General features: G+C 42.5%; 2 protein-coding genes across 3 annotated transcripts; both read left to right on the forward strand.

Moving 5' to 3' along the window:
• The first annotated feature begins 20,962 nt into the window (after positions 1 to 20,962).
• hivep1 (HIVEP zinc finger 1) lies at positions 20,963 to 70,460 on the forward strand. 2 transcript variants are annotated; one of them, XM_020642238.3, is made up of 8 exons: positions 20,963 to 21,084; positions 57,143 to 57,196; positions 59,755 to 65,540; positions 65,648 to 65,781; positions 65,886 to 66,061; positions 67,071 to 67,172; positions 67,911 to 68,437; positions 68,723 to 70,460. In XM_020642238.3, the coding sequence occupies exons 1-8, from the start codon at positions 21,045 to 21,047 to the stop codon at positions 69,839 to 69,841; spliced, it is 7,938 nt and encodes a 2,645-aa protein (XP_020497894.2). In that variant the 5' UTR covers positions 20,963 to 21,044; the 3' UTR covers positions 69,842 to 70,460. The 2 variants fall into 2 exon arrangements, with proteins under 2 accessions (XP_020497894.2, XP_065804013.1); XM_065947941.1 differs by having other exon boundaries at positions 20,965 to 21,084; positions 65,645 to 65,781.
• Positions 70,461 to 74,045: 3,585 nt separating this feature from the next.
• Positions 74,046 to 77,084, forward strand: edn1 (endothelin 1). The gene is made up of 5 exons (XM_020642314.3): positions 74,046 to 74,332; positions 74,522 to 74,678; positions 75,027 to 75,176; positions 75,440 to 75,544; positions 76,128 to 77,084. Exons 1-5 carry the CDS (start codon positions 74,272 to 74,274, stop codon positions 76,243 to 76,245), a joined length of 591 nt encoding a protein of 196 aa, XP_020497970.2. The 5' UTR covers positions 74,046 to 74,271; the 3' UTR covers positions 76,246 to 77,084.
• Positions 77,085 to 133,387: the final 56,303 nt, after the last annotated feature.

Below are 133,387 nucleotides of genomic sequence, written 5' to 3' on the forward strand. Positions count from 1 at the left end.
GTGTCTGAGGGGTGACACATTTCCCACAGTGTGATGATAAGAGCGGGCATGTCTCTCGGCTCAGATCGCATCACGCTGCACACACTGAGTGTGTCGGATGCTTTTTCAAACACAACACCAAAAGGATTTCCACCTTCATCCACTCCAGCGCTCTTGTTATGTAACGTGCTCTTCTCCTCAGCATTCGGGGGGCCGCATTCTCTCTCGGCTGCTTTCTTGATCCAAACGAGTTGTGCTATAAACAAGCCTCATCCTCATCAATAATGGATCCTGCCGCCGTAAAAACGTTTGTCGCCCTTGCTCTTCAGGAGTGCGCAGACTAACCTGACATCCCTCCAGAACAGTTATGTAACCGCGGGGGGGGGGGGGGGGGGGGGGTTGGAAACTTTTCAAGGGGAGTGGGAGGTCAAGACTTTTACAGAGAGATGGCATGAGTCAAAATGAGTGCTCTGCTTCTCTGCAATAACAATAACAACATCCAAGGTAGTTATATGAATAATTCAGCATAGAAAATGAACGCCAAATAAAAGAAAAACATCAATAAAGTCGTTAGATAGCTACCTGTCTAAATATAAAACAATAACCACAACACTCATGTACAAAAGAGCATCAAAGCGACTAGAATTGATGCTCTTAGGTGTAAACTTTGCTTCTCTTTAAAAGCAACAATATGTAGGAATTCAATTTGGTGCACTTTGGCGCCCCCCAAAGGTCACTGGGTGCTACAGCACTTTTGTTAAACACATCGCAGTTTCTCTTTTCTCCTCTTCCTCTTTGCCTCAGCAGTTCTTTCAAACGGTATCAAGGCGGGCTAACAGGCTAGTGCCGTAAAGCCGTGCCCACTTCCTGTCTGAGAACCGCGGCCCGCTGCTAAGCTTACACAGTGCTATGAGCAGGTGACCCGGGCGACCTGAGGACACGAGAGAGACGTTGTTCTGCATCTTGAAAGTTGTTGTACTATCAGATCAACTTTGAAACGACTATTCTGAGATGTCTTTAGTGTTTTTCGTTGTTTAATATGCATTTCTTTGGAGTTATTTTTATTTCAGGCCTCGCGGTCGTGGCTTTGAGTCGATCTCTATAGACAGAGTATCAAAAGGGGGCGTAGCCGTGACACATACACATTGTTTGTGAAGTACTATTCTGAAGCCTCAGGTTTGATATTTAAGTAGTAATCATCTTGTTTTTGTTCAATTAATAAATATAAAAGTGACCATGTTTGGTTGATAGCTGTTATTTCTGCCACTCGATCATGGCCAACAGTCGGCGGTATTAGCGACTTGTTAATTTCTGGTAGCCACGCCATAAAACAAACCGGCTTATTGTCACTGTAAATAAAACAAAAATTTACAAATACATGCTGTATTTAAGAAGACTTGAAAGTAGTATTTGAGGCAAAAACACATCATAAGAATAATGCTTGATGACACTAAAGATTATTTTCATATCTGCTTGAACACAGTTGACACCAGTAGAGTCGCCCCCTGCTGGTGACTCGTGAGAATGTAGGTTTTGGCTTCACTTTTGGCTTCACTTTCAACAGAGTCAACATGCATGTTTCATATCGTCTATGGTCTGTAGGTATTTGACGTTGCTCTTGGTAATCTTTTTTTTCATATCTTGCCAGCTATTTTGCAGAATTGTATCATCATTTGGGGCATTTGTGTGATAGTTTTTCGTCTTCTGGGTATCTTTTTTGCTGTTTTGTTTGAATGTCTTTGCGGACTCTTTCTTATTGCGCCTCATGTTCTTCTTTTTTAGTCCTTTGAGTTGGTGGTTTTGCATCTTTCTGTGGTCAGTTTTAATCTAATTTGTACTACTTTTATGTTATTGTGGTTATCATGTGTCTTTTTGCAACCCCTGTGTGGGGCCTGTTCAGGGATATGTCCAAAAATTCTAGCTCCAGTGCTCTTTGGTAGGGATCTGTGGCACCCCTGGCCCTCTCTCTGCTCAGCCTCTGTAACACACGGCTAACAAGTTAAATGCCACTGACAGGAAGGGATGGCATTCTTCAAGATGGAGGGGACAATGGTGGCCCCCTATCAGCCGTCCTACAGACCTGCCAGTGTGGACCTCGGCCTTCCTGCAGGGCCCGGGCCTCTGACATTTTGATGGAGCACGCAAGGATCCGTGGTGGTAACAAGCCCCCACCTGAGATGTCGCTGCTGATTTGGTCTTCCTCTGCCATCCTGTGACTCTAACTAAAAACGAGGGCTAGGAGACGCGGGGACTCGTATCCCGTTATTACGCTCAGTCTGCTGGCTGGGACGCTGACCTTTCCACCAGTGTTGGTTTGTGGGTAAATGCTGATTAGTGCGACTGTACCGAGCAGGAATGTGACAGTGATGTGCTGGCGGGGCGTGAAAGGAAGCCCGCAGGTGTCTGAGCACCGGATGAGAGAGTTTCAGCAGGTGTAACATTATGTAAGAAAACATAATGCTGGATTTGTAATGACTGCAGTCTCTTAAAATAGTCACTTTGCACCAACTCTGATCAGGTCTCGTCAGAGGAAGAGGAGGGAGGAGAGAGAAAGTACTTCACCATGTGTTGGAAAGAAGCTATCTTGATCTTAAATCTGAAAAACTCTGGCAATAAAAAGAGATATTCTCGTCCATATAAGAAGAGTCTAACACAAATGTTTCTTCATTGTGTCAATGTCATCGCTTTGGATTTGAAATCATACATGTGAACTGTAGCTTGCGGAAGTGATGGAGTCATGACAGAGCAGAATATTTTTACTACAAGGTCCTCGAGCCACTCGTCTACACCCTTCTCTTGAGTCTGTCACAATGTGCTTAACAGAAGAAAATGAACTTCCTCTTCATGTAAGCTCGATATCAGTCAGTGTCGAGTCTGTCACCGCTGTCTGCAGCGTGTTTGATGATGTGGTTGTTTCAGCTTTTTGCGGAGTGTTTCTTTCATTTGCAGCTTGTTTCAGTCGTTGCATTTGTCTTGGACATTTTCATCATGCTTTTGAATTAACTGTTTAAAAAAATTTGCTTTCAGTTGTTCCAGCTGTTTCAGGACATCGTAGCAATAGCTAGCTGCCTACTCGCAACCTATTAGAGACAAGAGTAAATAAAAAACACATTGTCACTTCCACTGTTCCCTCTGGTGGACCAACCTTTGCTTGGTTTTGACTTTGGTCATCGATGCCGACCCCACACCAAGTTCTTAAACCCAAAGAATCCAGAAGAAGCGACGTCTTTCCTCGGTCACAGGAGTAATTTATCCTTTTGTTTATTTCATGAGTCAAACCTTATCTGTCATTTATTCTACAAAAAAATCGACTACATCTTAACATCAGGAACATGTCGGCCTAAAATATCGACTGACCTTCATTCCTCATGTTATCATGATGATCTCTTGCAGATAGTTTGATTTCATCTTATTTACTCAATTATTTTTATAACCATCGATGTGGTCTGCTTTTAGAAACAGTGGCAGGTGAAGATGAAAAATACATTCGATTGCGGCTCTCAAAGTCACATTAGGAGGTCTTAAAATCTGCAGCTTTGAGTTGTACTTCTGAAGCTGAAATCATTTGGCTCAGCGGATGCTCAGTGACTCAAACTGCCAGAAGTGTTTTAGTTTAACTCCCCCATCCCGGCCGAGGAACTGCCAGCTTTTAATCTTTGAAGAATCCCAGTGCATAAAAGACAAAAAAACGTCGAGCAGAAGATTGAATTTAGCTGCAGTCTTTATGTGATTTTGCAACGTTATATTTACAATCCAAAACATGCAAACGATGGACGCAGAACTTTAGAGTTTGGTTTTTAAAATGAATACTTTGGAGAAATTGATCCTACAGGAGGATGATTGACCTTTCTGTGTTTATATTCATCATCATTCTTGAAGGGAACGTCTTTAGTTTGGTGAGATATTCTAACAACACTCTACACCAATACCATTTCTTCTTCTTCTTGGAAACAGGCGATGGGTGGGTGGGCAGATTGTGGGGTAAAAATAAAGAGCAAAGAGAGTGAGTCACTGTTCCCTCAATCCCAGTCTGGATATAAATACATCCACATACACACTCGTACGTGCGCTCGATGCTCCACGCGTGGCTGACATTACATAAGCGGGGAGCGTGGGAGGTGTGATGCGAGCCTTGTATAATTCATCAATGTGGGACTCAGCTGAGGGGTAGTTCTTATACCCAAGTGAGACCCCCGAACATCAGCACGGATGTTTTTTTTTTTTGGGTGGTTGAGTTTTGGTGCACGACTCTGTGTTGGACGGACGTGAGCGTCAGACTCGAGTGTTCGCTCGGGGAAGTTGTTGACAGACGACCCGGAGGCTTCGCAGAGTGCTTGTAAAATATGACATAGAGAGAGAGAGAGAGTGAGGAGGAAGACCAGATAGTCGAGCACAAATGGAAACACGAGGAAGACCTGAAACATTTCCCCGGAGTTAGAGAATAACTGAGGTCGACTTGTGTTTTTAGGGCCCGAGCACTCATTTGAAATGCAACAAATTATTTTTTCCTTCTTCTTGTTCTGCCAAATGAATCACATTTTTGACGCCTTGAACGCGTCCAAAAACTCAAAATTGGGATGGTCATGAGGTCTACCGAACAATTTTGTTGTTTTTCATAAACAAATTCTGCAAAATGGCTCAACAGCGCCCCCTTGAAACTTTCATAAATTATGATTATCACCACAGTTTAACCTACATGCATGTTAACCAGATCAATACTTACAAAAAAGCCTCTTAACATCGTGGTGAAATGTCAACAGGAAGTCCAGCAACTTGATTTGAATTTCACAATAATGGCCCAAATTTCATGTATTACAGCCTTAATATCATTTGGCAGCATAATGATTCATGTTATTTTATCCAATCATTCAATTTTTTTATTCTAATCTATAAAATCCGTATGAGATAAACATAGTGAAGTTAAAATAAATGTATTTCCTACTAAAGAAAAGTTCACACAAAATGATAAAGGAGCATAAAATGAAAATATTTAAGAGTCAAAGATCCTCAGAACATACTTTACACATTTTAGGATTTGTATACATTTAGTATCTTAACACAAACATAAATATTGAAATGAAGATTTTTGTTTTGATGTTTCTTACTTTGAATTAGGAGATAGATTTCTTTCAGATAAAGGAACGAGAATAATCAATTCAAAACAATAAAACAACAGAGTTCTGGGTTGGATACACTTTTTTTTATATAATTTAAAGCAGCTTCAGATTACTTTGAGCATTGGGTTGGAAAGTGCTGTTGTGTGTTTCTGTTTTGTCCACAGGGGGCGCAAGAGAGCTTAAAACACATCAACAAACTGTGTGATTCTCTGCTGCAGTTTACTGGGGTTTTTCTTCTTCTATTTTTACTCGACTGTCTGTCACAGAGGGAAAGAAATCACATGAAGGCCCGAGTGCCTGCCAAGAGTCGTACCAAGAGAGCAGTAAAGATGTGGGAAAGCCCTGCGTCTGATTCTGACTCTGATACAGATTCATACACTTCATCTACCTTCAAACCAGTGTTTCTGCTCCACGGTGCTCACACTGACTGATTTATTCCCACTGAGGATTGGAGAAGAAGTGAAGTTATTTATGAAAAGATGGCCACTCATCGGTTTAAAACATGACGGTGAATGTTTGAGGATGATAAGGGGGCAAAAAAAAAGGGAAATAAACATTTATTATGTAGCTTTAAAAAAAGATCCTGACAGTAAAATAGTAAATCCCTAATCTAGTGATTGATTGATAGGATTTTATCATCTGACAAACTTAAATCTAAGCAAGCTGATTCATCTAATTTCTGATGGGAAATATCTCATTACAGTTTTTGCAAGCCACATTCACCGGACAAATGGTAGACATCTATTTACAGATTTAAAACAGAAAAAAAAAGGGCCTGAATTACTTAAAATAAGGAGAAGAGAAACTGGTCGGACATTGTGGAAAAACTACATGAAAAGGAGAACTTTACACACATTTGAAGGCTACAACAATTATTAAAAAAAGGTTGGTCCCTTTGAGATAAAGGGTCAGCAGCTAAAAAACAAAGTTACACAAAGAGAGACAAAGAACAATTTACAAAAACACTCAACTTTACATTCAAAGAGAAAAAACATCTATGAGTCAAATCTGGGAGTCTGTAGCTCAAGCAGTCGAGCTCAAAACATCGACATCCTGTAGAATCTGCGTCCAGGTCTTTCATTTTAGATTTAAAAACATTTAAGGACACCAGCTCCTTGAGTTTTAAGTCGTTCAACAACAGACTCCAGGCTGAGGCTGCAGAGTACCTGAAAGACCTTTTTCCAATTTTCTGTTCCAGCATTTGAGAGCGTGAAGAGGTCCTGAAAACCTAAATAATACTGTCCACGAGTTTTCAGCATAATAAAAACACAGAGGCAGCAGACAAAGAAAAGCCTTATATATATATATGTATATATATATATATATATATATATATATATATATATACATATATATATAGTGCACTAGTGTATAAGCCTACGGGTCAGTAGAGAACACCATCCAAACCGAGAGTACAACGCACAATGGTGAGTCAGAGCTTTACAGTTTATTATGAACCTCATGGTACTGTAGGCTGTATCAACCATACAGAGACACTGAGCTGAGGTTCAGTTTGATGTAACCTCATGTTGAAAAGCAAATAAAACACAAGTACAAAAAAATACAAATAATCTGCCAATGTTGTGAGAAAATCCGACTGATTAAATGTCTGTAAATTCAAAGGAGGAAAAGTCATTCAGATCAAACTTGTTCCAAAGTAAGGTTAAAAAAATACGTACTGTCGCTTTAATAGGTCAATAAATGAGTTGGTGGAGGTTTCCCCAGCACACTGACCTCTCTCTGCTTTAGTCATTGTAATAGTCAGACGCTTCCTGGAGCCCAGAGAGGGTTATTAAGTGCGCTGTGTGTAACCCATAAATCAGCTGATGTATGAAGTACCAGGGGAGTTACATCCGGCTCCTCCACTAAAGCAGCAGCAGTTTTTCCAAACTAACCCTGTGAGTGTCTTTGTTTCCTGCCCTCCTTTTTTTTTTTTTTTTTTTTCCATTGAAGGGCCTAAAAGTAGAAACAGTAAAGCTGACTTCTTCTTCTTCTTCTTCTCCCCAAAGTTTGTTTTTCCGTCTTCTCGTGTAAATGTTTTCAGGCCGCTCCGAGTGCAAACAAGTGGAACATTTGCTGTTAAAGTTAGATTTAAAGGAGGAAGCAGCGTTTGTGTGTAAAATGTAAATGTTCTGTTACACCAGTTGTCATACTTTAAAGTCAGGAAAGATTTTATGCACGTTTTTTATGTTCTCTCATCTGTTGAGCACATGACCGTTTTTGGATATCCTGATCTGACTACTGCAAGCTCATGAGTCTGTGATGTAACACTACCTCGCACATCCTCCTTTCTGTCTCTTATTTATTTTGTCATTCTGTTTATTTCTGATCCTAAAAAGAAAAACGACTTTATTGAAAAGCCCAAAAAAAACAACTTAACTTCTTTCTTAAAGTGTGTCAAAGAGATCGTGTCCATGGAGTCGTCACACCATGAGTTCATGAACTCACCCACACTAAATCAGACGCTTGAGCCCCCCCACCACGTTTCAAGAATTCTGACAGGACTTTTGTCATATCTGAATTTTTATTTATAAACTATCAGTTCAGTTTGGTTCATGTGTCATAATGAATACTGCTATCTTCCAACCTTATATATTCTTTATGTCGCTTTGAAACGATTGAGGGTTTAATGGTGCAACTCGATGGTACATGACCCTGTTTTTAAGCACAGCCATCACAATACAAAACTGAACATGGCTTCTCTCCGGCCTGAAATGGAATCATTGAATTTCTGCTCCACCCGCTCCTCTCAAACCGTTAAATTTACTGTTATATAAGTAGACACTCTGAGTATTTTCCCCTTATTAGCCCAGCCTGGCCTTCCCAACAGCAGGGATTTTTTTTTCTCTGTGGCAGCGTCACTGGAAATGTTGACACAACACCCGGCTTTTCCCAAAAACACTCTCGCTCCTTCAGGTTCCAGGATTTCAGTCTGCTCACATCCTACTCATTGATACTGATGAGATGTCGTCACAGGTCCAGCGAGGAGTCGTACCCCGGTCTGCAGGTTTTTGTTTCTGCAGCTGGATGGAAAACTCTGCAGGACTGGACTGTATTAAAGCCACTGGCACAAAGTGTCTGGCAGGAACTCAAAGAAGGGCAACTAAAAAAAAATGGAAAAAAAAAGAAGGATGTTGGCCGTGCTTTAAAGAGTGGCTTGAAACACTTTTTTTTTTTTTTTCCTTTGGACATTATGCAGGTCACATGGGAACACTGAAAGAAGTGGAATTTATTTTTCCTAAAAGCTCATTTTGCAGGGGCATGGAGGGCTGGATGGAACCAGTGGGACAGAAAGGGGGCACAGGAACAGAGTTTACCTCAACTGTACTTTTTTCCGAGAAGTGCTGTGTTTAATGCTGGCATCCTGCAAAGTGATTTTCCCACCAGGGATTACAGCAGGGCGTAAAATCTTTTCACTTAAGGACATCTTTCCACTTCTGCAACACTGATTAAACATCACATCCACACTATGTATACATGCTTTACGTCGGCCTCAGATGTAGCTTTAGCTCGGTATTAAAACGGGTCCAAAAGTCATTTTCTTCCCCCAGAGTCTGTGTAATCTTGCTCTGTGTCGTGTTTGTCTAGAGGTGAATCAAAGGCAGATGAATGACTCCGTCTTGCCATCACGTATTCACTGCACAGCTCCGCACAGACGTGATGGATGACATGGGAATGCTGTCAAATGTTCATTCTCCGGGGGACAACAACACACACACACACACACACACAAAGTACACACTGTCAGTCCTTCACTGCTTCTTTTAATCGTTAAACATCTCTGGATCTGTGCCTGGCTGCATGTTCAGAGACACTTTTAAGATCCCGGGGATGTCTGTAAAAACCTCAAGACTTCACGGTTTAATATCTTAACATGAATGTTAAGATGCTATTTCAGCCCTGAAAAATGTAATCCATATCTAAATGCATTTCTCACACACATGACTTTTTCACCAGAACGGCCTGATTGTAACCAGATTAGTCGGCTGAGGGGAAAAAAAAGGCAGCTCACTGAAGTTGTACGTAGCCTTAAACGCTAAAGTCATTGATGCTAATATGCTTATGTTTAGCATGTTGTATTCATGTTTACCATTATAAATCAGCGTGTTTGTGTGCATGCTAATACTAGCTAGTTGGTGGTAAAATAGAAAGTGCAACTAAGGCTGACAGAAATGGGATTACATTTAAAAAAAACTTGATTCACCATTTTTTTATGAAAATCTCTTTTTACGAGGTGGTTGTTGCCAAGACAACAGCGCAGAAGTTTCACACAAAGAACAAACAAGAGACCACAACGAGCAGAAATGACATCAGACGATGCATTTTGCAGAGTTAAGCAGTGAGACTCGTACACACACTGGAGGTCAGCTGGTCCTTAATCCTGGTTTGTAAAATCATACAAGCTGATTTAAAGGGACTCTGAAGCTCAGACCGACATGAAGGACAAAGACATGAAAGCACTTTGACCAAAGACAGAACAAGTCCAAGGAGTAACATGCATGATAAATCCATGAGGCCGACGGTTTCAGTCATACTTTTTGGAGTCAGTAGAGAACATTGCAGTTAAATGTGCAGCCTTAAATGAATTTAGATCTATGGTATTTACATCCGATTTGTATCCTATTATTATATTTTGAGACTTATGATTAATTTGAGAACATAAGAGAACGGTGTGGAAATTGTCTCTCAAACTCTAATATGTGTCTCTAGTCTGTCTACAAACCCCCCCAATGATGAGAAAAGTCCATCCTCTCCATCTTTTCCCTGCTCCACTTTTCGGAAAATGTGTGCTCAAACAAGCCGTTTGGAGATTTTCCCTTTGTGACATCACAAAGGGCAGTAACCCCTCCCCCAGGTGGGTGACACTCCCACAGCTAGGTGTTTGTTCTGCCCTCTGAGTCTGCCTTCTCACTGTAAACAATAGGGCAGGGAGCGAGAAAGCCCGAGCCGACCCAAGCCCTTCCAGAGAGGGGGCGTGGTCAGACACAGCTCATTTACATATTTAAAGGTACAGACACAGAAACAGCCTGTTCTGAGCAGGGCTGAAATAGAGGGGTTTATAGGCATGATCAAATACAGGATCAGAGTGGATTTAGAACAAGAAACTTCACACATGTTTTGAGGAGCTCTGAGACTTTGTTAAACTTTTTGAAAAGGAGGAGAATATGTGACCTTTAAGTTTACAAATATCAGAATCAGGGAGGAAGAAATGATGTCAAACATCTCTAAGTGTCTCTAAGTGTTAGTCGGACCAACTCACATTGTCATCTCTAGAGTCATCCACATCATGTGGTCATTTTTACATCCCTCAGTTTATTTTATATAAGCTGCAATAATAAAGTGACTTTCACCACCTAACATGTCAAAGGTACGAGAAAGAATTGCACACTCTCCTCTTTAGAGCTGCTTTCATTGAAGCTAAGGGAATAATGACCTTCTCGGAAGGAGGAGAAAAAGGCTCTATTAATTGATCATTCTGCTGACAGATAAAGCAGCAGGGAAGACCCAGAGCTTCTATTTCTGCCTCGTGGACCAGGGGCTGGTTGGATGGACTGTCGGATGGCGTGTGAATGGCGCTCTGAGACGGCGTGGAGAGCTTGAGAGAGCACTCATCACTGCACCCTTCAACACAAAGAGACAGCTCTCATGCGGGGATGCCGGGTGTTGTTATTGTACGGCTCACGGAGGCAGGAGAGCCTCCCCTGACCTTGAAATCCAAGAGCGGAGCTGATTGCTAACACAGAGTAATGAAACCTGACTCACACCGACGCCACTCAGCCTCTGACAACGTGAACATTGTACCTGTGTAACCTCGCAGCTCTGATGAATTACGCCCTCCGATCGACAACAATAAATTACCGCCGGATCGTTCCAGCGCAGGTATAAAATATGGTGAATATTTAATTTGCTTATCAAATAACACCGCTGTGGACCATCATGCGGGGATGTTTCCCTCCTGGTGAATGTAAAATATTAAAAAAAACACCACCTCCTCCTCGGAAACAACAAAGCGGCCACCAGAGAGAGGCCATCTTGTTAACAGAGAGAATCTACAAATCAACCCGTCAAGTCATGGGGACAGGGAGCGTCCTGTTGCTTGAAAAAGGGTGTGTGTGTGTGTGTGTGTTTACATGTGTGTTCCTTAGGGTTCTTGTATGGGGTGGAGGGGGGGAGAGGGTGGAGTCTTGTTGTTGCTACGGCAACAGCCTCAGTTATGTAACATCATATGTTGTGTTTTAAACAAAGCATCCTGCCATGTGTACAATCCAGCTTTTTCTTTTTCTTCCTGCACTGTGGAGAATAAACGGAGGCATGACTTTATTTTATTTTAAAGCATTAAAATAACACATCTGTGTCTGTAACACTTGTTGCACTGATGATAACAAACACTCTGCTTATTTATGGCTTATTTATGGATACAAATTACTCTGAGAGAAGTAGACATTACAGACTAATAATTCACCTTTTACTACCATGCATACTCACCCTAATTGAAATAGAAATAGTTTGTTAGCAGCTGTTTGCACCCTGCTTCCTGATCCTGTCACAGTGTTTCAATGGAAATCTGCTCCCCTGTGATGTGTGTGTTAGGTATAGAGCTTATCTCCACGGGACACCTTGGGTGCTAGAGCCATTGTGCTGTATTTATATACGGTGGTTATGGTCAGCTCCTTGCATATCTTGCAGAAATAGGAAGTGTACAAAGAAAATAAAGGGGACAGAGGGATGAAAGGATGGCACCCTATAAACACTTCAGCAGCGTCAATCTTTATCCAAACGCTCCACTGTGCGCCAACAGAAATAGGACACTCGGGCATTCCCTTATGAATACTGTCTTTCTTCACAAGGTCGCGTTGAGTAAATATCTATTTTTGATACAAAGAGACACAAAGATAGAAAAACAGCACCAGAACCTCCCGTGAACATCGGTTAGTGAAGGACCTTCACATAAGAGGCCATTGTTCAGGAGGACAGTTCTGCTGGGCAGCTGTGCTTATTTTCTGTAACCACTCCAAGATATTAATAGACCGTGGAGCGTTCATAACGCTGCCGTGGGGGCCGTTTAGGAAGTCCCCTTCTTTGATACGAGTGTGATCATAATGCTGAGCTGACTAAGACCCGGCTGACATGGCAGAGTCTGGGAATGTGAAGAAATCCACACAGAGAGGCCTCTTAGGCTGCTCGACCCTCTTCTCTCTTCTCTTCAGTCTGTGGGTTTAGACTGCAGGACTTCTGGGCCTGCTTTTGCCTGATACATAGCCTAGTCATCCGGGGGGGGGGGCGGCCCAGGTTCGAATCAGACCTGTGGCTCCTTCCCTGCATGTCATCCCCCACTCTCTCTCTTTCTCTCTCTCTCTCTCTCTCTCTCTCTCTCTCATTTCTGACCCTTTGTTCTGACCTCTCTCTAAAATAAAGTCATAAAAAGCCCCAAAATAAACCTTTAAATAATGATTGACTGATTGCTGCATATGTTTGTTTATACACATTTATTAAAACTAAATTGTTGTCAGATGACTTCTGATTGGTTTGAGGATCACATAACCATGGATTTCATTCCAACACTTTTGCTCTGTATTCGACTCCAGTTCAATACTAACCGTGCAAAATCAGAATATTTCTAAAAACCAAACCCGAGTGCCACACCATCAGATTTAGCATCTTTAAACACACATTCCCCCAAACCTACAAAAAATGACTAGAACTATACAGAATTTGTATTCAATACAATAAAAAAAAAACATGCATCTCGTAAAGCTCCATCCAGGGTGATTCTGCTTTAATTGGCTCGTATTGAAGTTGGCTGAGAGTGACAGCAGAGGGTTTCTTAATAAACAATTGTTGCACTCTTGGCATTGCATTAGCTCAAACCAAACAGGCTGTCTTCTCTGGAAAAATGTGGTTATGTAAAAAGGTCGTCGCAACACACACACACACACGCACACACACCAACAAAAACACACACTCACACACACACTTCCTCCCTCCTTGGCTTTTTTTTTTTTGTATCTGCACTTTTTTTGTGTCATGCACTGAAAAACCAAAAACATCTGAATATTCTGTGGGTGTATGGACCCGAAATGAAAAGATAAGAGCAACGTGTCATTCTCAGAGAAAAAAACGAGAAGCCCCTGTCACAACATTTGAACATTAAGTTAACGTTAATTATCCTCATTCGTTTCTTTATTCACACAACAAAATAAATCACTAGGAAACACTGCATCCATAATCACGTTGCTGGCTGCAAAAGAGGACAACACTTGTCTCATATTCTTGCAGAAGAAGAAGAAGAAGAAGAAAAAAAGTTCCACTATTCAAATGTGCCATTTTAAAAGTTGTTGCAGTTGAAACAGGTGAGTCATAAAGCTCGGCTGAGCCAGGAGTCCCACTCTGCACTCTGCAGTCTGCCTGTGATATGAAGGTGGGCGGCTGTCACACAATCACTTATTAATGGCTAGATTTGCCTCACTGCAGCAAAGTTTCTCTGGGTGACAGCGTGTTTCTCTCACACACAGTTTTCTTTTTTTTTGCAACAACTGCAGCTACTCCGTGTGACAAACTGAGAAACTGTTCAGGCTGCAGTTTAGTTCCGCTATCTGGGTCACCTCTTCTTTTTAAATTCATATAAATTAGCCTTTTTGAAAAAAAAAAATACACAAAGCTGTCAAATGTGTTCAACCATCTGAAAGGAAACTAGTTTCTCTGTGAAAACTTTCGATTTCTCTGCGCATTTTATTTGAGAGCTATTTATGACTGTGAGGCATAAATAGCATGACCTTTGTCCAACAGTGATGTGTCATAGCCAGACCACCTAACACTTCAAAGATTACCGACACAGGACAAAAATAACAACACCAATCTCGATAGCACAGCGCACCAACACAACCTGAGGATATAGATGTCAGATGATACAACATTAGGATTCATTTATTTAAGCAAAAGAGCAAATTCATCTTGTTCAGAGTCCTTTCTGAGCAGTAAAAACATTGAAGAATTGTTTCCTGGTGTTGTCACATGTTTGTTGAAGGAAAAGTAAAATTTCCCTTCATGCTCGTATGTTTTCTTCATCAGCTTAAAGAACAAGAGGCCCCAGCAGCTTGTTGATTCTGTGGAAAATGTGAGTAGATGCTGGGGAAACACACGCATGTAAAGTGAGTGTGAATGAAGTAAAAGGTCATATGAAACTGAACCTAAAACATCCAACCTGCGCTGTTTCAGATTCAGCTTCATGTGTGAACACAAACAGACACATTTATCACTCTGACATTTTAATGCCAGCCCCCCTTTATTAGTTTTCCTTGTGAGGACAGGGGGAGGGTGATGTGTGAACGCAGCAGGAAATATTCTGGTAAATTCTCAAAAAGCAAGTGGGAGGTGGCGGTGACGCGTGTAACCGACGACCAGCGCATGACCAAAGACTGAAAGCGTTCATCTGGTACGATCTTTATGCCTGGAATTAAAGTTATTAATTGTGTTTTCGGTTGGCCTGTGTGTTCTTTCCTGCCCTTTTGTTGTCATAGCGTCTGAATCTGTGTTCGTTCGTCGCTTCTGCAACGTTCTTTTTACATCATCATGCCTTGCCTCCTTTCTCTCGTCTGATGGCGATATCCTCCTGCTGTGATGGACACAGTAAATGGTTAATGGCGCTTTTACACCGCAGGTCACACCTACACATTGATGTGATCTGATGAAAGTGTCCATCAGTATATTAACTAATCCATTCATACACACAGCAGATGAAGCAGCAGGAGCAACTTGGGGTCAAGTTTTTGCCTAAGGACACATCAGACATGTGGCTATAGGAGCTGGGGATTGAACCCTCGACCTTCCAATTGAGACACGACCGACTCTACCACTGAGCCACAGCTGCCTAAGTCTGAAATGTTCTTGAAATTTTCAGGAGTGCATGTGTGAAAACAGCTTCTGTGAACCCGTCAGTTCGATAGATTAGTGAATGTTGTGTAATTAACTTCATCTATATAAGCCTTTTTAATTTTTCAATTTTAAGCCTTCTTTATAAACTGAGCTGAGAAAAAACGCTAGGTGAACACGGGGCCTAAATCTGGCCGTCAAAATAATCGGTTCATCCCAAAGCTAACCTCTCTGAACTGTACAAGCGCTACACCCCTCCTTCCATTTACTGCCATCAGGAAGACGCTACAAAGTCCCTCTGACCCGAATAAAACATCTCCAAAAACATCGGTCACTGTTGGGACAGACAGTAAAGTTTATCTATCTATCCATGGTATTAAGACTTGTGGTAGTAAAGCACATAAAAATGTATGCTAGGTACTCGCATTGAGGAAATGTCCTACTGAATATTATTTTTTGTATGCTAACACTTAGCCTATATTAGATAAACATTAGCATACATTCTGTGTTGTAGTTTTTTGGGTTAGCAATCCAAACATAGCAAACTTAAACTCCTTCAGTTGTTGCTGTTAAAGAATCCTTTTGTTTGCTGCAAGCTACAATTTTATTAACAGAGAGAAAGAAAAAGGACTTTGCTTTGAAGACATTTAAGCTAGCTCATGTAGCCTCCTCACCTCTGCAGGTGTATTCAGCCTCTTGTTTGACTCAAAGGGAAACAAAATGTAAACAAACCGGCTTTGCTAACTGGGTCAAGGACAGATCACGTTGTGTTGGCAGTGATACTGTGGAGCTGTCGAACGTCTTGAACATGAATCTTCAAGCTGGTTCAAATGTGCCAGTTAGTTAGTTAGTTAGCTTAACCCGTGGTGCGCTAGCCTGCTATTATTAGATAAGCTAGTGCACTTTCCTCAGTTGACATCTGTTGTTTTTTACAACCAGCTGCTGGGGTTAGGGGGGTTTAGAGATGTTTACTTCACTTTAGGTCACTTATCTTTTTGTGTTGTTGGTGCCAGCAGAACCTGTAAGCAGGGCTCTCAAGTTTTGAACTGAGTTCAGAGTGAGATTTTGGCTGCGGTGGCAGTTTGGGTAAGATTTTATAAAAGACACATAAATTTGTACAAATAAAACTATTTATTGACAACATTTCCTTGGTTGGAGATTGTGTGTGTGATTATGGTTAGTGTTGTGGTTTAATCTCGTAAATCTACGACTTTATTCTCGTAAATTTACGAGAATAATCTCAAAATCTCAAAACCCCGTTGATTCCTATCTGTTCTATAGTTAAAAAAAAAATAGCGGAGCAACTTGGTGGGTGTTATCCTGGTAATTTATCTGCGTGAGAAATACAAGGTGTGGCGTGTGAGCGTGTGAACAGGTTTGCGTGAGACTTGAGAACATTGTGCAAGCTAATAAACATTGTGCATTGTGTAAGATAATAAACATTGTGCATTGTGTAAGATAATAAACATTGTGCATTGTGTAAGCTAATAACTTAACTACAGTTAAGTGGACAGCTAACCAATGACATGATAGTATCATCCGAGAGTGTTTACTAAACGTAATGAAATGGTTAATTGTCTGCACAAAATCAAAACAAGATGTGAAGCCACATCGACTTTGATGAATTTGAAGTCGGATATTTCTTAAATTACTAAATAAATGAACCTAAATGAGGTTATTTTTATTTCAGTCTTCTTGATACTTCTCCTACATCCAGGAGAAATGATTGTAGCTTCTTTTAACTCGACCACATTATGTGACAACTAAAGCTACTCAAATCAGCTAACACGTCCAGACATATTATTATGGATAAGGAAAAAACTTTATGATCCCTTTGCAGAATTTACCATCTCTTTGCCCCCACATGCATTATAACAAGCTGCAATATAAATGTATGTGCAGGTCCACTTGACCCTCCTGTGTTCACTCTGAATTATATGAAAACCTGCCGTTAGCTTTTTTGTTCCAAACATGTGACATCTTGAAATACTCTAAAGTTTGACACTCTCGTTTCTCTTAAACGAACCAAGTCAGCTATTTCAAATCATTTCACAACAATGTTTGATTATATTCTCTAAATATTGGTTTTGTTTTTGTCTGAATCGTTTTAAGTGTTGTTGTGTGATTTTGTACCGTGACATCATTGTAAAAAAGGGAAACCTCAATTATTATTTGTTTTAGATTTATTTTGGGGGATTTTCACCTTTATTGGATAGGACAGTGAATAGAGTAGGAAACCAGTTTCATAACAGTCCCCCCAGAGTGTGGGGAATGACATGCAGGAAAGAAACCACAGGCCGGACTCTAACCCGGGCCGCCCGCTTGAGGACTATAGCCTCTGAACCGCTAGGCCACTGGTGCACCACCTCAATGGCTTTAGAGACTCATATAATTGTGGATGATGATGATATTGATAAATGATTAGTAATCCAGAGTGGCTTGCAGTGTCAGGTTTATAAATAAAAACTCTCACAAATCCTACATAATGATTTTTCCACATTTTGCACTTGTGAGTTCAGTTTTATTAATGGTGCATTTAAGTATTTTTCCTAGAGTCAAATCCTGATGGATTACTTTAACTTGTACGGGATGTCTTCTCTGCTGTTACTCCTTCATGGACTTCTTCATTGGTTATCTGAGTGGTTGTTTGGCACCAGAGTGCTTCCATTGTGTTTTTTTCTTCTTCTTCTTCTTCAGCCCAAAAAGGACGCCGGGTCCTGGTGCAGAGAGACCCCTCTGTTGTGTCCCCTGCTGCGGGTCCTGGTGCAGAGAGACCCCTCTGTTGTGTCCCCTGCTGCGGGTCCTGGTGCAGAGAGACCCCTCTGTTGTGTCCCCTGCTGCGGGTCCTGGTGCAGAGAGACCCCTCTGTTGTGTCCCCTGCTGCGGGTTTTGTGCAGGGAAAGCCCAACCAGTAGTGGTGGATGGGGCACAACGTGACCTGACAACAAGGAACCTCCGGGAAAACCGTCAGTCCTAAACTATGTGCACAAGAGAGGGGAGGGTGGGGGCCCTTCAAGGGGGCATTACGACAAACGACACGCATTGGCGCTTTTAACTTCTCGTAAAGAAAGGAGCCTCGATGTGAACTTTTATGATATGTAGGGCGAGGTTAAGCAGTTTAACGAAGGCACACAGACAGAAGGGTGATTTTTTTTTTCAAGGCGGCAGGCTTCACATGTCGCTGTGGTCCGTCGGGAGCCTCCCTCTGCCCGGAGAGGACACCCGTTGGCTGGGAGGCGGAGACGGGACCCCCGTTGACGTCAGTGGGCCTGTCTGTTTCCTGCAATAGAAAGTGAGAGAGAAGGTGAAGGGAGAAAACACAGAGCTTGTGTCTCCCCCCCCCCTCCCCTCTCTCTCCTCTTTACACTAAAAGGTGCGATACAACCCCGCACCTGTGTTAATAAATCCAGATTGGGTGCGTTTGTTTTGTTTAACTGCGCATTTTGTTGGCGTTACGCGCAGCCGGAGCGTGGATCTGTCACAGTGATATAGGTCGCTTGTCGGTAGCTGCTGCCTCAGAGGGGTCGGACATGCTTCTACCTCTGCCCGCCTTGTGTGTCTCTCTGCCCTAAACTTTTTTTCGGCTCTTTCGTTTCCTACTTTTAGCGCTGTAATTGCGCATTATTTTTTATTTTTTTTGACGCAGCTTCTCGTGTGGACAAAACCTTTTCTTCTTCTGGAGGGAGGCAACTTGAGCTCCTTTTGAGCCCAGCTCTTTTGTTGCCTTTTTTTTTTTTTTTGCAACCCGCAGGTAAGCCACAAGCTTTTTTTTTTTTTTTTTTTCTTCCATGTCCATGTGTTCACTTTCATCGCTTATGTTGGGATTCATTTGCATGCGTGTGTGTGCGTGTGCGTGCGTGTGTGTGTGCGTGTGTGTGTGTGTGTGTGTGTGTGAGTGAGTGAGTGAGTGTGTGTGTGTGTGTGTGTGTGTGTGTGTGTGCGTGCGTGTGTGTGACGGACGGACGTGTTGGACAAGGGGGAAGTGTCCCAGTCGAAAAGCTCTGTTTGCAGCAGAGAGACAGTGAGGGGTTTTCCCTGGCTCCTCCCCCTCTCACAGGGCGTTCACGTGTTGCAACAGTCTAAAAAAAAAAAAAAAAAAAAAAAAAAAGCGCTATTCCCACGCATTGTTTTTGCTGACTTCATTGCATGCAGTTAAATCCCCACATCTCCTCTCCGTACGTGGTGTGTTTGTCAAGATTGCACCGGTCATCTCCTCAGCAACGTGCACATATATATATATATATATATATATGTATATACGACAGAAATCTCTGCAGCACCACCACCACCTCATTATTTATATTTTCTTGATGTTCAACTTATGAATTATCTGTATCACGCACTCTGTCAATGCGTGATTTGGGTGAACAATGCGCCGCTGCAGCATAGGCTTTTTTTTTTTCTTTTTTTTTTACATAATGTCTCCGGTTGATCCTCAGGTGCGAGCGACATAATCACTCAGTCACCTGCAGGTATTACACACACACACACACACACACACACACTCAGAGCAGCCTGTCAGCGTTAGCGCATAGCGTTACGGCGCACATTTGTTTTTTGGCTTGGATCTGATGGTGTGTGTGTGTGTATGTGTGTGTGTGTTATTTTTCTTCTTCGGGTCAGTATCAGGGTGTTTCCTCAGACACACACACACACACAAGTAGACAGGCTTGGCAGACGGACTGACAAAACACGCCAGAGGGAAATGTGCACGTCCCTCTCTCTCTCTCTCTCTCTCTCTCTCCTCCGCCTTTTTTCTTGCACCGTCGAACCTGCATCGAAACCGGATTGTGCACCAGTGAGGGAGCCAGGTGAGGAGTGCATCGTCTTTTTCTATCACCTGGATGTGTGATGTGAGTGTGTGTGTGGTTTTTTTTATTATCATGCGACCCGATGCAGCCGACTTGCACCGTGAGATGATGTCATTGCTCTAGCGCCACATGTACCAACTGTATGGAGAGAGAGGGGGGGAATCATCATCCAGTTGTAGTAAGTGTTATGTAATATTGGTGAAGGGGGGGAAACAAAGGATGATTCCTGAAGGACTGCTGCTGCTGCTCTCTGCACCGTGCATTGCTCCAGCATGGGTCTATAGAGGTGTTGTGGGGACAAGGTGGAGATGATACAAGGGTAAGAAAGCTAAAAAACAACAACATATAAGTTAATGATGCGATTTAAATTTTTATGCAGAGGTGAGTTTCTGTTTTGCGCCTATTTCTGCACATCAGGCAGCTCTGCGGGGTTTGACATCTTGGTAACATTTAACTTCCAGCACCCACCTTCTTGCCTCACAAAGCAAACATTTGCATGAGAGTCACATTGAGGGTTCTGATCTTTTGTTTTGTTAAAAGGGCATCGAAAGCGATCAGAGTGCAAAACATTTCCCCTGTGGAGGTGGCTTCTGGTTTGACTTTCTGCAGTGGTCTTAAGTTCAACGGGTGGGGGGAGAGAGAGAGATTTCTCTGATAGTATAACCTCTGTGTGGGCCGCCCCAGCTGGCCCCTGAGCAGCGTTCATCACCGGCAGCAACACAGTGACCCTTATTGTTTGCGTCGTTTCGTCATCTTGCGCTGACAAGTCGTCAAAGTGGAGAAGCGGGGCTCCCTTGTATCAGCCGGTGACATGTCAATCAGACGTCCCCCACCCGCCCCCCCGTAAACAGAAACGGATCCTCCACCTCTCCTGTCCTTTTTGTTCCAGATCAGAGTGGCAGATAGCAGCTGCTGCAGAGGTTATGTTGATATGAGGGGTACATATTCACACCTCCTCTCCTCCCTCTGACAGGCAGCAGGCAGCAGCCCGAAGCCGCACTGCACATTATCACAGGAGGAGAAATGAGACGCCGGCAGAGGCACCTGTTTGAGGAATGAACTCAATCAGTGACTCGGTGCAGGACTCTCACACGGCCGCAGAGTGAAAAGCAAAAGAGAAGCGGCATATTTGACTCCACGTTCTAAACCATGACCGTGTGTGTGTGTGTGTTTTCTGTAGATGCAGCCGAGACTGTGGCTCAGGAGGAGTCGACTCTATAGATCCACATTTCCCCAAGATGCACCTGTGAACTGAGGGGCGGAAAAGATGCCGCGCACCAAGCAGAACCACCCCAAGAATCTAAAAGGTGAGTCCCTGCGATCCTGTACACGTTGGGTTCTTTGTCTCGGTGGGTTTGTTGATTCAAGTCTGAAGAGGAAGTGCTCAGTTGTCTCTTCACACCACTAAGTGATTGGATCACTTCATATTGTTGATATAAGTTCGGCGTTTGGATTGAAGGGTGACTTGATTTCCTTCCTCAAGCCTTTTTTTTTTGTGTGAAAACCCATCTAACTATATGTATTAAGTCATCAAAGTTCATTAAAATAGGACAGCTGAAGAGAGAGAGGACATAATCAGGAGCAGAGAGTCAAGGCTGGAGGTTTACTCAGGGCCACATGACTTAAATGGGATGCCAATTTTTGATTTCTAGTTTGAAATAAGTTTAACAGACTGAAAAAACAACATTAAAAGAAGAATGTGCCACTTTTTGATCCAGTAGAAGTCGCCCCCTTAGCGCCAGCACTAAACCAAAACAAACTTCTGTCTGGTGACACCTCCGCTCTCCTCCAGCGACACACCTCCAAACCCCCCTCTCCACTCGCGTTCACATGAAGGAGTTATCAAATGGAACGCATCATAATTAAGCTCCATTAATCAGTGGACAAAACAGTCCATTTGCTCCAGCTGTAATCACCTGTGGCCTAGCATGCTAATGTTAGCACCCTTTAGTTAGCTCATAGCTTCACATTGAGCATACATTGACACTGAATGGCCGTGATCTAAAGACACTAACATGACATCCAAACAAGCAGTGAGTGTGTTATTCTTCTTTTCTCTAGTCCTTGACTCAAACAGCTTTTATACACAAGGTCGTCCCCTCATGTCAACACGGCTCAGACAACAGTTACAGCTGGAGCAGCTGAGTACAGCTCAGAGACACATTCACAGAGGAGATGTTTGATTTCTTCTGTCTTTATGTGTTTAAAACGTCGCACATTCTTCATTTAAAATATTCATAAGATTCTCTGAAACAGCCACATTAAGACATTTTATTTTAACCACATAACTTTTACTACTCTACTCGCAGTGCAGATTCTGGTTCTTATTTTCGAGGCATTCTTTTTTATTTTTTGGGTTATAGGTGAATGGTCATGGTGTAACTGTGTCAGGCATGTCAACATCCCTTCACACATAATGTGCTGCTCTCCTGAACTTGTCGGGACATTACCCAGAGTTTGAGGTCATGTTAACCAGACATTAAAGGGACTTCACCCTGCCAGCCCGGCTGCTACAAACAACTGTTATGAAATGTTGTGTTAGTGGGGCAGAGACGTGTTGATGGTGCGGTCGAAGTTGAGTGTTCCTCCTTTATTATTTGTATTCTGCGTGCCTGCAGTGCTGATGTGATCATGTGGAACTGAAGTCAGCTCCGAATACAGTCTGTAATCTGGACGTGTGCTCTCTCTGAAAAATAAGATGAAAAACAAGACAAAAAAAGTTCAAATAAAAGAATTGACGATGAAATGTCATAAACAACGTATTCAAATTTCACCATATCCTGCCGCGAGGAGGAGTTCTGATGATTTCCTAATGATTGTTTTCATAACATTTAAAAAAAAAAGCAACCCCAAACATTGCTGGAAAGTTGTTGATGTATCGGAGTTGCTAAATGTGCTGAACTCAAACCAGCAACACCGGAGGCAACACGATCAGGTTTAGTGCCAAGTAAGTTAGCACAGACGAGACGTCTGTTGTGGTGTTCTGGTGCCAAACAATGAACAAGGGAATGGACTAAACTGCAGCAATCCTACTGCCAGGAATCAAACCAATTAAAATAACAAAAATTCAGTCATATGTGGACAATCCCCAACAGGAAACAGTGTTGTAGTTTGTGCAGGTTAACGCCTGAGCTGGCAGCTGTGTTGCTGTCGGCCATGTTTGTGTGCGTTCATGATACATTGATTTTAGATGTTGTTCTGCAACCTGCAGATCTTCCGCTGGTCTGCGTCCTCCTGGCTCATGTCAGGAGTCTGTTTTTCTCTGGAGGAGTCTGATGTGATTTATTTCTCTTTGTTTACACACAGCAACGTCTGTGGCTGTTGTTTGTTGTGATCAGGGGCTCATATTGTTTACATCTGATGGGTACATGGTTTAATTATTCAAAAAGTGATCATCAGTGATTAATCACAGGAACTTTTGAGGATGATCTTTAAGTCTCGGCCTCACAGAGGAATCTGACAGTACATCAGCAGCGTGTGATGGAGGCTGAGGCAGCATATTGAAGCTGCAGCATCGTCCCATGTTAACACAGAGCACCAATTGGCCTGCAGGATTTTCGTGTTATGTTGAGAATTGACAGATTTACGTGTCAACAGACGTTTGCAGTTCACAGATCTGTGATTTTTTTTTTTTGTTTTTGTGCAGCGTTTCATGCTGGGTGTGAGACTGTGCATCACTGCAGTCGCTCCACACGCCGCACATGTCTTCATGTCTGTGAGCTGGCGAGGCCCTCTTGTTTGTTTATCATACAAACACTTCCTGTGCTCTTTTTCTTTTTTATTCAGCTTACTTGGCCAAACAACATAAATAATTAAGTTTGAGAACAGTACGTTTCACCGCCCCAACAGAGGACGATAGAAACGCCGGCCAAATGATACTTGGTTCTATTTTTAATGGTGACTGTTCCCTTGTTTCTCGCCGTGCAGACCGCAGACTGCCGCTGCTGCATTGTGGGGGATTTTTTTTTTGCTTGTGGGTAAAATTTCTGTCCTCAAAACAAATAAATTGACAGTAATTTGATTTGGATGGAAGATCCCTATGAAGGGGATAATATTAGTGAATGTTTAAAAATGTACCAGGACATTTAAAGCCCGGGTTATTTACAGTAATATACTGTAATCAATAATCAGCAGCTTTAAAACTTCAGTGAGCTATAACCACCGACAGATATTTAGACCAAGGGACAACCTCCAGTGTTTGTTTAAAAAAGAAGTAAATGTGGAAGTGCAAAATCCTGCAGTTCATCGAGTGTCCACTAGAGGTTTTTTCAGTAGAAATGAACATGTTTACAGCCTGGTTTAAAAAATCAAATAGGTCTGATTGTTGTTGCTTGTTTGTCATTCGTCTTTGTGAATCTTTGTGTCTCTGCTTGTGTACTTTTTTTCTTGTAAATTTGTGTCCATTGTTTCCTCTTTTTGCATCTGTGTTTAGTTCAAGGCTCTGGTTGTGGTTGTTTAGCGCGTCATTGTGGGTGTTTTGTTGTTTTGTTACTACTTTTTTTGTGTGTCTTGAAGTTTTGATTCTCTTTGTGGTTTTTTAGCGTCTTTGTAGTTATTTGGATATTTTTGTCAAATTTCACATTTTCTTCTTCATTTTTTTAAAACACGTCTTTGTCAGAAACTGTTGCAGGATATTGAACCTGGATGAGTAGACGATGCTTTAGTAATCTGGGTTGAAGAATCAGATTTAGTCTCTGAATGCATCACAGATTCTTCGATGTGTACGATTGAACTCGTCGTCACCTGCTTCATCTGGTGCTGGTGAACTTTCTTCGGGGAGTCACTTCCTCATCATCTGACAACTTGCAGAGACATTTGTTTGGCCTCTTGTTTTTTTGCCGTCTGACCCAGTTCGTCCCCTCTACTGCGCTCAGGCTTTCCCTTCCTCGCACAGGAAATGAGAGTTGTGTGGCGTGCTATCACATGCTTAAACTCTGCTGTGGTGAGTGTGTCAACTCCTGGGAACTCACAGAAAGAAATATTTAAAAAAAACTGCCCTGAAGCCGTCCAATCATGATGCTTAAAAAGACACCGGCTTGAAGCTAAATGAGCCTTTAACATTTCATCTCCTCCGCTTAAAAACATCGCAGTAACTCATGTTAGCACAGAGGCAGAGCTGGTATTTTTATTCAGATTTTATTGGAGAGATAGGACAGTGGATAGGGTCGGAAATCAGAGAGAGAGAGAGAGAGAGCGAGAGAGTGGGGAATGACATGCGGGAAAGGATCCACAGGTCAGATTCTAACCTGGGCCATTGGTGCCACAGAGCTGGTGTTTATGAAGATTTGGCAGGATGTTCTTGGGAAACCTCGTCTTTTCAAACTTAACATTTTCCCCGTCGGTCGTCAGAAATTTGACTTTTGCACACTTTTTCCAGTCTGGGGACACAAATAGATAAACCACACCACCAGAAATGTCGAGGTGTTCTCGCTGGTCTGTGTGGGATCATGTAGGAGGGCACATGTTGAAGCCTGCTGTCAGTAAATCAGCAGTCAGAGCCGAATAGACAAAAAACTTTAAACAAGCCATGAAAAGATTTCATCATCCAAAGTTTTATGACTTCTTGAGTAAAATGTTTGCGTTTCTTGAAGCCATAACTCACAACAAAACCCCCGTGTGACCTTTATCTAATTCTACAAATTAAACAGCTTTTGTCAGTAGTTCTGATCTCATCATGTCCAATAAAAACAGCCCAGCAGTAAATCTTTACTCTACGAGGCTCGTAATGATCGCTTTGTGTTTATCACTTTGACCTGTTCAGATTTACAGTTCAGACCCTCGTTGGGTTTTATTTATGTAAATGAAATCAATAGTTTATTTATGATTTGTGACACTGTTCTTCAGGCTTGATAGCATTATTTATTTATGTTTACAATTTAGACCAAAATCTTAAAAAGTGGATTTGGAGGAAATTAGCAACCCTGCCTTTAGTGTGTGTGTGTGTGTGTGTGTGTGTGTGTGTGTGTGTGTGTGTGTGTGTGTGTGTGTGTGTGTGTGTGTGTGTGTGTGTGTGTGTGTGTGTGTGTGTGTGTGTGTGTGTGTGTGTGTGTGTGTGTGTGTGTGTGTGTGTGTGTGTGTGTGTGTGTGTGTGTGTGTGTGTGTGTGTGTGTGTGTGTGTGTGTGACACTTTGCTGAACCAGTAACCAAGAAGAGTAAAGCTGCAGAGATGAAGTAAACAAACAGATTTTAAAGGAACGTGTGTGATCACATTCCAACATTTTTTTTGGGGGCAGATTATGTCTACATGTCATCGTTCTCCACCGTGTGTGTGTGTGTGTGTTTCACGTTTCCACCATATTTCTTGTTAATATTTGTCAGAGCCGTTTCCCTGGAAATGCCAGCCCATTCATTTTGTGGGCGGAGCTTGTGACAGAGCACTAAAGTATAGGTTCAGGGCCTGTGTCTAATAACGACGCTTTTTGCGCTTGCAGGGATCATGACGTCGGCGTCAGAGCGCCGCAGCGCTTATTGTTGCTAGGTTACGACAGTTAACGTCCACTTCCCTCGGTAGTGAACGCGGTGTGCCTCATAATTGTTTTTATTGAAGGAAATATCACAAAGATAAAAGAGCGAGTCAGTTAAGATCATACTTCACCATAATCCTTTAGAAGTCCCGCCCCTTCTTGATTCTGATTGGTCAGAGAGGGAAGTGGCATGGAGGAGCGCTGCAGTGTTCCAGAAGTCCAAAAAATTTCTGCTGAGAGCGCTGTGACAAAAATGAGAAGAAGCTGAGGGTGTCTTTGTGCTCTGAGTGCTGAACACAGTGAACTGCGCTGGTTTTTTATTTATTTTGAAAATGTGCTGACAGCTGAAAAACCGACGATATTTGACACAGGCCTTTAATGTTTGACTGTTGTGTTCAAATACAAACAAACTTAATTCAGAAGCAGAGCGAACAGATATTTGACTTTCAGTTTGAGCTCCTTCCTGTCTTGTGTTTAGATCTGAATGTTAATCATAAGAAGCTCAAACAGTAAACACAGTGACAGAGGAATCGTACTCTAAACCTGCAGACTGCCTCTTCTCTTTTTTCCCTCTGAGATGTTTGGAAAAAAAAAAAACCCGACACAGGTGCTCAATGAATCATTTACCCTGAAGCGACAGCAGACAGAGTCATTCATAAAACTGGACAGATTAACAAAATGAAGGTTACCTGGGATCAAAGCTTTCACTCACTTAGCCCATCATTTCACAATTCCTCTTAAGCCCTGTTTTTACTGCAAATACTCTGATACCTAACCCCCTCCCCCCCCCCCCCCTCAGGCCTGTGAGTGTTTACTTCATGTGCCCCTGTGTGTGTGTGTGTGTGTGTGTGTGTGTGTGTGTGTGTGTCAGGAATGATCCTGTGACGCAGTTTGTGGGCATCAATGTAGAGAGTCAGGAACTCCTGCAGCCCCTCCTCGGAGTCTCTGTTGACTTTAGTCAAACAGCTGGTCTCTAAGCAGCTCAGGAGGGAGATGCAGTGGTTTCCCCTTCAGACAGAACACACACACACACACACACACACATGCTCTAAAACACACACTGTCGTCTCTGCTGACATGTTAGTGAACCTTAATGTGTTGGAACATTAAAAGTGACAGCTTTTTTGATGAGTGTCAGTGAGTCAACTGGAGGATAGATCTCGATCTGTACGAGAACCCGCAACGTTTTCTTCTCTACTCGGCTTTAATTCTGAGAAGAATACGTGTAAGCTTCAGGTGTCTTCAAGTTTTACTTTGACTCTACAAAGGGTTTGTTAAGATGTAAAGATGTGTTTGTTATAAATCAAAAGTGTCAACGTATGATGAATGTTCAGTGTCTTCAGAAGCTCTTTTATAAATGTAAATCTGAGAAACACGGACGGTGTGAACGATGTGATCACACCGTCCGTGTTTCTCAGAAGTGGAGAATGAATCTCATGTTCTTCTGTATCGTCGGGTGAGCAGATGTGTGAAATACTCAGGAAAGTTAAAAGGCGAGCGAGTTGGAGCGGGAGGTGTTTACGTCGTGTTTGCATCATTGACAGTGCTCCTCTGCTCTTTTTGTTTATTATAATGAAAGTGTCAAATATTCTCATTGTAACGTCGTACAGTCGTCTCTGTTGCTTCATCCCCCACTTTTGCGTCGTTCTTTTTTACGTCATGTCTTACCTCCTGAGCCCCCCCCCCCCCCCCCTCCTGTGAGGTGCATGTGTGAACGAGCCACTCAGGAGGATTTCAGGGGAAGACTAGAAATGTTCCAGAAAGTTGATCTAAATGTGATCTGAAGTCTAAACTGTCATTCAGAAAACAGATGACACACTATGAGCGTCTGTCGTCGTCCTCCACTCAGCGGCGCCTCCGGTAGCGCTTTTCGCTCTTGTTAGCAGCACCGGTGTTTATAGGACTGACTCTGCATTCCTCTTGTCCTATTTAAAAAATAAAAAAAGTTCACGCTGCGTGATAAATCGTGGACAACGGCGGTGAAAAGGGGACTGCATTTAACAAGGGGGGAGGAGGGGGGCGGGGGGGGTGTTTACCCCATAAAGAGAGGGAGACGGATCCACTCCCCTCCAACATGTCTCACTGTGCTGATAATGATGAGTCAGCACAGGAATAAAGAAAGAGTATTTCACAACATCAAGCCTCATCAATGTTTTTATGTGTAATTTAAAGAGTTTTATTGTGGTTGTTAAAGCAGCTGCTGAATCGTCCACACGAGCCAGAATGATCTGATTTCCGTCTCTGTGCTGGTGTTTTCCCCGTCCTCGGTCATTTGCATCAACCTGTCTCCAACAACAGGTTTCTGTTAATGATCAGCCGGAGCCTCTGACCTCAGCGCTCACGCTGGTTAAATATCCAGGGTCAGAATAAACTGCAGAGCTGATGTTTGTCGCTCTGTGTGGCCCTCGTTCTGTGGAGACCTGAGCTTCTTTTAGCCGCAGAGTGGAGGTCAGAGAGGCTTTCAGGACGCCTCGTCTGTCTCCGGCCTCGTCTGTCTCCGGCCTCGTCTTTCACCTTCACTGAAGTTTTTTTTTCTTTTTCTAAATCCCTTTAAATCCATCTGTCAGGCCGGGGTCAGGGTCTTCTGTGTACCACCACTGTAGAAAACAAGAATGTAAACGATGAGCACGAGCTCATGGATTCTCAGTCTCTTGTAGTCACTCTGATTCTTTCATAATCTAGTTTTTCTACGTCTACATCACGTAGTATCTCCACATCAACGGGCCTTAAGAAACAACACGATTGTCCGAGTTGCGTCCTTGACAATGGCACACACATTCCAAAAATATTCAGTCCAAGAAAAATCGATATTATTAAAGGTAGTGGAGTGTTTCATTAGGTCGTTACATTTTCTAAAAAAAAATTCTGCAGAGACGTAAATCATGGATTCTTTTTTTCCACCACTGGTCACCTTAGCTTCTACTTTCCAATTGGGAGATGGTTAGCATCCATATATTTCTTGCAATGCTCGCTCAGGAAAGAAACAAAGGGAGTAGACTTTTCAACATGTTCATTTAGAAAGATGTAAATATAGGTTAGAGGTCAGATTTAAACCTAAATCTGACCTCTTTATCCCTTTTTTTTTTTTGCTTATTTAAATGCCACAGAGGTGCAAAGAAAGAGTTAACGTCCTGGCCGGGCTGAATGGATTTTTACATGTTGTGTCATGCTCAGGCAGCCAAACCAGTGTTTCCGTACAGTCCCTTTTTAAAATTACAGTGTGCGAGATTCACACAAAGAGAGCGTCTCTCCCAGAGGCGGCCGGCCGGGCGGAGCGGGAGGGAAACGGTGGTTTTATAGCAACAGTAACTACAACAAGGCAGGCTGAAACTAGTCCAGGGGTGTCTGTTTTAACTTGGTAACCTCGGAGCAGCTTTCACTTTGACACAGAGCTGGGACGGGGAGGGAGGAATGTTGATGGCCTTACAGGGTTTGGTGTGAATGAAATAGAAGATGTGCCACCGTGCTATGTGGGTTAATGTCTATTCCATCGTTTCAAATGATGGAAACAAAAAAAAAAAAAAGAGCCTCTACTTTAGTGCTTTAAACCTAGAGATGAGTTTAACAGAATCATTCATGAGAATCAAAAGGACAGACACATACGGATATGAGACACTTGTTGTGCCGCTCTCTTAATTGTGAGGTGTATCCCACAGTGGGTGGGTGTTTTCCGTCACCTCGGGGGCCCTCTGCTAAGTGGAAAGGCGGTCGCTCTGTGACGAATCTGCCCTCCGGGGTGAGTGAAGAGAGGAGCCGCCCCAACACCTGTGCACATTTGGTTCACGAGGAAACACATTTGTGAGTCGGCTAGTTTTGTGAGGATTTTCAGCTGGCAACGTGTCCGTGTAATTATTATTCCTCTAGGTTTTCTTTTACATTGCGCAAGTCGGGTCGTGAATCAGAGCGCAGACTTTGTTATTGATTAAAAAATGGTCTAAGGTGAGACTTTCTAAATGCATATTGTTTTGGATCTTCAGTTTCCCTTTGACACAAGACAGTGACACTTCCGAGTTGTTCTTCATCTGCAGAAGTCTCACTGTAGCTTCTCCTCCTCCTCCCACCTCGCCTCACACTGTTTACTGCTGCAGACTCTCAGTTTGAGTGTCTGTCAAACGTTGCCTGTTTATCAGACGCCGGTGACTAATACAGGAGCTAACAGCAGCCGCCCGCGTGTGCAGAAAAGGTTGTGTGTGTGTGTGCGTGTGTGTGTGTGTGGTTGTGTGTTTTAAGTGGTGCATCTTCTCATCCTGTGCTCGAGCGTCACTGTGTGGAGGCAGAGATGAAAGAAGAAATCTTTAATTAACAGTTTTTTTTTTTTTTGCTCCACTGTTATTGAACACTCGCCACCATCTCAGCCATTTACGTCCGAGCTCCCCGCAGTCACATGACCCGACTGTTTACAGCCCCGGTGTGTGTGCGTGTGTGTGTGTGTGTGTGTGTGTCCTGGGCTTCATCTTGTGCCTGCTGGCCAATCAGTCAAATTATTGGGCTTAAACTTTCAAAGTAAAGTGTTAGTGAAGGCCTCAGGCCGGCCCAGCTAAATTGGAGCTAACGAACAGTGACCTCTGTGCGCACACACACACACACGCACACACACACACACACCTTTCACCTCAACAGGTGAGCTTTTGCGGCCCGAGGAGGCACATCCTGGAAAGTTTGTTGAGGAGCATTGATGTTGGCAACTTTAGAAAGGTGAGCAGGACTTGATGAGGGGAAAAAGCAGGGCGGGGACGGGGGGGGGACGGGGGGGGGGGGGGGGACGGGGGGGGCAGGATTTGCCTCTGCTGGCGTCAGCACAGAGACTCAGAAGTGTGGAAGAGAAAAAGTCTCTCTGCGGTGGAGAAGCAGGACTGACGCTGGGCCTGGATGTCGTGTTGTTCAGAGATAAGCTCGTGACACATCTGAGGAGGAGGGAGGGGGGGGTGGAGAGCTGCTCCTATACGCACTGAGGATGTGTGTCATCTGCAGAGAAATGCCCCAACAAACCTGCCTCTGTGAGACGGGGGGCTGCTGATCCCCAGGGGGGTCTTTTTTTTTTTTTTATGATTGTGGGGAAAACGTGTCTTTGACTTTTAACTGCCGTTAAAACACAAAAAATAAACTACAAAATAAAAGCTTCGAAAAAATCTGCCCAAGTCAAAAAAAAAAAAGGAGGCAGCCGGAAACCCTTAAAAGGATGGTTGTGTGGGGGCGCTCTCTGTGTGTGTGTGCAGCTGCATGTGTATGTGTGTGTGTGTGTGTGTGTGTGTGTATGCAGAGCTGGCATTGCTTAATGGTTTGCACACGCAAAGCCCGATGTAGGGGTTGCCAGGGAAACAGAGCAGCATGAGTCTCAGTCTGCAGGTGCTGTTGGTTGTGTCCGACTGCTGGAAGCTCCTACAAGGGAGGAGGGAGGAGAGGGAGAGCGAGGAGAGGGGAGAGAGAGGAGAGGGAGGAGAGGGGAGAGGGAGGAGAGGGGAGAGGGGAGAGGGAGGAGAGGGGAGAGGGGAGAGGGGAGAGGGGAGAGGGAGGAGAGGGGAGAGAGAGGAGAGGGGAGAGAGAGGAGAGAGAGGAGAGGAGAGGAGAGGGGAGAGGGGAGAGAGAGGAGAGAGAGGAGAGAGAGGAGAGGAGAGGAGAGGGGAGAGAGAGGAGAGGAGAGGGAGAGGGAGGAGAGGGGAGAGAGAGGAGAGGAGAGGGGAGAGAGAGGAGGATGGAAACTTCCAACTAACTTGTAAACGAAGAGCGTTTACAGATTCACAGGAAAAAGTCAAAAGCAAGGAAAGTTTATCATCATGCAGTTTAATATGTCGAGCCTCTTTCTTAATAAATCTGTAATAATAAAACGAATCTGGACGCCATCTTTTATGAATCCCGTTTCAACACAAGCCTGAAATCAAGGCTGTAGAATGTAAACAACAAGGCAGCTGCAGAAGTTGAACACTGTACAGAAAGATGAAAATGTCTGTCGTGTGTCATTAATCAGATCTGCTTACGTCTTCATTTTCACTTTAACTGGAAAAATTACTGTGAGGAAAATCACAGGAGGAACTTGTGTCTTCTATTTTGTCCACTTTTAAATGTTTCAGTAATTTTTCAGTTTTATAAATCAAGACATTTTGAGAAGTTGTTGGGGTAGTTTTGATTAGCACCTTTACAAAAAATGATAAAGTAGAGAGCCAATTCAAGATTTTTTTTGTGTGTGTGTGTGCCTTTTATTGGAGAGACAGGAGAGTAGATGGATAGAGTTAAAGTTTGGGCTGACAGAGTGGGTAATGACATGCAGATGAGGAGCAACAGGTCGGATTGGAATGCTCCCTGCTTCAAGGACTACAGCCTCTGTACAAGAGGCTTGCGAGGTAACCACTTGGCCATCGGCGCCCTTGGTCAAGTCCCAATTCATGAGTGGTGTTGGAGCATCTAGAAGTGTTGAAAACAACGTGTGAAACATGAAAGATTTGATGTTTTTGTCTCGTCAGTGGACATTTCAGTCTCTTCTTTCTTGTAAATCTTGATCTGTCTGATGAGTTTGTTTACGTTCTGCTTCGTCACATGTTGTTAAAATCACAGAGAAATCTTTAAAACTTTGGATGTTTTTATCTTCTCTGGTTCCACCATGACTCCCCCTCCCCCTCCCCCTCCCCCTAAACCTGTCATGTTTGTTCCAGCCATATTGTCCTTGTGGTCCGGTCAGATCATGCATTGATTCATAAGGCATTTTAAAGAGCTGCTGACTCCCCTGATATTTATTTATGAACACAGTTTGCTGCAATGACACAATAGATTTTAATGAATTCAGTGTGAGGGTTTAGATTCTGCCTAATGCACCTGGGGATGTGGTAACAGGCGTATGAGTGATCATTAAGCCTTCAGGAGACCTTGACCTGAAGTCGTCCTCTGCTGCCGTGGCGACCAGATGTTGAGGATGAAGGAGAGGACAGGTGGATGAGGAGGAAGAGGTTAGCTCTGCTTAAGGTCAGGCAGGACGTGGGCTGTATTTATCAACACTGACACTTTCTGCTGCTGCTGCTGCTGCTGCTGCTGCGTGGGACGTCTGCCATCATCACAGCAAACACAGCAGCCAATCAGAGCACAGCTGTACATCACATGCATCAGGCAGCAGAATGACTAACAAACGACGAGGCCTCATGGGGAACAGAAGCTGTTTGATTTGCTTACAGGCGACTCAAAACGAGGCAACAACACACCCGACCCCCCTGACGCAGGACGTGTCACTTTGCTTTCTTAAAAAAATATTCACACAAGTTTTCACTACTCCGTATCATGATCTCATTCCCTTTTTAAGAAACGACTCTCTTCTTTTGTTGATGTCGTCCTCCCTCGTAAACACTCAGATCTGTGAGAGCAATTTGAAGTGATTACAGAAGATTGCAGTGAAGTGTTTTAGTGTGCAGTGAAGCGTCTTCCTCTCTGTGACTGTTGATGCAGCACTGCTGAGACAATAGTCTCTAATGGGGCTGCTGCTAAACCATCTTCTGCTTCTCTTAAAACAAGACCATTGCAAGTTAGGGAACTTTAGAGGTGTTGATTAGCAATTTATTTTTTTAGCTGTTGTGACTCAAAGCAATACTCAACCATCTCTCTTATGTTCTGCTTTTTGGTGGCAGTCTTAAGTGACTGTTTAGTTTTGATTAAAAAAGAACGCCAGCCTCTGACTTCTGTAGTCCCAGACGTCAGACTGCAGTGTGTTTGATTCTGTGCAGCACAGATATCATCATCCCTCTCTTCATCTGTATTTGGATAGAAAACCAGAGGTTGCTTTGATTTGTACCTGAAGGAAAGAACATTAAAGAAATATTGTAATTTCTCCTCCAGCACTCTTCATCATTACGTTCCTTTGATTGATTTATGAAACACAAACACTTTCTCTGTGTATGAATCTGCCTCTGTCATCAGTGTGTGAATGTGTAGGAGTGACCTGCAGTGTAAACATGCTTTGAGAAGTCAGAACACGAGAAAAGAAATATACAAGCTCAAGTCCATTCATACTCATTTACCATGAAATGACTTTATTAGTTTAAGGCCAGAGGTGTCAAGAAGTACAAATACTTTGTTACCTTTACTTAAGTAGAAGTTTTGTGTATCTATACTTTACTGGAGTAATTATTTCTCAGCCGACTTTTTACTTCTACTTCTTACATTTTCACACAATTATCTGTACTTTCTACTCCTTACATTTAAAAAAAACATCCTCCTTACTCCGTTTTCATTCCGGCTTGTCATCCTTCAAAAAAACACACAAAAAAAAAAAAAACCTATCCAGATAAATCGCGCCATCCTGATAGAGTGAATTTGAATGTGGTTGGATGAGAAGTATAAACATGTGGCATTCAGACACGCTGTGGCGCGGCCTAAGCTTTTGTCCTTACATTACTTTTACTTTTAAACTTGAAGTAGTTTTGAAACCATTATTTTTACACTTTTACTTAAAGTAAAAAGCTCGAGTTGATACTTCAACTTCTACACAAGTCTTTTTACACCCTAGTATCTAAACTTCTACCTGAGTAATGAATGTGAATACTTTTTGAAACCTCTGTTTTAGGCTGCCAATAATCTGTACTGTCGTCTCTTGACTAAACAGGAAGACTAAACAGAGTGTTGGGATGAGTTTGTCTTGAAATGAGTGAGAAGGAATCTGACCGCACTGCGTTTCCTGAAAGTGTCCTCTCAACGTCGGGGGTTAAAAAAAAATCAATCAGCGGAAAGCAGGATGCTGGATGCTTCATCACTCTGATTGTGGGCGTTAAAGAGGAATCAGAGGACCTTTTCATCATATCTGTTCATTCATAAACTCGCTCGCTTGTTTTGATCGCTTCCTCGCCTCGGTTGTGTCGGGTGCGTTGCCACGAGCAGGAAAACATGTTGTTCTGTACATGTGTTAGTCTGTAACGTATCGACTGTGACGGGGGGGATGCAGAGGAGGAGTGGGAGGGAGAGTTTGCCCTGAAGTGTCTTGTCAGTGTCGGGGGGGGGGGGGGGGGGGGGTTGTCCTTTTCTGCCGAGATCCAGCGAGCTCCAGCGGGTCGATGGTCATGATTGAAAGCCTCCAAACAGCGTGTGAGTCATCGGGGAGGGTGAGCGGGGTCAGCGAGGTCAGGTCGATACTTAAAGACATACACACAGAAAATACTGTATACACAAATACACACACACACACACACACACACGCTCGTATTTATAGTGCGAGGTCAGGAGGTCGTCAGCTGATGTAGGCTGCAGTGACGGCAGGCGGATGATCGGACGACCCCGTCTCTTAAAAATCATCTTTATATTTAAGTCATTTCAAACAGGAAGTACTTATTGAAGGAAATGTTTGTTGACATGACAACATCAGAGCTTTATCAGAGGAATGCAGTGATCGCATTAATGTCTAAAAACTTTTATCTGACTGGATCATACATTTAATGAGAAGTCCTGAAGATATGATTCATGTAGGGGCGGGAATAAAAACAGATTCACTAAAGTGTCCAGATTTTTTACTGGATGATTTTCAAAGTAATTTTTTTGTCATGCGATCAATAAAAATAATAATTAGAGCCTTTCAAGGGACCCACAGACCCTTCTCACTGCAGGGACCAAACTAAGGACAAAGGAAACAAAAACAGAACTGAGACGGGTAGAAAAGGACGGGAGACCCGATGGAGAGGCGGAGTTAAGAGAAGTTGAAGGCTGCTGTGGAGGTCCGATGTTGACTGAGACGTCTTTAACAAATAAAACAGATGTTTGTCAGGTGAGGCTGAATTTGTGCGAGGAACGGATCGGCTGGATGTTTCAGCTGAGTCTTCGAGAGATTGCCAAAAAAAAACAAAAAACGAAGAGGTGATTTTAAAAAAAAGCAAAGAGCGACCGACATGTGATGAGCAGTGTTAGAATATGACTCATGATATTCTTCTCCCTCTCTCCTATTGTATAATCCTTTTATCTTGTTAAAAACTGAAAAGAATTAAAGAGATACTTGTTGTTTTGCAAACTTTTAGAAGCTCAATAGAAACTGCATCAGCACTAAAGATTCATAATAAAGTCAGAGTCATATTTACTCTGGTATAAAAGTGAAGGAGGGGGATTATATTTCTTTGTTCCCAATCAATTGAATGTAACTTTGTGAACACTGCAGTAACTCTGATTATCTAACAGACTTAACAAAAAGGAAACTCGTGCTCTCTCTCCAGGCTGTGGGGGTCAGGCGCTCGGTTACAGCCTGCCTACAAGTTATTGCATCGAGTCGTCTACGCTCGGGTCAGCTGACTGCAGAAACAGATTCTTTTTCTCTTTCTGTTTTTATTTCAAAGCAGCTCAGACGTCCTGCAGCAGCAGGAGCAGCAGCTCATGGACAAAGATAAGTGCCTCTAAAATAAGCCCGGCGGGGGGGAGAGAGGGAGAAAAGGAGACATGAAAACGGGGCAGAGGAAGAGGAAGATGGCAGAGCGTCCGGGTTAAAGGTGTGAGAGAGCGTGAACAAGACGGAGAATTAAGTTGGGTTGAAAGAGTGAAGGGCACAAATGCAAAGAGGGTTAAAAGTGGAGGAGGAGGAGGAGGAGGAGGAGGAGGAGGAAGGGGTGCCTGCCTGCTGGCAAATCTTCATCCTCTTGCGTAACACGGGCCAACTCCTTCCTTCAGCTGCTGTTGCCATGGGGAGCGATGTTGGGAGGGGGTTTCTTCGCTCCTGATGGGAGAGACTCGGGGGAATTCTGAGCTGCGACTTCCCTCCTCTAACGAGGCAGAGCAGCAGCAGCAGCAGGAGGGAGGAGGATTTCAAAATCCTCCAGTGGTATTTATAGACCTCGCATTCTGGATGGATTCTGTTAGGGCGTGTGTGTGTGTGTGTGTGTGTGTGTGTGTGTGTGTGTGTGTGTGTGTGTGTGTGTGTGAACCTGCAGGGCTTCAGTGTGTGACTCAGTCTCAGGTGCAGGTGTGCCTCGTGAAATGGAATCCAGGCTTTTTTATTTTGAACAGATGAACAGTATGACTAACTCTGAGTCTCTGCTGTGAGTGCAGATGTTTTTGCTGTCAAGCCTTTGTGTGTCTGATAGTGTGTGTGTGTGTGGGAGTGTGTGTTATCACAAGAACACAGACAAACACTGATCCAGCAAGTTAGAAATGAAAAATATTTGATCATCATTTTTAGAGGGTTGAGAAAGACTTTTTCTTAGCTTAGCTTAGCACCTGAAAGCAGGCTCGTTTTTCTCCCTTGATCTCCAGAATTAAAATCATTTTATTGATCATAACAAAGATTCACTTTTTCAGATAAGGGCTGGAAATGTTGGAGACCTATTGTCTTCTGTGTTGTCATAAAAAGCAGCTGCACGATTCCACCACGACTTATATCTTCATTTAGCCGTGCACAGACTGAACACTGAGGGGCAACTCGAACAAGGGCGGCACTAATGCTGCATTCAGGTGCTGCTCAGGTGGTCCAAGTTTCCACGTTGGGAAGTCGTTCTTTTCCGACTTCAGTGTGCTCCTGTGATTTCAGTTTGGAAAGTCAGAATGTTGTATCAACAGCAACAAACAGCGTCGATGCTTTGAAGTCTCTGTTAAGATATATTTGAGCAGAAAGTTGATGTGCAGTAAGCGACTTCATCGAAAGTATGTTAACATTAAAGGAACATATTTTTCCACCCATGTGATGACGATTCTGACGTCAAGTCGAGAAGTCGAGTTTCTGAGTCGTTGTTCCGACTTCAGCAGGTGTTCATGTGCATTTTACAACTCGGGAACTCTTTTTTTTCCGATGTGTCCGACACCACATGAATGCACCATAAAACACTGACAATGTTTTCTATGTTTACCCAATCATGCGGTGAGAAAATTCAACTCCTCCAGAAATGCCTCGGTTTCCAAAGCGACCCTTCAACAACAAAAAAAGGAATCTTTTTAAACCCCCTTTTTTTTTTTTTTTTTAAGATTTATTTTTGGTATTTTTGTGCCTTTTAATGGAGAGATAGGACGGTGGAAAGAGAGAGTAGGGAATGACATGCAGGAAAGGAGCCACAGGCTGGATTCAAACCTGGGCCGCCCACTTGGCAGACTGTAGCCTCCATACATGGGGCGCGCGCTCTAACCACTGCACCACCAGCGCCCCTGTAAACCTCATTCTCACAGTGTTTGACTCTTGCATCCTGATATGAGTGTGCTGCATTTCTTTATCTCCTGTGACTAAAACATGAGCGTTTGAATGTTCTGCACTGTAAGTAACTCAAAAGAAGACATTTCAAAATGTCCTCAAAGTGTTCACCGTTATCAGATTATGAACTGAGCGACTCATCTGGTGATAAAGCAGCGACAGCAGCAGAGAGAGAGAGAGAGAGAGAGGTGCTAAAAATAAGTTTTGTCTCTCGCCTGTGCGTTGGTGTGATGGAGGTGACGCTGCGTTCAGGTCCAGTCATTTAAGTGGCTTCCAATATTAGCGCCTTCATTAGCCTGCCGCCGTGTAGCGCTCTGCGGATGTCCCCGCCGCTGATTGCCTGCACACACAGAGGATCAATGAGCGACATGGATAGAAGGGTATTTATAGCCCGTGTGGGGGCGTGGGAGGTTGTGTTCCACAAGTGGGTTAGCCGCTAATCTGATGTTGACTGTGTGTATGTGAGGAGAGGAATTAGAGGCCAGTGCTGTTTTTAGATCCTCCGTCCTGCATTGTTTTGATTTTTTTTTTTTATTTGAAAGAGAGAGCGCTCTGCTTCTCTGCTCGGGGAAGTCAGCGCTCAGGCAGCAGGCAGGGAGGGCTTCCCTGACTTAGAGTTGGGATTTAAAAAAAAAAAAAAAAACTGAAGACGAGGAGGGAGGAGGAGAAGAGGAGGAGGAGGGGGGAGGAACACAAAGGCGGGCAGGCAGGGAGGAAGAAGAAGCGTGGTTTGCTACACTGACACAGTGGAGGAAGCAGGCAGAAGTGAGAAGTGAAAGCTCGCCGCACACAAACACACTAGTTTGTGTTTGTGTGCGTTAAGAGGACAGACAGACGCTCTGCTTTCTGCTCTGCGTTGGCTTTTTTTTAAATTTTTGTTTTGTTATCAATTTTCTACCTGGGAGACGGAGAGAGAGAGGCTCAGGAATGTCGGCGGTTATTGGTCGGCGAAGTGTCTGTCTGGGTCGGGAATGTCAGGTGTTCCCCCGTGAGGCAGTCTGACTCCAGGAGGGGGGAAAAAATCCGCCGGCAGCGACTCTCTGAGAAAACAGAGCCGACTTTTCTTTGGTGCACTTCTTCCTCCTCACAGGTACAGTGAGCGCTCCTCTTTGTGCTCTCTACTTGGTGTTTTATTCCTCTCGGCAGGCTTTTGTTTCAGTATCTCTCTGTGTCTCTTTTCTTTCTCTTGATTTCTCTTGCGGCATTACATCATTCCGTGTTTTCAGGACTGTTCCCCTGTCTACGACTCTGACAAAGTGTCGCTTGGTTCTGCTTTTATGGGAAAGAAAATCACTGAAATTGATCAAGATGAACCAGTTTTTACTTGTTGCTTGTGATGAAATTCTTGTATTTCTGATTTTTGAAGTCAAGTATCAACCACGGGGCCTACGCTGACAACTTGAGATGTTGTTCTTGTTTCGTTTAATAAACCAAATCCCCCAAAATTGCTCGTTTTGATTGTTTATAAAAGGAGAAAGTGTACTTTTAATTCATTTTCTTTAACATAAGTTGAGCGAAATGAGATCACCTTTACATGTGAGCAGAAATGAGCCAGGACATTTTTTTTTTATTTTTTTTAGCATATTTGTTTGAAAAAGTTTCAAATTGTTGTCCCAGCGGGCCGCGTCCTTTGTCTTTTCATAAAGTACAACCTCTTCTGAGTCATGTGGTGAGCTTCTTCTGCAGCTCCCTAACCCCCCCGCCCCCACACACACACACACACACACAACAACATTAACTAGCGCTCGTCTGCAGCGGCGTGTTGCTCTTCCTCATCGTGGTGGCGACGGCAGCAGCAGCTGACGTCCAACATGAGCAGTTAGGACACGATAAGCCTGTGAACTGCAGCCGGGGATGAGCTGTGCTGCTGTTACGCAACAGCTCGCTCCAGAGATAGAGCAGAGATGAACTCACGCACTTCTTCAACCACGCACCGTGACATCATCAGACCCCGCCCCCTCCTACCCCCCCCCCCCCCCCCTTGCTTTAGTTATCCTGGTGTAAAGAACAGAGGAGCCTGTTATGAAGAAGGAACAGTCAGGGGTCAGTGCCGCCCGCCCTCCTGACTGACTGAACTTCTCTGCACACTTCCTTTTCTTAATTGCTCTTTTTTCTGCTGTGATTTCATTACACTCCCTTTAAAGCGTCGTCTGATTTAATCGCTCGGAGAACATCCACCTCAGCAGCGCTTAATCCGACGATGTTTACGGATTTTCCCTCTTTGCCGTATTTACTCACTGAGGGCTTTTCCATTCACCTGTTTGTTGTGCAAAATCTCTAATTAGGCAGATTAACAAAACATTAAGAACTCAGGTGACTTAAGAGACAAAAACCTCAAAGCTGTAATAGACCTTGAATTAAGAATCGTGTTTTCAACTTGTTTGTTACCGTATGAGGGCTGGCTGTTACTTTTCTTTAATTATGTCATGTTGTTGTGCGCTCTTCTGTGCTTAGAAAATGAGCGCCACCAGCTGGCCATCTGAAGTAACCCACTCCTGGTATTCACATGTCAGTGGTGCATGGGAACAAGTTTGATTGGCAGTCATTAGAGCTGCACTTATCATTTATTTAATCGTAATTAAAAGAGGTTCAGGTTCTGCCAGTTGACTCGTTAAAACTGCTTTTGTTCGTCTGTGTTGAAGCTTATTGTCTTACTTTGTGTTTCAGACCGATCGTTCAAACTAAACAAGCCTGATGAAGAGCTTCATTTGGGGTGAAATGTCACTGTTTGCTGGTGTTTCTTTTTGCCTGACAACAAGTACAACTGTTGGTTTAAGACCTAGTTGGGTGTGAAAATGTTACGTTCACTTGGCTGAACATCTGAGTTGAGCCGTTTGGATTATGAGACAACAAAGATGTTGTTGGTTACCGCGTCCTCGTTCGATGTGATGGAGACGGAGGAGAGGGGAGTGGGCAGCGGAGGCACAGAGGAGACGGGGGGGAGGAAGATAAAATGTGGGGAGTAAAGGTGGGTGATGATGACGGCAGGAGGCAGAGAAGACAAGGTGGGGAAATCGAGGAATGAGGAGGAGGAACATAAAAAGTCAAGTGAGGGAGCGCCATGTTGCTTGTGTTCAGTGCGGTTATGTAACTTTTCCCTCCTGCCTACTGCTGATGGCAGAGGAAAGCACAGAGAAACATGGCATGCAGGTGGGCGGCAACAACAACATCAGAGAGAAACAGGCAGCAGTGGCGGTATTCATCAGAAGCAGATCTAGGGTCAAATCAGCTTTTCCCAGAATTCAACCTGCTACACATGACCCTTTCACCAGTCTGTTGTAACGGCATTTGAGAAGTTTCTGTTTTTTTTTACAATTCAATGCAAAACAAAAGTCGTATTTAAGTGTTTCCGGGATGTCTTCATCCGCCTGCCTCTGAAGGTTCCCTCCTGACTCTGTGGCTAAACGCTTCACTGGTTGATGTTCACGGTGGTGACTTCTGCAGCCACTCTGTGTTTACATGTCCTACCAGTCATGTATATGTGCTAAATGAGCTATAAAAGCAGATGGTTGGCCACGCCACGCAGAGAGAGAGAGAGAGAGAGACGCTGTAAAATCACACTGTAACAACACACTGTAACAACACACTGTAACAACACACGGTAAAATCACACTGTAACAACACACTGTAACAACACACTGTAACAACACAGTGTAACAACACACTGTAACAACACACTGTAACAACACACTGTAAAATCACACTGTAACAACACACTGTAACAACACACTGTAACAACACAGTGTAACAACACACTGTAACAACACACTGTAACAACACACTGCTACAACACACTGTAAAATCACACTGTAACAACACAGTGTAACAACACACTGTAACAGCACACTGTAAAATCAAGATGTAACAACATGCTGTAACAACACACTGTAAAATCAAGATGTAACAACACACTGTAACAACACACTGTAAAATCACACTGTAAAATCAAGATGTAACAACACACTGTAACAACACACTGTAACTGCACACTGTAAAATCAAGATGTAACAACATGCTGTAACAACACACTGTAAAATCAAGATGTAACAACACACTGTAACAACACACTGTAAAATCAAGATGTAACAACATGCTGTAACAACACACTGTAAAATCAACATGTAACAACACACTGTAAAATCAAGACGTAACAACACAGTGTAAAATCACAATGTAACACAGTGTAAAATCTCTTTGTAACAACACAGTTGTAACGAAAATCAGCTCATCAATGAAGTCGCAGCAGTCTGAAATACGAGTGAGTCAACTTTTCAAACATGAAAAGAAAAGATGGACAGATGTTTGAGCGAGTGGACTCAATGCAGCTAACATGTGTCTCATGTTTCCAACACACAACAACACTTAAGATACACACTCATTAGCATCTTAGCACCTGACCTGGAGGTGAACTGGGGGGAGGCATTGGAAGGAGGAGAGTGTGAAGGTTGAGGGACAGGACTGTTTTCAGGAGGAGGAGGAGAATAGATGAGAGGCAGCCAACAGAAGCTGTGCCTCAGCGGGATCCTGATGCTGTTTGGTAACGTGATCAATGACCTTGCGTACTGCTTAGATCCTTATTTCCTGTACAGGCTCACGGCCTTTTGTTACACCCACTGCCTCCCACTGTACTCATTCCCGTAAGCTGCAGATCTAATTAAGAGTTGTCCCTTTTCCTAGAAGGCTCGCTGGATTTAATAGCCTCTCCTCCCGTAGTGACTAGCGAGGATGTCCCCGTGATTAGAGACGGAGACACAAGAAACATCTGCCAACCGGAAGAAACGTCTTTATCAGAACTGTATTTGATTACTCGGGCTTCATTAACGCCTCTGAGATATAAATCTGTCTCTGATTGTGATTGGATGTGCTCAGGCTTCTCTGGTATTTAGGATGATTACACAAAGGATTACCATTATTTACTTTACTTTATGCAGAGATGGAAGAAGTAGTTTGATCCTTCATGTGAATCAAAACACTCCTCTGAGTCACAATCAGGACATGTACATAATGATCAGACATGTTCTTACAGTAGTCAAAGTGTTTGTTCTGCCAGAACATTGGTCCTGGAACTGATTTATGATAACATCCTCCAAGGTAAGAAGACAAGAGCTTCTGCCTGGAAAGATCTACCTGTTGGATTTGTATTAAAATGTGGTGTAAGGGTAAAACATGGGCCAAGGAAAAACCCTTTAAATTTACAACCAGATCTAACCCAGGAACAAACGTTTGTAGGGAAGTGTACCCATGAAAACAATTTAGATTTTTTACTCATTTTTTCTTGCTTCCTTTGAGGTACAAACTGGTGTTTCCGTGGCAACAATAAACATAGCCACCACAAAAGACACATCGCGTTACAACGATAAAACTACAGATTTCTCTTGCTTTGATAAATGTCGGAAATATTTGAGGTCATGTAAGAACTAAAAAAAAAAAACCCAATACATTTTCTTTTGCTGTTAAATATGTTTAAAATAGACTTTTTCTTCAGCGTGCTGTAATTGTACTCATCTGACACCGACCCTGTGGCGAACGTTTTGGGCTTTAACATAAATGTATAGAAATAATCCATCGTTATGGCGACAAAAGATGGCGTTTTAAAGTCATACTGAGGCATTTGCTTTAAATTCAGTCTGTTTCATAAGCAGCTAAAAACTCCTCACAGGAGCTTTAATCTTCAACAACACATTGAATTATGAGCTTAAACATGACTGTCTTCATTCAACAGCTGTCAGATAAACAAAGAAGTTTAAGTAGCACAGAGAGGAAGTAATCACGTAAACAGAAGAGCCTCTTGGGTTCAGACGTGATTGACATTTTGACTCTGACAAAACGTTGAAGCCGTTTGTCAGAGTCAGCGTCCTGTGTGTGTGGTTGATGTGTTTTACTGAGCACGTTTCAGTTTTGAGAAATGAAGCCGAGAGAAATCAGAGTTCTGTCTGCAGCTTTCCATAAGACACATAACGCTCAACACGAGCATTGTTTCACAGCAGCCCTCCCCGAGTGGTTTTGGATCGGTTTCAGTTTGGTATTCTGGGTATGAAGGGGGTCAGCATGGGCGTCTAGTTGTATGCAGAGAACATATTTGGAAACAAAACCAGAACAATTGATGATCTTTTTTTGGCTGACTGACTGCAGGGATTCAGTTTGTGTGTTTGCCTGATTATGTGTGTGTTTGCAGACATTGTTAACCTAATTGGACACCAGGCATGCGCACACACACACACACACACACACACACACACACACACACACACACACACACACACACACACACACACACACACACATGCACACAGAGGGTCGGGTATTAGAGGTTACTAGCTGGATTACTTCATGCAGGCTCTGTTGCATTATCACCAGCTCAGCTGTCATTAGCTCAGATGTTCCCACAGGGATGAGACAGTTTGTCCTGCGTTGCTTTCGCACACATGAGGCAGTGTTTGCTTTAAACGATTCCTCTTTATGTCATTTTTTTTTAAGAACAGTACGATTGTAAGCTAAACCACCTCACTGACTCTGCGCTTATTTTTGTTTCAACCAGCCAACACCGACTTCATGCTGTAGCTTTGGTCGCTGTGATTACAGAGAGCGGTGTTGATGCTGGAGTTTGGAGTATTTATCTTCTGTACTTTTTGCAGTGACGCTGCAGAAAAGTGCTCGGTCACGCTGATTGTCGTCCCAAGCCTTGAAAAATATTTATCTGACTTTTTGAACTTTTTCTGCCGCCAAACTGTAAAAAACCCAAATAATTCCCTGTGATGACTTAAACAAAAGTAAAGCAGAGGGAGCTTCCTCTTTGTTCTAAATCAGCGTGCAGTCGAGTTAAATAAACGGTTTGCCCAGCGAGTATCACTCAGGGAGACGTTTCCGTCATTCAACGCCCGGCTGCTCGTGTTTATGTAACACAGCAGGCCGAGCGCTTGTCTGCTGACGGCCTGTCTGCTGACGGCCTGTCTGCCCTGAGCGGGGTGAATCCCCTCCTTTAAATATCGACCCTGGTCCTTTTAAAAGCTCACACACACAGTGACCTGCAGTCTGTATCTGACTGAAGCCCTGCAGCTTTATCTCGGCCTGTCGCTGTCAGCAGACAGGAGAATCGACTCAGAGCCGACATGTCATGTTGAATGTTTAGATTCTCACATGTTCCTGCAGCTTTCAGGGACACTTCCAGACTTGTTGTTTTGCAGCCACAGAGCCTTGAATGTATTTTTTTTGTGAGTGTGCTGGGTGTCTCCTTGGGCGTCCTCAGCTTTCATTAAAGAACAGGAGTTCCATGTTGCTTTTAAGAAACGATAAGGAAAACTAGATTTGTGTTTGTTCGTCTTTTGACTTCATGTTGAAGAGGAGACCTCTGCTGATTATTTGAACTGAGTCTGGAGAGCAGTGAACTCTGAAGGGTCATTTGAGACTTGTTCTGTAAACTTCACAGCCTTCATGATTCAGTGCACATTCAGTGAAGCAGCTGATTGATTGATTGATTGATTGATTGATTGATTGGGATTTGGATCTTTATAGTTGAAAAGTGGACAAAAAACACAAAAACTTCTGACTAAAAGCAATATTTTAGTTTCAGGAAAACTAGTAAATAAGTTTCATTAAACTTTTTGATCACAGAACAAGATGTCAAGTGCATCATTTTACGACCACTTCTGCTGAGTACTTGAAGCGTGTCTGACGAGACTCTCTGAGGAGCCTCTGCGCTTTAAGCAAACTGAAACCAAACAAGTGTTATGGTGCAACCTGATCATTAAACAGGAACAGAGAGAGGAGCTGGAGGTAAAAAAGATTAGATCTTCATCTGGTAAACATCTCCTGACCCGGTGAGCGAGCTGTTGGGCAATCACAAGTTGGCAGGGCACATTCAATTCCTCCCCCTCCCGACACAAACACAGAGCAGGAGGGAGGGAGGAAGGGAAGGAGAAGGATCCCCTGGAGGGTGCCAAAGCCGGTTTAAGTGACGTCACTTGGCCTGCTCTGTTAGGGCAGGCCCTCCCACCCTCCCTCCCTCCCTCTCTGTCTCACTTCCTGGGCCTTACAGGAATTCCCCTCCTCGTCACATTATTCTGAGGAAACCGCTGGCTACGCCCCGCACCTCTGCACAGCCACAGCTGATAGGGTGGAAACGCACACTTGTGACTGCTGGTGTTGACACAGGAGTATGTGTGCACTTGTTGTTCTTTCTCCTGCTGCCTTTTGTTCCTGGACAAAAGGAGTTAGTGAGCGTCTGCTGTATGAAACATCAGCCGGTAGTTGGGTAAGAAGTGAACATTTTGTCCTCAAGACTACAACCAGTTCTCATACAGATGTAGTCCGTTAGTTGGAGTTCTGAGGTGTTTCAACTTGCGCTGAGTGGGACTGGAGTGTGGAGGTGTGAGATCGAGGTCAGATTGTGAGTGCAGCTGCAGGTCTGTCTTGTTTTTATTTCCCCCCTCCCCTTCTACTTAAAGAAGCCAAGCGACATCTTTTGCTTTTTATCAAACTGAACACGACAGCTCTTATCAAACTGAGTGACTCTGACAGGAAGCAGTCAGTGTGCCGTCACTCAACTCGGCGCCACGGCAACCAACAACAAGTGGGCAGAGGGACTGTTGAGCCTGAGGGCATTTTTCAAAAGTGTTTCATTTCTTCTTTCACTCACTGTTGAGATCCGTGCACATTGAAGGAACTTGAGCTTTCAGTTTTAATCTTACGGACCCTGCGGGACACCAGAATCTACAACAACACCTTAATGTGTAAGTTCTCTTTAATTTGTGGTGAGGTTTGTTTTTCTTAATGTGCAGCTTGCACACTAAGTCACATGTGTTGCATGCTTAGACTTTGAAGATTTAAAAAGGGCAGAAATCCTGCAATGTTTTCAACAAGACTGCAACCAAGTTTTTTTAATATGATATTTCCATTTTTCCCCTTCAACTTTTAAAAATGTGTTTTTTATATAAAATGACAAAACATTGAAAACTGCTCATCAGTTTCTCAGAGCTCAAGGTCACCTCTTTTTAAGGCATGCTGACTATTTGTTTTGAAAAGAGTTGCACACCTGTACAGATTTGTAGTTGAAGCTACCGGCCCATTAGCGCTTGTGTTTCTCAGCACTGACCTTGTGTTTGTTTTATTTGTATAAAGTCAAATTGAATGTAAATTTGGTGTCTGGCAGTTTTTGGAGGAAAGTAACCAGCAGTAAGAAATACGTTGTTAAATGTTCGGCAGCTTTAGACACCCGTGTATGTTGATAGTTTTCACATTTGAACTGAGCCAGACATGGATTCTGGATCAATAATCTTTCATTTTGAATGTTTTCTAACTGCTGCAGAAAGCAAAAAAACAAAACAAAAAGTAAACATCCCTTCCCTCTGACAATACAGAAAAAATGATTAGGTTTCATAGGGAAGAGAAACCACACTTATGCAGAACTCAGTTTTGTTGTATTTTGCCAAATTTGGGATTTGAATACTTCCACTGCTGAGAATTCACGGCTGTCTTTGTTTTATATTTGTAAACTGGATTTCTTTGGGTTTCACACAGAAGCCAGACAAAACAAACACAAAGACCTCACCTTGGATTCTGGATTCTTGGCATTTGTCTATCAGTGTTTCACAACCTTTATGGCTTATAACACTCCAGACGTGTTAGCTGTCATAATGTGTTGCACACAGTTATAGTGGAGTTTGGCCCAGGAGTGTGACACTACTGTGATTGGTCACACCCCAATTACACAACAAATCCATGTCTCGCCCAGATCCATCGACCTTTCACTACCTTCAATAATTAAACCATTTGAGTTACGTTTTTAGGGGGTATCAGTCGGACACATCCATTAGATCTGTGAGCGCCAAAACAACACTTAGTGGATGCAACAGTTCTAAACAAACAGCGCCTGCAGCAGGAGCCTGACTGCCTCTGATCAGAGGGAGAAATATGTCCTGAAAGGGGAAAACCATCTTTTTTTTTAAGATCAAAGAAAAGCTCTGCAAACATTAGGTATCATCTGCAAATATTTAGTTTCCGGTGTAATTGGTCTGGGAACATTTCCTCGGCGTCTCATCTCTACCCTGGAGTGATTTTTGTCCCAATTTATTTTTGAATCATTCTTAAAAAGGCTGGAGATGCTAAAACCAGCCGGCTGGGATACAAAGATGAAGCAGCATTTTTTTTCCCTACCTGAATAACCTGCGAACGATCTCAAGATGTGTGATCTTAAGATGTGTTACCCCAAGGTTTGGAATTCCTCTCGTTAAGGACTAATTGATTTCAAAGTTCATTGGACGACATCTGAAAGAAAACCGGCTTCTCACCTCTCTCGGCTCTGTGTCTTTGTATTGTGTTTTGAGTCTGGCTCCTTTTTGTCTATTTTTGACGCAGGCAGATTTTTATATTTTTTCTTCTGGGTGGGGGTGCATGGTCTGAAAAAGTCACAAGACGTAATATTCATTCCCCCGCTTGCACCATTAAACCCCCCTACACACACACACACACACACACACATTAACGCACTTTTCTTCCCACCCGGTAGATTTCTCGTTATATCAATTTTTCACAAGGGTGCCCACGCAGTCCCAATAATCAGTGGCCTCCAGTCTGCTGCTGCTTCTTCCACCTACAGTTTCCTGTGGGGGCAGCAGCAGCAGTACTGTACAGAAACCGCACCAAACCACTGTCTGTTTCTGTCTGTGTGTGTGTGTGTGTGTGTGTGAGGAGGGAGAGTGGGATCAATATTTCATCGGTTGACTCGGTGTTTGCAGTCCTCGTCTCAAATTGTTACGAGGACCGAGGAATAGCTTTGCCTCCGAACACATCGCGTTATCACTGTTGTTAATATTCTATAGGAAATGTGACATATCGTTCTGTGGTTCAGTTTGTGCTGGTTTGTTGCTGTGCTTCTCTTATAGATTATTTCAAAGAAGCTGCCCCAGCGCTCCAGTTAATTCTGTATTTTTGAACTCATATCTGCTCAGTATTTAACACGCTGTCTCACATAAACAGTCCCCCCCCCCACCCCCCCCCCACCCCCCCCGGTGGAGAGTAAACAGCCTGACTGCTGCCTCCCTCCCTCCACCTCCATGTTTAGCAGTCAGCAGCTTCCCCTGCAACGGTGATCTGTCTCACCACTAATATTGTCCAGTCATAATCCTAACTGTTGTTGCAGTTGAGGCCCAGCTCAGTTTATGAGAATAAAACGAGTTTGATGTCAGTAGTGCTCCATCGGAAGAATCTGACTCCCCATGAAATTTGTGTAAACACTCAGGATTGTGATATATCTGATTCATCTCAACAAGTTTTTTTTCCTGGTTAAATAAATCAAATTATAACCCACTTTATGTTGACAGATAATTGATTGTTGATTCCTTAATTTCCTTGTTCAAGTCCGACAATGAGATCATTACAGTTTATAACGCTCACAGCTCTGTCTGCACCTCTACAGCTCTCTCCTCCGTCTTTTAGATTTTTTGGTTATTCTCTGTCCTTCTGTGGAGATTCGATTTGATAGAGCGAGTCACTCCATGTCTCAGTCTGACTAATATGAGAAAAGAAGAGTGAGAGGAGAGTCACTTTATGCTCCCTCCTTCAGGCCAGCTGATGATGATGGACTGAAGGGTAATGGGACACTCTTGGTATGTCGGCGGGAGGGAGGGGGGGATTCCTCTGCTCTGCATCATCGTCTGTCCCGCGATTACTACACTGCACTTCCTGTAACTCTCCGTCTTTGTGAGTCTCGGCTCTGTGCGCTCAGACCGGTTCATCTCCCCCCGGAGGGCCGGTCGGGAGTGTCTTTGTCCGGGCGTGTCAGACGCTGACAGTTAGCCCTTATGGTCACTTAATGCGTGGGTCAGCTGCTGAGGGCGGCACAAACGCTGAATCTCAGCTTTCTGCCTTTCTGCAGGCTGCAGATCAGATCAACACACTTCCCTTTTAAGATGAAACATCTCCCAGACGTCTTTGTTTAATAATTACTGTCATACGGAACGCAGCTGATTGAATTTTATCCGAGTTGTAGAAACAAGAACAAGAAAAAAAGAACCGAAGAAAGGGGAAATAACTGCTTCATAGCTGCCACTTCATGAACGAACAAAATGGATTAGTGAACACAGGGGACGTGTTTGTTGCTTGAGTGGTAAAAAAAAAAGTTGCCAAACAGAAAAAGATATCAAAGTCAATATGATGAAGTATGAAGTGAAAACCTTTATTAGTTCATGGATATTGAGCAATGTGTTCCAGCTCATCAGAGCCTTCATCAGGGTGCAAAGGTCATGGAAGTACGTCATTATATAGCGACATAAATCACCAAGAAAATTAACAAAGTACAAAAGTACAGAATATGTAAGATCGTACTTTGTAAATGAAGAGAAAAAAAAGTTGAAGGAAAATGCGTACCTGATCATTTTTCACATTGTGTAGCTGTTTCCTTCCTTCATTACACATATATATTATATAATGATGTACTGCCATGACCTTTGCCCCCTGATGAAGGCTCTGATGAGCTGGAACACGTTGATCTAGAACAAGACAAGAACTATGAAAATATTTTTTATTTTTTTAAACGAGGGCCCAGGATATCTTTTTGTGTTTTTCCTGCTAAACTCAGAGTTCCTCCCCAAAGAACATCTGTTTGTTGTTCAGCTTGATTGAGGAGCCACGCAGCGCTCCTAACTCGTGATTTAAAAAAAAATACAATTCAGGATTAACCTTGAAACTGTAAAAAAAAGTTTAGAATTGTTTGGTCCACAGAATGTCAGAAATAAATAAATTAAACAACAAACCGTTCACCACAAGTTCCTGATTTGTTCTTTCATAAGAGAGAGAGAGTGCAGCGACTTCTGAAGTATCCGAGGCTCAAAGCTGCAGATTTTTTTGGCTTTAACTACTTCAGAAATAAAATGTACAACAGTGAAATATAAAGTTTTTCCTGATCACGTTTTATCGATTAGGTAACCGGTGAACTTAAAATATTCTGCTGAAGTTGTTTTCAGTTCCTTAAAAACAGCGCACTGTGTTCTGCCTTTTAGAGTTGGAAAATGTGTCTGCATGTTATTTATATTCACCTGCGGTGGACTCTGTCAGTAAAGTCCTGTTTGTGCTGGAAACATATCTTTTCTATTTCAAGCATTCAGAGACTGATGGGACTTTGAGTTCAAACCAAAAGAGGTTCAAATACTGATGAATGACAAACCAAATAATTGAGCTCAAAGTACTTAATCGAAGAACGCTCAGACCAGAAATGTTCCATGGTTTTTACTTTCATTAGATGACCTAACTTGCTGCTTCAGCCTTTGATTGAAGTACGGCAACAAATGAGTTACAATTACATTCTATACAGGGGCGTGTCCAGAGGGGTGGCCATGGGGCCCCCTTGAAATTTTATTGGCCACCCCAGGTGCTACCCTTAAAATCCTGATCTATGACTGGCCATTTGCCTTGCCAGAGGTGGGACATCACATTTTCAGTGTGCAGATGTTTGTTTTCTATTTTTTTTTTAAATATAAATCCCCAGTTGGGTCACCCTCAGTCCAAAAAGTCTGGACTCGCCCCTGATTCTATATTTCTTAATCTGCTGTTCTGTTTGAGGTTAGAAAGCTGAAAGAAATGCCCTGAAATAACCTCGGATGTGATTTTTGTCAACAGCCTGAAACTCAAAGGCTCTTAAGTTCCTCACAGGATAAGACAAAGAACAGCAACAAATCCTTTATCATTCGCGAGCTGGAACAAAAGCATTAGCTCTGTTTTAGCTTGGAAACACGTCTTTCAACAATCGATTTATCCACTTTCGTTTCCCGTCTTCCCGTCGTGTCTGTTTTGTTTACTGAGAAATGTCCTTGTTAGTCATTGTTCTAAGAATGCCTCAGCCAGTGTGAGGGTGTGTTTGATGTGTGTGTGTGTTTGCACGCAGTCGGGCGTGTACAGCAGTATGGCTGGTGGAGGTGCTCGAGTTACATAATCTCCATCTCCCTCCCCGCACAGTGACAGGGAGGAAGGGGGGCAGCTGCCGACTCCCATCTCATCATCTTCAGCCTGCTGAGACATCTCTCCTCTTCCTCTTCCTCTTCCCCTTTTCTAAACACAGCGTTTGTTCGCTGTGCTTCAGTGTGTCGTCCACATCCAGCTGGCACTGCACCCAAACTCCAACCTGCTACCGTCCAAACATCAAACCCAAATCCTCCTGGCTGCTTCTCACGTCACACTTTGAACTGTTACATCAAGCCGATCCATCACAGCATAAAGAGAGCTCTCAGCCGTCTAACAGGCAAACGAGTTCAACCTCTAACGCTCACAATGCGATTTGTCCAAACACATTGAATATGTCGGGATCAACTGATTTGTATCATCACCGCTGTTAGACGCCCGTCTGCCCACATGCTGTCCTCCACTGGCATTGTTCCGGCGTGTTAGTGGTATACTGGTGAACTGTCACACATACTGATTACACCACAACCCTCACAGATGCTGTTTTAGCAAAACAACCCCCCCCCCCCCCCCCACCCCCCCACATATTTTGCCTGTTCTTGCAGGAAAAAAGCAAGAGCCAAGCCGTCAGGGCCATCTGAGCACCGTGCATATGGACCCCACGAGAAGCTGCCGCCGCTATGCTGTCTGATGGTCGCCCGTTTGGCATGTTGAGGCCCAGCAGGGCAGGCTGTCGAGCAAAAATGTGAACATGTCTAAAGCTGGCAGTGATGGAAGGAGGGTGTTGTGTTAGCACACAAGCAAAGGATGCTCTCAGGAGGAATCCAGGAACAGTGAGATCGGGGGACGGATGTTCAGGCTTCAAGTTGTTAATTCCAAATCAAACCTTAACATGGAGAAAGGACTTTCCACAGCAAACGGAAGCATATTAAAACAGGTTCAGCATGTGTATGCAGTATGGGTAGATTAACTATTAAAAGACATTAACTGTGTCTTTCGTTATCCAACATGTCATGATATCTCAGCTGCAGGCGGGTTAATCGCCCCTGGTTTTATTTTAAATACAAGTGAAGCTTTGGCACACTCTTTATTTAGATTTATTTTTGGGCTTTTTAATGGAGAGATAGGACAGTGGATAGAGTTGGAAACCAGAGAGAGAGAGAGAGAGAGTGGGGAATGACATGCGGGAAAGGAGCCACAGGCTGGATTTTGAACCCAGGCCGCATACATGGAGGACCGCTGGTGGCGCCCCACTTTGGTGCACTTCTGATCTCTTAATGAACTGATTTCATGACCTTGGAAATATTTTTGGCAATTTCTGCAAGTTGCAGTGGATTTGATTTGAAAGCATTTGGTCCTAACTTTAGATTTCTGCAGAAATACAAATTTAACCTATGAAGAAAAATTCACAAGATCTAAATGAATGCTTTTAAATTCTTTCTATGGCTCTGTGGAAACCTTGTTTGGACAGGAAGTGGTGAAGTTCCACATACGTTTTTTTTTTTTTTTGTAGTTGTCATTCTTGTGGTTATAAGCATGTTTATATCTGGAGCCACGTCCTGTCCGATGGTTATCTGTCAGCACCTTAAGATGAGATGGGCTTCCCCCTCCTGCTGTGAACCCCCCTGGATGAAAACCTGATGGCTCATAAATTCCCATCAGGTGGGCGCTGGGATTCAAAAACCTGCACATTTCCTGTGCGGTGATGTCCCTTTAGCCTCTCTGGGTACAAATGATCACATTTCCCACTAATCCTGGACTGTGCAGAGCGAGAGAGAGAGAGAGAGAGAGAGAGAGAGAGGAGTGGGCTGGAACAAGCAACGGACGAGGTGAGGGTAGCATTAAAGATTTGTGGTTGTCATGACAGCAACCGGGCGCAAAAAAAAAAAGACTCGCTCCCTCGCCCACAAACTCCTGCCTAATTGTCATGCACCCACCCACTCCAGCCCCTCCCAGCCTAATCCTCGTCTATCCTTAGCTATCACGTTGCATAGATCAGGGTGAACCTGGATCTGAATCTCATTGTCATCCTGTTTGTCAGATCCAGGAGAAGAGTTATTAAAACAATGACTAATCCCGTACAGTTCACCTTATCTTGACTTCCTGTCACACTTCACAGCTGTAGATCAATGTCTTTTATGATGCGAGCAGGAGGCCGTATCTTGACCGTATGTTTAAGTAAAGTCAGAGCAGTGTAGCGGCTCACATTCTCCTAAATTATTAAAGACAGATCAATACTTCAAATGCTTTGTGCTTACCTTGAAGCCTGCTTAAGAATACAAAGCCCCCTTGAGCGAGTGCTTTGCTGATTTTTTTTGCTTGGCATTTATCGGTTGGGAAGGAGCTTTGACTCGGGCAAAAAGGAATTACAGTGTGACTCGTCTTAAAGTTTGAACATTCGGCAAATTATGTAATTTTTCCTGTTTTGATCGAGCCCACACTTGTAAATAGTTCCGTTGTGTTTACTACCCCTCAGTCTCCCTCTCTGCCCTCACAGTTTTTTTGTTTTTTTGTTCGCGGTCATGTTCCAGTATGTGCTCTGGTTTTCGTCCTGGGTAACTTTTTTTTTGTATACATTCCTTTTTTATTGTTTTCTCGCCGTCACAGTCACAGGACAATATTCCACAGATCTCATGATGTAATGTGCAGCCATCACCCGGACCACCTCGGCAAAACCCCCGGCAGCTGCACGGAGGGGAATATGAACAAGCTTATAATCATCCCCTGCTGGTTTAATAACTCAGGCGCTGAGGATGGAATATATTTTTTTCCTGTGCTCGTTTTTTTTTTTTTTTAGGGGGGGAACTCTGCCTCGTCCTTTTCCACTCATTTGGGCTGGCGCTCCCGTCTTTCTTTTCCGTGTCTCAGAGCTTGACTCCATCATGGGTGTCGTTCGGCATGAGGGGTCTTGTTTGTGGCTTCTTATGTAAGACGTGCAATCTGATCTATAGCCGCTTACACTACCATACAGAACCACTAATAAGATTTTTGTTGAGCAGTAATCACTTTGTGCCTCGGGTTTTTTTTTCCAGTGCGGTCTAATTCGAGACACATGTAGCAGGCTGTGCACACAATGAAGCACATACTAGCAAAACATCTACATGTGAGCCTGCGCACCGCAAAAGTAAGCACTTAATATACTCAAATTGGTGGATAATAACAGGGAGGAAGCTGCGGGGTTGAGCCACGGTTAGCATCAGGGGAAGCTTGGGCATCCTCTGACTTTGGAGAAACACCGCGGCAGTGCCAGGAAAACACACAGCCTACCTGATGGTTTAGTAGGAGGGCGAGGGAGTTCACATGCTCATATTTATGTGAATATAAGAAGACGCACACACACCTGTTACTCCTCTCTGTCTACACGCACACACACACACAAACAAACAAACAAACAAACAAACAAACAAAACGCCGTGCCCGCTCCGTATGAGCCTCGGTTGCTGTGTTTCTGCTGGCAGGGCGCCTTTGTTTTGCTTCACGGCAGCACAGGGGTGGGGACGCGTTATGTAATCTGTGGCGTGTGCCGGGGATATACACAGAGAGAGAGAGAGAGAGAGGGTGAAGGGTGTGCCCACAGTAACACACACACACACACACACACTCATGATGACATAATCTACTGACCTCTTCTGTGGCCCGCCCTCGCCCCCCCCCCCCCCCCCTGGTTATTCCCGGCATCACACTGTGATTTTGGGAACCGCAGAAGAACATCCTCTTTCACCCTCCATTAACGTTTGTGCAATCTAGGACAGAATTCTAACCGCTGGTCCTCGAGGACTCTTATTGCACTTTAATGTCATGTTCAGGGCAAAGAAGCCTCAGAGGGGTTTTATTTTTTCCATCTTCTTTCCTTGGTCATGGGAGAAACAGAAACATGCTACACTACAGGGCTCCTACTTTCTGCTAATGTGAGGGCGTTACATGTAGAACACTCAGAGCTTCAGATTTCTCAGATACGGCTGAAGATATGCTCGCTGCACATCCTGAGTTGGTGTTTATTGCTTCCAGACGAAACAGATTATTTTTGGTTTATAGTAAACAAAAAAATGTAGCTGCAGCAAGCTTGGCATAACATGTTCCACACAACAGAAAGTGAAGAGAACAGCAGGGAGGGAAACAGAGGGTGAACCAGATCTCCTCAAGGTCACAAGACAAACAAACTCGTCTTTTAGTTTGCACTTTAAAATATTACGGTTAAATAAACACATTTTAAAACAAAGGAGCTAACCCACTTCCCTCTGTGTATAAGAAATCCTCGCCACGCTGAGCCAGACTATATAATTAATATAGATTACAGTAACGCACGGTGAATACTGCATCACCTCCCACGCGTCCATATGGTTTCATAAAGTAACAGGTTCTCTACCTGCGGGATTGTGGGTGATGATTGTGACGTACAAAAGACCTGAGTGGAATTAATTTGTCCTCCCCCCGAGGGGTGTAAACGCTATTTGAATATGCAAATTGATCTGTGGGTTGGTGTTCACTCTGTGATAATGAGAATGAACCCCAGCATATTGACTTGTTTGCAAACTTTAACCTGTACATATATACATTCACACGCTGTTGTGTCTGTTCTGAGTGTACATTGAGGGTGAATGAATGTGTGTGTGTGCTTGTATGCTTGTGTGACTCTTGTGTGTGCACTCAGGCTTGCCCCCTCCGTGATTAAAGTAGTTTCCATAATGGAATAGTGCACTCTCTCTCAGCTATGGAAGAATATCTGCTTTTCATTTGAAAGACCTTCATGCTGCTGCAGCCGTGTGGGAAGCATCCCCAGTATCATTAGTTACATTCTGCACCGGCTTCACTGTGGAGCAAGAGTCCGTGTGCCTCCATGCAACACTTCTCCCTGTGCTGAAAATGCTTTCTCTTCTTGTCTTACAGATAAAATTGAAGAGGCACAAAAAGAGCTTAAAGACCCCAAAGGCCCACAGAAAGGTAAGAAATACTTCATCAAGGTTTGAATGGAAGAAAATACTGTTTTTATTTTCTGGTTTCTTATTCCAACCTGGCAGGTTAAAATAACAAATTAGATGTTTTAAGCTGACTTTCAACTTAAAGCATTAAAATGAATGTGAATTAAATTGTGTTGAATTGAAAATGCAATCAATAGCTGTATTGTTTTTTCTGCATTTTCTAAGTACTGACCTGTAGAGCTGGAAATATTTGGGTGTCTCACGATTCGATTTCTATTCTCTGGGTCACGATTCGATTCTGGATTCATAATTCAAAGTTTATTTTTGAGTTAGTACACACTTCAGGATCCACTCTAGTCATCTGTGAGACTGGCTGCATTTCTTTCATGCTCCGTTTGGTATTTTACATCGTAAAGAGCTAGCCTTAGCACTTTAGCAGGGAGTGACTGATTAGCCCCCCAAATGTTTTTTTTTTTTTTTTTTCGATTTTATGAATCTATTTAAAATCTCAGAGATAAGAATTTCGATTTTTACATGAATCAATTTTTTCACCTACTGAGTTGTGATTTAATGGAACTCATGTATTGATTTGTTTTGTTTCCTTAGAAAGTGTATGTGAATGAAGTTAAAAATAACTGCTTACCTGTTGTTACAATGGAAGGCCCAGCTGCAGGGTAGCATTCAGATTTCTGCATCAGATGCCAAATGCACATTTGCAATAAATAAGACTAATTTTGATTAACTGCTGAGTAAATACTACTCTTTTATAGATATAGAGGTTTAATTATAGTTATAAAAATATAAATATAGTTGGTATAATCCTAGTTTTTCATACATTTGACCATGGATTTTCTCCTGTGTGTTAGCAGTGAAATATCATATTGATTATTTGAAGTGAATTTAATTTTAAAGGTTTTTTTTTAAGTTATACTTCAGCTAAATATGTTGGTTCACAGGAAAGCAAACTGTGTGCCTTCTTTATTTTCAAAACATGCATCTGTATCTGTAACACTGTCATCCCAGTGAAGCTACACCAATGCCATTGTTAACACTCAAAAGAACATTTTCTTTTGTTTTGTGGGTTCTTATGTAACTACACTGAAAACAGAAAAGCCAGTTGTGTTGAGCCCTTGTGTAACCTGAGCTTACTCATCACTGCAGCATTGTCCATTTCAAACACCCAGCTTACGTGCTTCCATCCACTGTACTTTAGGTTGGGTGTAGACACTGAACAGAACGAGTACACTTAAAAATATCTCAGTCCTCTGCACACAGGTACTGACGTCCTGTCGTGCTGGCCAGTCAAAGGTTAATCCCTTTGAGAACAGCCTTTATAAGAAGTTAAGTCTTTCACTCTTTATCATTAAACCAGGATCTTTACATAAATATTTAAATTCACACACAATAATTAAAGAATGTGTAACTATTCAGAGAGGGGGAAATAGTATCAAGCATTTCTGCTCGTCATCTATGTTTAAGATCAACGTTTTTTGGGGGGGTTTTTAGAACAGGAAAGTTACATCTGCACACAGAAAGGGTCAATGTTTTTGTTTAGAAGGAATTTTTAAGAACGGAAAATCTTTGGTGAAGTCATGGAACATCTTTGGCACACTTGTTCAGGTAGTGGGTGGAGGACTAATCCTTTTTTCTTTCCACTGCAGATTATGCAACTACCTTTCTTAATGAAGAGGTCATTTAGGATGCGTTGTAAAACAAAACAAAAGTCACTGGATTTATGTTTTCTTGTCTGTTGCTCTAAAAGTTCTTTGGTTGCATGTTTTCTTAAGTGAATGGATTAATTTATATAAAGACAAGGCGTTCCCCAATCTAATTATGCTAGAGTCCTTGAAGGAACCCTGACCTCATCTTGGGAAATACCTACATAAGCCAGGAAACTGTGACAGGGCACTGGTAACATTATGCAACATGTCTTTCAAAACATTCGGCTGATTCACCAGCACAGGGCCGACTCAACAAATATGGGACAGCAGATGAGTGCAGCCTTTTGTAACAGTTTTGCCGTAGAGTTGGAATGCAGTTTCTTTTTATTGACTTGTGTGTTATATCTCTGATCAGCCCAACCTCAATATGCCGATACTGAAAACAAGAAAGGGAAAAATGATCATTACCTTATGTAATGAAGTGTGGGCCTCTTTGGTATGAGTCACACAGAAAATACATAAAAGTAAGGGTGTTGTGTCTAGATTATAGAATGTATCCCTATCCAGTTACAGATAAACAAGTTGTTGATAAAACTGAATTCACAGTAAAGGCATTACCTCATTGCTACATGATATTATGGTGTCATGGTTACATGTTTATCCTAAAGTAATAACACTCAAATATTTATAGTTTAAAATTACAGTCCACATAATCAATTTAATTATATTGTTTATTTTTAAAGGGACAGCCCACAATTAAAAGTTATTGCACAACAGTTGGGTAATAGCTAATTTGGATCTGTTGTCCCTGGGCAGGTAGACAACACCCATGCATTTTTATTATCAGGAATGCACCCTTTAAAGTATAACTATAAGTACTATTAAATGTCTTACAATGTTTTTTTGTGTCTTTCTCCAGGGACATCTGAAAGAGAACAAAGAAATGCAGAAAACATAAAAGGCCTGAAGAGGAAAAAGGTTGTTGCAGAGAATCGGCTGGAAAAAATTCCCAAATCCCCAGTCAAGAAGCCCCTACAGTTGAAAACTTCTGAAGCTGTGCCCCACGGAGCACCGTCCAGGGAAAGTACAACTTCTCGCTGTTCCTCTTCCAACAGCCCTTCCCACAAACCTTCAACATCCCCCAGTGGGAAAGGAGAACGACAATATGCCCAACCAATTACAGCATCCCCAAGCGAGGGGTCATCATCAACCGGCAGTGAAAGGCTGAAGCCGGAGGAAACGTCTTCTAGACTGCCAGCACTTGATTCCACTGATGGTGGACAGAGCTCTTTGATTACTGCTACAGAATCTCAGCCTAAAGACAACAAGAGCCCCATCTTAGAGGGAGATCCTTACCACAGCAGTGCTTCACTTGATGTTTTACTTAAGGCCATGGAGCCTGACTTTAGTACACTGGCTGAGAGGAAACACTCCTTGCATGCCACTGGAAAACCAGCCTCCAACTTTAAAGCTCAACATAGTGGAGAATTAACAACAATGCCAGCTGTTAACGTTGGTCTCCGGACCCAACCTCCTCATATGCAGACTTATTATATTGACAAACAAGGCAACTTCATTGGCATTTCAGCACCACTACAAGGAAATGTGCAGACATCTACACAGGGTACCCCCATGCAGTCGTCTCAGCTTGCCACACCGCACTTTATGCCTGTTGCATCAAATCCTGAAAAACCTAGCTTGCACATGAGCTTTAATACTGGACCATCCACCATAACTCATGCGCCTGTTCCTTCGGGCTCCAATGCTTTGCCACAAAGCCAACCACCAGTTGTGCAGACATGCCAGTCCCTTTCAGCAAGTGTTCCAAGCACCATTCAGGTGCCAGTAACACCTGGCAGCAACCAAGTTCAGATGACCACTGTAATGAACTTTGGTGCTGAACAGGTTTACAAAGACCAAAAGCCTAAGAAGCCAGGAAAGTATGTTTGTGAATACTGCAGCCGGCCATGTGCAAAACCCAGTGTGCTGCTCAAACACATAAGGTCACACACAGGAGAGAGACCGTACCCCTGTGTTACTTGTGGCTTTTCTTTCAAAACCAAGAGCAACTTGTACAAGCACAAGAAATCACATGCTCATGCTATAAAGCTGGGTCTCATTGCGCGATCTGAATCTGGAGGTGGGTCACTATCTCAAGAATCCGACAAAGCACTTGGTACACATTCAGAGGCGGAGGAGAGTGGGGACAGTGATGAGGAAAGTAGCACCGCAGATTTGGACCCTGACTCATCACAGAGCAGTGTTGCAGCTTTGTCTGAAAATAGTTTGCAAAGTGCAGGTTCAGCTCAAGCAAGCCACAGAGAGGCTGACTCATCGGCTGTATTTGAGTCAAACAAACTTGCCCCCGGTCAGAAGGCTCATGAGCCCAAAGTGACAGCTGCACTACCAAAAGTTGTTGTATACCCAGTTAATGTCTCCCCTATGAGGGCAGATAGTCCAAGAGTTACAGGTGCAGCACCTGAGCAAGCTGCTGCACAACGTCAAAGAGAGTTCCAGACTGCTAACCTGAGATCAAGCATCACAGTATTGTCATCTCTGAAAGAAGTGGATGGTACGAACACCTCCCTAGATACTGTCAGTGAAGATGAAGACCTACAATGCAAGTCTCCAATGTTAGGTGGTCATGCTCAGCTTCAGAGGCAACAAGCTACAGACTTTTCTCAACAGCAACAGATGAAGTGTCTTCTTAGTCCCCGCAGTTTGGGAAGTACGGATTCTGGGTACTTCTCGCGTTCTGAAAGCGCTGACCAAGCAATGAGTCCACCCAGTCCATTTGTTAAGATAACTCCCCCAGTAGATATTGACATTGCCAAGAATAGTCTTACCAATGTTGCTCCTGTGGTTAGCACAGTTATGCATGTGGTAGCTGAGCAAAAGTCAAGGGCCACAGAGGGACAGATGCGTCCACCATTAGAAGTCAAAGCACTCTCTCTGGAAGAACGAATTTCAAAGTTGATATCTGACAATGAGGCAGTGGTTGACAATAAGCAGCTGGACAGTGTAAAGCCAAGGAGGACTTCTCTCTCAAGGAGAGGTAGCATAGACTCCCCTAAATCCTACATATTTAAAGACTCTTTTCAGTTTGATCTTAAACCAATTGGGAGGAGGTCAAGTTCCAGCTCAGACATTCCTAAGTCCCCATTCACTCCCACTGATAAATCAAAGCCAGTATTTCTTCTCTCTGTACCTTCCCAATACCCACCAATGGATTGTTTGCCAATAACAAGAAGTAACTCAATGCCTACTACACCAGGACACTCTAATCTTCCCATTAATGTTCCCCCCCTTCCCCACCCTTTGCGAATTTGTCAGTCATTTGACGAAAAAATTAGTTCATTGAATGATGATGTATTTTCATCAGCCCCATCAACCCCAAATCCAGCAATACATTCTCGTACCTTGGTCAGACAGGCAGCAGTGGAGGACTCTTCCACAAGTGAGGGGCATGGCCTTCATACTGTCCGCTCCATGGACGAGGGCTATCATGGCCAAAGTAGTTCCACAGAACTAATGCAAAGAAGTAGATCTTTTGAGCACAGTCAGGACAGAAACAAAAAGCCTCAACAGAATAAAGGTACAATGTATGAATGTGAAACTTGTCGTAACAGGTACAGAAAGTTGGAGAATTTTGAAACGCACAAGAAATTCTATTGCTCTGAGCTTCATGGTCCAAAAAACAAGCCAGTCAGTGTAAAAGAAACTGACCAAGATGTTTTTCATGTAAACATGCAGCCCATAGTCTCAAGATCATCAAGTGGCCCGGGGATACTTGATCAACAGACATCAATTAGAAAGAGAAGGAAAATGAAAAGTGTTGGAGATGAGGATGATCAATCTCCTACTGATACCATTCCACCCTGTTCCGTAAGTTTTGAGCTACCATCTGTTCTTGCAAGTCAGACTTTTTCTCAGCATAATGTTATTGTGGACATACAGCCTAAAAACAGCCAAACAAAGCTACCTCAGATTCAACTTGTAGCAAGAGGTCTTAATACTTCAGAATCCAGATTGTCACCAATACGAGAAACCCAGATATGCACCTCTACCAAGGGAGAACTTCAAAGGCAAGGCAGTGGTACTTCAGTTATTAGACACACCAATTCTCTCAGCAGACCAAATTCATTTGAGACAGATTCGATTGACAGGGCCTCTCCTGTTGATGGCATGGAGAAGGATCCCCTAAACAAGCTCAAGACAGATGCAAAAGCAAATGTTACAGTGGACAGTTATCATGAAAAAATAGCCAAACCCAAGAGTGTTGACTATGAAAAACAACTAAAGGAACAGTGCTGTGATGGCTCAGTAGGAGATGTTGATGAAAACTCAACTCCTGTCCATCATTCTCGTCTCGTTCGTCAAAACAACATTCAGGTCCCTGAGATTCTAGTCACCGAGGAACCAGATAGAGAGCATGAAACACATACTATTGAGCAAGCAGATAAGCCTACAGATCAGTTCAGCTGGCCTCAGAGAAGTGAGAGCTTGTCAAAGGTACCAGCGGAGAAACTTCCACCGAAAAAGAAAAGAATTCGTCTGGCTCAAATGGACCAATCCTCAGGTGAATCTAGTTTTGAGTCCAGCTTATCAAGGAGCCTGAGCAGGGACAGTAGTCTTTCTCGTTGTTCCAGTGTCTCGGCCTCTTTTGACAGAGAGGAGACGTCTAGGTCAGAGAGTCCTTCCAGAGGAGAGTGTTTTAGCAAAGTTCAGGAGCCTCAAGGTTTGCCTACAGTCTTCAATACCCTTGGTGTGCCTGGAATTATGAGGCGGGCTGCATCTGAACAAATCACTTGTACTCAACCATCTGTTGAGATTTCATGTGACTACCGTAGCAAGTCCTTTGACTGTGGCAATGTGTCCCCCAGCAGATCTCTGTCACCTGTTGGCCAACACAAAAGTGGACAAATCTTACACGCTCCCCAGGTGCCACTTATTGAAAGGAGGCGAGGGCCTTTAGTCCGTCAAATGTCTTTAAAGATAGGCCCAGAAAGTCAGCAACCTGTCCGGAAGGTTGTCATACCTATAGATAAACCTGCCACTTCAAATGTTAGCTCTTTAACTCAGAATAGAGGCCATCAGATTCACATTGCCAATAGGCAGACCATGGCTCAGCCATTTATTCTGCGTACTGGGGAGCTGCCTTTGCAAAACAACGAGCAAATTGTGCAGAGCATTCATTTGGGTAGTCTAACTCAGCAACCTCAAGTCCATGGCCTTCCGCACCCTTGGCATCAAACTTCAAGGGTTCAAATATGCCAAAAGTTACAACAACCACAGAGTCAGATCTTAGTTTGTCGCCAGAATATACAAAACAAACCAGCTGACTCTGAAGAAAAGAAAAGTTTTGTGCCCAAATACCAACTAACATCTCCTGCTCTGAGAGCAAGCCAAACATTTTCATTTGCCAACACTCAGGCAACTCAGATTGCCCTACCAGTTTTGACAATACCTATTGCCAATCCAGTTTTGAGCATTTCAAAGTCTTCAGATGTACGCACAAATGTTTATGTTGCTCAACCAAATCAACAGGCCTCTGAGATTAAGACACAGACCGTTGTTCTGTCAGGAGAACAGCAAAAGGACCTATTTGATCAGACCCAAGCAGGCACTATACCATTGCCTCAGATCCTCATAACTCATGAGCAGATGCACCCTGCTCTCTCTGTGTCAAATAAAAATAGCCTTCTATCCAGTCACAGCGTAGATAGTGACACTCAAACGCTACCTACTGTAAAGGATAGGACTCCAACAGTTAGCACTCATATGCATTCAGGAGAACGAGCACCTTCCCTTGGGTCTTTACATTGCACTCAGAAACTGGCATCAGTAACTCTATGCCCACAGCACGAACCCACCGCCTCAAGTAAACGAATGCTGTCACCTGCAAACAGCCTGGACATCTACATGGAAAAACACCAGAAGCGGGCTAAGGATGAGCATGGTGTGGCCTGTTTAACTGATGGAAGGTCAGTCAGCTATCTTAACAGCAAGATGTCAGAGGTTACAAGACAAAGGAAGCTAACACTGGTGAGGCAGGTTTGCACAACCGAGCCAGTGGACAGTCCCATTGAAACTGAGGCCCCACCTCTGCCACAGGTTAAAACAGATGGAGAGAAACAGTCAGAGGCAACTGATGAAGTTAAGCCAATGTCACCAGACAGTACTGGGCTGGAAAAACACACAAGCACTGTTATTCATGAGGAAGAAGGACCTACCCAAAAATCTACAACATGTAGCCAGGTCAACTCCATGCCAGTTAGTAATTCTCTGAAGCCCCAAGAAAAAGTTGATGAACAGAGATGGTCTCCGGCCAAATCTCCCATTAGGCCCTCCAGTTTCCATGGTGGACAAATGAAACTGACCACATCTGTATCTGTGGTTAACACAAAGGACAGTCATCGCCTTTCTTTCCCCAGCCTGAAAACTGCCACCACATTTACCTGGTGTTTCCTAATGAAGAGGAAACCTCTTCATGTTCCACAGACTGACCTGAAGACTTCAGCCTACGCTGTCTGGTCAGTCAGTCCCAACAACCCCAACCCACTTGGATTGCCCACTAAAGTGGTCATGTCTCTTTTTGACTCCAAGCAGAGCTCCAAGAAAATGCACTACACCTCAGCTATAAGAACAAGCAAGAAATCTGATATCCTGTCTTACTCAGGCAAGCTGAAAGATGTCATGCCAAAGGTAAGCACTAAGGTTACATTTTTAATTACTCTCATGTTGCAGCATTGTTCTTGAGTCAAATCAGACAAGTCATCTCTTTTAAATTCATTCATCACTTCTTCCAGCAGGTGCCAATAACCCAGAAGCCGAATTCAGCTGAAACCAGGAATAAAGTGACACCTGAACCTCAGGCAAGCAATGAGTCGGACAAGGACGTGGCATCTAAAACGGAACCAAGACGAGTCAAAATATTTGATGGCGGGTAAGATTAAAAAACGAAAAAGTTAATTTATTTGTGTTTTGACTTTTTTGTTAAGTTTTACTATTGCCCTATGTGTCTCTCATGGCTGTTTTCCAATCCTACAGATATAAATCTAATGAGGAGTATATTTATGTACGTGGACGTGGACGTGGGAAATACATTTGTGAGGAATGTGGGATCCGCTGCAAGAAGCCCAGCATGCTGCGCAAACATATCCGCACCCACTCCGACGTCCGGCCATACCACTGTGTCCACTGCAACTTCTCCTTCAAGACAAAAGGTTAGCGCTCAGTAAATTGTCCCTGTTGAGAGCTCAAATCTACTCCTTTACTCGTCTACTAGGGATATAACAACATCAAAATGTCACTATATGATATTATCACAATCACAATTCCATGGTACGCTATTTTTCACGATATTCAAAAAAGAAAAAAAGACAAGTGAAGACACCTTCTCCTTTTCCATTTCTTCACACGGGGGAAACCAAAATGCTTTCACATGTTAGATTTCAAAGCTGCTGGAGCATCCATATTTTTAAAATCATCTCTCTGTACTCCCTCACAAATAATGCCGGTGTACAGCGCAGAGGATGTTGGTGCGCATAGGAGGATGGTCTTTGTAGTTCCAAATTCCAAATTCCGTCCGCTCTGCTCCACTGCAGCAAACACAAAACTACACTTCTTATCTTTCGATATCGTGAAATTGACGATACCGTTACATCCTTATTTTCTACACTTTCCCTATCAACTAGGAACTTGATTTTTTTTGTCCTTTAATGCAGTCTAGAGATGTTTGAGTCATCTGTGTGCTCTCCCAAAATAAAAGAGGTGCACTGTATGTGGTAGTAAAAGACTAGAAACACTATATTCTCACATACTTTACACCATGAAAAAACACCACAACTTAAGAGGTACTATCTTACATTAGCAGTGCATTACTGCAGCTGAACACAAATTAAATTCCTAGTGGCTTAGAGCTACTGCAGTTGACGTCTTCTTTCCTTAGGAGCTATAACATTAAATATGTTTTTTTTTTTTGGTTTTTTTTACAATCTCTTCAACTAAGACAGTATGATTCACCATTCTTTATCAAACTCGCCTACCCACACCACACTGCAGAAAAGTACTTTGTGTCAGAGCAACCCACGTTCATTTAAAAATGTCTTTGTCAGTTACTCACCCTTTACGTACAGCTCGCCCAGAGACCGCATTCTCTTACATAAACTCCGTCTGCGCTATTGTTTAAGCTCTACCCACCCGTAAGACCGTTCTGCCTTTCCTTTTTTGCAGGGAATCTGACCAAGCACATGAAATCCAAGGCCCACAGTAAGAAATGCATGGAGATGGGGGTTCCCGAGGGTCTCATCGAGGATCAGGATGCAGAGGACTCAGGTACTGTGCTTCACTGAGCAGCCTTAATATGGTAGATAAAGTGGAAAATAAAAGTCTGTTTTTCAAAGCCTTCACATCTCAAACTATGTGAACCATTTCTCTTTAAATCCAGGGGTTTATTTAAAGTATATTGTTATGGATGCAACAGTGACTTAACAAACACAGATCTTTTTATTTGTTTTTTTATTTCAAATAAGACTGCAAATCTTTAAATAGTTCTGTTTATGGCCTGAGATGTAAAACACTGATTGCTCCTCTGTTGCTATGTCGATCAATAGCTTTGCTACGGTCTAATTAGAAATTCTAAATGCAGCTTCTTCCTCTGTTAACTTGAATCTGAGTGGGAGGCATGCACAGCGTTTAGAAAGAGGAAATTGCTGCATCTAATTTTAGAAAAAAAAAAAAAAAAAAAAGAAAGAAAGCAAGAGAGAAGCTGCCTGAAAGCATTCTATGGTCCCAGTCTCTAAGAGCATATTTGTTTTTCCACCTCTGTCTTGTGACGGAGCTCAGGGGCGTATGGTTATGTAGGGTGTTAAACTGCTGCAGCAGCGAAGTACGTCACTGAATCGCATTCTTTGCCGATGGATTCTCTCTCTGTGTTGATGAGAGAGGAGATTTAATGAATGAATGTTCAGTACTCCTAAAGGGACGATCTATTTTCATACCAGCGCTGATGACTCACATATTCTGGGGGTTACCAGGAATAGACTTCCTGCTTACATTTTCTCTCATCAACAGGAGACCCTAGTCAGGTGAGCAGTGCTGACCGTCAAGATTCAGACGGGGATGACTCCGACGGCCCTGATGATGAGGATGACAATGAGGAGGAAGAGGAGGACAGCCAGGCAGAGTCCGGCCTCTCCACCAACCCCTCGGTCTCTGCCAGCCCGCAGCATATCCCCTGCAAAGAGGCTGAAGTCCCTCCTAGCGCCCTCCTAGCCCAGATGTCGATAAGCTCCGTCTCCCTATCTCTCTCCCAGCCCCGAGCTCCTGAATCCCACACACAAGACTCAGACTCTGTCCCCATGATGAGCCCCGTGTCCCTGAGCAAGCAGATATGCATCTCGGGCTCTTTCCACAGCCACTCACCCTTCCCTTACTCTCCTCCACCCGTCGCCGCCACATCCGACTCCTACACCTCAGACACAGAGTCAGTGCACATGATGAGCCCGGTGTCGCCGTGCAGGCAGATGTCCATCGACTACCCTGACTTTGAGGTCCCCCCTAGTCCCCCCGTGCCAGGCAAGGGCTCCAAGCTAGGCCAGGTGAGACCCTTGTATTCTCGTTGTGTTGCTTTTGACCCCTCCCTGCCGGCCTCCCTTCTTTCCTATCCATACCCATACTTAGAATCCTGCATGCGAGGCACATCAACAAAGCTCCTGTGAATGCTTCGCCGAAAAGGTGACTGCGTCTTGTTAGTTCTGATTATGCTTGGTGGATGGATCCAAAACCATTTCACCTTAAACTCTCTAAATATGCAAGGCTTATTCTTCATTTCAGTCAAGAAATGATACTGACTGGTCATTTGTTTTTTTTGTTTTTTTTGACAGGATATCTCCTCTGCCCCTCCTCCTGCTGTGGCCACCAGTGAACCAGGTGTTCCAGTGGACCGGGGGACTCAGACCTCCTTCTATGCTTCACAAGGTCTCATGAACTTTCCTCCACAGGGTCTCTCCCACACACCTGGAGCACAGACCCAAACCCACCTGTTCAGTCACCTGCCCTTGCACTCCCAGCAGCCTTCTCGCCCCTCTTACAGCATGGTCCCAGTAGGGGGGATCCAGCTGGTGCCTGCTGGCCTGGCAGCCTATTCCACCTTCTTACCAATACAGGCCGGTCCCGTCCAACTCACCATTCCAGCGGTGAGCGTCATTCACAGGAACACGAGCCCCTTACCAGCTCCCAACACTCCTCCCCTACCAGACGGCGTGCACACTCAGCCCCTTGTGATGCAAGAGCCTCTCAGTAGTGTTCTGCCCTGCTTCCCCTTAGGGCAGGTCACCGGTCTGCAGTCTCAAACATTACAACCATTAGGTCTGGAGACACTTAACCTCATGGGGCTTACCAACACAGGCCTGGCATCCACACAGCTGCTCTCCCCGCAAGGGCTCACCCTAAACGCCACCCTCGGTCTTCAGGTTTTGGCTGCCAATCCCACTTCCCAAAGCAGCACTGGACCCCAGACGCATGGTCTGCAGATACTTAACTTTGCTCTGCCTGCCATCATTCCTTCTCTCAGCCCTCTCTCCACCTTGAGTCCTCTACCGGGGCCCTCGGAGAGGCAGGGAAGCCCTGAAGCTGCAGGACCACAGCCATCTCAAAGCGAACAAGGTCTTGGTTCTTTACAGAGCTGCACGCCTGGCTCATCACCTGCCCATTCAAAGGTGAGCAGCTCACCAGAACCAATCTCAGGCAGCAGGGCGAGCGCTGGAGGTAACAGTGGAGAGCTCACACAGACTATCAAGAGAGGAGAAAAGGATGAATCCTCTCAGAAACATCCACCATTAGCTGCTGAGAGCCAAGAATACCCGGCTCAAAAGTCACCGGCTGAAGCAGCTAGTGATCATGCACATCCAAGAACTCGGTTAGTGAACAGCTGGCAGAGCGTAAATGAGGACTATAATGAGGTGTCCAGTGATGATGAAGACAGACTGGTCATTGCCACCTGAAAACACCACAAGTGGAACGTTTTTTCTTGCTCTCTTTTTGTAACTCTTGTCACTTTGTAAGACTGAAAACACTTTTCAGGGGATTTGTTTCTTTGCAAATCACCTTTCAAAGCACAGATGCTGACATTCATATTGTATGTGCAATCATATGACAAATATAATGATGACCAATCATTAATTTTTACTTTTATTGTCGGCTCCAGACATTTATCTTTTTTTTTTGTACATGTTGTATAGACAATTGTGCCTTTATGGAGTTTCTTGTTTTGGAACCTGTACATAATTCCTTACAAATTCAGTAGTTGCTTGTGTTTATTTCAAAAATATGGAAGTCAAAGAGGCATACAAATTGAGGATATCAATTTTATTTTGGATTTGTCATTCGTAAATATATGGAAATATAAATGTTGTACTGGTATATGTACATTTCTATGGATAAAGGGGCAATGTTTCTGTGTACAGATGTTGTGTTCAAATATTTATTATAATCCATCTAGTGCCCATTCTGATTCATTAGTCCATAGGTATGTGCGTTATGGTAGCTTTACATTGCTGTATCAATATTCTTAACTGTATCAGTAAAACATTTGTTTACAAACATTAAAATGGTGTCGCTGTTTGTTTTTGTATCAGTAATTCACTAGAAATCTTCACTTCATGTTTTAAGGGGGACTCTGGAGTGGACATTGATTGCAGATGATAATCATTCATATTTCATAAATTTGAAAGTCGGAGAAGTTGAACAATTCTAAGCTATATTTTCTGATAAATACACAAACTTTACTCAAAGAAAAAATGAGTCCCTGGACACTGTATGGAGCTAAAAAGCTACCAGGAGAGTTACAGTGTCTCTGTTGTGCACCCCCCACCATAACTTTCGCATAGCATTTTATCTTCAAACAGTGTTACAGGGACCACATTTCCCTCTGAGGACAGTTTGTGTGTAGAGTAATGAACATATAACACAGAATCTGTACACTTCTCCAACTTTCAAATTTCTACATAGTGCACCTTTAAAGATGTTGATTCTTTTGTTATATTGAATCAATCAGTACAAACTGATGGAAGATACTGTATGTGAGTGCAAACACAAGACTGTGGGGTGCATTTGATTTACTTTGTAGTAATTAACTTGTTTTGGTGCAACATCTTACACCAGGGGTAGCATATTATTTCACATCATAACAGAAACATAGTTGGTAACGATTCTGAGATTTGCTCTGTTTTCAGTTTTTAACAAGTCTGTTTGAGTACTGTTTGGTTTTCTTGCTCTTCTATGATAACCGTATCTTTGGTGTTGGTTGGATAAATCAAAAATATCAAAGAACACGCACAACCAAAAACTAGTAATACCAAAAACTAAAGTACTGGGTGCTGAACAGAAAAACATCCAAAAGTAGAAAGAATAGTCCGCACACCAGATCGCTGCTCCAATGAAATTACATTTCATTTAATGGAAAAATTACCACCTGTAACGTTTGGGGTGGTGTGCACAACTATTCTTTCTACTTTTGGATAAATCAAGACATTTAAAAGCATCACCATGTTGTTAACTGTCATGAGAAGTTTATATGTCAAATGATTTTCTTAAGATTTCCCAATAAAGCAATTAAGAATTTGAAAAATAATTTGCAGATTAATCAAATTGAAAAAAGCTGCTTTTCCAATAATTGCTCACAAGTATTAAAACAAGTATACAGTATGAAAGTACAAGTATAATGTTATCTAGTATGACTAATCAATTAGAGCTCGGAGAAAAAGGGATAGAACTCTACCAATATTTTTGGTGACTATAGTGGATTTTTTACATCACAAGTTAAACGCCTGCAAACCAGACTTTACTGATGGTCAACATGTGATCCTCTGGAGCCTCTCTGACACTACTCTGATTCAAAAGAACAGTCGTGATTGTATTGGTAAGCCTCATCAGGGCTGTTCCACTCTCTTGTCTTTCTGTGTTGCTCATCAGAGGGAGGAATTGATGAAAAAAAAGCAAGAATTTGATGTTTCAAACGGCAAACCAACCCAGCATACCACGTCTTCTAAACGATGACAGCAACAAAACAACCTCTTGATACTCTCATCATCACAGTGACACATCAATCAGAATCAGTAGTTTCTGATCCAACAAAGGGCGCATGATGAATAAAATATTGTGTGTTCCTTATTATACCTTCAATCCAAGAGTCGTATTAATAATACGCTCTCAAAGGAGCAGGTCTAAATAAAGAAATCCAGCACCAATAAGGGAAACTTCTGTCTTATCTCAAGAGGCTTTACAGCGATAACGTCGTGTTCCACCTCATTCAGAGGGGTGACTCATCCATCTACAGTACAGACCCCCATCATCTCTCCCCTCCTCTCACAGGGGTGGATGTTTAGCAAAGCAAACAGTGACCCCTAGAGGACATTATGTGCAAGTGCTAAGACAATTCAAAGGCTGAAGAAGTTAAGACCTCATAGGATTCAATAACTCAAACATGGTCAGATTTTCTTTTTTAACCCATTTTTATGAAATATCACAACAGTTTTATGGTTCAACTATGTAAACTTGAGTGTGCACATTTAAATGTTCCACTAATGCCTCTCTCTTCTAAGTTATTTTTGTTCTTAAAGGAAAAAAAGGCTAAAAGGCCATTAGTGCAAACTGTTCCAGTAGTGAGTGGAAACTCTAACTCCAGCTCTGATTGGGGGCCTCAGAGCCACAGCAGGTCAGGATACTTTACTCCAGACTTTTCCATGTTGAGCATGTGTGCACACATACGCACACACATCAACAAAGTTCATGTTCCACTGTGCCCACAGCGTAACAGAATAAGTGATTTAGGTAAAGCACCCCTCAGCCTACAGGGTTAATTACAAACGAAGGTAAAGGAAACATATGATTAACAGGCTGTTTGACCTTTCAGCAATCGTTCATAAATTCATAAAACGTGGAGCTTGTTGTGTTGTTTAATGGTATGTCATTTATGGAAAACAAAATGGGTATCACACTATGTACATTGTCTTTGTATGTAAAAAGCATATTAATTGCTAAGTAAGATAATATACTATTTTATGAAACTAAAATGAAGAATTCCAGGATTGAAAAAGCTTCTGTTTTCATTTCTTTAAAAGTCGTTGTAACGGATGATAAAAGTATTTATGACCATATTTTTGAGTGTTGTGTCATATGATGTCTTACTTTAACATCCCACATCGTAGGAGGCCTACATGAAGAACGAGGTCGAGACCTGCAGGATGTTTCATTCATTACAATACAATAGAATCAGGATAACAGGTTACCTCATAGACTATAAATACTGATTTAGATACATGAAGCACTAAGTTATATTCATGAAACACTTACTAAAGCCACTTTGTTGTTTTTAATGAAAGTTGTTTTTATCTCTGATGGATTTGTATTATAATTAAGACATTATTGTTGTTTTTGTTATTTCACAAAATATTTAAAAACTTTCTCAAGACAGTGGTTTATAAAGTTTATTATTTTTTGTAAGTCATTACATTTTGAAATGTTTAATCTCTACCAAGACCTCTGCCAAGGGGACTACAGATTTTTACATCCAGTGTCTATTGTAAGTTTTTAACTCAATAATTATATTCTGAGGGACAGAGTGGGATGTTTTATTTAGAAAAGTTTTTTCCCAAACTCAGATGCTTAATCCAGATCATGATGAGGGCTAAATCCTCTCCTACCATACAGGCAGAATCATAGTTAGCAAAAAATGTATGTAAAAAGTTGCCCTATCAAGATCATGGAGGTCAAACATAAAGGCATATTTTACAAGATAGCTGCTTAGAAATAATAAGAAGAATAAGAAGTACTTTGATTGGTGTAGATTTTTATTTCACTTCTGCTTTAGTAATATTTCTGTCAATCTTAAAAACATCATATCTGTATTCTGCTTTACACTTACATTCTGTATGCAATATTCACCATTAAACGGGGAAATGAATCCTGTAGCTTGACTGCCACCTGCCGTCTTAAAGTTGCAACTGCAGCCAGCTCATCCACCAGAGTCCAACAGGAGTATGGCACAGGTCGCATTAATCACCCCCCCCTCCCCATCTCAAAACCAAGGCATCTCAAAGTCCTCACGGCGCCGTATCAGAGAGCAAATACTAACAAACAACACAGTCTGGATACGAGCCAAAAGGACAAGACTGTATCTACTGCACAGGAGGAGGAGGAGGAGGAGGAGGAGGAGGAGAGAGAAGCTCTCTGGTATAAAGTCAAAGAGCTGCACATGTGGGGCCACAGTGACAGAGAGACTCCAGAGTGACTCCTCCACGCTCCTGCGTAAATCTCAAGAGGATAATCAGCGAAACACTTTGCGAGGGAGTGATACACTGGATGCTTCTTTTTTCACTTCTGCAGGATTATACGTTTTTTTTTAGCACTATTCTGAGTAAGAAGAGTCTGGAAAATGGATATATACGTTTTGATTTCTGTGTTGTCGGTGATGTACTCCTGGATTGTGTGCACAGGTAATTGCGTTTCTGTTTTTTTTGTTTAAGAAGTCGCACTTGAATGACTTATTTACGCACCTACACTTTATCTCATAAAATGTGTAACTTTCTCTGAAGTGTCGTTTAGCCAAACTTGCAGCACGATGTTTGCTTTGTGCATAGTCTTGTTTGATATGCAGTGTATTGATTAGAATGATTCCATCACAGTGCTGTCAGCGCCTGCCGGAGATCTGATGCCCACTGCGCATCCCAACGCCACCCAGGTGCACCATGTGCGGAACAAACGCTGCTCCTGCGCCACTTTCCTGGACAGGGAGTGCTTCTACTTCTGCCACCTGGACATCATATGGGTCAACACACCTGAGTAAGTCACTACTAGCCTGACACCTTTTCTCTTTTTACAGCAGTGATGCAATTCTAGCATCCCGCAGTCATTGTTCAATACAAGACAAAAAAACAAGTCAATGCATTTCTAAAACAAATATCATTTTGAAACGCAAAAAAAATATGGAAGTTAATTTTTCATGAATGGGGTTGCGAACACTCTTAAAAGTGTAACTTCAAAGAAGTTTTCTCGGATAAATTTAAATTTAAAAGTGATACAAGCTTACTTACATATATTTAAACAAACCTTTTGAACTTTAAGTGCTCGGTTTTTTTCCGTTAATTTAAAGAGTTTGGATTTTAATGGTGTCTCTGTTTTAATTTTCAGGCGCGTGGTCTCTTACGGATTGGGCAACGTTCCCAGGAGAAGGCGCGCGGTCGCGGACTCCATGGCAACCGGCGGCGGAGCGCGCTGCAAGTGTGTGCGTGAAAACGACCCAACATGCAGAAACTTCTGCAGGCTGGATAAACACCCCAGGTGAGTGATTGTGATTTTAAACACAGCTTTAAAAAAACAAAAAACATCTCGAGTACAAGCAATAACAACAATATGGATCATATGAGCTGTCAGGGATGCTGGGAATCGCCCGAGTCTATCTTTTATTTTCATTGTTTCCAATACGAGTGGGAACAAGTTTAGTCAATTTAAATGGCTCTGAATGTGTCGAAACTGCAGGCGTGAATAATTGAAATGTGAATCCACTCTCATCTGTGTGTTTTTCTGTGCGCCTCCGCTCACAGGTATGGGACATCGCCAGAAACTGTGATCCACTCCGCCGAGGGCGATGGTTGCTCTGAGACTCAGTGCAAACACAAGCTGGCAGCCGACACAGGCAGGATTAAGAGGTAAAACAATCCGTAGGAGGCTGAATTCCCTAAAGTCTATTTGCAAAACAAATGTACATGGCAATTACAACACACAGCTCTTTTGTGTAAAATATCTCAGGGTGGGTGCATAATATTTCCCAGAGTTCAGATGGGTGAGCCTGAGAGATAATAACAGTCAGCACGTGTTTTGAGTGGAAAGAATTTTCGAGATTTAACCCTCAAGCAAAGAATTCCCTGTAAATGATGATGCCTGATGCCTGAGCAGCATTATAAGTATATTTAAGAGTACGATAAGATTGTGTGGAATTTACCTTCAGTGAGCTGCGTTAACTTTCCACTACTTATCTGTGAGATTAATGACAGTGTAGAGCTCCTCTCTGCACACAGGTACGATCATGGTTATACTTAAAACCCTGACAATTTGAAACACAAACTTCTCCTCAAACATGTCACACCAGGGGTGTTCTGCATGACACTTGGCATACTTTTTGAGTATCAGTGACTGAAAGCTCAAAATCCACCCCAGATATTGCTTTACCTTTTACACAACTGGAAGATTAAAGGGTCAGATGTCTGATTGCTTCTCCGTCTTTGTTTTCAGGATGAGGAACAGCAACAAGAAACGGGTGTCACCTCTAGCCGTCAGGGCCGCCTTGAGAACCCGCCTGCTGCTGGAGAAGTGGAGGGTGAGACAGCGCCACAGGAGCACGGCCTCCTAAAGAAGACAGCAACAGCAACAAAAACTCCACACCTTGTCAAATAGAGAGGGAGAAAGAGTTTTATAACTGTGGATCTTTTCTCTAAAGGCCATCGGTGGAAGGCCATTAGAGCGCCCCAATGCGCCTGACAGGCGTACTCCATGTTGGCTTGGGGGAGGCGTCTGCAGAGAGCTGTTAGTCGCACTCAGAAGAACGAGGTCAGAGACCGTACAAGGAGTCTGGGTGAAAGGAGATAAGCTGAACAGAGGACTTGGCCCCTCGTCTGCAAAAATCAAGGACGGCGATCGATCCTTAAGGTGTCAGGGCCAGACTCTGTTACTCCATCGGACTCCACCAAAGAGCATTTCAAAGACTTTAAAGGAAGGATTCAATATAATGTTACAGATTATACAAAACCACTGCCATGTATGGGTGAAGGCAGTCCCCACTTGTTATATTTTATAAAGCCATAACTTTGGCGAGCTCACATAGAAGGGATCGTGTGACAGTTTTCCACTGGCTGAAATGATTTACTGGATTGTTACAGAGCAGGTCGTCTTCCTGTTCATCAGGTCATTGTAGCGTCGCACTGCAGTCGCTGCTGGGAGTTTTCTCCACTCGGATGTTATCACTCATAAATGATAATTTAATATTTCACTTAACATGTGTCATCTATATTGCTCGCTACTATCTGATGTATTTATTTATTCTTTTTTTTTGTAATTTGATGTCCATATTGGTCTGTCACGTTTTGCTTGGTCATTTCTGTGAAATGTTTTGTCACCGAGGTGCCAACATTTGGCCCAATTATAATAAATGTATTACACTTATTTAAAAAAAAAAAAAGACTGTTTCATCTCCTTCATCTTTGACGTGTCATCAATCTGTGCTGTATTCTCGTGTGAGTTTATTCGACTGAAAAAGGTTCTTATGTCTAATAAATAAGAAATAATCCATCCCAAGAACAGAGAAATGGACCGACCGAGGCATCTCAAATTCTCTGTGAACGTTAGGGCTGGATATTTCCCACAGCCACATGATACAATACATATCTTGATAAACATTGATTTTGGATAATGACCATGTCCTACACAGAATTCATGACAGCAGCTGATGAGAATAACAGCAGAGCACAGGCATATTAAGGATCCTACAACTTAACACACCTCAATTCAGATCCTCAGAGATCCCAGAAATACTTTCAAATATTTAAATCCCAGAGCTATGGTAACAGCGTTATTGTGAACTGCAGCTGTATCGATTCTGTAACATCTGCATCGATGCATGTATTTGCAGGGAGCACATGACGATCGATATTTTGAGCGCCGCCCTTAACGTTGAGTTTTTGTTTTTTTTTACATCCCAGGTGTAACAAAACCAGTCTGGGTTCAGTGTGAGAGGCTTGTAAAGGGGCTGAAAGTGAAAGAGAAACATGATAAACAGAGAGTTGGAGACAGCCTCAGACGTGATAACGAGAAGGTGTTGACGCGGAAGACAACGAGGCAAAGAGCGATGAATACCTCGAGCGGCCCTGCCCTCTCATCTCGTGCCAAAAAAATACAACCAAGACACGGTTATTTCTGAGTGGATTTAAGGTTCCTCTCAGCAGCTCTGATCTCAAACACACAGATATCCAGCACAATGGGTTTTTTTTTTTCTTCTGCTCTGTAATGATCACTTTGCTTTAAAACAGTTTGAGATATATCTACCACCTTCCAGCCTTTTCCAGACGAGTGACTCAACTGTCATTCAACAGAACCTGAGTCAATGTTAGGACTGTTTGTTGTTGTTGCAGATTTGGGTCATTATACTTACAGCCGGGGCTCCCTTCATTTGGCTTTACCTCTCCTCCAGGAGTCATGCTCTCTGTCTGTCTCAGAACCCGACACCTTTCACAGATATTAAAGTTTCATCTTGGGCTCATAAATCAACTTTCATCTCATTTCAGTAAATCACTCATCAAGCTCATTTAGCAGCTGTCAGAAGTGAACAGTATAATACCTATTAGCAAAATACCAACTGTGTAGAAGTAAACAAAAGGGCTTTTTGATGCAATCAAATCAGGTTTAAAATAAATTTAGATTCAACCGCAAAATTTTCTCACTAGACTAGTATGTTACTCTTCTGTTTTTGAGCTCATGTGTTAGTCCAAAGACATGCTCGTTAGGTCAACTGGTGACTCTAAATTGGCCCGTGAGTGTGGCTGGTTGTCTGTCTTATGATCCAGTGTTGAACAGTCCAGGGTGTACTCCAGCCCCCCACGATCCCGAACAGGAAAAAGCGGTGAAGAAAATGGATGGATGGATGGATTAATCCAATTTGAATTTCACTGTATGGCAAAACCTATTCTCCCAAAGCATCCCTCAGTAAGCCGTGTCCGGTGAGCATTGATCAGAGAAACAGAGGAGTTGTAAACTATCAGATGAATTTAGATCAAATCAAGTTATTTCTCTCATCACGATTGTGTTTTCTAACTATGCACAGCAGAGATGAAAGCAGAGTCAGTGTGCTGCATTAATCTGTCAGATTTGTCCTCACATTACACATGATCTCTGTCGTGCTTTGGATGAATGTCATACAAATTGTTTTTGGGCTGGGTTCAAACATTGGTGCGCCTGAAAACGCTCCCATCACTCATCACACTGGCAGCGGAGAACAATCCAATACAAATTGGTTGAAAAGTCTCGTCTATGCAGCCCATTTAGCAAACAAATCCACACAGGATTCTGAGCCCCGGGGGGGTTACTGAGAGAATCTGTTGTGTCTTCCTGCGTGCACAGTCCAATCATAACAATACTGATGTCATATTTTCCAGACAGATCTTATTTTTTGTTTGCAAAATGATTTTAAACACTTGTCTGCAGCAGGGGGACCATCATGACGGCGGACAATTTGAGGACAATGGAGGGAAAGCTTCGATGACACGCAAGAAATGCATTCAGCTGGATTTGATCAAACGATGCAGGTACAGAGCGAGCTGGACCGCGTGCCAAACAAAGCTCCGGCTATTAGAAGAAGATCTGCTGATACGGTGCTCTCATGGGGTTTAAGAGGAAATGTTATCAAGAGCACGAGAAACCAGCAAAATGTTCGATACAGCGAGTTACATAACCCGTGAAACTTAATAATATTAACGGTGCTTTCCCGTTAAAAGTGGCTCCATTACAACATTTTGTTACATATCTATCTCTTTCAGGTTTATTATCATGATGCATGATGCAACAGGAATGCATGACAGGTTTAAGATCAGTAATCAGCGGTGGAAGAAGAATTCAGATTCAGATTTGATAAAGCCAAAGTAAAAATAATCCTGCATCCAGTTTTTTACTCAAAAATGTCCCATACTAAAATAAATGTACTTATACAAATGGCCTTCGTTGTTGTTTTTTATGGTAATAATACGGTATTTATTTTAAAGATTTCACTTGTTGGTAGCATTTTAAAGCTGTTGGAGAAGTTTAATTGTAAAAAAGCAGATCTGAAATCTCATTTGTAAAGTTTTCAAATGACTCAAGTTAAGTAGAAAGTGCGGCAGTATAAGGTGGGATAACAGACAGTATCATTGTAAATCTCTTCCATTGAAAGTCACTCTGGTTCTGTAACACGGTGACTGCACAGCTTGTTATCAGATCACCTTTATCAAAATGACCGCTCCGTGTCGGCTTCTGTGACTCGGCTATTTCAGGCTTATCTGCAACAACAATCACTTGCCCTCTATACGTCATGAGGCAGCCGCGGCTTCATTGAGCTGTCAGTCCTGCAGGAGCTTTTTCTAAGAGAAGAAGCCTCCCTGTACCTGCTCACTGAGGAGGTTAGCAGCATGCAGACGGACCTGGGAGCCGACACAATGGCACTTACCCTCCAAACTATGCAGCTCTACGAGCGGGAACTCCCCTGAGACATTAGCTTCTGGCATAACTCATTAGTCTATTGAATAGAGCCAGCGCTAACATAATACCCCATTACACAGCAAGGCATCTCCTCAGCTCCACAGGAATTCTCGAGCTCGGGAGCCGCACAATAGGACTGTATGCGAGGAACGTCCGGGCGGGGCACTACTGGCCTCGACTTCTGACGTCCGACCGAACTCGACACTGCCTCCACGCCCTGTTTTCTAACTAACACTCCCAGCGGTGCCAAAGCATCTCACGAAACCCTGCTACAATGCAACCAGAGGGGATTTAAACCCTGGGCCTGGCTGAGTCAAAGTTAAAGATTTGGTAGAAAAAAGGTCACCAGGAGTCACGGGGATGACTAAACACCACAAGAGAGCCCTCAGGATTTGTTGCACTTTTAGTGTTTTCAAGAAAGTCAGACGGGCGACTTCTCCTCTGTGGTTTGTTTTTGATTCGTCATCACGTCTGCGCTCGCACAGATGACACACTTTTCCAGAGAACCTATTATGGGATTCTGTGCAGGTATCTCTCAGCACTCTGTCTGCCACTAATCCCAACTCGCAGCCTGACCCAACCCAGCGGCTGCCTCCGATAAATACTGGGAGCATTACAGTTCTATCCCTGAGATATTTAGAGAATGCTTCAATGACAGACGTGAAAGTGAGGACGAGTGCCGTCTGCGGCCGCGTTCCTGCTTTTCCCCTGGCTACATTTCACATTAATGAAGTTGGAAATCAAAAAGAGTGGGGGGCCCTGTCATCCATGCTCGTACGCACATCTGGAGGGAATGTTCAGAATGCAAGGAATTGTACACAAAGTTTCAGGAACGCATCGCAGCTTTGAACCCTGTTGTCCAAAACCAGCTCATGGATGATGAAAAAATATGCAACTTATATAACAACTATAAACACTTGATGCATATGATGAATAATTCATGCATTATTCAGCACTTGAAGTCATTATTTGCATTTGTGTTGACACCGTTCACAGGTGTTAGTTTGAAAGCCTTCCAGATGGAAACATTCATCAATGTGTGATGGAAAGAGCCTGAGGGCGAGATATCTAGAAAGTACAGTTTAACTCCAGTGAAAGCTTTGAAACAACATCATTACCTTTAAAGACACATACTTTCTGTCATCTTTAAGTCACTCTAGCAGCATAGCTCCAGGGATGATAAAGTGGTCCTGGCACAGCTCTACAGCTACTGGGCGGATTGGAGGTTGACGTTTTGGGTTCAGAACATATTAAGTAGACAAACATGGACATGGATTTTCATTAGATTTTAAAGATCCCCACAGGATGAATCCTGAAGACTTTTGTGACCTTCTGATTTCTACCCTTGCCACCCTAAGGGTCTGTGACCACCTAAGGGCTAAGTGTTGTCAGCGCTCAGCCTCCTGAGTGCAAAAAAATGCCCTTTAACAGTTTAACTTTTGGACCAGCGCCGCACTATTCAATGCCATTAATGGACACAGGTCCAAATTAACTCATTTACAATCGATCCATCCCTTTTCCTCAGCTTATCAGCGGTCACGGTGCAGTGGCAGCAGGCTAAGCTAGTTGATCTAGATGTCCTTCTCCCCAGCAACACTTTCAAGCTCCCTCCAACAAGCTCTGGGTCTTCTGGGATCTCCTTCCAGCAACGTAAGCTTCCAAAGGAGACGCCCAGGAGGCAAATTAATCAGATGCCCAAACCACCTCAACTGGCTCCTCGCAATGCAAAGTGTTAGTCGCTCCCACCAGATGTATTTACTTTTATAAGTGAAATACTTCAATAAATACTTTGGGACAAAATCTGCTGGCATTAAATGTTTTGCAGGATATATTTTAAATGTTTTGTTGATCCAACATTTATTGGGTGGAGAGCTGCTGAATTTGGTACATTTATCAGGATCACCTCAGGAGGAATTGTACCAAATTTCATCCAATGACTTTTCATTTAAAGTCTTCTGAGCACAAAAATACAATTGTCCGATACTCAGTGACATCATTGTTCAGGCTAACTTGAAATTACAAATGCTTTTTGAGGCTTTTTTGTCTCTATTGGAAAGCTCAAGAAAGAGAGGACCACAAACCACTACGAGCAGGACTTACAATATCTGGATCGACCACAGAAGCTTCTCCAAGTGTGAATTTATTAGAAATCTTTCAGTTTATGACTATTTCTAAAAAAGTAGAAAGCATCACATTGCAAGTGCGAACATGTTGATGTTAGCATTACCTCAAAAAGCAACTCTCTGCTTTGTATCACAGAGCAGATTTACTTAACAACTGTTAACATGCTCAGATGTGAAACACTTGTCTACATCTGCTAAACATCAGCATGTTAGCATTGCAATTATGAGCATGTTGATGTTAGCATTTACCTCAAAGCCCCTCTGCATCCTGGTTACAGCCTCACAGCGCTGCTAGCACGCCTGTGAACCCTGCATGATTTCTCTGAGGGTTAGCAATAATCATACAAATATAACTTCATAAAGGTTATCTCATTCCAATAATAATCTTTTTTTTTTTGCTGACAGTTAAGTGCTGATATGGGACCCAGTAAAAACATATGCTATCAGAACAAACACTGTACTGAGCCAACACTGCAAACACACAGATACCAATCTGATGTCGGTTTCTAAAGATAAATTTTAAAGAAACAAACACTTCCATGATAACACGTGTTATAAATAGCAGCTGTGGTCCTTGGTCACTGTGTTTGTTTGCATTGCTAAGCAGGTAGAGATTAAGCTTTTATTCGGTCTCTTTATTTCTCGCTCTGCCTCCTTCAACACCTGATGAAGGACCCGTAAGGTAAACGTTGAGAGACGCTGATGGCTCGAATAAAGCAGCGGAGCATTTTCCTCTTACCTTCCTTTATGAGCTACACTTTAAAGAATCACATTTCAACAGAGATCAATGCCATTATCCCAGTTTTTGTTTGTTCAAGCATGTTAGCCGTAAATCAGTCTGACGATAAGTGTGTTTGAAAGAACAGCTTTTTCTTTCTGGATAAACTTGTCCATTGACACCCTGTTGTGCACATTTGGTTACTCTGCAGTAAATTAATTCTCCAAATGTCCTTAAATTAGTAGAGATAAAAGATGATAATGAATTAAATTGGAAAGCAATCTCTATTCACAGATTCTAGTGAATCAAAAGGGGAAATGGTTCCTTTGTTCGGCTCATTCCGCTGCAGTATGCCAGACTGAAGCCTCAGTGTAACTTACTATTTGGAGTTAAACTGAGACCTAGAAACAGATGAACCAGAGGGATGAAATAAAAAAAAAGAAGTAATGCAGTTTATTTTTGCAGACATATTTAGAGGGTAGAAATTTGCAACGCTTTAAACCCGAAACAAAAGATGGATAAACAAGATACTCATCAATGCAGTGCACAGAAAAGGACGTTTTCGCTGGCAGTCGTTTATACCCAAAGACTTCACCATCACTCCCAGAGTCATGAATCATCATCAGACATTAGCACATGAGCTCAAAGTTTGTGTTTTGAGTTACACAACTTGTGCAAAAATGTTCAAACTAGTGCGACGAAAATACCATGAAAAATATCATCTTTAAAGTAACTGATTAAGTACTTTCTCTCTTAGTGTGCGATTGTAAACAGTTTGACATTTTGTTGGAATGATGAAATAGTTGTTGTTTTTGCTTTAAAACTGAGTTTACATAAACCTAATATTGTGCTTATTTATTCATATGACTCTCTGTGTAACTTTTCTGAGGGAAACTAAAGCAAAGGCTCTCCCAGTCTGCATGCTTTACATCGCTCTGCTGGAATCCAACCAGGTGACAGCAGTGTCGACACTTCATATAGAAAAGTTAATCCTCCAGCTGATTGTTCTGCTTTGCTTTTGTAGGTCATGTTGAGGTATCAGTGTTAAACTGTGACTGTTTCGTAACAAGTCCAAAGCTCCTCAGACTAAGTTCACGGGTGGAAATGGAGTCTGGATGCTTTTAGGTTAGCTTAGCATTAGGACAAGACAGTGGACAAGAATAAGGCTGCTTTTTAAACCGTCTGCTACACTAGTAGTGTGAGCTGATTTGGCCCAAATGCAGTATGCAATATGCCAAAAATACCCAGATATCATACAGAAAAATTCACAGTATGCATCAGATCAGTCTCCCTCATGTACTGTTTCCCGCAATGCGCCAGGTCAGCGATCGACATGATGGGCAGCATGCAGCCATCGTATCGGGAAATAATCACAATCAGACCAAACCACACAAAGACACCACCAATTATCTTTTTTTTTGATTCTCAAAATCATGATTATCAACTTTTATCACTTGTCAGCTCTTTTTTTTTTATTTCGTAAGAGGATGCTTCACTGTAGAATAGTTTGTTGTAATTTGGACTGTTGTATACTTTTGCCTTCCAAGATCGTAAACCAGCTAAGCCTGTCACACTGCAAAATAACCACCGACTGGAAGTCATACTACATACTTCTGTTGAACACAGTGTGCAGTGTGCAGTGTGAAGTATGTTGTAGGCAGTTTTCGAAAAAAACCTAAGCTTTGTTTCAATTTTTTTTTTAAGTTCCTCGATTATACTTTTTTTGTTCATTCTGTGTTCAAATTCTTTTGTAAAAAACACTTTTTCTGTATATTTGCAAAGCTAGCCTGACAGCTCTGTTTCCAGTCTTAATGCTAAACTAGATTTAAAACATCCTCACTCAAGCTGCACTTCAAGCCTAATTAACATTACTGTATATATATTTTTTTAAATGTTGAACTGATCTTTAACAGCAGCTTGACACTGGCAGCAGCTGTTGTTTAGACAGGAGGTCTGCCAAGTGATAAACTTCTGAGTTCAGTATAAGTGTTTCACTATACTCCATCAGGCTCTGTCGCTCAGACTTTCATCGTACACAGCTGTGCCCAGATAATTGTTCATGTTTGGACCTTTATCATCAATACAAAACAATTGCTATCAGTCTCAGACAAAATAATAATAAATGATTCTGCACACTGAGATTCAAAGCTGCACTTCTACTCCTAATGTCCCTGCAGATATCTTAAAGGCTGGTACGTTCAGCTGCATTTTTATTTATACAACCCCCTGACATAACCTCCTTCAGGCATTGTTTCAAGCAGTGACTGATAATCTCTTGCTCATCACATTATATAACCTGCTGACATTTTTTCTTGTAATTCAAGTTGCCTGAGTCTGAACTTTCTCCAAGACTCTGTTGCAACAGGTTGCACAAAAACCATCAAGTCACAGGTTTGCTGAGATGTTTTCAGGAAGAATTAACAAACCAAATTAACCCGGCAGCTGCGGCCTTTGAGCAGTTCAGTGGAAGTTCAGAGATTTAATCCGATCCTGAGGCGGGAAATAAGAGAGTAACAACAATATGGGACGCGCTGCAGAATGACTGCGTTAAATACGGGAGCTCACTGGAATGTAGCGACTGCTGACGTGTGTGCACTGGTACACAACGCGGATGCAGGCCAGGTCTGAAGTGCAGAGAGGGTTCACAGCAACAAGCTGAGGCACCTTAGGGTGAGTCCTCATTGACGTGGACTCAACTGATACTCAACCTTGTTAAAGTTTATTATAAAGGCAATCTGCAGGTTTTTTTTAGGACTTTTCTGAAAGTTTTTAAAACCTTTAAGTTATTTCATTTAAATTCAAAACAACTAAACATTGTAGCTTCATGAAGAAAGAGATGTCCACCTTCATTTCACAACTCATCAACCATAACCTGCTAATGCATCCATTAATAGTACATATTAAATGTTGAATCAGGACATGAAACAGAGTCAAAAACAACCGTTTGTGGGTTTACTGCGGGATTGTCTGCAGGATGAATTATTTTCCAGGAACACTCAGTATGTTCACATGCAGTAAGAACAAGTTGATTTACTGTCTGGACTTTTAAACTGGACTTTTAAGATGCATGTAAGTGTTAGTCGGTCTGCAAATCATAACACACCTACATAATGCGGTGGGGGGGGGGGGGGGGGGGTCGATTTACTCGTGCATGTTTAATGAAGCACAGTGGCACAAACTGGAGAATAAACCTGATAACATTCAAGCCCTTACCCATAGCCTTGACCCCGATCATGTTAAGTAAATTAGTACAAAATCTATAATGTCCACGGCGAGCCTTTACCCTAAAAACCTTGAAGAATAATCTACAAGGCCGGAGGTTAACAGAGGCTGTAGTCTTACCTCACTGATAAACGCAGAGATTACTGTAACTGTTGACCCTCATTTGGATTGTTATGAAAGTTTCTCTGCCCTCCTCTCTGCTACACATTCCAGACATACCTTTCTGCAATATGTTGTCCCAGTTCCCAAAACATCTGTCAGTCTGCACCGAGGCCCCCCCACATGTCCCCACTCAACACCGAACACCACGCTCGCAACAGCGGGCGGAAACAGACGGCGCAGCTGTGCGTTGGAGGAGCGCGGCCTGACAGTTCCTCCTGTGGTCCCATCACCAGAGAGAGAGCGCAGATCACCGAGAGAGATGAGTGTGTGTTTTGAGTTTTAACGTGTGGAGGAAGAGCGATGAAGGCGAAGACAGAAACAGAAACAGACGAGGCTATTTCTGTCTGCAAAACATTTGGGTCAAGTTTAAAGGAAAACTGAATGAGACCTGAAAATAAATGCATTACGCAGTGAAACATATTTCAAGTCTGCTGACTCATCAAAACGTTTCCACTATGAAAACAAAAGTTTGAAATTCACTGGAAAATTATCCTCTGAGTCATCGGGGTTGGAGAGAGCGTGAATGAAACCTGTAAGATTTGTACCAATCTCATAAGTTACAGTGGTCAATGTATTTTAATTCATGTTTTAGGGACATGTACAGCTTGATACTTTGTATTTTTTAAGATTTATTTTTGCGCTTTGTGCCTTTATTTGACAGGACAGTGGATAGAGTAGGACAATGTAGAGAGAGAGAGAGAGAGAGAGAGAGAGAGAGAGAGAGAGAGTGGGGAATGACATGCAGGAAAGGAGCCAAAAAGGTCGGACTTGGGGGAGCTGGTGACAGTGGTTAGTGCGCCCACCCCATGTATGTACCCCAAGCGGGCGGCCCAGTTTCGAATTCCACCTGTGGCTCCTTTCCCGCATGTCATTCCCAACTCTCTCTCCATGATTTCCAACTCTATCCACTGTCCTATCTCTCCAATAAAGGCATAAAAAGCCCAAAAATAAATCAGTCAGACTTGAACCCGGCCCGCCTGCTTGGAGGACTTTACCTTCTGTGTACATGGGGCGCAAAATTACCGCTAGGCACATCTATACCCTGGAGAGCTTGATGCTTATGAGATGTGGACAAAACCACGAGACCCAAATAAACACTTCGGGTCTTCATCGTGTGCTGTTGTGCAAAGCGGTTCTGTGGTTCTCAGGAGCTGAGCTGTTGGCCTTCATTTATGTAAACGTCTCAGTTACAGTCGGCTAATTTGATTATGTGAACGTCTGTCTGCATCGGCCTCTGTTTTTAAAAAAATGTTTACTCTATGATTCAAAACATTTCCTGTAAAAAGTGCGACTCACTGGTTGAAGTGCCGGTTTAAACGTCTGTCCAAAAATAAAGACGTGTGGCCTGTCATCTCATGAAGCAGCCACTGACCACCAGAGGAAAGTTACACTAAAGTCAAGTGTTTACACACGCTGCTATCACTCCATCATCCCTGCCTGGCGTCATTTAAACAGTGTACCCTCTGCCTCACAGCTTCTCGCTGCTATCTCCCTGAAAAACCAAACAAGATTGTGTGCACCTGCAGCGTGTCGAGGCAGCCGTTCCCAAACAAAAACCCAAAATCTGTCAACAACAGCGGGTGAGTCAGCTGACAACCCTAACCCAAACAACGGGCAGGATTATCGCAACCCGGAGTGAACCTCCACCTAAACTGATGCACCCAACTTGCAAATGTGCTACGGAGAATATTACATAACGTGCTGTGAATGAAACTGGGATGGTGGTTTATGAATCATGCATCTTAAAGGAGTAGCTGGACATATTGAGAAATCGGCTTTTTTATTTCTGAGAGTGTCTGTGAGGTTGCCAGGTAACCAGTGCAAACTCCAGGGAGTCACACTACCTTCAGCAAATACATGGTCTGACACCTGACCAATCAGAACAATGCAATTTGTTATTTCTACTAAGGAGTTTTGACTGGTTATTAAACAGACAGAAATGTCTCTTTATGGCCAACAAAAGCAAACAAAACCATGACTGCCAACCGCTGTAAGGTGTCAGATGAAGTGACTAACAGCATGTTGAAGAAGCAACATTTTGAGATTTATTTTTGGGCTTTTCACCTTTATTGGATAGGACGGTGGATAGAGAAGGAAACCAGGGAGAGAGGGAGTGGGGAATGATATGCGGGCTCAAACCCGCGCTGCCTGCTGGAAGAACTATAACCTCCATAGGCCATCTGCACCCCCAGAAGCAGTCTTTTTATTTAAACATTTCTCTCAACAAAGATCCACAGTGTGAGGAGTTTGACCAGTAACAGGAAGCTGGATGAGCTACTTAAACATATACAGGTCTAAAGTCGGCAGAGAGATAGGACATCGGGGCAAGAGCAGCTTCCAGACAGCTACACAGAATTTCCACCAAGCGGTCTGCTTCATTTCATTTCAGCACTGTACCCATTTATTGCTTATGAGTTTCCACCTTCAGAAGTTGGGAATGGTACCAAAATGGTACCTACTTTGTTGGTACCCTTCTGTTAGGGTGCCGAGGGTACCGATCTGACCCTAAAGGCTCCCTTGTCACTTTGTCTTGAACATTTAACTTAATTATTAGCGGGCTACACTGTGTTGGGCTGCTATGACGTCACACTATTACAGAGCTGACGCAGCTATCTCCATCTGGCTTACACTCCGCTTAACAAATAAGGGTTGGCTGTGGAAACGCAAGCAAGTTCAAGGTTTACCGAACTGAACTAAACCGGACTGCTTGGTGGAAACGGGGCGTAGCTATGCAGTAGTGTAACTGATCTGCTTTATTTACTACCTATTAGTCCTTACATAAAATTAAATGTAGAAGTCTTGTGAATCTCTGCAACACCCTATGCTTATCAAGCTGAGGCCCCCGACCCCCAAACTCTGGACATTTAGACACGGGGGTGTAATCCTCATTGTCCTTTAAATACCAATCACACAATGTGTCAACAAAGACTGAAATAATAAGTTATTGTTTCATCTGTGGGACCCTGCACCCTCACCTCCACAGGGGACTTTCACCCCGTCGAGCGTTTATGAGGGTTATTTGGGACCCCATTGAGGCTGTGATGACTTCCCCAGGCCTCGGGACTGCCCGATTCAAACTGACCGCTGTTTACTGTGAACCAACACATTAGGGTAGAAACCGTGCCAAAGGAGGCTTTGAAAACAGCTGATCAGGGTGTGAGGTCATATGTCAATGTAAGAAAAAGAGAAGTCTGGATCAGCAGGGTCAACTTAACTCTCACCGTCTGTTGAATGGAAGATTGCGCTGCTAAGCATGGTGCAGGTGTGACAGTAAATCTGACAGCTGCAAACTTACAGAACCGTCTCCTGCACCAGCTGCTGATACAGGGAGCAGCTGTGAACCCGAATGCCACATCGTGACTCTTTGACATAAAGCAGACTTTAAGATTAAGAAACCGGAGCTAGATATCACTCTGGAATGTTTGATGTTTTTGCTCTCGAATAAAAGCAAAAAATGTCCGTCTCCCCAGTTTGGATGCTGTAAAAGAATTCAACATGCTTTGTAGTAATCGTCTGACACCACACGCCGTACCCAAACACCGGCTCTTTTCTCGATTAAAACGTCAAATGAAGTGTCAGCTTGTAAACACTGAGCAGCATGTACCATAATACTGAGCTTGTTTCTTTGAATGTAGAATACACAGTCTAAGTGAGGAGGGTTATCTTTTTTGAAAGAGGATACAGTAGTTGGAAGTCTAAATATGAAAAGGAAAACAACATACATTTAAACTCCACTAGCGCCCCCATGAGCTCACAGTGGAAAATATTAACCACATTAAAAACCTGCAAATTCTAAATTACATTTTTACACAGTAAATACTAGTGTTGACTTTACAATATAGTAAATAATGTACTCTCCCAAATGGTAAGGAAACAATGTAGAATTCTTCATTTTAAAGTTGTAATTGGGTCTATTGTTTTCTCTGTGGCGTATTGTACTTACACAATACATGCAGGAGCTCATAACGCAACACTGTCTACCTGCTAGATTCATGAAAGTATCCTTTGATGTGGAGATAAATAATGATATGATAAAAATCTGGACCAGTCAATCACACTGCTGACACACAGAGAGAAAAAACCAGTCATACTCGAACCCACACATATGGACAATTTAGAGTCAGCCGTAAACCTAACGTGCATGTCTTTGGAGGGAGTAACCAAAGGGAACCCACGCATGCATGTTGGAGAACATGCAAAGGCCCTGTCAGGCCACTGCACCATATTAAACAAAGAGGGTGTCATTCTGCAGGATCTTCTCAGGACCATGCATGTCTAAACCATACTTTAAGGCACTCTGCTCAGGAAGAGTCCAGAGTCTCTAAATGTCTCGCTCTGAATCTGAAACAAATCAGCAAAAGAATTGAAACTGATTTCTCATGCCTGCAAAGAAGGAGCATTTATCTGGAAACAAGAGTCACAAAAAATGGAACAAATGGAGCTTTTTTTTTTTTAAACCTGACAGTTTATTTAGTGATAACATCACAGACAGCTGGCACTGCTCCGTCTACCTCTCAGTCTGAGCTGAGAGGCAGCGACAGATAAGGTGAAGTTGCAGCTCGATGATCAACACCGATAGCAAACTCTCGGCGAGGTACTGACAAACTGTCACAACAATGAGTACAGAAGTCTGCTGGAGTACTGTTCCCCCCCTGTCTCTGCTATTTGAAGGTTTATAATGGTTTCCAACAGCAAAGTGCTTCCACTCGTATAAGACGAACGGAAAAATAATTAAAGCTGTGAAAAAAACGATCCGAATGCCTCACCCAACATCAAGGTACCTGAAGGCCTGAGCCGACACAATGAAGGTAACAAACCTGTTGAGCCAGGAAAATATGATGTGCTATAAATCATCGGCATTTCTCGGCTTTGCAAAACATTTAATTAAAAACGCTGACGTCCGCTGACTGACAGCATCTACAAATTGAATATTTAGCTGTGAAAACGACCTCGCACACAAACTCAGTACAGACGACATAAAGCCGCTGAAAAACGTTTCCTTTATTTTTCTACTTTTATGACTTTTGACTCGGCTCCTGGGCGAGCTAGATAAATCCTTGTGACTTTAATGGTTTCCACTGAGTGACCCCTGCGTCCACCGCTCAGACCACCAGCAGCAGGGTCAAGTGTCAAAGGTCACCAGCAGCAGGGTCAAACCACCACCAACGAGGGAAACGCGACAGTCACTGAGTTATCACAAGAGCATCACAACAATTAACAATTAAAAGCCAATTATTCACCCAGGAGTCCAATAAAAATGTTCACCCAGATTTATAAGCACTCGTCTGGTTTAAACTAAGACATGAAGTAAACAGGGAGAGCATCTCCTTAAATAATATTGACCACATTCAGATATGGCTCTCACACCGCTGAAACATGGATCTAATGGTTCCTCCCCGTCTGAAAATATATGTTCCCTCTGTAACACGGCTGAAGAAGGCAAAGTGATGCCGTCCTCTAAGTGCACCAACTGAAAGTTACACAGCTCGACCTGTGCCAGCTGTGACACTGCCAGGTTCAAATACACAACTTTTTGGCTGATGGCACCGTGTAAGAGGTTTGGCAACCGGAGAGTCGTAAATCCTTGCCTCGACTTGGCCGAGGGACAAAACCGAACAGCGTGTTGACAGCAGGCATTATTGCGTGTGGTGAACAAGTTTAGAGCCTGACTAAATGATTCAGTCACTATCATCGTCACATATAGACCAGTTGAAGATTTTGGGTTTGGAAGTCGAAAAAATGGTTCTTCTGCAGCAGGAAAATAATCTAAATTGTGTTTGTTTAATTATGTTATATTATGTCATCCATCTGATAATGGTATAGGTATTGTTTAAGATATATACATATATATATATGTGTATATTGATTGGGGCTGAATTTGATGTTTGCAGAAGTTTATTATGAAGGGACATATACATATCGCGTCTTGAACAGGCGGTCTGAATAACGTCTCAGTGATGTCACTGATTGGTTTAAGGAGGCGCTTTGAAGGTGAATGAAGAAGATAAACTTTATTAATATCAAGAGATGAAATTCTGTTTCACACTCGGTTGTTGAACGTGCGTCACACACACATGCACAAACAGGATCCTGTGGACGTTCACTAATGGAGAGATGTCAGAGTGAGGGGGGGGCTGCCCGTTGGTGCCTTGCTCAAGGGCACCGCTACAGTGCTCAGGAAGTGAACTGGCACCTCTCCAGCTACCAGACCATTTTCCAAACTTGGTCTGCACCTGGATTTGAACCGACGACAAACCGACTCTTAACCCAGGCTGACCTGGACTCAAGACTGAGCTACTGCCGCCCCCCAATGATGGTGGTTTACAGGCTGGAAATGCTTTCTCCACCTGAACAATCAAAGGCTGGCGGTCTGAGGCGGACTTTAGGCCTCCGGGAAAACAGCTACAATGCACCAATCCATCAGTTAACTTATTCATGCACCAAATTGTGCAAATGGAAGAGGCTGAGTTATACCATACAGTTTTTGACAATAAAGAAATGAACTTTTCAAGCCAAAACTTTTTTTGTTTTTAAGCTGTTTACAAGTTTATTTCTGTTGTAAAAATTGACATTTTCATATGTGAAATAATGCAGATTCCTGGACTTATCGAGCCTGCCTCAAGTGGACACTTGAGGAACTGCAGTTATTTGCGTTTCCACACTGGTTTCATTTTCCAACACTGCAGGAAACCACTTAAGAATCAATATTTATTTAGATATTTAGTTTTTCAGTTTGAAAATCAAAGCTGATATTTTTAAGGTGATTTTTAAATCTGTGTCAAACATCCAATGACATCGTTATGGTTATTTTTGCACATTGGGCATTCTGAGATCGTAAAAAGGAAAGACTTGTGTAGTGTGTCAGAGAGAGAGGACGTGATAATGTCAGTGTGACACATTTATCAGTCCTCCAGTCCTATTTGTTTGTTTGAGTGTGTCCTGTCTGTTGCTCCTGTTTCTGCTGTGCGGCCGGGTCCAGCTCTTTTATCTCCTTACTAAAACACCTCATATCAACGTTCAGACATCCGCAAAAATTCCACACAAAATTTCCCTTTCATGCTCGCTTGCCAAAAGCCACAGCCAGGAGGATGCAAACTTAATGTGTGTTTGCATGTATTGAATAAGACCTTAAGGACAGATCCCTTTCTGCACCCTCTTAGTCTCTGACCCGTTATCTGCCTCAGGACCGGCGCTGTCACAGCAGCATGATCAAATGGCAGCCTTTGGAGCTGGGAGACAAAAAAACATGGCATGATTTATTTTGGCAGGCTGTTTGTTATTCTTAACAAGGCATTTAGGGACCCGGGAGTCAAAAAAAAAACCCACTAATACCTTTTGTAGAGAGAAGCAATTTCCCCGCCAGAATCAAAACAGCCTCTTTTCAAGAATCGCTCCGGCATGCCAGCGTCTCGCTGCACCTGAGAGACTTGTGTTGTTAAGATGTGAAGAAAAGAGTGATGGTGTGACAGTTTGAGGGGCCTCACAGGGACTGCTGGTTGAGTGGAAGTTGAACATCTTAATAGCGTCATATCTGTCAGCCTTGTGGAGGATTAAGGGTACTGCATCACATACCAACAGGCTAAATCAGGCTTTGGATGAACAGTCATTTTATGTTGCTCATATATTCTTTCCATTGCACATTTCTGATAATGATAAAAAATATATTCTTAAATAATTAGATCGTTAGCACAAACAAAGTATTGAATCACGTCTCTATTTTCTGTCATTTGCAAACAGGAAATAACTGAGCTTGTTCTGCAAAGGAGCCTCACTTCTCAGACTCAAACTATTGTGCTAAATGCTTGTAAGTCGCTGAACCTGAAAGGAGGACGCTCTCCTGAAAGAGCCGGAGGAAGACAACAGGCAGCGACAAAAGGTTGAAAGAAAGAGATGAATGAAGAAAAAAACCTGTTCATCAAGGTTAAAGTGCAAAGTGTCAGCATGGGGGTGAAGTCAAATCACAGGGGCTCAAAGGACAACTACAGTAGACCTGCACATGAAATATCATATTATTGATAATGAGTAGATCACTGTGAGCGGTACTAATTATTGTAAATGATTTTATAATCCCTGAATGTTTGCTTTTTTTGACTGGATAACTTCCTCCTCTCTATTTTAGAATCTCTATTCTCTATTTTACGTCACTATGAGAGAAGGCCTGAATTCTCTCTCACATTTCAAATGAAAGTGAACATCACAGAAGTCATTTCAGGAGCGCCTCACTCACTTGACTTCCAGAGATGTAAGCCGCACTGTGGAGAGGAGAGATAGGGCAAAAGGCTGCACACATCTGATTCACTGAACTTCACCTCATCCAGGTTATTTGTTGTGCTGAATGGAAGTTGATTCAGAGTTTGTTCAACACAGTTCACCTGTGGAACTGTGTTAGAACAGTCCCTACTGCTAACATGAATGTTGACATGTTTCGTTTACTTGGCACATTTTCCCCTCCAACAGGTTTCCAATAAAGATTTCTTACACTAGTTTGGTTTCATTTTCTTCCTCTAGCTCAGAATTTGGGAACTTAGTTTCATTCTGTTTTTTTTTTTTAAGTAAGACGTCAAGATAGTACTTTCATATTTGCTAAAAAACATTTTAAAAAAGGCAGCCAATTATCTTAGCTCAGCAAAAAGAAAGCTAACAGAGGGAAACAGCTAGCTCAGCTTTGCCCAGTGGTAACAAAATCCAGCTACCAGCACCTCTTCAGCTCATTGGTCATCATTATATCCTGCTGTTTGGGAGTTTATTTGGAGACAAAGATCTGAATGTATCACTTAATATAGTAAGTTCAGCTCGTCGACCTTTACAACATGGTGGTCAGAAAGACGACTTCTCTCTTCACAGAGTTGAATCTGTTACCCTCAGGCCGACGTTAGGAGAGTTCCTGTGGTGAAGACAAAAAGGCAATCGGGTCTCTTTTGTATCTGCTTCTGTTTGTTTGTTAAATAGAAGTTCATCTTAATTTCTTGCTGCTCATTGCACATTGCACTTTCACTTTTCACTGGATGTAGGATGATCTTTGCAGGGCTTTTTTATTTGATGTAGTAAATGTTTGGGGATTGTGTATAAGGGCTATGTGAGGAAAATAAAGATGACTTTGAACCTTTAAATGCTCCAATCCAGGAAGTAGTCGTGCCAACAGTTTCTGGGTTGTGATATGTCTTTAACATCAGTTTTAACCTCCGGAAACGTAGATTATTCAGCACTTTGCAGGTGCCATGTGGTGATTTTCATGTTGTCTCAGGAGGAAAACTTGATGCTGGATGAATCAATCAATCAATCAATCAATCAATCAATCAATCAATCAATCAATCAATCAATCAATCAATCAATCAATACATTTTTATTTGTATAGCGTCAACTCAAAACAAGTGTTATCTCGAGACACTTTACAAAAAGCAGGTAAAAGGCCTTACTTATCAATGAGAGACAGAAAAAATGCCTCATTTAACTGACCAATAGACTCACGCCGAGAACCCACAGCATCTGTGTGCACTGCGTTACGTCTCCGCTGTGGTTTTATTATCATGTAAAACCTTGAATGGGAGCATTTGGCTAACTTGATCTGCAGATCAAAGCTCCAGAGAATGTCTGAATGGACCTTGTTTTGTCATGTCAAGTCCATCAAATATTTCTGCTTTGAGATGTTTTCCACCTGCTGAAACAACAGATGACTCACTTTCAACATTGTTATTTTCCATGCAGGCAGATCTTTGAATGCAGCGTTATCCACATTCTTCATCTTGACCTGATGCTGGTGTCGCAGGCAGCCCCCCCCCCCCTCCCTCCTCTAACTTAGGTAATGATCTTCAGGAGAAGCCTGGCTAAGCGTGAACTATTTTGGCAAAGTGCTGGTGACATCGCCCTGTTTGTAAAAGGCGCCAGACTCCCTCCTAATTCCTGACCCCGTCCCTTTAGAGATCCCGGGGGCAACAACAACGAGTGGATCAAAGCTGCACCTAAGGGTCACAGAGTTCAGGTCCCTGCTGGGCTGATTAAGGCCATCAAAGACGCTGCGGAAACAACGGCTATACAAACACATGCAATAAACTGAATCTGAATTTGTGCTCTTTTCACCAAAACCACAAAACTTTTTTTTTTTTTTTTGTGCTGCCGAGGCGATTAGAAAGGCTAATGGCATGCAGAGAGTCTCTGGCCAACAATGAGGTCACACAGCCGGCTCAAAACGAAGGAAACGGCCCCCTTCTCTCCTCTGTCACGCTAATCCCAGAGCCATGAGCCCACAGCATCGCCTGACAGATTACACACCTCAAAACACTCTTAACTGCTCCATTACTGCTCTGCGACAGGCCAGGGGCGTTGACGGACAGCTTCTCACTGTGGTAATCCTGCAGCTCACATTGGAGCAAGTGGGGTAAATGAGTTGAGGGGTGTGTGGGGAAGGTTTAAGTTGAAGGCACCAGTGATGCCCAGAGGGAGCAGGGCTGACTGACACCACTAAGCCTCTGACATCTTTCCCCCCCTGGATGTGTCTTCTTTAATAGCGATTATAGAGTTATCGTCTTCGTGCATAAAGCCCCTTTAAGAAGAATAAATAAACTGATCGTGACTTTTTTGACAACTGCAAAAGAAAATGTGATAAAAAAACGCAGCTCAACATGAGGCAGCGATTTTGTGTTGAGTGAAAAGCTGATCTGTAACCCTAACCCTGACTTCTCCTCTGATGGGAAAATAAAGAATTGATGTTTCCGATCGTGCTCGATGTGTCGAGATTTGAGACACTTTAATTTGAAGAAACTTGTGACTTGACCTAAGACTGATCAACGGTCCTAATTGGTTTTTGTCAAAGATGGAACTTGACAGCTGTCAGACAATGAAGTGAATACTTTTCACGTTAATCAATGACAGAGATCCTGGATGAAGACTCGTCCACCATCAAGGGATTAAGAGGTTTTTGTGACAGAAAGCAGCCTGTGAATTTGTTTTAAAAAAGGTTAAAAATGTAGAACAAAAGTTACAACAATGCAACTGCTCCGTCGACACACATTTACAAATAAACCATTTGCAGGTTTAAAGTCTTTCTATGTGATTTTTCACACTTAAATACAAATCAAGTATATCCTCTGAAAATAACTCTGTGAGTCTTGACTGTCTACAATGGGTGTAACACCCGAGTCCCACTGTCTGTGATGTTTTCAGAGTTTTCAGAGTCCTATCTTCAGTTTGTTTACATCGCCAGGACGGCCGGCTGACTCCTCCCCTCATGTATAAAAGTTGTTTAATTGAGGGACTAGAGAAAAGAAGAATAACATACTGTACTCACTGCTTAACTGTGTTTCTAGATCACGCTCATTTCAGGTAAATTTACATGCAGTGTGAAGATACCAGCATAATAAAGATCGCTAGCATTAGCATGCTAACACAACAATGCACCGCGAGTTGTTTTGGTTTCATGCTGGTGCTCAAGGGCGACATCTGCTGGATCAAAAAAGTGCATATAAAGCCTTTAAGGCCTATAGTTTAGGTCAAAAAAATCTTTAAAAATAGAAATAAAAAATGTGAGCAAAATCTCTGAAAATAATCAGCTTTACATGTAAATCCATCGTAAACTTTATGTTCTGCATTCAGCCGTGGTTCAAAGCTTTTTGATAATAGCAGGATTAGAGTCGCCTTTGATTTGTCACTAGAGGAGGATGAGAAACATGAGGGGAGAAGGAGATGGCACTGAACAACAGGAACCTTGGGGATATTGCCCGGAACTCAGTCACTCACGCAGGCTGAACGCGAGGACAGAAATCAGCTCTTAACTCGACCAGATGCTGCTTGTGAGGTCTGTCCAGAGCAGGTGGCACCTGGCCTCATTCATTCAGCATCCCCTTCCTCAGCCTGTCCTCTCTCTCCTGGCATCATCTTGATGCCCATCTTAGTTTGTTTGGTCACTGGGACTGTTACAGCTCACAGACCTCCATGCAGTTCTGCAATCATCCCATCAACCTCCGCGTTCAGGTCGAGGGAAATCAGCTGGAAAATGTGGACGGATTCTCTTGCATAACTCCTTCAAGCTATGTGAACATGTTATACTTTAGCTCCAGCTGAAACATTTTCCACATAGCAGGAGGATGTAATGACTGATCTGTTTTTCATATTTTGAAGAATCCACTTCAGGGGTGGCATTTGGACATAAGACAGTGCTGTAGAAGTCATCCAGATCGCTAACTGTGGCTTAGTGATCGCACGCAGACACGCTGGGAGAGCAGGTAAACCAGACGAAGCACGATGTGATTAAGAAGTCGCACAGAGACTTGCGTGATACCAGAGGGCGCCGCAGTCCCCTTAGGGAAGATTACACGTACAGTGAGTATGCTTGCAGGCACCTGCTAAGGATTTTGGAAAAAAGAGATTCCTCACATTCATGTTTCGGTGTGCTCCGCAGTGACCCCTCGGTTCACACACCAGCATTCCTGAGGTTGTGGAGGGAAGGCATGATAATTTCTTTCCAGCTTTGCTAATGCAACAAGCTGCAGCCTTTGTCCTGCACACATTCCTCTGACACATGGAGCACATTTGGGTGACGATGGCCTGACAGCTGATCTGTAGCTGATGATGTGTGGAGCCACAGGCAGGGTGGTGGTGTGTTGTCAACGTTTGCAGCTACAAGCAGAAATGTTTGTGATGGAAAGAAATGAAATCAACCAGATCATCATGCACAACTGACTTTGATCACTTTGACCGAGATCAGTCTTGGTTTCAAGACCAATAAGATCACCTCTTGAAGGTCCTGGTCCCTGTTTCAGCCTGCCCTGGTCTTGATTGCATTCTTGGTCTTGGCATAGGTACAGTCTCTGAATTTGACCTTACCAGCTTTTCTGTGTGGAGACTAAAGTCTGTAGGGTTCCTATCCAGTCCTGAGTCAAACGCAGCCTTTTGGATCAGTTACAAAGACCCTGGGTGTAGCAGTCATCATTTTCCTCTATCACAAGGAAAACCAATACCAGTCCACTTTTTGGGGTCATCTTCACTGCAAAAACTCAGATCTTAGCAAAGTAAATGTCTTGTTTCTAGTTAAAAAAATATCTCATTCAACTCATTATGAGTCCATCACCTGACAAGTCCAAATAAAAATTTTATTTCACAATATAAAAAATAAGGTCTGAAACTATCATCCATCTTATCTCTGAGTTTGAGGGCACAGGTTTCAGTGACTTAAACATCAGTAAGTCCACATCAAGTGTGAAGCGTTTGGTTGCCTGTTAAGCAAAGAATGTGCAGAAGTCATACCATAAAGGTACTCGTGTCCTGAATGCATGGTCACAGATCTTGGACATTTAACATTATCAGGTATTCCGGGCACAGATGACGGTCAAGTTGTGCCTAATGTATGGAGACTTATAGTCCTCTAAGTGGGCAGCCCGAGTTCAAGTCCGACCTGTGGCTCTTCTCCTGTATGTCAATCCCCACGCTCTCTCTACCCAGTTTCCTACTCTGTCCACTGTCCTATTGAATAACGTTATAAAACCCTAAATTCTTATTGACAAAGGTTAAAAATACAAACTCATTGGGTCATTTTTCTGCCTTGAAATGAGACCAGAGTCAGCAGTTCATCTGTCTTCCTCTGGACTGTGGTTGAACTCTGGATCTTGATGTAAAGTTCCTTATGGTGGTTTAACGTCTTCATTATCAAAAAGAAAGTAAAGAACCTACAAGAGGACACCTGGTCACTATATGCTTTATCAAATTTAAAGTGAAAAGGCTATGGTGACGAGACACCATTCATTGGTTATTAGAGGTTGGGTAAGACAATGAGATAGATAGAAAATCAGCTGCCTTCTCTGTTCAGGAACCACAGCAGACCATATTTGCCAATTTGTGCTGAGGCTGCTTTAATGCCTAAACCAATGCAGAGGTTGCAGATGACCCTGCAGGTTAAAGCTAAACCATAATACAGCATTCACATGATTTTATATTTTCTGTATGAAAGAGAAAAGTTCAGTGATATCCATAGTTCAAAGAGATTTTTTTTTAATTTTCAGGCATGTCTGTCTTTTTTCCTGACTGAGCTGCATGTTCAGAGATCATGCGACATTTCTGAGCGGTCAGATCACTGTTTGTTTAGGGTTGGAGTATCTGTGTGTAGCTGCAGGAGGTCTCTGCTCGGTGTCAGGGCAAGACCAGAGAGGCCCCACCTGGAAGTACTTCTGCGGGGTCAAGGGTCAATGCTATTGAACCTGAGTGACAACGTCTATAAGTAAACAAAAAACAGCGAGTGTAATGAGAGAAACGTTGGGTTCACAGGGAACAAAGGAAAATGTAGACGTTTCTCTGCCAAATGACTCCTTTTAAAAAACATGAAAAAGATCTGTGATTTTTTTATAACGTGTGTATAATCTTCAATTTAACAAAATAAAAGATATAAAGGAAGGGTCTGAAATGAACATGTTTGTGGCAAACTAAGCATGTCATGTCAAAAAATGATGGTGAGCTTCTTTCTCTGCTGTCTGAATATCTGAGCCTTGGTTGGTGAGGGGATAAGTGGATTTTGGACGCTGTGTTCAGGTTACTTTCCCGACCAAAGTTCTTATAAAAAAGTTCATGAATCCATTTTTGTTATTGTCACATGTAGGCTCAAATTTTTATTTTCATGATTAGAGTTTTGAGAAAACCAAGTTTCAAGATAAAAGTCCATTTTAAGAGTTAAAATCCAATCTGCAGATAAAACTAAAAGACTAAAAATAAGTCAAATAATGAAATCAGGAGAGTAACAGCATCATTGAGTTATCATATATAAACTGTAGAGACACAAAAACATGAAGATAAATGGATAGGTCTGTGTCTGTAATCATTTCATAGTAAGTTGTGTTTTTAAAGCTGCTGTGAGGAGTTTTTAAATTGTTATGTACCAGACTGAAAGTAACGGTGACGCCTCTTTATGACCTACAAAAACAAATGAGACCATCCGCAACATGACCGACCTTTTCTATACAGTTACTCTCAATGATCGTAACCGCTGCCACGGGGACGGGTAGGTGTCAGATGAAACAATTTACAACATGCTGCAAAAAAAGCACATGTAGAAATATTCACAGTTCCTTACAGGAGCGGTAAAGGCAGCGTTGGTGATTTTCAAAAACTAGCATACATCAGTGGTCCGTCTGCACCCACCCCCTCCCCTCTGTGCTCCCTCAAAAGCCACGCCCCCTCACTTACATGCACAAGCGCCGTTGTTCCAGGAGCCGACCTCAGCTCACGCTTTGACTGGGGCTAGTGCACACACGAGGTAGAGAACGAGCAGGGAGACAGGGAGGCGTCTGATTGGTTCATCAGATTGGTACCTCGTGGCAGACATTGGTCAAAGTTTTTACAGGCTTACAAACTGCTACAGAGGACGGATTTTCTTTGTTCCTTTTTCAGAGAACATGAGTTATTAATTTCTGTCAGGACCTAAAGACAATTTACACCAAAATCTTAAAAAGTGTATCTGGAGAAAATGACCAACCCTGCCTTTAAGGAAATAGACAAAACAAACACTAAGTTTAGATTTGTAAACATAATAATGACTGGCCTCTTCTCTGAAATATAAATATATTAAACATTTAACCAGCTGACTGATAGTGAACTATGTGTTGGATGCAGCCACACTACAGTCGATGTAAGTGCATTTCTTTTGATTCAGTTTCTGAGATAAGATCCTGCTGGAAGTTTGGGTTTTCCACTTCATGTTTGGTCTAACCTTTCACACAGTAGCCACGTGTCTCACTATGACATGAATTGTTTGTTGCCTTAATCATAACAATCAAAAGTCCCATTGTAGAACCCTGCCGTTTAATTATAGTGACAAAGAAAAGAACGGGTTTGATTTGTGGTTTACTTTGGATTGAAACGATCAAAGTATCAATAACAGACCAAACCTTTATTTTCCCTCTTTGTAGCTCTGACCTCGATGGAGCCGAATTGTTTCGCACAATAAAAGGAAGCATTAAAAAGCATTAATATCAGGAGAGGCATCTGCTCAGACGCTGTTTGTCATGAGGGTAGGAGCTTAAAAAGTGACAGCTACAGGAAGGCATCGACGGGGGAGGTTCACTGAGCATGAGTAGAAAAGAATAGGTGTCACGTTGTTTACTGGCTGCGTGGTCAGGGCGCAGAGGAGGCCAGGTAACATTAAAAGTAGAAAATAAATGATTAAAACACAAAACTGCACAGGGATGTCAACCATGATAAAACAATATGATCCCCAACAAAGTGTGAATCAGGAATCATAATCAGGAGTCCATTAATTAAAGGGGACATATTATGAAGAATCCACTTCTACAGTGTTGTTGAACATATATTTGGGTAACCTGAGTGTCTACCGACCCACAAAATGTGAAATAAATTCATCCAGTCCTTTGTTTGTGGTCTGCATAAGTCTTACAACACTTTTGAAAATGCTCTGTTTCAAATGTGCTCTCCTTGTGATGTCACAGTGGGATTCTGGTAAAAAAAAATTACCCTCCCCTCCCCTGGTATCTCCACCCATGGACTCCATCTCCAGCCTAGAACAGAAGTTTTGCACAGGACCGCCATTTTTATTCTCACTACAGAGGAGTGGTGTCTACCAGGAAAACTCAGGGGGGGCTCATTGCATTTAAAGAGACACACACACCAAAACGGAGCGTTCTGAGAGAGCTGGTTTATACAGGGTCACAAACCTCCTCTGGTGCTTGATTCATGTTATATTTTGACCAAAGCACAGCACAGATGTTTCATTAAGACCATAGGGGACTGTTTGAGAAGGTGGAACAAGGGGTATGATATATCCTCTTTAACAAGATGTCAACAACAGAAAGAGTTCTGCAGATTTCTTTTAAAACAACAACGATCCTTCTTTCTTCTCGTATTATCTGTTGTTCCTGTTTGAGGTGATACGAAGAAGAAGAAGAAGAAGCCAGGCCGACTTTTGACTTTGTGTTACTTCGCCAAAGATAACGAGACAACATTTTTTTTAAAAGATTAAGAAAGCAGGAGTGGTTTAAATGTTTACTGTACACAAAAAGGAGGTCATGATGATTTGGGAATCAAAAACATAAAGACACAGAGCATCAACAGCAGTGTGTGACCCACACAGAACTCGAGCCCGCAGTCAACCAAGGTCAGCCAACTGTATCGCAGAGTATTTAGTCTATTCAGCGGTCGCTCCTCATAACATCCACGGGGGAGGAGGGGTTCAATGTCTCTGCTTAAAGAGAGGCATGCCACACATTCCCCTATATGCTTTATGTGTGTGTGGATGTGTTTGTGTGTGCATGCTCTGACCTGAGTGCTGACATGAACATAAAAACACCTGAATTCAGCTCCTCAAAATTCCACACACTTGTAGCGACCGCACGAGCCAAAACAAGAGGATGGTTTCCTGTTTTGATCTCGGCCCCCTTTTGAAAGGAGAACCGACCTTTCCACCACCCACCATTCACCTACAACCTCCCTAAAGCACCCCCCCCCCCCACCACACACACACACACACACACACTCTTCATGAGAAAAGAAAAGGATGGAAAGTCTGGAGAGGAAGGCTGAAAAGCTCCATCAGTAAGTAGTTTTCCATTTCAGACAAAAGGTTTTCTGCAGCGCGGTTAAATTCACACTATTTGTTTCTTATCTCGCTCGCAAAAAGCTACATAATCTGTACGCTACTTGTTCCATAAACATGCAGCTCAGCTTCCTGCTGTTCACTGCAGACTTTCCTAAGATCAAGTGGAACCAACCACAATCACACTGTTAGTTTTTAAAGGAACGGTGCAGAGGAGATTACAGTGATGGTAGTCGTTGTCCTGTTATCTCCAACATCTCATGCTTCCATTGATCACTAAAGCTAGGTGGGATTTGTATTTATTAAAACAGAGTGAACCGGTCGTATCTACAGAGGTTAAAGAGACTTTTCCTTCATCCACAAGGTCATTTAGATAGCACTCGCTCGCTGAAACTAATGCAGTTTAAGCATTTAGCTTCACGCTAAGGTCATAATGGAAACTCACATTAATGTGCTCACAGAATGAGCGTCACATTCACAGTAAGTTAAACATAATAAAAGATGTAAACGGCAAACAGGGTACCCTGTGCACATCCTATACGTTCTCAGGTGTGCACGGTTGCAGGAACATGAAAAATAAATCTAAGCCCCGTGGCACACTGAGAACAACTTTGGAGAACGTGAGGAAGCTAAAAGCGAAACGTGCTGTTCGCTAAAAATAAAATACAGTCAAGTTATTTTCAGTGTGCCACAGAGTTTTGATTTCTTTTTTCATAATAATTAATGTAGGGCTGGTTAAAGAATATTGATTCATTAATGCATTGCAATTATTTTTTTCAAAATTCAATATCGATTCAGGAAAATCCTGAGACCGATTTTTCTTCATTGTAATGCCACCCATCTCCACTGGGGGCACTGTGGGTGCTGTGAAATCAGGTCAGGCACAAAAAGCTTGTTAAGAGATATTTCATGTTTAACAGTCCCTAACATGAGCTTTCTGCTTAACCCTGCTCTGGCTTCCACCATCATTTAAAGCAATCTGTTGTAGATTATTTGTTGTATAAGAAAAGGAGAGCTTAGCCCAGCTAGCCAAATTAATCGTCATCATCCCTGACTATTATAGTTTAGAGGGATATTCAAAAGTTTCTACCCCCTGACCTGTTATTTTAAAAACCTTTGAAGGGTTCAATGTCTCAATAATTGGTGTCAAGCCGACAAAAATCAAAACCTTGAGAATATTTAACCAAAGTTAATTAATGTCTTTGATTTGCACGGGAAGTTTCTAGGAAATTCATATTAATCAAATTCAAAGTGCTTGACATGCAATTACATGACGCCTTTATTCCAGCCTTACATAACAGCTATTTGAATCATTAAGTCAATTTAATAGAGACGTACATGTGACAGCTGACACAACACATCAGAAACATTCCTTCGGGTTTGTTCCAGTTAAACTCTTGGGTAGAGGTGTTTCCCCCTGTTCCAGTCAAATTGGAGAATAATGAGGAGACGCTGACATTTTCGGAGAATCCTTGCAGTAAATAAACGGGAGAGGGGGGGGAAGAGGGGAGTGGAGGGACGCTCTTTTTATTGCATTAGTTGATTGTTCCTCAGAGTCAAAACAACGCACGCTCAAGCCCCCTGCACGCTGGCACTGTAACAACAAACAGTCCTTATTTTCTGCCACTGAGGTTTAAACAATCTGAATTGTCAAGACTGTGGAAGCAGCCAGCGTGGGTGCAAGAATCTGCCCCGCACGACCATGGCCACATCGCAATAACAGGAACCGCAGAGAGGCTCCTGCAGCGCTGCAGATAAGAGCCGCGCTGAACGAGGAACCTGAGGCTGTTCGAGCCACCTCATTATTAAAAAGTTCCACTAATGAATAACAGCAATGATATTCAGCTTTTCAAGACAATATGCTGCCAGGGATTTACAGAGACAAAGACAGGAGGTAACAGTCGATGACACATCAAAAACTCCGACCACAATGTGCATCATGGGATCACCTCCTTTTCTTTAACAGACAATGTCGGGCTGATGATGAGACACATTTGTCTCCCTAACTGACAGCACATTTTCTGCCCTTCAGACGGCTCTGGTGTAATGGAAAACATACGACAACACCTGGAATGCCGTTCTCTTTAAATCCTTTTCGCCTCGACGCCCTCGTAAACCACAAACAAGTTGTTATGAATGTAAAGGTGGAGGACGAGAACACAGAACCCCGATGTGAATGTGTACTCTCCTTTAAGAAGAGACGTCCAGGACGATTTCAAATTCGTGTCAAATGTCTTGGCTTGTGGTCTCTCGAGGTAATAATATTATGAAAAATACGACCCAGTATGTCATAAACATACACGCTTATCAGCTTTTATCATCAGCGAGCACAGGAGGCCCGAGGAAGGGTTTCCAGTTTCTTATGTAACTCTAATAAAGTTTTTTTTTTTGTGGTAAAACGAGGTCAAGTGTTTCTTTACCGTTTTGTTTACCACATCATAAGAGTTGGTATGTGCTGGGCGTGCTCCTGCCGACACGCTGCATGTAGACACCACTCTCTGTGATTATGATGGAGCAAAGTGAATCTGCTCCCCTCGAGAGGATAAACTTGTCGTAAACACAGAGCCGTGTTTCAAGGCCTGTAAAGTAATCACTAAATCAATCTTTTTTTTAAATACAGATACCAGCACCCCTCGGTTAAAGGGCACTCCTCGTGTAGTGTGGAAAATAACACGGCAGGAGAGGAGGATTCAGCAGGTAGATCTGGAAATAGCTGAAATTGGAATGTAAACATCAATTTGAGATTTGTGGCCCAGATGCTAAAATTGTGCAGATTTGGACTAAACAAGCCCGTCTCCGAGAAGTCACAATTACATGCTGCGTAACTGCTTTCCCAAACACGTGTCAAAGGAAATGTAATTGCTCCCTGGATTATTTTAACTGGCAGCCTTTTTCACATCTTGGCATCACTTTTGTTTTTGCACGGCAAGAAAAGTATCTGTTGTTCTGTTCAGGTTAGACATGTGAGGCTTTGGTTCACTGTTTCTAAAAACCTACTGTTAACTGGTTATGGAGGAGTCTAGATGCTGTAATGATGCCTCTACATGACCTACAAAAACCAGACCATCCACTCCATGGTTGACTGTTTTTATAAGTTATTTTGAATGCATGCCATCGCTGTCTACCGATGGAGAAATGTGCAGCATGCAGAGCTGTGTTAGCATTTTCCCCTGGCTAAGTTTTAGAGAGAGTTTTTTATGTTTGCTTTGTTTGATGGTCAGAGGAAAGCCAGAGCAGATTTTTCTTCAGAAGCTGTAACTTTACGCACCTACAGGACCAATCAGAGAAGAGATGAGTGACAGTAAAAGAAGTCACAGAATGAAAGTTTGTCACAGTTGCAGTAAAATAATTGTTTCAGAGTCACTTTATTCATTAATGACTCAAACAATCGATCCATGTTCCCAGTCTGTTGATCGTTTCTTGCCTTTTTCCAAAGACAATCCAGATGTACTAGATATGTATATATGTTTTGTTTCTACGCCTCTATGACACCGATCTGAATAATTTTACACTGAATATCTGTGGACATGCTTGACATGTTTCTGCATGAAAACTAAATATGTATTTTGGGCTTTTTTTAGTGTTCCTTTATTGGAGAGATAGGACAGTGGATAGAGATAAATCCAGGAGAGAGAGAGAGAGAGAGAGAGGGCGGGGGGGGGGATGACATGCAGGAAGGGAGCTTCAGGTTGGATTTGAACCTGTTCTGCTGGAGGACCACAGCCTCCATAAATAGGGCATGCACCAGCGCCCCCAAGTATACCTGCATTTGAGCAGATATTGTATTTTTTTGAAGACTTTTTTTAAACTTAAATTTAGAGAAATGTTGTTGTTAGTTTTTTTTGGAGGGGGGGGGGCTTTATGCCTTTACTGGATCGATAGGACAGGGGAAAGAGTTGGAAATCAAGGGGAGAGAGAGAAGAGAACGACATGTTGGGAAAGCCGGCCTGCCCGCATCAAGGACCACAAGGCCTCTGTACATGGAGCGTGCAAACTAACAAACAGGCCACCAACGCCCCATCATTTTTGTGATTTTCTTTTTTTTTTTACCTTCTCACTGTCTCCAGCGAATTCCACTCCAGTTTTGCTCGTTCTTTTCCTGCTTTGGCGCACTCTCTGCCTGACTAACATGGAGGAACTATATTCCATGTAGTGATCATTTGTGGTACGTCTTATGTGGCGGATGTGTGGTGAGCGTGGTTGTTGTCGGCTCACTTCGCTTCCTGACGACTTCTAGAAAAGTGTTTCTTGGTCTTAGACGATGCCACTCGACAAGTCAGTTCCCAACTTTTCTGTTGAAATTCCCTGTAGCCTGGATATAAAGATTGTGAGCATACCAGGACTAAGTAGTGTCACAGCTTCAGCTTGGACTGTCCTCCTTCAGATTCCACAGAAGCCTTTTGTGATCTTGAACATTACTCAAGCATTAAATTGGTGAGAATTAAAACTCAGAACTATGGATGCCCTGAAGACTTTTGGCATACGAGCCAAAGCCAAATTCTCACCACTCCTTCTAACCAATGAAACGGCTTCTGTCTTCAGGTTAAGTAACGGGGGGGGGGCTTTAATCGAGGGACATTCTTGTAATTCAGATAAACAATAAAAGAAGGAATGCCCATCCAGAGAGTCTGCTGAAGCCGAGAAACCCCCGAATTAAGTTTTAAAATAAGTATCTCCATCCCCCTGGCTCTGACGGTGTCTTGATGTTTGTGGTTTTTCAGGTTCGGCTGGTACACTCACACGTGTCCCTTCTCATCAAGGACTCTGTAATAAGGACAAAGAAGCACGGCAGCTTGTTATGATTGGACGACAGGCTCTATGCAGGTTCGACATTTGCGGTTTTAACCGACTTTGATGTGAGTGCTACTGTGTGTCTCATTTGAAGTCGAGCTGTGAGAAAATATGTTGCTATGGGCGAAAAGGTTTGCACAACAAAACACTCCCTCTAAATGTTTTAGCTGAGTAACATAAGTGTTATACAAGTTCAGAGCCACTTCTCAAGGTTTTAATTAAAAGGTATTTCAACTCAAATGTTTCTTTTCTAACGCACGGCACGGCTCGTTGCAACTCCCCTCGGGATGAATCCTTTTTTTGGTTTTCTATCAGCAAACATTGTGGAAAGCTCCTGGTAGATATTTTTGTATGATGGGAGGTGAGGATCCAAGAGAAAAGGGGGAATTAAGAATTGTCACATGCTCGACTTGGGACATCAAGTACTACTATTATACATTCCTGCCCGTGCCACGTTGAGCAAACAGTCAGGCTCAGACTGGCAATTTGGGAATCTGACCTCGTCAGCGGCCCACCTCACCTTATGTGAGAACAACCCATCTGATACGAGGCTACATATTTCAAAATGATCATGAGGACACCAATTTTATAAAGCATTGTCACCGACCGTCGCACTTTTCCCCACTTTTCTAAATGAATCCCTCGATGCGATATTGAAGATCAAACTAATAAAATGTCATCCTGACACAGAGGAGCAGACCACAAGGGGTTTATCCGATGACACATTTATTTCACAAAACTAATTGTCAACATCAGTGATAGAAATTCCAAGCAAGATCAGACCCGCCCACACCAAAATAACCAGGGACAAATGTTCTTTTCCGCCCAGCCTGCAAACACATTACAGCCATTAAACGCAGCATCTTTAAAACAGGCCGCTGAGAACCTAAAACACCAACGAGAGAGATTCAAACAACGTCCAATCACGTACATTCAAGTAGAAGCAAGTAGGAGATACAGTGTTTTCTTTGTCAATGAAGATCAACCTCAAAGAAAGAATGGAGATTTGAAGGTTCATGGAAAACAGAATCATTTTTATCCTCCATGGTTTAAACCTTAGCACCTCTACAAGGAAGGTTTCACCCTCGATAAAAATCAAGAATCTCTTTATTGTCACCACATTTTAATACAACGCTGCGTTTATTTTATACTTAATTTTTATATTGCTTTTTATGTCTATTATTTATAGCCTTCTACTTCTTTATTTTAGTTTGTTTGTTTTGCATCAACACCAAGACAAATTCCTTTTATGTGTAAACATACTTGGTAATAAACCTGCTTCTGATGTTCTGCATGTCACAGCAGGCGCCCAAAGAAAGTTATCCTTGTGACTTTTCTTCAAAGTAAACAGTGATGAGTACCTTTAGAGACGTGGTTCCCTAAAGTCCGGGTCAGGAATCCCTGAGAGCTGGCGAGCCACCCGCTGATTCCTGCAAAAAAACAAATACAGATTTAAGATATTTTAAAATTGCATATCCAGTATTTTCCTTTATTTTTAAAGTTGAGTATCCAATTTCAACCATTCAAAACAATTTCAACAACTGTATTGAAAATCTAAGTTTAGTGTACTTAAATGAAGGTTTGCACATGTCAGCAACAGTGTAGGTGTCTGCTGCTCTTTTCACATAAACATGTTCACCCCTGTGTGTTTATTTATTACGTTTTGAACGTCCCAGCAGTGAGTGCAGGTCAGGAAACCATCACTTAGGATTCTCTTGTCACTGTAGGATAACTTTCTTCAGCTGCCAAACAATTAAATAATGGGAGAGGGCGTTCAGGTGGACCAAAACTTTCTGATGTGAATTGACCGCTAGCTAACGTTCTGCCACCAGTCTGGCCCCGCCCACAACAACACATCATCACTGTGTACAAACAGAAAAAATGTACAAAGCAACAATAATCAAAAATGACCTCATAATTGTGTTAATGTTTTTCTCTTATGATCAGTTGGGTTGTAACACATTTTAAACTTGAAGGGCACTCAGAGAGTCTCTCTTACATACCCGCTGCTTGACAAGCATACAGTGACGTTATGCTTGTCAATTATGTTTCATTGCATGTTTAGGTGGACCACACCTTTCACTTTACAATAGACGGCAGTTTATAAAATTAGGTATACTTAATTGAGTCAGCTCTGGATCTAGACCAAAGTTTAACGGCTTCTTTTAGTCCATGTTACACCAACATACTCCAAAGGTTTCCGAAAAAACGAGGCTAGTTGTTGTTTTTACAGTAACCTGCTGACAAAGCCAAAGCCTCTGAAAAAAATAATTAACTGTTATGTGTGGAAACATAAACACAAGCTAGCTAAAGAGCAAATAAGTCATCTTTTTACTCCAAAAGGAGGATTTCTGGGTGCCTAATTAGAGGCGCTTACCAGCTCAAGTGTCTCCTGTTGCGGTGAGGCAGTAGAGACTGAGCCCCTTACCCTCCTTAAGGCTGAGCCCAGCCCCCCTGCAGAGGAAACAGCTGCTGGTATCCACTGTTTAAATGAGTTATTTCTTACTATTTATAAAGGGTTATATAAAAGGTTACAATAATCTCTAACATTCACTGTAGCTAAAATTGACAACTCCTTAACTAAATGAATGTTTATTCACTCATTAAGATGTGTAATGATTTTATTGACAACCATATCTTAAAGGAACAATATGTAACTCTGACACCTAGTGTTTAAATTGAGTACTGCAGTCCAAATTCAAAACATTGAAGAGAGCGGTCTCCCTCATCACCAGAGTCAATGTGCCACAGGTTGCCATGTGGTGGACACTGAAGCTTCAGTGTTTAGCATGCAGCTCTGCATCGGTCATGAAACCTTTCTGCGTTCTAAACTCTCTCCATTTTTCAAATGATCTAAAATGATCCTAGTTTTACAACATTTCTGCTCGTGGAGCTTATTAGAAACATGCAGAGGCTTTTTAGTAGAATCAGTTATTTCTGAACCAGTTGGCTTGCCCGCTTCCATCGCCGCAACACCTGTTGGTTTGCAGTTTTCCTGGCAAAACAAGGGGCGTCCAAAACGAGGGGCATCCAAAACGAGGGGCGTCCAAAATGGGCGATTAGGGACTGCCTTAAAACTTCCGACCTTCTCCAGTCAAAACAAAAACCATTCAGAACCAGAATCTAAAGTTAGGAGGAGGACATACTGACTGCTGCATTGTTATCCAGCACTTCAACATAGCATGTTTCCTTAATGTCTGATGATAGAGTGAGGTCATTTTATGATTTAATTCAGTAGATATCTGACAGATTGGACCTTAAATTTTACGATGGAGGACATTTCTGGAACACATTCATGGTTAAAAGTATTACTGCGTTCAGAAGTACAGACATTTATTTTCATGAGCCAAGCTGCTGTAAAATGGATGGGATTATTTCAGATCAGCACAAACAAGTGAACATTGGATCTAAACACTGGACAAGTTGAAACAGATGAAACTTATGAATGTTTTGGTATCACAGTGATGTTTTTTTGCTTAATGTGCTTCTCTCCGAGCTGAGCGAGACACCGTTTATTGGCTCTCTGACATGATCAGTGAAATCCTCTTTAAGCCTCTTCCCCTCAGCTCTGCACGCTCATCAAACCTCACTCAAATATGTTGTGATCTTCTAACTGCCCCCCCCCCCCCCAAACAGGGCAGCATGTTAGGAATGCTGCCTAATGTCACCGCCTGTCAGTCCGACTTAACGCCGGCCGCCATGTAACACTGTGGATATGTTCAACCCTGTGATGTCATGGCGTGAGAGCCGGGTAAGGAAAACTGCAGGCACGCGATGTTATTAATAGAGCGATGTGCATGATGTGTACAGTGTGTATACGAGAGTGTGTGTCTGTGTGCAGCCTGAGCAGCAGACCTGATGTCTTATCGGAGCTCCCAAAGGTGTTTTTATTAGAGGTGCAGATGTGTGTAGAGATCAGTGCAGATTAGGAAGTGTGTGTAAGAACTCGAGCTGTTAGTGAGGTCTTTAATCCAACTTTTTTTCAATTTTTATTTTAGAGAGAGGAGAGTGGATAGAGTCAGAAATCTTTGACAGAGAGAGAGTGGGAAATGACATGCGGGTCGGGTGTCACAGGTCGGGTTTGAACCCAGGCCGCCCATGTCGAAGGACTACAGCGTCTGTACATGGGGCGCACGCTCTAACCACTAGGCAACCGCCGCCTCATAGTTTGTTACATAATCAGTCAACATCGTTTCCTTCACACATGAAGACGTTTACAAGTCTAAGGAGAATATAGAAACTTTTCTGTGATTAAAAAAAATACTAAAAATTGTACAAAATTCTTACTTTTGTTACTTGAAATACCTTTAATATAATTACTGAGGTTGTGTCTGAAATCATTCACTCAATCATGAATCTTGTGAATTCAACTAAAGGACATTATGATGCGTTTATCAGCAGCATTTGGACACTTTTATGTGATGCTTCTTGTGTTGTTGCTGTTGGATTTTCTTTAGCATCACGATGCATGATGGTCCGTACTGCTGAATTTGTAACCATTATTTGAACCCTTCTTATCTGTCGCAATTGCATTGTACGAAATTTTGATCCCACTAATCCGCCTCTATGAACGTGTGAATGTGGGACAAATATTTGTATGGGCCTGTTTTTATGCTGTTGTATTCATATTTTAGCTTGAGCTAACAGTCTGAATACTTCTTCCAACACTGATTAGTTAGATAATCAGAGATTTCAGCACCATCTGAGATAAGAGATCACCTCCGATGATTGGCTTCCTCCATGACTTTGTTCACAACGAGAGGAGATAATGAACATTGGGACAATTGGACAACGTTGACTCAAAGACTTCCTACAGGAGATCTTAAAAATGTTGAAATATCTGAAGAGCCATACATTCCTGTTGCTGTAATAAAATGTTGTTTATGTTTGTTTGGCATCGGTCGTATAGGGGCGTTTCAGATAACAACCTGATCTCAAGAATATCCAAACAGAACTCTGCGCGGGTGCAGACGCATGCATCCGGTGTGCCATCTGATACGGCTTATCCAGGTGACGTGAAAACCCCTCGGCATGACCAGATACAGGACGAGTCACAAGGAAAGTTGTACAGTCACGAATACCCTCATCTAAAGTAAGTGTTGTCAACCAGACGTCAAAACATTTCCGCAGTTTGGAGACCGAACTTAACAGTTTAGCCGGGGATTAAGGGGAAAATAACCTATTTCTAAACGCTGGAAAGAGACGTTCCAGGAGGCGTGGTGTTTACTCTGTGTGCATACGGGTCGACCCCCTCCACAGGTGAAGTGAGGCGGTATCACCTTCCTGATACATGGACCGCCATTTGTCTGCCATCGCTGTCCGTTCCTAATGTCTGCTCATCCTCGTTCCATCAGGGTATGAGGGCATCTCTCCTCCGCAGTAAAGCGAGGTTATTTTCAGGTGCAGATCAAGAGGAGTGACAGTTAAAATAATAATAAATTATTAGGAGGAAGAGAACATATTCTTGTGTAAGGCAACGTATTAAAAAAGATCCTTTGACCCGTTAAAAGCGCCTGCTGCCAGTCTGATTGTCTCTGCCTTCTGGACTCTCGCACAGACGCAGCAGTGCAGGAAGCAGATTTGAATGCAGCCTTCAGGGTGAGTTGTGTACAGACCCAGGAGACGGGGCTCACTTTCTTCTCTCCGACAGAGCGGGATGAAAGTTTTGGCCACGACTCGCCGAGCTGGAAGCTGACAAATGAACGCCGAGCTGGCAGCGGGGGTTGTGGTTATGAAAACAAACCAAGCTCACTGTAGCACTGATCCAAAATGTTAATATGCAGCACACGGCTTAGTACAGGCTGTGTGTGTGATGTCTCAGGTTATCTGCAGGCATGAAATATTCATCAGAATTGTTAAACTCTCTATTTTATTTTCCTCCTCTGAGTTCAGCGTCTCCAGCTCAGCAACCTCGACAAAGATTTATTTTGAAAGATGCAAACGAACATCGCACACACGAGCACACTACATTAATAATTCACCGGTGCAAAAATGTTTTTATATGCTGACGGGAAGATCGTGACATGAATACATTATTCAGATAACAAGGTTGCACAACTTTGCTCCCAAATAATTAAAGCTGCTCAAGAAAAAAAAGACAATCCCCAAACCTAAAAATTCAACATTCATGATGACCCTCTTTTCATAAAGTGCCCCTTTAGCCCTAAACGCACAGTAGGTAAATTCAGCCACCAGGGGGCTCTGACGTCAAGATGATGTCGACGCTGGCGGGGGAATCATGGGAGTGATTCTCTCTGCTACTCCACTACTATCCCACCCCCGATGAAAACAAACTCTGAGTTGACCGTAGTCAAGACGAACAGGTGAAACCGACCTGAGGACGAGAATATGTTGACCGACGACATATATAAAAACATTTCAACAGTTTTAATGGAGTAACAGAACGGGCGTCTCCTTGTTCTAGAGTAGCATTTGTTCCAATTATACAGTTTATACTTGGCTAATGTATCCAAGATTAATTTACATTACGTTTTTATCACAGCAGCACAGACAGCAACAGTACGGCAGCTATCAGTTGCTGTTCCCTCTTCCTTATGCAGCAGTCTTTGACTTAACATCCGGGGTTTCCCTGGCAACGATAGAGATGTGAATGTGATGGCGACCGTCGCGAAAGACACGTCCCGTTAGAAGTATAAAATGAAGGATTTCTCTGGCTTTGATAACTTAAATGTATGAAAAAGGTTTAGTCCATTTTTTTTATGAATTGAGATATTTTAGTGTAAAAAATTAGACATATATAGACCTTAAAATAAACTATACATTCACCAGGAATTCATCTAGTTTCTAAATGTTTAACCAAATTCAGTCACATGAGTTCAGAGTTTTTTATAGAATGGATGCGAGCTGATATTCAGACATATTTGCAGCGTGAACAAGAGACTGATATTTTTCTTCCTTTTTTAAGGCCGGTATGGATTCTGACTTTAAGGGAGAACAATTCAACTGTTTCAGATATAGAGCTAGATGTTATATATTTCTGAGTAGGGATGGACTCATCATGTGAATATTATGGTATGTGAAGAAGGTGTAGTATCCTTTCACACAATATTGGCTCCGCTAAAAGGACTCGTCTGTGATCTTCTTTTCAACTTCAACACCAGCTGCCCAGAGAAACAAACATGCCGCCTCAGCCACATCACACAGCGCTGGCACCTTTAGTTTAACCACGAGAAGAAGCGGTGAGAACGCCCTAAAGCTTTGTTTAGTGATAAACAATAATTACACGCTATACCAGAGTGGCCGGGTTTTAAATAGGTGTCTTTTATTATTATACATTCTGTTCTACCTGTGTCTAAAAACAGCAGCCAAAAGGCCTGGGACTCAGTCGGACCCCCCTTGGGATCTACATTTGTACATGGCAGATCAGAAACTCAACCTGCTGGTATCTGGTGTGGTAAACAAAGCAATACTTGTTTCCTTGTACTTTATTCTTAATGTCAGCAGTTGACATAAAGAGTTCTCTGTCTTTTGAAATTCATCTTTTAATTTTTTATTTTAAACTTTTCATGAGCATGCTGCTCCATATGTCAGAGATCTTCTTTCATTTGAAAACTCCAATATGATAATAGTAAATATCAAACAATATCAATACCTACTGGGATACCATGGCAACAAAAGTAGAAGTCCTAGACACCTGATATTGTGTGTTTTCCTGTTTTCAGTATCAAAGATGGAAGGTAAACTCCTGCACACTGGATGAGTTTCAAAAACACGTTGGGAATGTTTCACTACCTAAACGTTGGAAATGTGTTCTATTTAGACGGCGTGCAGGAGTTTGCTTGTCATTTTTAAAGGATTAATTCCTTTCCTACGCAACTGTCATATAAAAAATAAATGTTTTTTTTTTTACTTCAGCACGTTAAGATATCGATCATTAAAAAAATTGAGAATGTATCTTTTAAAAAAACTAAATCATGAAAAGTATAAGAATATCAGCTCACTTAAGTCTCTTTTAGATGTTCTTCATGTGTCCTGAACCAGCGAGAGAGCCAGAGAGCTTTCTGTTTTAAACTGTGGACATCTGCCTCTCCATAAAAAATGTGGAGCTCTGGATATTTTTGAAAGGACACTAAAGACTTATCTTTTTAATCTGGCTTTTGATTTGGAGTTAGCCTCTGTCGACATTTTTAATTACTTACTTGAATCATTTCAGAAACCTGGGACTGAATTTTCGAGGGAAACTCCAGTTGATGTTTTACTGCAGAAGGTGAAACATGTACTCTTTGGTTGGAATATTTCCCTCAGTGTAAAACCAACAAGCTTCAACGAAGAAAAAGGAAGATGCTTGAACTAAATAAACATGTTCAGAATAAAATGAGTTGAACAAATATGACGCTTGTAAAAAGAGAATTAAACAAATAGACTGGATGTGAAGGGTTAAATAAAACAAGAAACTGTATTTACAAGACTGTAATCGTCTTGTAAATATGAACTGTTCTCACTCTGCATAGGCAGGAGATTGCAATTTGATGCCAACATAATAACGGCGAGACTGCTGCCAGATCTCTGCACCCTTCACTTCATAGTCATCCATGCATTACCTGCTAGTGTGCTTATTAAGCATGAGGACAGTGTTTCTCTAGTGGCCATGGCAACAGGGACGACTGATTGAGCTGTATGAGCAGGAAGTGCGGCGAGGACAACAGGATGTGCCCTGGCTCCGCCGCCGAGGGTCGAAGAATTCAAGGAAGTTATTGTACTTTGTGGAATGGGATCAGGAATGCAAGATGTCTGCCTTTTTTCTTTTTCTTTTTTCTTTTTTTTAAGGGTCTGAGTCATATCACATGTTGGAGGGCGACAGGCTTTGAAGATAATGTGACCCCGTGTGATACATGTGTTGCCACTGATGTTTACGCTCACCCGTTTCTGCATTCTCCGCTGACAGCCTGCAGGTTCAAGCGACGCCGACGAGGAATAAAAAATCCACCTCAGCAGATTTTTCCAGACGACGGACACAGACACGTAGTCGTATCAGCGAGGTCGATCTGTCACCTGGAAAAATCCAAGACAAATGTGGGACCTTTAAACCTCAGTGGAAGGTTTTTATCAGCGAAAGACGGTGATAAATTCAGGGAGCCATCAAAATCAGAGGGCTGCAGAGCCCGAGATAAAATAAACAAGCAGCGTACAAGCAGGAACCATGACCACTTGAACCCCCAATGTTCCCCTGAAGTTTCCCCTTCAAGCCACTTTTAGCTTTGGCTTCACTCTGAGACATTGTGTTCTGTACATTCTGCTGTTCAGCCATTTTTTTAAAGCATTATCCAACCTGTGATGCTTCTCCAAAACAAACCCAGGAGAAAACAAACCAAAAAACATTCTGTTAGTGTGCAGCAGAGAACATAACTACGACTACATGCACTGTGAATGAATTCATTATCCCACCTGTGAATCAAGTGTTCAATAAAAGGTTTGTGGTTTTTGATACGAATAAAATCTCTTTTATTTTAATGATTGATGGTATCAAAAAGGCCTGAAGCGTTTAAAAAAAACATATATTTCAGTAGAGAAGTTCTTACTAGAGGAATGAATCCATTGAAAATTGCAGGCAAACTCCTGCACATGGTCTAACCTGCAGAAATTATCAAGAAAATCTTAATTTGTGTAGCGCCAATTAATCAGAAATTCTATCTCAAGACACTTTACGAAAGAGCAGGTAAAATACCTTCCTCATTGTTATGTTACAAAGACCCAACGTTATTCCATCATGGACACTATATGCAACATTTAGCAAAGTTACAGCGGGAAAAAAAAACTTCCTTTAAGAGGCAGAAACCTCGAGCGGGACCAGACTCATGACTTTTATGCTGCTATAGGCTTAGACTACCTGAAAGTCTAAAGAAAAGAGCATGAAAATGAGTCAGAAACTACTTAGGTGCCCATCCATAGCTTGCCTCCGGTTTCACCCTGCGGGATATTGAGTTGGAATATTGTCAACTGCTGGGAGGACTTTCAGCTGGTTATGAAACAGACTGGAGCATCGATGTGACCTATAAGACTAACTAGAGCATCAGCCAGAAGATTGATTCTTTCTAATTGGTGTAATGCTTTAACTGCTGCTGCAGGGTAGATGTCAGACAGGAGTGATTAACAGCTCACTGCAGAAACAGACTTGTTTGATATTTTCCACAAATTCACAATGAGTGATGCTTTTGACTGTTGACAGAGAGCAGGAGGGCATATTTCATCAGAAAACACTTCTTACACATGTACAGGACGAGATCAGCAAAGAGATGAGACGTAAATCTTTGTCCACAGATGCCGTAAAAACGTCAAAAACTCAAGAGTTCCTCACAAGGAGCTTTAAATTTCAACAACTGATCATTTCATTTCAGCATTCAAAGCGAGAGGATAAGCCGCTTTTCTCGGTTTTACTGCGAATATTTCTAATCTGAGTGGATGTGTCAGTCAGCCGATAGAAGCCATTTGAAGATTTTTTTGCGTCCTTTGACACAAGATAGTTTGTGATCTCTATAGTGGTTTCAGACAGATTTTGCTCTAAAATGAAGTTACCTAAATGAACATTTTTAAAAAACACTGAGAGCTTTAATCCCTTAGACTTTACAGATACGTGTCATGCAACACCTTGTGGGTAGGAAACCTTTTTTCTCTTAATCCCACCTCTCCTCTGCAGCCTGTGGCATCTCTTCACACTTTTCCTGCAGACACATTTTACATCCGGTAGCCTGACACTCTTCACGCCCGCGGTGTGTTTGATCAAGCCTAAAGTAAACCGTATCTAATTGCCCCCCTGTCTCGCCAGCAGCCCTGCCCCGTGTTCTGGCTGTTTCCGCTGTGACAGCCCCTCTCCCTGACACGTGGATGGAGCTGTCGTTCCTCAGGTCAGAGGGCAGTGGGGGTCATGGGTTAACACCATGGGCACCTCTGCAACAACAAACAAGTTGTTCCCTAAATCCCCAAACAGGAGCTGAAAGGCTTCACTTTCTGCCGCTATAAATCCAGTCGCAGTCCAAATACACCACTAATGTCTTCGTTTCTAACACTACAGTCACCAGCATGTCATCAATCTGTTCTCTATAACATCTCTTCAATCGGTACATCGTAAAGGACAACCAATGGAGTGAAACATGGCGGTCTAATGGGGGCTGAGGGTTAGTGCGCTGATCCGCTGTGGGATCAAATGTTTGCTCGGTGCTGAAAGCTACGTTCTGCCTGTGGGATCAGGGTGTCTGTTTGTGTCCCTGGAGGTGTAGCAAACTGCACAAAGTCCCCCCTGCCTGATGATGGTGGTCTTCAATGGAGAGGTTAACAGGTTTGACCCCGCAGAGACAGACAGGTTGGCCGACACACAAACATACAAGAGGCCAGCAGGGAGGAGGTGTGGACACTTTAGCCGTGATAGAATTAGACCATTTTCCCAGAGAAAAAGTTACACAATGTGTTTTTTTTTATCTGTCAAAGACCTCGTAATCGTTCCGTCTGAACCAAAGACCGATAACCTTTGCATCATACACAGTATTTTTAAGGTCACAGGTAAAGGCCCAAGGAGATCGTCGGTCGTCGGTCCAACTCGGTGAGCGATCGTCGCCCTAGTTTTTGCAGTGTGTCCGTCGCTACCCGTCGGCCTTTTTTCAGCTGATTTGAAATGTTGAATCAGCGTCGGTCGGCGACGGTCGTGGTTGGTGAGAGGAACCACTCTGATTGGCTGTTCGGGGGTTTCATGCAACTCCAGCTCCCAACACAGGTTAGGGAAAGCCCCATTGAGCCTGCCACCGTAGTCACGCATGTGCAGAACGTACATTGTGGTTGGCCGTCGTCGGCTGTAGTCTTTGCCGTCTGTTCTAGTGCAACTTTTTTGGCCAAGACAAGAGGCGATGTGAGGCGGCGCCACAGTTGGTCTACGTCGCCGCTAGTTCTTTGCCGTCTGCTTAGTGTGTCAGGGCCTTAAGTCACAGTTAACCCTTCAAAAAAGAAATATTTGCATTTTCCTAATTATTCTGCAAAATAATCTCTCAGTTTAAAGCTATGATTCGAATAGTGAACAAACAAAGTCCATCAAATGTTCCCTAGAATCCAGAGTGACACATTCTCCTCGTCTTTTCCTATTCAACCATCGTTTCTAAGCACCAAAATACTCAACGTACAATGACTTAAAAGAGGAAAAACCCCAGCAAAGATCTCTTCTGCAAAGCTGGAAGACACAGTTTTCTTAATGTATTTTTGGGGAAATGTTTTCTTGCTAGCTAAACGAGAAGATCAATACCATTTCATCTCCATCCATTATGATGCAACAGTGGGCAGCCTGTTAGCCTAGCTTAGCATGATGACTGAAAAAATGTCTCCAATATAAGCAGCTCTGGATGTAGACACACCCAGACTCCTGTGTGAGAGGGGGCGCTTTGAAAGCAGTCTACTTGGTTTAACGATAAAGTGGCTTACTCCTGACTCTTCTGCACCAGGGGCCTGAACGTCTTTGAATGTAGTCTTCAATGTGATGGGGGCGCCTCCTAGAACGTCTTGGTTATGTATTATTGACTTATTTATTACTGTTGTCTTTAAACCATGCTTTCCAATTGGCCCATGTGGGTGTCATTGCCCAAAGAGACCACACGAGGGTATCAGCGAGCCAGCGCTTATCTTTGTCAAGTTAGATGTTTTGTTTGTCTCTGATAAACTCCTTCTGTTGTTTGTTTGTGAATGCATGGTCTGGGTGGACTGTGGAACCGAATCACCCTCTGGGATAAATAACGTTCTCTAAATCGAAGTCTAATTTAATCTGAAAGTTAAAAACAGCTAAATATACAAATGTAACAATGACCATGCAGTCAAACATAGGTTACAATAGAAGGGCTCCAACAATAGTCAATATTTCATATCAGCTTTATACCATTATTTTCTTAATTTTGCTTCATTGTTCGATTGTCAGAACATAGTACGATTATCCTAAAAAATGTATTCAAGATGAAATATTCAGATCGTTTCGTCCAATTCATCATTTTACCTTGAAATAATGTTGAAATTTGAAAAAGAGGCAAGATTTTCATAGCTCTAGTCAGTTTTTTGTTTGATTTAAGGTTTATTTTGGGGCATTTTAGAGACTGGAAAGTGAGGGAGGAAGAGAGAGTGGGGAATGACATGCAGGAAAGGAGCCACAGGTCGGATTTGAACCCGGGCCATGCACCTACTTGGAGGACTACAGCCACCGTACATGGGACACGAGCACTAACCGCTCGTCTACCGGCGCCCCAGGACTGCAGTCTGATACCAGTTCAGTTAAAGAGATGATGCTTCCAGTGAACAGTTGATTTAAACTGCATATCTTTATTGTTCATCACTGTAAGAATATTGGTATGTTGCAGAGGGGCCTCCTGTCTTCCCCTACAGGCCCCTGAGGGTCAAGGGACTCTACTTTAATCCCAATTAATTAGCAACCAGTAACGAGTCATGCAGGTGAAACAATTCCATAGGATCTGAATGTTTAAACATAGGGTTTAGTTGTGAATTGTAATAAACTGTGCAAACAAACAAGCAGCTCATCAGGGTTGTTAAAAGCAGTGCAGACAGTAACAACAGGGCCGCTCTTAAATGTGGGACAGTAACTGAGTCTCACAGCCGCTGCCAAGCCCAGTGCTGCTATAAAAAGATTTTAAGCACATCGCCAAAACAGGTTGGATCCAAACTAAACTGACATCCAAAGATTTAACATCGATTAGTGTACAGAGAAAAGGCAAAGGCATGCAGCCATCAGCAAACAACACTATCACGTGTATCTAGCGCCCTCTACTGGTTAAAGAATGGAACAACAGCAGGTTCATGTTATAAAATGAGCAGTATGTTAAGGCTTCCTCTGTCTAAGCAGTTAAACTACAAAATATCCAACAAGTGTTTGTTGTATGTTGAAGAATATAGCTACCAACAAGCTTTTTGTAATTACAAAAAAACTGGGAAAGTTCAAGCACATGACCTCATTGTAGGGCTAAAACCGAACATTTCTTTTGTCAATGATTAATCTGACGTTGATTATTGTTTTGACTGAGCAAGTAGACTGATAGTTAAGTCTATAATGCACCAGGAAGTACATTATATATTAAAAGTCCCATTCAAGAGGTGACATCTTTATATGTGTACAACCAGGAGCACAGAAACCACAAAATATATCCAGTTTACTTGATCAGAACCAGAATCAGCTTTATCGACCAGGTATGCTAACAAATACAAATAATTAGACTTTGATAGACTATCCCGTCTATGAACAAAAACACAACAATACATATTAAAGAATAACCAAAGAAATAATCAAAAACTAGTATGTTCAAACCTACATGAGACAAAGGTGCAACATTATAATGTCAGAGATGGGTCATTTACATGAGGTATAGTTTTCACCGTAGGCCTATTTATTTTAAGGCAGAAAGATACAAGATATGTGTGATAAGACATGATGAAGATAACGCTTAAGATGAATCACATTTTCAGATGATTCATCAAAATATTTGATTTGTAATTTTTAATTGTTAGTCGACTCACTTGAAAGCTGAACCTCACGAGCTTTTACAGCCGCAGCCATGTGTCTGATCATTTATTTCATATGATAGGCATGCTAACTTCTGAATAGAATACTGTTATCATTTTGGGCATCACCATGGCAACAATAAATACGTGCGCCATTGCCCATTCAAGGTAGGCCTAAATAGCCTACAGGTGACATGGCAGCGAATACCTGAGAAAGTAACTTTTAGGGGATGAAGAGTTTAAATTAACAGTATGCATCCTTTAAAAAACTCAACAATATCCAAATTATACAATTCAATGAATTAAAGTTTGTGTTGAGGAACTTGTAATGTTTGACGTCATGACGCAAACTCGACTGCGTAAAGATTTCACGTAAATTCTTAAGAAATGTAAATAAATACAAAGTGCAATTCTCTTTGGAAACCAAAACTTATCAAGTTTAATGGTTGAGAAAAAAAAGCACAAAGTCTGTTTTCTTGACGGTAAACAAAACATCTTGTTTTAGCTTCGTGAGTTAGAGGTGTGTTTACCTGTTAGACTCCTCCTCCTGCTGTCGTCACTGTGGATGAATAAATAAAGTTTTACATCGCCACTGCTTCAATGTTATTGCTTCTTGTTTTTCCTTTTTGGGTAACTTTCACGAAGGTAAAGATAGGCTAGACTCCTTCATGTTTTTTTTTTTTTGCGTGAACCGTAGATTTCGAAAAACGTCATAGGCCACGCCCACTCCCGACATAAATAAACAGAGCGGCCGCCAATTCTTTTTTTTAATATTCAATTTAAATATTTATATTTTATCAAGCTTAGACAAATATCATCACATTGTTTCAACATGAGTTATAAAGAAGTTCAACGAGATACAAATACCATGATTTGTTTTTTTATATTTTTGTGTTTATATATTTATGTTTGTGCATATGTATAGATTTATTTTTTGCTTTTACACATTGCCTGTAAAGCACTTTGGTCAGGTGAAGCTGTTTTTAAATGCGCTATAGAAATAAACTTGATTTGATTTGATTTGATGATTAGGAACTGATCGATATTTTTGTGGGCGTGGCTATAACCTGACTTACTCTCTTACTCTTTTATATTTTCAAGGTTTATGTTTGGGCTTTTTTTATGCTTTTTTTTTTTATCGAGAGGACAGTGGATAGAGTGATGAGTCAGGGAGAGAGATAGAGATGGTGGGGATTGACATGTTGGAAAGAAGTAAGAAGAAGTGCATTCATGTTGTTAAATACAAACTTGAAGGCTTACAGTTTTTTATTATCTGCTCCACTTCAGTTTTAAGACATATTCTGCATTAAAAAATAAGGCTATATTGCATTTTGTCCACTAGAGAGCAGCATTGCTACACAAAAGCAAATTGTTTGATCTAATAGAAGACCCTTCAACTCTTTTAAAACAGAACCAACAAGTTTTTAAAACAGGATTCTATCGTAAAGGCCGACTCTAATGTGCTTGAAATAAGAAAATAAGTAATAAAAAAGATGTTTCATAAACTCTGCTGTGCCTGGTGTCCATTAAGATTATTTTGAAAAAGTAAATAATTTAAACGAAGTCAAAGTTACAAACAAAACTGTAACATTTGTGCAAGGCATGGCATGTCTGTGATTACAGAAACCTCAAACATGTACCCAGGTACTTTAGTACTTTAGTAAATATACCTATGGACACATTCAGTCACTGAAAACACAAACACTCCTCTTCACATTGTTCGACCTCTTCATTCGGGACCTCCCTCGTGTCCAAGTTTAAACAGGTCATTATTTGTCTAACTGCCTGAAACTGTCCTGAAACATCCTGTAATCCCTCTGTTGAGTGTGTGTGTGTGTTGTCTTTCCCCTCAGCGTTGTCTGCCGCTCCATGTGGGTCTGCAGGAAGAGATTAGAGAGTCTGGGTAAGTCAGAGCGACAGATGTGTCATCAGGTGAACCTGTCTGACTCCAGCATCCACCTGCTGCCGAGCTGACTCTCCCCCTCTGCCTGTCTGTGTCCTCGTTCTGCAGCCACGCTTATTGTTCCGTCTCAATCTTGTTTATTCACTATTTCCCCCTCTCTCTCTGTGTCCTCTTATCCCACTCTTCACCTTTCTACTTTTCTGTGAAATTATCTGCACTGGTTCTTCCTCCTTTTTATTTGATGTGTCATTTTGTTTCTTTTGCATTTGTTTTCTCCTTTGAAAGAGCGTTTGATGTGATTCCCTCCACCCCTGCTGAAGCTGCACATAAAACACCTGAACCCAAATCACCTCAAATTCAAACAGACATAACAGAATACAAACACACAAATATCACAGAGAAGGAGTTCTGATTTACAGAATATCAGAGCGGCTATGAACCTTATCAACATGATTTTATAAAGCACTTCTACAGGTGGCATGAAGACTTTTTTTAGTAAAAAAAAAAGCAACTACAGCTTATTTTTGGTTAATTTGATCATTCTTTTAGCTCCACCATCCTTTATAATGTGTAGACTTCTTATGTTTGGATGTAAGCAGTGAAATAAGACTTAATGACAGTTGATTTGTTGTCCTATGGGATTCCCCTTGATCAGCATTTTTCAGCTGCACATCTTTTAAAGCGACAGCCTCTTTAATAACAGTATGCAGACACAATGGCACCTTAAAGTTTGCACAGACTCATTATAAATGTGCTCTACCTCCATCCAGATGCTGCTTTAACTTGTCATGTGCAGCTGTATGACTCTGGTCTCCTCTAACTTGTAAAGATCTCATTTTATTCTCTGATTTAAATTGTAATATAGGTTCTTTATTCTAATTCATGCAAAGGTTAATTTAACATTTATTGGTATATGTCAATTTTTTTAATCTAATTTTGTATTGCTAATTTTGATCTCTCTATGGGGTTTCTTTAAAATGTTTGTAAGGGTTCATATAGGCTACATATATACGGGATGGGGGGCAGTGAGGGGTTGTAGATGTAGCAATGTTTCATATCATGTTTGTGTGTTTTGAGAGCTGCCACTGGATACTTGAATGTCCCTCAGGTCAACAATAAAGTGTCTGTCTGTCTGTCTGTCTGTCTGTCTGTCTGTCTGTCTGTCTGTCTGTCTGTCTGTCTTTCTGTCTTTCTGTCTGTCTGTGTAAACAAAGACCACCTGCAGTAATTATTCACAGTATTTATAACACCTGAGGGGGAGTTACATGCATAATTAAAAGTCCCAGTGGTATTTAAACTTTATTTATACTTTATATCAGAACTCATAGAACGCCTCTCATCCAATCAGACTTCTTTGTCTTGTATGAAAGGTTATATCGTTTACCATTCGGGGCCAAACACGACAAGTTAAGCTCCATTTCAGCTGCTACAGTACACACACAGAAAAGCTATAAGCTGTAATTATGAATCGACGGAGGAAACAGTAGCGCCTTCTGCCACAGAAAAAATGACTTTAGTGTTTCATGTCATTGCCTTCATGCTGCTCTGTTTCAAAGAAATCAAACACGATCAGTGGGTGTGTGACAGAGAGGCAAGACCGATCTGCTGTGAGTTTGGACGTGGATGAAAGTGTCTGAGATGACAGAAAAAATACAGCTGCTGGGCCTCATTTGTTACAGAAGCCCCGGTTCTGAAAAACAATTTGTATTATCGACTGCGCCGTTCTCCTTCTGCTGCTGCTGCTGCAAAATGTGGGACATGACAGAACATCCCCATTGCATAATTCAACTAGGTCAAACAACAACAAAAAACACTCGAAAAAAAGAGATTTCTGACCCAAAATTAGGACTTTGAAAGAGGAAACAAAAGAGAAAAACAACAATTCAACTCCCCAGTGAAAGCTAACACGCACATTTAGGATTCTTTCACTTGTATCAATAGTGATCAGCAAAACAAATACTTAAACTAAAGTTTCATGCAACTCATCCTCATTTAATCCCAGGATTTAAAAATGTAAATGTCAAAATGAGGATTAGGATGAGAATAAGAGCCATCACAGGTCTGTGCTCGTGTTTCCTGCCTCGTGTCTGCTGCCGTGGAGTGATGAAGTGTGTGTGTGTGTGTGTGTGTGTGTGTGTGAGTGAGTTTGCAGGGAGGAGGGGAGGGAGGTGCAGGGGGGTCATCAGTGGACAACAACAGCTCTTTTCATAGCCGTCAGTGCATCCGGGTCAGCTGTGCAGGAGATGCTGAGAGTCCTGCAGCTGTCCGAGGGAGCGAGAGGGAAGAACAGCAGAGAAAATGAGGACGGAGAAGAAATAGCACTCTATGTGTGTGTGTGTGTGTATGTGTGTGTGTGTGTGTGTGTGTGTGTGTGTGTGTGTGTGTATTTGTGTGTGCTGAATGAGGAGATCTCCCCTATACAGCTCAAGCAGCCAATCAGCCAAGCTCGCACTGACGTACAAAACCAAAATAGAGGATAAAAAACAAAGATGGGTTTATGTCAAGAGAGGACTTTGTCTGAGCCTTGTTTTTGTGCATTCTGTTGACTCAGACTTAAAATCTCTCAAATAATTCTGTCTTTTTATTTGTGTCCAAACACGAGAGATGCTTTCAAACATGTGGTGGCACTGTGAGTAATGCACACACGTAACATCATTTGCATCTTACACAATTCAGAACTAGTGACTGTCAGGAGGAGAGAACGATGAGGCAGCAGCAGTATGGTGAGTGGATGGACTTAACCAGTCGGTTTGTTGATTCATGAACCCTCAAATTTCTTGTTTTTATGGCACAAAAAATGTTAGATCCACATCTCAGTTAGTATAACTGTCTCCCTCTTTCCAGTCTTTAAGTTTAGCTGAACTGAAAGATAAACTAAGCAGAGACTAGCTTACACTTTGCTCTCTAACCCTAACCGTATTCTCCAGAAAACAGGAACAATTGTATCTGTAGATTACGAGTTCATACACTGGATAACAAAGCTTATTTTCTAATGATAACAGGTGGTTTAAATCTTGTTTTCTCAAGGAAACACAGCGCAGATTTCCAAGTTTACAAGCTAAAATTAAAGAGAGACTGTCTCTTTATTCTCAAACTGCATGGTTGGGTTGTTGTGGAGGGATTAGAATTGAGAGGCCGGTTGATTCCTCGCGTGATATCGTCCGAAATCAGCTTTCAACATCGCTGTCACGACCGTCAGAGGGTTCATAACTATCACTGAATAAAGTCTGCATGTGCTGAGCAATCTGGAGTATTCTGGATTACACCAGTCCAAAGACGTCGAGACATGCTGGAAGAGCTCCTCTGATCTCTGATGAAAATGAGAAGTAATAACCTGAACACAACAAGAACGACCACTGGGCTTATGTAGTTATCTTTTCAGCATGTTTTTCTACTTCCTGTTTAAGTGCTGTATCGTCAATAGAAAGTTCACATTCATAATGGATGAGTTCAGCTGCATTGAGTCGGCTGTTAGAGGAGTTTCTGACAGCTCATATTAAGGCTCCTCTCCTCTGGACGATGACTCAGTCAGAAACGCAGTGGACAGCTGTGAATGTGACGGTGTGTTTGAGAAGCTGCCAAACAAGCTTTTAGATATTTTCTGCCGGCTTATAAAGTGATTCATGATCAATCAGATGAGTGCTTTCAACCGCAGGGCTCCGGATGAAAAAGAAAAAGCCTCTTGAGAGATCCTTTGTGGCTGTTTTTTTTTTTTTTTTAAATCTAAACGTGGCTCTTAGATTTTGCTTCGAGAAGATTAGATTTTTAAGTGTAAAATCTGTTCATTTATAAGATCAACACATGCTTCATTAAGGCCTGAGCTCACACATTTAAAAACATATCTGTAAGATCTGTAAGACCTTTAAAAAGCCTCTTGTATCCCCTATATCCTTAACTTTATTACCTTATTATTGTTGAAGATTTCCCCACTCAGTGTCAGCTGTAGAATAAGGTTGTAGCTCTTCTTTTCATGACTTTATTTATTTTGGGGCGGCTGTGGCTCATTTTGGTCGAGATAGTCGTCTCTCAACCGGAAGGTCAGGGGTTCAATCCCCAGCTTCTGCAGCCTCATGTCCGATTTGTCCTTGGGAAAGACACTTAACCCCAAGTTGCTCCCGCTGCTTCGTCATTTGCATATGAATGTGTATGAATGGGATTAGTTACTTCTGGTGGTCTCACTGCATAGCATCATCAGGGTGTGAATTTGTAGGTGTGACCTGCGGTGTAAAAGTGCTTTGAGTAATCAGAAGACTAGAAAAGTGTCAAGTCTAGTTACCATTTAGAGAAGGAAAGTGGATAGAGTCAGAAACCGGGGTGAGAGAGAGAGTGGGGAGTGAAAGGCGGGAAAGGAGCCACAGGTCAAATGGAACCAAGGACCTCTGGCTCTTTACATTGGGCGCACGCTCTGACCACTATGCTGCCAGCACCCCGTTGTAGCCGTCGTCATCACCTAATCATGATGCGTTGTCACATTTTACACACGTTTTCATCGCTGTTTGTGGATTAGCAGCGCTTCAACAGCCTGTTAGTCTTTTTAGGGACAATTAGGAACAAGAGGCAGCACTGCGACAAACATTAAAAAAACGATTGGACACGGGAAGTGAAAATGTCAGACCTGTGACAAAATGTTGCTTAGTTTGGATGTTAAATGTTCAAATGAAGCTGTAGTCTCTGCGGTGCAACCAAACAATGACAGAACTTAAGTTAGAACCTAAGTATTTTCAACGAGTCTTAGTTTGGACTAACTTAACAAAGAACTCACACAGAGCTGGACTACCAGAAGATAATAACCTCTTCTCTGATATTCTGTTGACGTCCATCCAAACGGTGTATCTCATCCTCTTACACTCGACCTACAATACAAGACGGACTCATAAAGACAGTTGCATAATAGGAGCAGACCTGCAGACACGTGGGGGGGGGGGGGGGCTTACCCGCTTACCCGCTCTAACCTGCAGTAAACCCCTCCCAGGTGAGTCATACTCGCTCTCATTCCATCTCCAGCTGATACATCCTTTTTCAATTTCGATTCGATCCATAAAGTTTTATTTGCCTCTAAGGGGGTACGAGGGATTTCTGGTTTGAGTAGGCAGATGAAACCAAAACGTGCGTCTTAAGTTTAGCTTACAGGTACAGCACGCCGACAGTGACCTCATAACAAAGATCTCAGGGAGGTAAATGAGCAGCTCAGAGTCTCAGAGCAACGGGGGGGGGGAGCTTTTTTAATGTAACACCAGCGAGTTAATGTTCCTATAAATCTATATGAACCTATACTGTTGTACCTCCCTGTGCCTGATACTTAGACTTCCAGGCTTCTCGGGGACAATTGTACATCTTCTGTCAAGTCATTATGTCTTTATTGGCCCACATGCATCCTGCACCATTTGCACTTTATGAAGCTGACGGAGTTTATTGGAGAACCTCGGTCATCAGCAGGGGACTCAAAGTTTGTGCAGAACCGACAAAAAAAGATTTCTGCTAATTTTAAAAGTATGACTTCTGCAACTACACTTCTACCTATTATTCTTACACTGAGTTAATTAAAACAATGAGGCATGATGACCTCTGACCGCTCAGAGCACTTTTACACAGCATGTCACATTCATCCATTCACTCACAGTCATACACTGATTGCACAGGATACTGTAAAGTGCCCGCCTGTATTTACTAACCCTGACACAATCATACCCTGCTGACTTTCCATGAGGGGCAATTTAGGGGTTCATCTTCTTGCACTGACATGTGGACTGCATGGAGCGCCAGCGTCAATTGTGAAATTACTCTAAACCAACCATCACTGTGAATATACATATATGTATATACATATTATTTAATTTAAATGATCAATATATGCTTACATACTTATTTATGTAAATACTGTAATTGACATCTTAATTGACCCATCTGTCACATTGTCACAACTGCATTTTACTTATTATCATTTTACTTCAGCATCTTTTGCACTGTTTCATGTTTAGTCATGTAAATATTAGTCTTTTCTTATTGTGTTTATTGTTGATATTTAATGTTGTACATGTACATAAGAGAGCTCAGTTCACCAAAGTTAAATTCCTTGTGTGTGTGTAAGCATGCCTGGACAATAAATCTGATTCTGATTCTGAATTCAAGCTTTGACAACTTAATAAATGTCTCATGTATAAAGCTAATGTTTGTGTGTGTGAATGGTCTTGCCCCAGAACTGGTCAGTCAAATTGTTCAAAAATACTCCAAGGAGTCATGACAAGAGCAGTGCAGTTAGTGGAGACTGTGGTCGTCCTTCTCAGCTGAAGACCCACAGATTTGAAATATCCTCCAAGCGGGCGGCCCAGGTTTAAGTCTGACCTGCGGCTCCTTTCCCTCCTCTCTCTCTCTCCTGATTACTCTGTCCACTGTCCTATCTCAATAAAGACAATATGTCCCAAAATCAATCTTGAAAAATATATAATTATTAGAAAAGTAAAGGCGCTTTGAGTGAGGGGAAATTAAACTCTTAACATTTCTTATTATCTTTTAAGGCTCGTCAATGTTAACTAATGTATTTTTATTTTTTTCCGATCATATTTTGTGTCGTTTTGAAGTTTTAAAGTTTATTCTAAGCTTCTCCTTAAAACCATTATCAAACTCCTCCTGCTTCAACTAACGTAAGGCACACTGTATAGTGTAGTGTGTGAGGTATCACGACACTAAGATTCAAATAAATGATGTTATGGTAGTTTATTATAGTGTATTTATTGTACTTTTCTTAAATCTGCGTGTTTGCGTGTGTGTGTGCGTGTGTGCGTGCGTTGTGTGTCAGGGCTGCAGCTGAGACCCGCGAGGAGGAGTCTGTGTGTGGGGGAGGTGTGTGTGTGTGTGTGTGTGTGTGTGTGTGTGTGATGAGAGTCTGTGCGCTCACTGGCTGCCCAGCCCTTCAGTGTGTGAGCGGCGCGTGCTGAGGTCGGACTGCAGGGACCAAGCTCCGATCAGCGCGCGGACTCTCAGCTGCACCGCGGAGCAGGAACAAGAGCCAGCAGAGACTTCAGTGGTCAGAGCTGAGACATGGAATGTATCGAAAGGACCCGGGCGCTGTGAAAGTTTGTCTTTCGGACATGGAGACACAAAGAAAAATCCATTTTATCTCATAAAGTTAAATACAATCGTCGCTCCGGGCTGAGGGGCCAGCGGAGGATGACACCTGCACCCCGCCTCGCGAGGACACACGACTGGATTCAGACTTTGCATATTTGAGTAGTGTTGTCAACCCATTTGCAAGAGTGATATTCCGTCTGTAGTTCCTCTGACAGATCATCAAACTGTTCACTGCTTCATCTGTGGCAGCAGGAGATCCACTCTTTTATCTTTGCATCCTGGCAAACTGCAGCAGAAAACATCAAATCTTAAATCCAGGTGAGCATTGTGATGAAGACTGAGTGTCAAAAGAAATAGCCTCGGATGTATCATTCAAGTTAGATTACATGCTGAGTATTAACACACAGTGGCTTATTACAGAAGGGGCTTCCTGGTATGCAGATAAGATTCCATTTAATAGTTTCAAATCTAGAAATCTTTACAAGTTTCAGAGAAGATGAGCCCATTGATTGAATCAGTTGATGAACCCTTTCTAATCCAGTTTTACCAGCAAAGTTTCTCCTTAAAGGTCAGAACAAATTGTCTTAACACTGAATGCCTTAAGATCCTCATTAGTTTCCTGTCTAAGAGCCTTTTTCCCCCTTAGAAACCCCGATTATTCAAATCCCTGTTTACCCAAAGCACAGATAGGCTACTTCAACAAGCAGATCATCATGTGCAGGATACGACTGCACGGTGGTCTCGATATAAGCGAACTGTGTTTTGAATATTTTTGGTTGCACAGCGAGAGCTTTTGTTGGTTGGAAAAACACACAAAAGTGTTGAAGAGGTTAATTTACAGTACATGTGGATTTGAAGAGTGTTTAGATGCATTTTGCTGTCTGTTTCTTTAAATCCTCTCTCCCTGTGTTTTTAACGTTGCAGGTCATTTAAAGCGTGCTCACCTTGTCATGTCCTCCTGATGTTTACCTCTCCTGGATATTGAGAAGCATCTTGCCCCCTCAGACTCGTCCTCGTCTCTTCAACAGCAGCAGAGATCAGTGTAAATCTCTGGAGCTGCACTGACTCACCATGGGCACCGTGCTATCCCTTTCCCCCGGCTCTCGGAAATCCGGCTACTATGACAACCGGCCGGGCTCGCTCAGCCACTACCCGAGCTTCAGCAGCCGCTCCCTCAACAGCCAGAAGGACCGCGGGCTGAAGAGGGGTCAGTCCATCTTCCTGCCCGCGCTGACGTGGAAGCGGCTGGTGGCCTCGACGAAGAAG

Source organism: Labrus bergylta, chromosome 19 (genome assembly GCF_963930695.1).
Source record: "Labrus bergylta chromosome 19, fLabBer1.1, whole genome shotgun sequence".
In the NCBI taxonomy this organism is placed as follows: Eukaryota; Metazoa; Chordata; class Actinopteri; order Labriformes; family Labridae; genus Labrus; species Labrus bergylta.

Coding starts and splice junctions, on each gene's coding strand:
- hivep1 (XM_065947941.1), top strand. CDS start 21,045: ATGCCGCGCACCAAGCAGAACCACCCCAAGAATCTAAAAG. Junction 57,197..59,754: donor CCCCAAAGGCCCACAGAAAG/GTAAGAAATACT, acceptor GTCTTTCTCCAG/GGACATCTGAAAGAGAACAA. Junction 65,541..65,644: donor TGAAAGATGTCATGCCAAAG/GTAAGCACTAAG, acceptor CACTTCTTCCAG/CAGGTGCCAATAACCCAGAA.
- edn1 (XM_020642314.3), top strand. CDS start 74,272: ATGGATATATACGTTTTGATTTCTGTGTTGTCGGTGATGTACTCCTGG. Junction 75,177..75,439: donor AGGCTGGATAAACACCCCAG/GTGAGTGATTGT, acceptor CTCCGCTCACAG/GTATGGGACATCGCCAGAAA. Junction 75,545..76,127: donor GACACAGGCAGGATTAAGAG/GTAAAACAATCC, acceptor CTTTGTTTTCAG/GATGAGGAACAGCAACAAGA.